Source organism: Amphiprion ocellaris, chromosome 23, assembly GCF_022539595.1.
Source record: "Amphiprion ocellaris isolate individual 3 ecotype Okinawa chromosome 23, ASM2253959v1, whole genome shotgun sequence".
NCBI lineage: Eukaryota > Metazoa > Chordata > Actinopteri > Pomacentridae > Amphiprion > Amphiprion ocellaris.
Window position 1 is genome coordinate 26,152,814 of NC_072788.1, and position 131,832 is coordinate 26,284,645.

The 131,832-nt window shown below is 43.8% G+C and overlaps 2 protein-coding genes across 7 annotated transcripts; one reads left to right on the forward strand and one right to left on the reverse strand.

The window, feature by feature from the left end:
- Positions 1 to 8,965: 8,965 nt before the first annotated feature.
- Positions 8,966 to 58,302, reverse strand: LOC111563200 (disks large homolog 4-like). 6 transcript variants are annotated; one of them, XM_055007533.1, is made up of 20 exons: positions 58,146 to 58,302; positions 56,071 to 56,190; positions 54,234 to 54,304; positions 46,027 to 46,152; positions 30,388 to 30,438; positions 23,981 to 24,105; positions 22,623 to 22,792; positions 21,793 to 21,929; positions 21,568 to 21,718; positions 20,488 to 20,756; positions 19,790 to 19,892; positions 18,991 to 19,087; positions 18,490 to 18,666; positions 15,746 to 15,783; positions 14,191 to 14,238; positions 13,690 to 13,791; positions 13,443 to 13,615; positions 12,817 to 12,926; positions 12,284 to 12,375; positions 8,966 to 10,639 (listed from the first exon to the last, which is right to left on the reverse strand). In XM_055007533.1, the coding sequence occupies exons 1-20, from the start codon at positions 58,162 to 58,164 to the stop codon at positions 10,533 to 10,535; spliced, it is 2,286 nt and encodes a 761-aa protein (XP_054863508.1). In that variant the 5' UTR covers positions 58,165 to 58,302; the 3' UTR covers positions 8,966 to 10,532. The 6 variants fall into 6 exon arrangements, with proteins under 6 accessions (XP_054863508.1, XP_054863509.1, XP_054863510.1 ...); XM_055007534.1 differs by lacking the exons at positions 56,071 to 56,190; positions 58,146 to 58,302 and adding an exon at positions 54,462 to 54,636; XM_055007535.1 differs by lacking the exons at positions 54,234 to 54,304; positions 56,071 to 56,190; positions 58,146 to 58,302 and adding an exon at positions 53,647 to 53,831.
- A 2,471-nt stretch (positions 58,303 to 60,773) lies between these two features.
- LOC111589086 (7SK snRNA methylphosphate capping enzyme-like) lies at positions 60,774 to 69,892 on the forward strand. The gene is made up of 8 exons (XM_055007539.1): positions 60,774 to 61,104; positions 61,879 to 62,269; positions 63,889 to 64,142; positions 64,420 to 64,717; positions 64,797 to 65,328; positions 65,399 to 65,611; positions 66,200 to 66,308; positions 68,415 to 69,892. Exons 2-8 carry the CDS (start codon positions 61,908 to 61,910, stop codon positions 68,465 to 68,467), a joined length of 1,821 nt encoding a protein of 606 aa, XP_054863514.1. The 5' UTR covers positions 60,774 to 61,104; positions 61,879 to 61,907; the 3' UTR covers positions 68,468 to 69,892.
- The last annotated feature ends 61,940 nt before the right edge of the window (positions 69,893 to 131,832 follow it).

Below are 131,832 nucleotides of genomic sequence, written 5' to 3' on the forward strand. Positions count from 1 at the left end.
TTGCGCATTTATCATCTATTTTTTGTCGTTTTCGAGTTTTTTTTTAACTTGAGTCTCGACTTGACTGTTTTTCTCAGGAGGTTGGGCTTCAGCCTTTGTTCTGGAGGGTTGAACCCTCAGTTCCAAGACTTTCCAAAGCCTCCACACCTCCCGAGTCCTCAGGACCTGAGCTTTCACACAGTCTGAGGGCTGAAATTTTCTAAGTCCCACAGTAGTTCTCTGTTAGATTGAACTTTCAGACAGTCCAAGGACTGATATCTTCTAAGTTCCTGAGTAGTTCTCTGTTAGTTTGAACCTTCAGACAGTCTGAGGACTGAAGTTTTAAAAGTTTCTCAGTACTTCTCTGTTAGTTTGAACTTTCTGGTTAACAGAAGCCTTAAAACTTGTGACCATGAGTCTTGATTTCACATTTAGACCATCCATCTGAGTTCTTCTCAGACCTTCACCTGTGGGTTTTTGAGAAATCCTCAACAAACTTTGATTCTCTTCACTGAACAGTAAAGTTTGTGGAGATCAGAAGGTAACATTAGTTTGATCAATGCCTTCAACTACTAGTAGATTTTATCTGGAAAGCAGTTTTCTGAAATGAGTTCTTAGTAAATCTGTCCACAATCAAACCAAGAACATAGAAAGAGGAAATGTTTGAAGAAACAACTTGATGTTTTCATTTCAGAATAGAAAACGCTTCAAGACCTTTATCTGTTTTTGCTCTTTTTGATTGTTTTATTGTCTCTTTTGTTTAATTTGATCTTCTAAAGTTTAACTGGTGTCTTTTCAAATGTTTTGTCTTTAGTTTGATTCTTCTTAAATGTTTAGTTTTGTTCTTTTCTCACCTTTTATTCTTTTCTAATGTCTGATTTGATTTCCATTTTTTTTGTCTTTTTAATGTTTAATTGCTTTTTCAAATGTTTTATCAGCTTGTTTGAAAAATTTCCATTTCTTTCCCAATGTTTAATTTTTCGATTAACTCTTTAAGGTTTTTCTTTTTAAATGTTTTACCACCTTTTAATGTTTAATTTTCTTTTTAAATGCTTCATTGTATTTTCTGTTTAATTCCTATTTAAAGTTTTATTGTCTTTAAGATTTAATTTTCTAATTAAACATTTAATTTTTGAATTAAACGTTTTGTCTTTTTAAAGGTTTAATAATCTAATTAAGTGTTTTGTATTTTTTAAAATGTTTAACATTCTTGTTTAATTTTATTTTTTAAATGTTTAATTATCTAAAATATTTCATCTTTAATGTTTAATATTTTTGTTTAAAAAAACAAATTTCTAATTACAGGTTTTGTATCTTCTGTTTAATTATCTAATTAAATATTTTGTCTGTTTAATATAATTCAATTGTATTTAATGTTTAATTTTCTTTTTGAAAGTTTTATTGTATTAAATGTTTTTTTCCTTTGATTTAATTGCTTTTTTTAAATGTACTTTATTTCTTTAATCTTTTTTTTTGTCAAGATTTTAACCCCAACCTTAAAAATGAAACAAACCCTTAAATCACAATGAAAATACTTCTGTTGTCACAATCATGAGTTAGTCAATTATTCAGTTTATCAATTCAACTTTATTTGTTTAGCACCTTTCACACAGATGACAAAACTAAACAAGCAAAGAGAAAAAACTGCTAAAACTATGATTAAAACTCAAAAACATTTTTAAAAAAAAGATTTAACATGGTAATAAAATGTGTTGTGTTCAGGGGATGGAGGGAGTTTATTGAAGTCTTCTTGGGCTCACATGGGAAATCATTTAAAATATAAACTTGATATTCAGTCTAAGGAAACTGCAGAGCAACAGAAGAACCAACAATATCTCCTGTTTTCTCCTTTAATGAGTCGACTCTTCTTGTGCTTTCAGACCAAAGAACTACAGACTCTTCACAACCTGCTCAAACTCTTGGTACAGGACCTCACCACACGGGTCAAGAAGGTTTCTGTCTCATTTCTACTCTGAAGCTCACCTTCTCCTGCTCAAACTGCTGACAAATGTTTCTGCTGCTCTAAAGTCTGCTCTCCAGAACTTCCTAAAAACTCTCAAAGTCTCTTCTGCTGCAGGTTGCTTTGTAGAACTGTTCCAGAAAACCTCACTAAACCACATGGAGGGGCCTCAAGATAGTCGTCCAAATGAAACCATACAAAAACCAAACTAGCACAACCTAAACACTAAAGTCTCCTGCAGCCTACCAGAGAACCTCTGAGAACAGAGAATCAGGACAGGAACTCTTACCTTCTGGACAACCAACGCTGGTTCACAAACAAGAATACAGAATGTGTCTGACCAGAAACCTCTAAAGACTCACTACAGCCAAGATAAAGACACAACTCAGCTGCACCAAATCCACTAATCACTGCACACATTAGCACCATGTGCTAACTGTGGCTAAAGAACCACATTTACCAAGACAACTATCCAGTACAAAGCCCTAAAACACACCAAGAAACACATTAAAGATGATTTTACTGCTGGAAGCTGCAAGCCAACGCCTAAAGAACAAACTAAAGCAATGGAGCCAAACCCGGTTCACTGGTGAAGAGAAACAGAGGAAATGTTTGTCTGCAGCTAAATAAAGCAGGAAGACACTGAGCTGCTCAGGTGTTCCTGATAACACCAAGCAGCCACCTGGACAGCCAATAGGAACACAGCTTACTGGAAGTCCAGAGGGCTGGCTTAGTCAAGGAAATTTAATTTAAAGTTGAAGCAGAAAGTTAACAAAGAAAGTTGAAAACCACCTTCTGATACCTGAAGTCTCTGAGTTTTCACACAAAGAACACCTGAACATGTCAAACTGGTTCCATAGTAGAACCATCATTGTAAAAACGTCATAGTATGGTGTTGTGAAGCACGGAGATATGGGATCCCAGAATCAGTCATTTATAAGGGCTGACTGTGATCTCATAGTAGGGGGTGTTGAGAAACATGGAGGTATGAGATCCCAGAATCAGCCACAAGGGGGAGACTCTGGCAGAATAACAGCTAAATAAGGGAACATTGTGATATTATAACCTGTGATTTATAACTGATTCATGCTATAACCTAATAAATGTGTTAAAGCTAACACAAATACCTATTTTTATAATCTTTGTTTAAGAAGTAACTAAGTCAGAACAGCAACTCACTGTGAAAAGTGATGTTTTGGTTACCAGGGAAACTGATGTTTTTGATAGATATGACAAATATGAGGAACTAATGCTTTATTGAATGGAAATGCTTTTAAGAGTTTGATTACTATGAAACTGAGATGTTTTAGAAAGAGTTTTGATGACTGTTAAACTAAGGTTTTTAACTTAGTAATGAAGTGAGAAGTCAAGACCTGAGGTGAACTGGGGTCAAGTGTTCACAGTAAAGGTTATTAACCTCGAGGTAGACGTCGGGGATTTTTGTGAGTCTGACATCTGTTTCCTGACCGGAGGCCTGCTCTGAGCTGCAGATGGAACAGATACATTAATAGAGAAGTGAGACTGAGTGGAAGGGTCCAAACAGTCCAAACAGTTAGTTTCAGTTCCTCAAACATGGAGGGGTCTTAGGATGAGTTGGGGGGGGAGCTGGTGGAACAGTCCAGAATAGATGGTTTTAGTTCCTCCAGAGCACTCAGAGGCCACGAGGTCAGTGGATGGAAGCAGTGCATGGAGGGTGATGGATGCTGTCATCACGTATGTTAATTAAGGGTGCAGTCATTGCATATGCAAAAGGTTCAGTTGTTGTATAAACTGCACTGGATCGAGACACGAGTTGGGAGTCGTTGCGAGGTGGTCACTCGTTGCAAGCCAGGGTAGAAATGCTCTGAGCAAAGGGGATTTTACCACGTAACTCGGACGGGGGACTCAACATGATCTGCAAAGGAATATCTGTTCTATTGGAATTATGGACTGAAGGAGTGCTCTTTCTGCACTGTTTGAGGATTACAAAAGACTGTGATCTAAAAATAACGCTGACTGAAGGAATATAACTGAACTCTATTATTTCCAAAAGGATTAACACCAGAGTGGATTATAACAAAGTTTTTATTGGGCCAAACAACGTAAAGGATACAAGCAGATCTAAATCTGGACCGAACCTCCTCCACCTCCTCCCTGGAGCAGAGCCCCAGCGGGGCGTCGGTCTTCAGGTGAGCAGCCAGGTGAGGCCACACCCTCTGCTCTCCCCCTCCAGATTACATAGTTTGGGTGATTATTGCTCTTCTTAGATAAAAGCATAGTTCCAGTTAGGGGTCATATTAGAGGATTGTTATAAGAATTAATGTTTAATTGGTTGTCTGATGATTTATGGGCTATTGCTATTTCCCTGCTGAAATATTATAATAAAATATTCATCCTGCAATTAAAGTTAACAGATTGGAAATTCTATTTATTTTTATCATGATGATGAATTAATCACATATATCTTCTCAGTTTGTAAAAAGTCAGGTTACTGTGTGCATTACATCTAAAACTGGTTCTGTCAGATTACCTAGTCGTTGGGGCCGAGGGTGGCCTTTTTTAAACTTATCCTTGGGGTTATCCATTCCTTAACCTCTAAATTTAAACCTAGCAACTTACCAAGTGCAGAATCCGATGAGAGAAAAGCTGCCGTTAACAGACGTGACTGGTAATTAATTTGACCATTGGAAAGTGGCTACTCAGTTGAGTTAGTTATCAGAGGAAGCAGGATAGGCGTCTGGATGGAGGCAGTTAGGAGCTAGGCCAATTTTCTCGCTTACCAGCTTAAAAACGTTCCTCAGATCTCATCTGGGTTGTACCATATGGGCTACGGGAACCAGACCCGTTAGATGGAGAGCTGGTCCAGTAATTCTCTGATAGTTAATTAAGTTATTTGATTGATTTAAGAGGTTACTGGCCTTAGGATTCCACAATGGTGTGTTGCTCTAAAAACATTAGGACCCGGCTGTCTAGGGTCACCGAGGAGCAACACAAAAACAGGACAAACGCTGGTTTCCAGGGGGTTAGGAGGATATTTATTTGAAAGAGGAAGTTTACAACAACACACATGTGAGCAGAAAAATCACAAAGTCTGTCTTTAGTTCAGCTGAAAATATTAGTTTTTGTCTTTTTTAGTGACCAAACTTTTCAGGAAGTAGATGAAGAATAATTAAAGCTCTCATGTAGAAGTCCAACTTATTTTGGATCCTTGTGGAGAGTTTAATCTTAGAGTTTGTAAAGCTGTTGAGTTTTTAGTCACATGGATTGTTTTGACATTTAATAACCGAGTCCTGAAATAAAATTACAGTTGTGGATTTCTGTCATTTAGTCTGGACTAAACAAATAACAACAGATTCACTTTCATCATTTTGTAAAAGTAGCATGAACTTTATTAAAACTTCACAACATCAGTAATGAAAGTAAATGTTTTTATCTCGTGTTGAAGCTAAATTTAAAGTCAATTTTAATGACAGTTTATCCTGAGGAGTGAGAATGGAGCTTTTCTTTCCTTTTTAGAATATTCCCTCAAAATATTCTGTTTATTATTGGCTTTAGAAGCATTTTTCTTTACTTATTTATTTCCAGATACCGCAGACTGATGCACTTTGCTAGTTTGCAGATAATTTTATGTACAATGACAATAAAGATCTTCTATTATAACATATTTTGCTAAAACAAGAACTGAAACCTTCTCAACCATCTCTCAGTCTGCAAAATTCCAACTGCGACAAAGAATTATCTGATGTAGTTATTATTATAATCTTTACTGAACCAGCCCTGGAATTAATAAAAATCTGTATATGGATATGATTTTCCCTGATGGGACCACTTAAACTGCATCCAATAAAGTAAATCTCTTCTGCACTGCACACATTCTAGACTTTTGTATAACTCTGGATGTCAGAGTAAAGGCAGACAGATCCACCAATCAGCCACAACATTCTGACACTGACATCCATCATCTTGTTCTAATGCAATGTTCTGCTGGGAAACCTTGACGTTCATGTGGATGTTTGACATGTACCACCACCTAAACACTGCAGGACAAACAACCCCCTAGTCTCCATGGCAACAGCAGTCCCTGATGCCAGCTGCCTCCCTCAGCAGGACAAATTAAAACTACTCAGGAGTGATCTGAGGAACACAACAGAGCTAAGCTGTTCACCTGGGTTCCACACTCCCCACATCCACATCTGATGGAGCATCTGTGGGATGGTCCAGGATCAGCCTGGTCTAGGTAGGACCCACCCTGCAACCCACAGGATCCACAGGATCCACAGGATCCCCAGAGGTTCTGATGAACCACTGGGTCAGAGGAGTTTTAGCAGCATAAAGGGACCAACACAGTATTAGTCAGGTGGTCAGAATGTTATACTGTTATACTGTCATGCTGATTATATGATCAGTAAATGTTACCATCAATTATAACGTCCACATTGATCAGGAAAAAAACAACAACTATCAGTTCATTCAGAAACTGTGGGGTTAAACCTAAAAACACAGACCTCAACAGCAGTTTGTTTCAAAGCAGAACACCAGCTTGTTTTCACTAAAGAAGCTTTCAGAGCAACAATTAAATGACAGTTTTGTTCTCATTAAGTTCACAGAGTCAGAATCAGCCAAAACAATGTAGACACACATCAGGAAAAGAAAAACTTTAATAAATATTTCATTTGTATCAGTACTTCTATACATATAGATTCCTCTTTCTAAGTTTGATCAAATCACGATAACTCTGTGTGCTGTTGTACGATGTTTTCCCAACAGATGGCGCTACCCTCATGAATGGAGCATCAACAAGTGACGTCTACAACACAACAGAAATGTCTGGAAGCCAGTGGCCTCCACTTTGAGCACCTCTTGTAATTGTAGAGGCCAAAGATAACTTTTATTAATCTCCTGATGTCTGAATAAATTTGGTATTGAAATATTTATGCTAGTTTTTCTTTTCCTGATGTGTGTAAACATTATTTTGGCTGACTCTGTATGATGGGTTTCTGACAGGTCACCAGGCAACATCTTTTTATAATAATGACAAACATACCTGCATTCTACAGGAGTGATTTTCCTCATGTGCAGGTAAAGATGTGTGAGGAGCTTAGAGATGACAGGAGCAGGAGTCATCCTCACTAATTCAGCTTCCACCTAGAAACAGAAAGACCACAAACAAACACACTGATATGCTCTCAAATGTTCAACCTCACAGCCTCAGAATATCTGTTTAGGAAGTGTTGTGTTTCTAAATTCTGGTGAAAGCACTGACAGACATTCTCTTACAAGGTTGTGTAAAAAGCAGCTTGTCCTCTGAGCTACTGACAAATCTTCCTGAACAAAGTTTCTACGTGTAAATCAGCTCAACAAAACTAAAGCCTCAGTCAGAGATAACAGGTATCACAAATTATAAACAACTTTCTTTGTTAACTCAGACTTTCTGCTTCAACCTCACATAAAAAGGGGAGTTTAACTCATCAGGTGACTGAAAATGAACAGCTTGTGCAGTTCTAGATCCAAAAGTAGGATGTTTCAGCTCATGTTTTACTATAAATACATGCAGTAATAAATAAATACAATGGCTGGTTGTTAGTTTATTCACTATTAATGTCACTTTATATACTGGATTGAACTTGAGCAGTGGAAGAGAAGGAATTTAATGAAATTATGGAGATTCAGAGGTAATGTTGCACAATGTTAAGTTAAGCTCGGTTTAATTCAAACCAGCTGAATGTTAAACTTCAGTGCAGCTGAACAGGTTTCAGTTAACCTTAAAGTAAAATAACTTTTTTAAAAGCTAAAATACACAGCAGAGAAATACAGGTTGAGAAGTTCATTCTAATAATGAGGACAGCTGCAGCAGCAACTAACACAGGTGTTCAGCGGTAAGTTAGCCACCTGTGTTAATTAGCCCGCTAGCTAACTTAGCTGCTTAGTAGTTTAGCTAGTAGTAGCTGCTGGAGCTGTGTTCTGGATTGTGGTCTGTGTTTCTGACTGGATGGAGTGTTATTATGGGATGTAGTGTTTTTATTGTTTAGTTCTCTATTAGCCTCTAAAAGGTATTGAAATGATTCTGTGATGAGATGTGACTTTTACAGCTCTCCAAATCTTCCTGTATTAGAACCTGTTTTGAGGATGTTTCTAAACTGGGGTCCTAAGTTGATGAGTTTACTAATGGTTCATGTTCACTAAGATTAGCTAAGATTAGCAAGGGTTAGGTAGGATTAGCTAAGGTTAGCTAGGGTTAGCAAGGGTTATCTAAGGTTAACTAGGGTTAGGTAGGATTAGCTTGTGTTAGCTAGGGTTAGCTAAGGTTAGCTAGGGTTAGGTAGGATTAGTTAGGGTTAGCTAAGGTTAGCTAGGGCTAGTTAGGATTAGTTAGGGTTAGCTATGGTTAGCTAAGTTTAGCTAGGGTTAGCTAGGATTAGTTGGCATTTGCTAGGGTTAGCTAGGATTAGTTAAGGTTAGTTAGGGTTAGCTAAGGTTAGCTAGGGTTAGTTAGGGTTAGCTAGGATTAGTTGGAGTTAGCTAGGGTTAGCTAGGATTAGTTGGGGTTAGCTAGGGTTAGCTAAGGTTAGTTAGGGTTAGTTAGGTTAGCTAGGGCTAGCTAAGGTTAGCTAGGGTTAGATAGGTTTTGCAGAGTACTTTAATGAGGGTCAGTTCGGGTTAGATAGGTTTAGCTAGGGTTAGCTAGGATTAGATAGGGTTAGCAGAGTAATTTAATGAGGGCCAGTTAGGGTTACTTTAGTTTAATGGGGGTTAGTTGGGTTTAGCTTAGTTAGGTTTGCTGTCTGCAGTTTGTTTCCATGTAAACAAACTGAGGTTTGTGTCAGAAAAGCAGATCACATTTTCAATGACTTTTAATATGTTAACTTCTACTTTCACATATCTTAAAGCTGCTGATAGAAGATGCGTGAAAGTAGAAGTTTATAACAGTTTAATAAAAGACATTTTATTTCACCACCAATAATCAGTGTTTTGTTGATGTAAATGTCTAATGAACAGCACCATCCAGGTGTAGCTTCAGTGTTTGTCTCCGCAGGAACCAGACATTCAGCTTTTATAAGGAATTTATTTCAATATTTCCGCATTTAGAACTAATTATTTCATTTTACAACAAGCTGCTCTTCAGACCAGCAACGTCTGAATCAGTGTCACAGGATCATCAATAGATATGGTTTCAGAAAGTGTTGGTGCTCAAACAAAACACGCCAGGTGACCCGTGAGATGACATCACATCATCACTTAGGATTACATCATCATAATTAGCGTATTCACACAACCTGATGTTCAGTCTGAGGAGCCCATTGGAGCAGCAGCCACACCCATGGCACTCTGGGTAACGGAGTCCTGGGGGGCTAGAGGCATGTTCCCAGCTCAAGCTTTAGCTCTGCCCCCAGAAGGTTTGTTTATTCAGGTAATTTTGATCTCCAACCTGTTGCTAGGAGCAGAGGATCATGGGTACTGTAGTCCAGACCCACAGCCAGAGTCTGTGGAGAGGACTAGGAGGTCAGCTGGGATTGTGGGTACTGTAGTCCTTCTGTGCTGTAGGTATTTGTGGGTTATGTAGTCCTTATCGGCAGCTAGGAACTGTGGGCAATGTAGTCCAGCGCTTTTTGCTTCAAAATGGAAGTGCTTCAGTTTGTGTTACCTCCCTGTTGTTGCTAAGCAACCAGAAAGTTGGCAGCACTGAACACAGTCCAAACTGCACCAGATAAGGACTGTGGGTAATTTAGTCCAATAGGAGGATTTAGTAGTTTAAGTGGAGGCAGATTGTAGGTGTTGTAGTCCATATCTGTCCATACATAGAGGGGTTGTGTGAGTTGTAGTCCTTACAGAGAGGGGTTTAGGGAGTTGTAGTCCCAGTAGGGCAGCTGTAGAAAATGAGAGTTTAGTCAACATGAGGTGAATTTAGAATTTCATCACAGCTGTGAGTGGTTTTGTGCAGGGGGGGATTGTGGGTCATGTAGTCCATCAAGAAGTGTGTTGTAGTCCTGATCAAGGAGGATTGTGGGTGCTGTAGTCGAAGCAGATGGGAAATTAGGGTGTTGTAGTCCAAATCAGGAGGATTGTGGGAGTTGTAGTCCAGACAAAGGGGGGTTTGGGATATTCAAGCAGTAGAGGACTGTGGGAGTTGTAGTCCAGTGGTTGATACTTTAAGCCCTGAATAGACTGTGTGTTTGAGCCCCATCGTTGTATTTACAGTCACACAAGTCTTTATGTACACTACACACACACACACACGCACGCACACACACACACACACACACACACACACACACCATTTTCACATCACATAAATAAATCAATCAATAAATAAATAGATAATTAATAAATAAATAGGATAATATAAATACTTGAATACCAACTGAACTCTACAGTCTCTGATTGGTTATTTACTGATAATACATGATTATTGAACCAACACGCAGCCAATCAGCCAACAGGTCTGTCCTCTTCCCCTAGTCACCATGGCAACAGAACCCATCCAGTCGCTGAGCTTGATCTTTATCGTCCCGTAGAAAGAAAGAAAAAGGATAAAAAGACAGACGCCGCTCCGTCAGGTCCCGCTGGGGGGACAGCGGTTTCCATGGAGACGGCGTCCGGGGCTGGCAGTGGCCAATCAGAGTCTGTCCCTAGCGGGGACCCAGATGTAGGGGCCGCTCTGCTCTTCGATGACGCCTTTCACCTGGTGGTAGACCTCCTCAAAGCTGTCGCCGTGGACGATGGCTGGAAAAGACAGGCCATAATATCAGCAGGTAGCTCTGGCTTCTGATCCTACCTGTGATCTACCTGTAACCTACCTGAAATCTACCTGTAACCTACCTGGAGATCTACATAAAACCTACCTGAGATCTACCTGTAACTTACCTGGAGATCTACATAAAACCTAAATGAGATCTACCTGTAACTTACCTGGAGATCTACCTGTAACCTACCTGGAGATCTACCTGTAACCTACCTGACATCTACCTGTAACCTACCTGAGATCTACCTGTAACCTACCTGGAGATCTACCTGTAACTACCTGACATCTACCTGTAACCTACCTGGAGATCTACCCAAAACCTACCTGAGATCTACCTGTAACTTACCTGGAGATCTACCTGTAACCTACCTGGAGATCTACCTGTAATATACCTGAGATCTACCTGTAACCTACCTGGAGATCTACCTGTAACCTATCTGAGATCTACCTGTAACCTACCTGAGATCTACCTGTAACCTAACTGAGATCTACCTGTAACCTACCTGGAGGTCTACCTGTAACCTACCTGAGATCTACCTGTAACCTATCTGAGATCTACCTGTAACCTACCTGGAGATCTAACTCTAATATACTTGAGCTCTACCTGTAACCTATCTGAGATCTACCTGTAACCTGCCTGGAGATCTACCTGTAACCTACCTGGAGATCTACCTGTAACCTATCTGAGATCTACCTGTAACCTACCTGGAGATCTACCTGTAATATACCTGAGATCTACCTGTAACCTATCTGAGATCTACCTGTAACATACCTGAGATCTACCTGTAACCTGCCTGGAGATCTACCTGTAACCTACCTGGAGATCTACCTGTAACCTATCTGAGATCTACCTGTAACCTACCTGGAGATCTACCTGTAACCTATCTGAGATCTACCTGTAACCTACCTAAGATCTACCTGTAACCTATCTGAGATCTACCTGTAACATACCTGAGATCTACCTGTAACCTATCTGAGATCTACCTGTAACCTACCTGGAGATCTACCTAAAACCTACCTGAGATCTACCCGTAACTTACCTGGAGATCTACCTGTAACCTGCCTGGAGATCTACCTGTAACCTACCTGGAGATCTACCTGTAACCTATCTGAGATCTACCTGTAACCTACCTGGAGATCTACCTGTAATATACCTGAGATCTACCTGTAACCTATCTGAGATCTACCTGTAACATACCTGAGATCTACCTGTAACCTGCCTGGAGATCTACCTGTAACCTACCTGGAGATCTACCTGTAACCTATCTGAGATCTATCTGTAACCTACCTGGAGATCTACCTGTAACCTATCTGAGATCTACCTGTAACCTACCTGAGATCTACCTGTAACCTATCTGAGATCTACCTGTAACATACCTGAGATCTACCTGTAACATACCTGAGATCTACCTGTAACTTACCTGGAGATCTACCTGTAAGCTACCTGTGATCTACCTGTAACCTACCTGAGATCTACCTGTAACCTACCTGGAGATCTACCTCTAATATACCTGAGATCTACCTGTAACCTATCTGAGATCTACCTGTAACATACCTGAGATCTACCTGTAACATACCTGAGATCTACCTGTAACCTACCTGAGATCTACCTGTAACCAGCTCACCTGTGAAGCACTCCAGGAAGTCCTGCTCCAGTTTGATTGCTCGATCCAGAGCTTTCCTGGCCTGGTCCTCCGACAGACGCTTGTTCAGGTCCCTGAAGACACGAGACAGTCTGAAACCTGAGGACTCACCTGTCCTCATCAACACACCTTATTAACACACCTGCCCTCACCTGTCCTCAACCTGCCCTCATTAACACACCTGTCCTCATTAACACACCTGTCCTCAACCACACACCTGTCCTTATACACACACCTGTCCTCATTAACACACCTGTCCTCATGCACACAGCTGTGCTTATACACACACCTGTCCTCATTAACTCACCTGTCCTCGTTAACACACCTGTCCTCAACCACATATCTGCCTGTATCCACACACTTGTCCTCATTAACACACCTGTCCTCATGCACACACCTGTCCTCATTATGATACCTGTCCTCATTATGATACCTGTCCTCATTAAGATACCTGTCCTCATCCACAAACACATTCATTGCTAAAGTTCTCCAGAAGTTCTGCAGCAGTGACTCACAGGATGTTCTCCAGAGATCGAGGTCTGATGAAGATGGCGACTGGATGCAGCAGCGCCGCCTGCAGCCTCCTGACAGCGTTGGCCGACACGTCCAGGATGCAGTGTTTCCCCTGAAACCCAGCAGACGATGAAGGAAACCTGTAGCTACAGAGATCTTCTGGTGTCTCTGCTTCATTACATTTAACACGATTATCCCCTATTATTTTATCAGTTGTTTATTACTGTCTGTCTGACCTCCTCTTACCTTCTGTTGTCTGCCAGACCTCTTGATTCTACCACCTTTGGTTCTCTGTTGTCTTATCCTCTGTTACTGATCAGCAACCATACGCTAATGAAACATTATTCACCCTGTATTTACATACAGCCCCCTCCCTACCCTCTGACCATCCCCATAAAATGTGGATTCTCCAAATGCATAATTCTGACATCATTTTAATTTTATATCCCATAATATTTTAATACATTTTGTGGACGAAGGCGTTCAGCTTCTAATTTACAAAAACACTTTTACTCTCCTTCAACTGAATCTTTCTTACAGCGTCTACAATCAGAACCCTCATCACCACGGTAATCACAGCACCTCTGCGTCGCCGTAGTTTCAGGCCGTCTCTACGGTAACTGCTCACCTGCTCAGCCACCTGCCGGACGCTCTGCACTGACGTCCCGTACAGGTGGTTGTTGTACTGTCCTGCCTCGATGAAGCGATGCGACTGGATGTCCCGCTCCATCTGTTCCCGTGATGACACAAAGTGGTAGTCCCGCCCATCCACCTCGTAGTCCCTGCAGGGGCGGGTCGTATCTGCAGAAGGAAGGTAGCGTTACATCACTTCCTGTCTCTGTTTCCGCTTGTTTCTGTTGTGAGCAGGAACGTACGAGGAACGCAGGAGCCAAACTTATCCGGGAACTCCGACAGCAGGTCGTCGTTGACTCGGTCTTTGGTCGGACCCAGGATGATGACGGGACGAGCGTAGTCCACTGGAGACAGAGGAGACTTTATTTACAACAAGATACAACAACAGAGACGTCAAGGTGTTGGAGAAACAACCTTTACAGACGATGAGCAGAGTAGAGAGGAAGCATGGAGATGGAAAAACATCCACAGGGTGAGGAGATCAGAGGAGCTCCAGGAGAAACCAAGTGGAAGCCACTTGGTTTCTCCTGGAGCTTCTACCATCACCAGGACCTGGAAAACTGAGAACCTCCACGGAAGTATGAGGAGACAACATTAGTTCATGGTTTAACATCTGAGAAGGCATGTTTGTTCCAGGTTTTAGTAAAATAAATAGTTGAATAAATATTTTTCTTTCTTCTGCTTTCCATCATTCTGAGTCCCAAATGAATACTAAAGGAGATCTAGCTGAAGGAAACACTGACCTTCAATCTGAGTGACGAGCTCATAGCTGTGGACGAATCCTTCTCTACCTGCCAGAAGAAAAAACACCTGTTAAACTCTTTTCAAAAAGTCTGGAAGAAAACAGAAGATAAATGAAAAACCTCAAATGAAGAAAAGATGTTGATCTGAAGTTCAGGAGTAGAACCAAGCCTCAGTCATTGTCCTTCCTGTCCTACGTCTGTCCATAACTAGTCTACCACTAGGACTTGTGTGTTTTTTGGATCCGAGACGGTGGACCTACTGCCAACCAAAGAAGTACAAGAGTTTAAATCCCAGGCCAGATGAGATGTGAATCCCTCCAGTGAGTTCTGGACTGTCCTGGTGTCTCCTCCCATACAGACGTCCTCAGAAAACTTTCAGAGGAAGCTTCAGGTGTTTCTGGGTCAGCTATGGTCTCCACATTAAAGCCTCTAGAGTTCTTGTCTTCAGCAGTATCTAACATCTACCCATCATCATCTCCGTCCTCTCACTGAGACATGGATGGTTCAGGAGAGATCAGTCCTCATTCCTTCCAATTACCTCGTCATCGTCTTTATTAACACAAGTAGAAGATGCTCTCCTGCAGCCGTTCCTTTCATGGAGAACTTCACATGGTGGTCAGTCTCCAACCAGTTCCTCCTCCATGTCGAACACTTCCTGTCTACTCTGACATCACTGACCCCCTTCAGTCCCTCCATCATAGATTCTGGTCCTCCTTCCATCAGTCAGCGGAGCTACTTTATCCAGCTCCTTCTCAGACCACTCACCTCCATCTGGACTAGAAACATCTACCATTCTTCTACAGCATCATGATCATTATTACTGACATCGGTCCTCCTATCTGAAGTCCTCAACACGTTCCTACATTCCAACCTCTAGAATCCACGTTTCTGTTGACCGTCTTTGGTTCTGGTGATGCACCAGTGAGGACCAACATGGACCAAATGGACCAACATGGACCAAATGGACCAACATGGACCAACATGGACCAACATAGACCAAATGGACAAACATGGACCAACGTGGACCAACATGGACCAACAGGTGGAGTTATGGTTAGCCAGCCATCCTACCCTATCCAGGATCTGACCTTCCTCAGAACCTACAGCCCCTCGTGGTCTTCAGACTTTACTCATCTCTAGTTCACCTCAGACAAAACAGAAAAATCTCAGAATATTTCACCTTTCAGCTTCATTTGTTCCAGAAACGTTAAAGTCAGAACCTTATCCTGGTTCTTCTTCCACTCTGAGTAAGTCCTGACCTCATCCAGCATCCCATCATCTCCTCTGGGTTCTCCAACCCTCAGACCTCCGTTACTTCCACTCTTTGATTGATGGGATCAGCTGGTCCCTGATGGACCCTCTCACTAAACCTCATCAGCTGAACCCAGAGATCACCAACATGACGATCATGAGCGTTCAGCAAACACCAAACTACACACTGATAGGATCAGAGTTAGAGTCAGGACTGATGATGTCCTTCAGAGTAAATACATAATAAAGTACTTTAAAAAGAGAAACTACAAACTGATAGGATCAGAGTTAACAATGCTTTTACCTTTATTCTTCATCCTAGACCACTCCTTCCTCTCCACTCTGAAACACAACAACACACTGTTAGTGGACACACAACCACACAACAACACACTGTTAGTGGACACACAACAACACAACAACACACTGTTAGTGGACACACAACAACAACACAAAAACACACTGTTAGTGGACACAAAACAACACAACAACACACTGTTAGTGAACACACAACAACACAACAACACACTGTTAGTGGACACACAACAACAACACAAAAACACACTGTTAGTGGACACAAAACAACACAACAACACACTGTTAGTGGACACACAACAACACAACAACACACTGTTAGTGGACACACAACAACAACACAAAAACACACTGTTAGTGGACACACAACAACACACTGTTAAGGTGTGTGTCCACTAGATGTGATTTTCCCGCACGGCAACGCATCGCATCTGAAAATCACACGGACGGCGGGCGGTCACTAGTGGATCACAACATTGACACGTGACAGCGCTGAGCAACAGCAGGCCGCTACGTGGTCATGTGACTGAGCTTTCAGCTGGACGGTCCATTAGACGAGTCGGATAAACACAGCGGCTCGGCCGCAAACTGTTCCTGTTATTTCAAAAACACTTGAGCGGAAAGTATTTCTGAAAGCATTTAAGGCAGAAATATTCTGCAGCAGCTGAATCTGTCCTGGTTTTATTTCACCAACGGCTAGTTTAGATGTTTGAGGACAGTTTCACGATGCGTGGAATCTCCACACGCCGCATTCAATTTGCATAAAGTAGAAGTCCAGTCTACTTTATGCAAATGAGCTGCAGCCCTCTCCGGGTAAACACATCGGATCGCAGCTGGAAATGCCCCGCATGTGGCATGCTGGTCTGGTTGCGGTGCGTTGCCAGCTGCGATCTGGTGTGTTTACCTGGAGAGGGCTGCATCTCATTTGCATAAAGTAGACTGGACTCTGTCGCGTGGAGATTCCACGCATCGTGAAACTGTACTCAAACATCTAAACTAGCCATCAGTGACCTAAAACGAGGACAGATTCAGCTGCTGCAGATTATTTCTGCCTCAAATGCTTTCAGAAATACTTTTTGTTGCAGTGTTTTTGTAATAATAGACAAAGTTTGCGGCCAAGCTGCCATGTTGGTCTGGCTTGAAATCCAGGAGCAGACCAGCCCCCGAGTCGATGCGTTTGTCCAATCAGGAGCAGGCAAGGTGCCGAAAGAAGGTCGGCAGGTGTTGAACACAGTTCACCATGGAGGAGAAGCTTCTAACAGCTGGATCTGCACACGCATCATAACCATCAGTGTTAAATAAAAGGGAAAGTTTGCGGGCGAGCTGCTGTGTTTATCTGACTCATTTGCAGGACTGTCAAACTGAAAGCTCGATCATGTGACCACGTAGCGGCCTGCTGTTGGTCCAGCGCTGTCATGTGACAATGTTGTGGTTTGCTAGTGACCGCCCACCATCCATGCAATTTTTAGATGCGGTGCGTTGCCGTGCGGGAAAATCGCATCTAGTGGACACACACCTTTAGTGGACAGACAGCCACAAAATTACACAACAACACACTGTTAGTGGACACACAATAACACAACAACACTATAACACAACCACACACTGTTAGTGGACACACAATAACACAACCACACACTGTTAGTGGACACACAATAACACAACAACACACTGTTAGTGGACACACAGTAACACAACAACACAACAACACAGCAACACAACAACACATTGTTTGTGGACACACAACCACACAACAACTCATTGTTAGTGGACACACAACAAAACAATAATACACATGGACACACAACCACCCAGTGTGTTACAGTGTGTTACAGTGTGCTACAATGTGTTACAGTGTGTGACAGTGTATTACAATGTGTGTTACAGTGAGTTACAGTGTGCTACAGTGTGCTACAGTGTGTTACAGTGAGTTAGAGTGTGTTAGAGTGTGTTACAGTGTGCTACAGTGAGTTACAGTTTGTGTTATTGTGTGTTACAGTGTGCTACAGTGAGTTACAGTGTGCTACAGTGTGCTACAGTGTGCTACAGTGTGCTACAGTGAGTTACAGTGTGCTACAGTGTGCTAGAGTGTGTTAATGTGTTACAGTATGTTATTCTGTTACACTGTGCTACAGTGTGTTACAGTGAGTTATAGTTTGTTTCAGTGTGTTACAGTGTGTTACAGTGTATTACAGCGTGTTACTGTGTGTTACACTGTTACCATGTATTATAGTGTTACTGTGTGTTACAGTACGTTACAGCGAGTTACATAGTGTTACAGCGAGTTACAGTGTGTTACAGTGTGCTATAGTGAGTTACTGTATATTACAGTGTGTTACAGTGCATTATAGTGCGTTACAGTGTGTTACAGTGTGTTACAGTGAGCTACAGTGTGTTACGGAGTGTTACAGTGTATTACAGCGAGTTACAGCGTGATACAGTGACTTACAGTGTGCTACTGTGTGTTACAGAGTGTTATAGTGTTTTACATTGTGTTACTGTGTGTTGCAGTGTGTTACAGTCATTTACAGTGAGTTACACTGTATTATAGTGTGTTACAGTGCGTTACAGTGAGTTACAGTGAATTACAGTGTGTTACTGTGAGTTACATTGTGTTGCAGAGTGTTACAGTGAGTTACATTGAATTACAGGGTGTTACTGTGTGTTACAGTGAGTTACAGTGTGTTACACTGTGTTACACTGTGTTACACTGTGTTACAGTGAGTACACCACCTGTGCTTGGACGGGATGTATCCCAGCTCCTCCAACTCCCCCTGCTGGTTGACTCGTCTCGCCTGCCACCATTCGTCATCAGAGCTGTCAATCACGTGAAGAACCTCCCCAAAGTTAAAGTCCAGAGCCTGTGATAGGACGCCGCAGTCCCACTGCTTATCGTAGTCGAAGAGAGCCCTGGAAGGAGAACCATCAGTGTACCTGGACCTGGTCTACCTGGATCTGGTCTACCTGGACCTGGTTTAACTGGATCTGGTCTACCTGGACCTGGTCTACCTGGACCTGGTCTACCTGGACCTGGTTTGCCTGGATCTAGTTTAACTGGACATGGTTCATATGGACCTGGTCTACCTGGATCTGGTTTACCTGGACCTGGTCTACCTGGACCTGGTTTACCTGTTCCTGGTCTACCTGGACCTGGTCTACCTGGACCTGGTCTACCTGGACCTGGTCTACCTGTTCATGGTTTACCTAGACCTGGTCTACCCGGTCCTGCTTTACCTGATGTAGAAGGTACGGTTGGTCCTCAGACTTCCAGAGGAGCTGTTCATCATCTGCTCCCTCAGGTCATGGATCTTAGCTTCAAAACGGCTGTACTCTGCACACACACACACACACACACACACACACACACACACACACACACACACACACACACACACACACACACACACACACACACACATACGCACACACACACACACATAGAAACACACACAAACACATGAACATTTTCCTGTTTATTTTTACAGAATCTCAGTCCAGTTAAACTTCATGTAAAAACAGAAACAGATCCAACCAATGGACAGCTGGTTCAGTGTGTGTTACTGTGTGGTAGTGTGTGTATTATAGTGTATTCTTGTTGTGTGTATTATTGTGTATATTGTTGTGTCATTGTGTGTATTATCGTGTGTTGTGTATTAGTGTGGTTATTATTGTGTATTATTGTATATTATTGTGTGTATCATTGTGTATTATTGTACATCGTTGTGTGTTGTCGTTGTGTTCTCACCCTCAGGTCTGTACTGAGCCACTATATGTTGTTATTGTGTATATTATTGTGTATTATTGTGTTGTGTATTGTTGCGTATAATATTGTGTATTGCTGTGTATTGTTGTATATTATTGTGTATTATTGTGTATTATTGTATATTATTGTGTGTAATGTTGTGTTCTCACCCTCAGGTCTGTACTGAGCCACGATATGTTGTTATTGTGTATATTATTGTGTGTTATTGTATATTATTGTGTATTTTTGTGTATTATTGTACATCGTTGTGTGTTTTTGTTGTGTTCTCACCCTCAGGTCTGTACTGAGCCACTATAGTCACCGTCTGTCCAGCGTTCTTCAGAGCTGCTGCTGCCTGTTCATGAGTAGCGTACCTGAGATCCACACCGTTCACCTGCACGCACACACACACACACACACACACACACACACACACACACACACACACAGGTGTCACTCTACAGCTTTATAGTGTCATTACACCTGGATTGTTTTCACTGACACCTGGTTCTACAGGTTCTGGTCTGGTTCTGAAGGCTCTGGTTCTAAAGGTTCTGGTCCTAAAGGTTCTGGTCTTGGTCTGGTACTCACACTGAGGATCTGGTCTAGGTCTGGTACTCAAACTGAGGATGTGGTTCTGGTACTCACACTGAGGATCTGGGTCTGGTTCTGGTACTCACACTGAGGATTTGGGTCTGGTATTCACACTGAGGATCTGGTCTGGTTCTGGTATTCACACTGAGGATCTGGTCTGGTTCTGGTATTCACACTGAGGATCTGGTCTGGTTCTGGTATTCACACTGAGGATCTGGTCTGGGTCTGGTACTCACACTGAGGATATGGTCTGGTCCTAAAGGTTCTGGTCTGGGTCTGGTACTCACACTGAGGATATGGTCTGGTCCTAAAGGTTCTGGTCTGGGTCTGGTACTCACACTGAGGATCTGGTCTAGGTCTGGTACTCAAACTGAGGATGTGGTTCTGGTACTCACACTGAGGATCTGGTCCCCCTTGCGGAGCTCCCCGCTGAGGTCTGCTGGTCCTCCAGCCAGGATGAAGGAGATGAAGATGCCCTCTCCATCCTCTCCTCCTACGATGTTGAAGCCCAGGCCGGTGGTCCCTCTCTGGACGCATACCCTCCGGGGCTCCCTGGAGTAGTCGTCCTCTCCCATCATGCCGCGGGGGATGGGAGAGTATCGCCGTGGCGATGGAGGAGGCAGGGCTTGTGGGTAATCACACATGTAATCCGGTTCCATGTAGGCTGCACAGACCAGAACAAGGGTCAACACCAGAACTGAGGTTCTAGACCTCCAAACCCAGACCAGAACCGGGTCACCGGTCATTTTGTTAACAAGGTGCAATTAGACTGCTATTAATCTGTTAACGAGGTGCAGTCAGACCATTATTAGTCTGTTAACAAGGTACAGTCAGACCATTATTAGTCTGTTAACAAGGTACAGTCAGACCATTATTAGTCTGTTAACGAGGTACAGTCAGACCATTATTAGTCTGTTAACGAGGTGCAGTCAGACCATTATTAATGTAAACGAGGTGCAGTCAGACCATTATTAGTCTGTTAACGAGGTGCAGTCAGACCATTATTAGTCTGTTAACGAGGTACAGTCAGACCATTATTAGTCTGTTAACGAGGTGCAGTCAGACCATTATTAATGTAAACGAGGTGCAGTCAGACCATTATTAGTCTGTTAACGAGGTGCAGTCAGACCATTATTAATGTAAACGAGGTGCAGTCAGACCATTATTAGTCTGTTAACGAGGTGCAGTCAGACCATTATTAATGTAAACGAGGTGCAGTCAGACCATTAATAATGTTAATGAGGTACAGTGAGACCATTATTAATCTGTTAACGAGGTACAGTCAGACCATTATTAATGTTAAAGAGGTACAGTCAGTCCGATGTGGACTGCAGACTGAATGGATTTAAAGTTTGGAGGTCAGAGCAGCTACTATCAGAAGGTTCAGGTAACATCTCCACCATCAGAACCTGCTGTGCTGCTGGTTCTATGATCAGAACGTTACTGAGGAACCAAACAGTCTCAGGTGTACGTACAGCTTGTCAGATCGGGGGGGCTGTATCGGTCCACAGAGTGGATGTATTGAGAGGTGGGCGTGGCCACCTTCAGGTAGACCACCTCCCCAGTGTTCTTCAGGGCCGCCACGGCGTCTTCGTGCAGGACGTCCTCCAGAGAGACGTGGTTGACCTGTGGGTCAGAGCTGCGGTTAGAACATCGTCCTGAAGGTTCTGTTTCAGTCAGCGTACCAGAAGGTCACCTACTGCCAGGATTTTATCTCCGATCTGCAGCCGTCCGTCGCGGTGCGCTGCTCCACCCTCGATGATCTTCGTGACGTAGATGCTGTTGTCTCCAGGAACATGCTGGTTCCCCACACCTCCAGCTATACTGAAGCCCAGACCTGGACCGGAACCAGGGACAGAACTGGTTAGCACTGGAACACTGATCATCACCGGTTCAGAACCTCCAGCAGTGGAGGTCAGAGTGTTCTGAAGCAACTGAAGGGTTCTTTACAGCAGCATCAAGGTTCAGAAGCATCTACAATAATCAGACAACCTCTAAAACTTACAAACAGGTTCCAACATCTTCTGTAGAACATCCCCATAGGTTCTATTAAGGAACGCATTAGAAACCAAGACTTCTGTAAATACCTGGAGATCTAAAAGAACTCTGACATTAATATTCTGAGATCTGTGGAGGAGTTTTAGGTTTTTAAGCACCAAAGAAGTTTATCAGGAAGAAAAACCAGGCAGCAGGAACATTAAAGGAACATACAGGTTCTGACTTTTCTCAGGTTCTCCATTGGTCTTTAGATTTATAGGGTTCTCCAGAGTAACAGTTCTGTATGTAACGTGTCTATTCACCTTCTAAAGGGTGTTTTTAATGAGCGTTCTTAAGGTTCTACACCATCTAGAATCTCTAGAACATATTTCTCAAGTGCAGACTTTTTGAATTCGGAACATGTTAAAATGATTTATATAATCTCACATGTTGTTTGTGATTTCTTTTTAAATTGGATTTAAAATGAAACTAGAACAAACATATAAACACACCAGGAATATTCTATTAACAACAGCTGAACTCCTGTTTCTACCTTTAGGTCCCTTCATGAGTTTGATCTGTGTGAGGCGTTCACTTGGTGGGCGTCGCCTCAGGACGTACAGCCTGACCACAGGCCCCGCCTCCTTCAGCGCCTCCACGGCGATGGAGTGAGTGACCTCACGGACGTCTACGTCATTAACGAAAACAATGCTGTCGTTCACCCTGCAGACAGAACCAGATACAGTGTTGTAGTGATGTTGTAGATCAGGGGTCACTAACTGGCGGACTGCGGTCCGGATCCGGACCCAGACCCAGACGCCGTCTTATACAGACCGGACCTGTAATCAGTAAACTGTAACGGGATTTTAAATTTGACCGGTGGCTTCTGTTTTACCGGCACAGCTTTCCCAGTGTTTATGGCATTAGTTAGCAGCTCAGGAAACACACAGACCAATTACGTACGAGTTCAGCCATCCCACATGACACTACTCAGCCAATGAAGTCTCTGCATTGCAGCTGCTAAACATCACAGCTCTGCATTCAGAAAACAGTTGAGAGGTGAGGGACAGACAAAAATGGAAATGAATAAAGCGACACCGAGAGGGAAATAGTCCTGCACATGCTGACCATGTTTGGCTCAACATACAGCTGGAGGCAACTTTCTCAACTATGAACATAGTCAAAACTGAATATGGTTCCAGACTGACCAATGAGCTCCAAATGTGTTTGAGAACGACCCTGACACCATTCAGACCACAATACACAATACACAATTCAAACAATACTGGCAGAGCAAACTGCAGCTCAGTTCTCCCATTAAGCAGCAGGGATATAAGGGGAGTAACAAGACAGGAAAAAAAATGTAAAAGTGTTCAATTGTTTACATTTTTGAGATTTAGGTATTGTTAAAGATGTATATAAGCTGTTTCGGGTTGTTTAGTCATTATTTTTTCAAGTTCTACACTTAATTTTAAGATGTACAGTTATATCAAAAGTTATTTGTTAATAAATGTTGTCAAAATGTTTTTGAACCGTACTGAATTTATTTGATTTGACAGTCAGTATTGATTACATGCACACGCTAATAAAACTTCTAGGTTACATCAACATATATCACACTAATTGAAGTTAGACTTTATGATGTTTCGGACCTTTGCTTTAATACATTTTCTCTGACTGGACCTCTTTGAATTTTAGTTGAATACCCCTGTTGTAGATGATGTAGTTAAGGGTTCTTCTGATGGTTTAGGTTGAGTCAAGGGTTCTGATAGTGTAGTGAAGTGTTCTGATAGTGTAGTTAAGGGTTCTGATGTTGTAGTTAAAGGTTCTGATGGTTAAGTTGAGGGTTCTGATGGTTCTGATGTTTAGTTCAAGGTTTTTCTGATGGTTTAGTTATGGGTTTTGATGTACCTGAGGCGTCCATCCTGAGCGGCGGCTCCTCCAGGGATGATCTTGGTGATGAAGATGGACGGGTCGTCTCCAATATGAGGATTATCAGTTCCTCCTGCAATGCTGAAGCCCAGACCAGAGTTTCCCTGAAACATACACATTAACACACATTAATACACACTGATACACATTAATACATACTAATACATACTAACACACATGTTATCACACATTAATACACACTAATACACACTAACACAGTACCACACAGCTGTATTAACTGGAGTCAGTGGATGGACCATTCAGGTGTATTAATGGATCATACAGGTGTATTAATGGACTGTACAGGTGTATTAACTGGAGTCAGTGGATGGACCACACTTGACGTACTTGTAAAGAACACATACATCTCTCTCCCAGTCGAATCTCCACCTTATGGAGGGATTTGAGTGTCCCTGTGATTCTGGGAGCTCTGTTGTCCGGGGCATTAGCCCCTGGTAGGGTCTCCCAGGGCAAACTGGTCCTGGGGCAGGGACCAGACAAAAAGTGATTCAGAAGACCCCAATGAAAGCACAAAAAGGAGAAGCTGCTACCTCACCCAGGTTAGGGATACCAGGGCCTTCTCCTGCAGCCAGGCCTGGGGGGTCGGGGGAGCTCATCATAGCGCATCTGGTGGCCAGGTCTTGGGGTTCTGTGGGGCTTGGTCAGGTACAGCCCAAAGAAGTAACACGGGGCCACTGCCCAGTCAGCCCACCACCTGCAGGGCTGGAAATCAGGGTCATGTGCTATGCCCACCAGGCAGGACCTAGTCTATCCCTGGGGATGTGGAACGTCACCTCACTGGCGGGGAAGGAACCTGAGCTGGTGCAGGAGGTGGAGCAATACCGGCTAGATATAGTTGGGCTCACCTCCACACACAGCAAGGGTTCTGGAACCAGAATCCTGGAGAGGAGATGGACTCTCTTCTTTTCCAAAGCTGCCCAGGGTGAGAGGCGCCGGGTGGGTGTGGGGAAACTCACAAGGCCCCGGCTGAGCACCGCTTTGTTGGAGTTCTCCTGGAGGAGGAGGAAACTCTGACTGTTGTCTGTTCTTATGCACCAAACAGCAGTTCAGAGCATTCAGCCTTCTTGGAGTCTCTGGGTGGTTCCTGGAAGGGGTACCGCCTGGGGACTTCATAGTTCTCCTGGGAGACTTCAACGCTCACGTGGACAATGATGGAGAAACCTGGAGGAGGGTGATTGAAGGCCTGATCTGAATCTGAGTGGTGTTTTGTTATTGGACTTCTGTGTTAGTCATAAATATTCCATAACAAACACCATGATGGAGCATAAGTTTGCTCATAAGTGTTCCTGGTACCAGAGCACCTTAGGTCAAAGATTGATGATGGACTTCATAGTCGTATCATCAGACCTGCAGCCCTATGTTTTGGACACTCGGGTAAAGAGAGGAGCAGAGCTGTCAACTGATCACCACCTGGTGGTGAGTTGGATCTGATGGAAGGCTGCCGGACAGACCTGGTAAACCCAAACCTGTAGTGAGGGTGAATTGGGAATGTCTGGTGGAGGACCCTGTCCATGGGGTTTTCAACTCCCACCTCTGGAAGAGTTTCTCCTGCATCCCAGGGGAGGTTGGAGACATGGAGTCTGAGTGGTCCATGTTCAAAGCCTCCATTGCAGAAGCAACTGTTAGGAGCTGTGGCCTGAAGGTCACTGGTGCCTGTCCCAGCGGCAACCCAAAAACCCGCTGATAGACAGTGGTGAGGGAAGTTGTCAGGCTGAAGAAGGAGGCTTTTTGGGCCTGGCTGGTTCAGGGGTCAGCTAAAGCAGCTGACAGATATTGGTCATTAATTTTGAGTTCTTTTGTTCAGACATAAGGTGAAAGCGATAGATGTTAATTACCTTTCATGCCTGGTGGGGTGGTTGGGTCCGCTGGGCTCACCACCACATGCCATTACAGCGTGGGCGTGGTTGGCCCGGTGAATCTGGCGACTCTACTGGGCGTGACGCAAATGCCGGCTGTCAAAATCTGCCGGCTGACACGTCACACGCTGTCAATGAAACGCTTCTGATGAAGGCGAGAGCTTTCGCCGATACTGTCAAGAAAGGTAATTAATATCTATCTATTCACCTTATGTCTGAACAAAAGAACTCAAAACTAATGTATTAACAAGAAGACATGATGAATGTTTTTGGGGTATCAGTCAGCCAAAAGGGCTGCAGCTGCGGCAGTTGTGGAAGTTAAAACTCTGGTGTGGGAGGAGTTCGGGGAAGCTATGGAGAAGGACTTTTGGTTGGCCTCGAAGAAGTTCTGGCAAATCGTTTGAGAACTCAGGAAGGGGAGGCAGGGCTTTACTCAGGCTGTGTACAGTTGAGGTGGAGAACTGCTGACCTTACTGGGGACACTGTCAGGTGGTGGAAAGAGTACTTTGAGGAACTCCTGAGCCCGGTAAACACGTCCTCTCTGGGGGAGGCAGAGCCTGAAGACTCGGGGGAATCTTCGTCCATATCCATGGCAGAGGTCACTGAAGTAGTTAAGAAGCTCCTCGGAGGCACCAGGTGTGGACAAGATCCACCCTGAGATGCTGAAGGCTCTGGACATTATTGGACTGTCTTGGCTGACACGTCTCTACAATGTCGTTGGGCATCCGGTACGGTACCTGTGGAGTGGCAGACCGGGGTGGTGGTTCCTATTTTTAAAAAGGGGGACCGGAGAGTGTGTTCCAACTACCAGGGTATCACACTTCTCAGCCTCCCTGGTAAAGTTTACTCTAGGGTGCTGGAAGGGAGGCTCCAACCGATTGTCGAATCTCGGATTCAGAAGGAGCAATGCGGATTCCATCCTGGTCGTGGAACAGTGGATCAGTTCTTTACCCTTGCAGAGCTGCTGAGGGGGTCATGGGAGTTCATCCTGCCAGTCTACATGTGTTTTGTGGATCTGGAGAAGGTCTACAACCGTGTCCCCCGAGGGGCTCTGTGGGGGGTACTGAGGAAGTATGGGGTACTGAGGGAGTATGGGGGTACTGAGGGAGTATGGGGGTACTGAGGGACTATGGGGTACTGAGGGAGTATGGGATACTGAGGGAGTATGGGGTACCAGGTTCTCTGATATGAGCCATTCAGTCCCTGTACAACCACGGTGAGAGCTGTGTCTGCATACTCAGCACAAAATCAGACTCGTTTCCAGTGAGTGTTGGACGCCTCCAGGGCTGTCCCTTGTCTCTAATCCTGTTTGTGGTCTTCATGGACAGGATCTCAAGGATCAGCCGGAGTGAGGTGGGTGTCTGGTTTGGGGGCCTCAGGATCTCATCTCTGCTTTTAGCAGATGATGTGGTTCTGTTGGTTCCTCAGACCTTCAGCAGCACTGGAGCAGTTTGCAGCCGAGTGTGAAGCGGTGGGGATGTGGATCAGAACCTCCATGTCTGAGGCCAAGGTTCTCTGATGGAAACCAGTGGATTGCTCCCTCTCGGTTGGGGGGGAGTTGCCTCCTCAAGTGAAGGAGTTCAAGTATCTCAGGATCTTGTTCATGAGTGATGGGAAAATGGAGCTAGAGATGGACAGGAGGATTGGTGCAGCGTCAGCAGTAATGAAGGCGTTGTACCGAACCGTCGTGGTGAAGAGGGAGCTGAGCCACAAGGAGAAGCTCTCAGTTTACCATCCATCTACGTTCCAACCCTCACCTATGGTCATGAGCTCTGGATAGTGATCCAAAGAATGAGATCATGGATCCAAGTGTCTGAAATGAGCTTCCTCCATAGGGTGGCTGGACTCAGCCTTAGAGATAGGGGGAGAAGCTCAGACATCCAGAGGGAGCTCAGAGTAGAGCTGCTGATCCTTCACCGCTAAAGGAACCAGCTGAGGTGGTTTGGACATCTGATTCAGATGGATGGATGGATGGATGGATGGATGATGGATGGATGGTGGATGGATGGAAGATGGATGGATGATGGATGGACATCTCTGGTTTCCAGTGTCTCCATTCAGAGATTTTGGTAATATATTGATATAATATCAGAGTATTGGTGTTTTCTGTGGATGTGTTGATGAGAACATCTGGAGGTTGTTTCTATATTTGTGTTGATGAGAACATCTGGAGCTTGTTTCTCTCCACTCGGTCTCCATGCATCGTCTCTCTGAGGTAAATAATGATCTAAGTCCTGGAAGTGTTTTAGTGGAGAGTCTCAGCAGATGTGATAAACTTCAGGCTGGGTGGGTTTGGTTTCTAAAAGCAGCAGCGAGGGGCTAAAAATAAGCAGGTGATGTCAGCCGGGTGGAGTTTATTTTAGGAGACGTCAGCTTCAGAGCACAGAGTGACACGTTCTAAAAACAGCAGCAGAGTGTAGCAGTGTGTGTCTGTGTGTAGCAGAGTGTAACAGTGTAGCAGTGTGTAGCAGACTGTAGCAGAGTGTAGCAGTGTGTGTCTGTGTGTAGCAGAGTGTAGCAGCGTGTAGCAATGTGTGTCTGTGTAGCAGAGTGTAGCAGTGTATAATAGAGTGTAGCAGACTGTAGCAGAGTTTAGCAGAGTGTGTCTGTGTGTAGCAGAGTGTAGCAGTGTGTGTCTGTGTGTAGCAGAGTGTAGCAGTGTGTGTCTGTGTGTAGCAGAGTGTAACAGTGTAGCAGTGTGTAGCAGACTGTAGCAGAGTGTAGCAGTGTGTGTCTGTGTGTAGCAGAGTGTAGCAGCGTGTAGCAATGTGTGTCTGTGTAGCAGAGTGTAGCAGTGTATAATAGAGTGTAGCAGACTGTAGCAGAGTTTAGCAGAGTGTGTCTGTGTGTAGCAGAGTGTAGCAGTGTGTGTCTGTGTGTAGCAGAGTGTAGCAGTGTGTGTCTGTGTGTAGCAGAGTGTAGCAGTGTGTGTCTGTGTGTAGCAGTGTGAGTCTCTGTGTAGCAGAGTGTAGCAGTGTATGTCTGTATGCGCCCTCACCCTCTCCAGTGTGTATATGTTGTGTGTCTGTGTTGTGTATTTTGTGCATCTCACCCTCTCCAGAGTGCTTTTGTGTATTTTGTGTATGTTGTGTGTCTGTGTGCGTCTCACCCTCTTCAGAGTGTTTTGTGTATATATTGTGCATTTTGTGCGTATATATTGTGTATTTTGTGTCTGTTGTGCATCTCACCCTCTCCAGTATATTTTGTGTATATGTTGTGTGTGTTGTGCATCTCACCCTCTCCAGAGTGTATTTTATTTGGGTTGTGTGTCTGTGTTGTGTATTTTGTGTCTGTGTGCGTCTCACCCTCTCCAGAGTGTATGTTGTGTATTTTGTGTGTGTTGTGTATATATTGTGTATTTTGTGCGTCTGTTGTGTGTCTCACCCTCTCCAGATTGTATTTTGTGTCTGTGCTGTGTATATGTTGTGTGTCTGTTGTGTGTCTGTTATGCGTCTCACCCTCGCCAGAGTGTATTTTGTGTCTGTGTTGTATATATGTTGTGTGTCTGTTGTGTGTCTCACCCTCTCCAGGGTGTATTTTGTGTATATATTGTATATTTTGTGTATCTGTGTTGTGTGTGTTGTGCGTCTCACCCTCTCCAGAGTGTATTTTGTGTATATATCATGTATTTTGTGTGTCTGTTGTGCGTCTCACCCTCTTCGGAGTGTATTTTGTGTCTGTGTTGTATATATGTTGTGTGTCTGTTGTGTGTCTCACCCTCTCCAGGGTGTATTTTGTGTATATATTGTATATTTTGTGTGTCTGTGTTGTGTGTGTTGTGCGTCTCACCCTCTCCAGAGTGTATTTTGTGTATATATTGTATATTTTGTGTGTCTGTGTTGTGTGTGTTGTGCGTCTCACCCTCTCCAGAGTGTATTTTGTGTATATATTGTATATTTTGTGTGTCTGTGTTGTGTGTGTTGTGCGTCTCACCCTCTCCAGAGTGTATTTTGTGTATATATTGTATATTTTGTGTGTCTGTGTTGTGTGTGTTGTGTGTCTCACCCTCTCCAGAGTGTATTTTGTGTATATATTGTATATTTTGTGTGTCTGTGTTGTGTGTGTTGTGCGTCTCACCCTCTCCAGAGTGTATTTTGTGTATATATTGTATATTTTGTGTGTCTGTGTTGTGTGTGTTGTGCGTCTCACCCTCTCCAGAGTGTATTTTGTGTATTTATTGTATATTTTGTGTGTCTGTGTTGTGTGTGTTGTGCGTCTCACCCTCTCCAGAGTGTATTTTGTGTATATATTGTATATTTTGTGTGTCTGTGTTGTGTGTGTTGTGCGTCTCACCCTCTCCAGAGTGTATTTTGTGTATATATTGTATATTTTGTGTGTCTGTGTTGTGTGTGTTGTGCGTCTCACCCTCTCCAGAGTGTATTTTGTGTATTTATTGTATATTTTGTGTGTCTGTGTTGTGTGTGTTGTGCGTCTCACCCTCTCCAGAGTGTATTTTGTGTATATATTGTATATTTTGTGTGTCTGTGTTGTGTGTGTTGTGCGTCTCACCCTCTCCAGAGTGATTTCTTCGTACTCCAGCTCTCCCTCGGATCCGTTCATCTGTAAAAACACGAATTGTTAAACTCGCATCCCAGCATCTCTCTGCTCGTCACCACGGAAACTCCATGGTAACAGCTGTCGAGCCCTCGAGGGGCTGGTTGCCATGGCAACTGCAGCCGTAGCCATGGCGACCACCTCTCACCATCTCCTCCACATATTCATCGGTGCTACAGGACAGCTATTACATCACTTCCTGTGAAGATGATGGTGGTTTCAGAACTGAAGAGAAGAAAGTTTGAGTCTGGAGAACTTTGATCTAAAATAGAAATAAAATAAAACATCTGGAGACATTAAAGTCTCTGAGAGTTTACAGGTTATAATCTGTAGAATCTAGAATCTAAATTTAAATAAATAAAACACATTGAAGTCTCTGAGAGTTTACGGTTTGAATCCATAGAACTTTGATTTAAAATATGAATAAATATCCAAATCCAAATCCAACTTTATTTCGAAAGCATTTTAAAACAACACTGTCGACCAAAGTGCTGTACACATTAAATAATAGAATATAAGAATAAATAACCAAATAAAAATACAATTAAAATAATGCGAGTATAAAAATAAGACATAAGACACAGGTTGTACAGTAAAAGTCAGCTCTAAGCTGAGCCATACGCCAAGTTAAAAAAATGTGTTTTTAAAAGAGATTTCAAAATAGGGAGGGAATCAGCCTGTCTGATTTTTAGTGGGAGCTCATTCCACAGTTTAGGAGCAGCCACAGAAAAAGCACGATCACCTCTCAGTTTCTTTTTGGTCATAGGCACTACCAGTAGAGCTTGATCTGCTGACCTCAGTGAGCAGATCAATTTATAAATAAAATAAAACATCTGGAGACGGTTTGAACCCATCCACACTCTGGATTAACCCTAAAACCAGCTCTGGTTCCTGAAAACCTCCAGACTCCACTGAGCAGACAGAACCTGTCCAACACAAAGACTCCTCAGATTCTCCTATGGGCCTCGAACACATCGTCTGATCTGTAGGTCCAAGAAATAAACCAAACCTGAGTTTAAAACCAACACCAACCCTCAGTCTGAAGGACCAGCAGCTGCTCAGAAGATCCAACCATGAAGGTAGAAGTTCTGCTCAGCACCTTCTGATGAGATTCTGGTGGACATCAAACAGATGAAATAAATCAGGGTTTCCATGGAGACCTTCAGTCTGGTTGTCCAGCTGCTCCTCTAAGAGTTCTGATTGATCTTCTGACAGGTGGTTCATGAAGCTCTGGTTCGGTTCTTTCTGCTGCTGTGGATCCTGAAACCTCCAACAGTCTGGTCTTCAACAGGGAGAGTTCTCTCCTCACTCATGGAGTTCCTCAAGGCTCCGTCTTGGTTCCATCTTGTTTTCAGAACCTCCATCCACCTTCTTCTCCAGACTCTTGGTGGCAGCAGACTCAGCAGGTGATTCCAGATGTTCCTCTCCCTGCAGTGTTCCGGGGTCAGATGAGATATGTGATCCCTGCAGAGTTCTGGTTCTCCTCCAGCTGAAGATCTCCAGAGGAAAGAGGATCCTGACCAGATGTTGAACCTCCTCATCTGGATTCTTCAGCTCCTCAGGTTGTCTCTGAGCCCAAACATCCAGCGAGGACTCTGTCTTCATCTGAATCTGCTTCTCTGGGTCTCTCCAGATCTCAGAACATTGGTGAAGGTTGGCTCGATGGTGAAACCAGAGACTCATCCTCCGGTTCTTCCACTGGTTCAACATCTCCGCTGAAGCTCCGATCCGTCCATCCATCTCTGGCTGCTTCCACCTTTTAGGAAAAGTTCTTTTACTGGTTGGACAAGAAATACCATCTCCTGGGAGAAGAAAAACTCCAGTCCAGTCCAGGGTACAGGGTCCAGACCTTCAGGATCCAGACCTTCAGGGTCCAGACCATCAGGATCCAGACCTTCAGGGTCCAGACCTTCAGGGTCCAGACCTTCAGACCCTAGACCTTCAAGAGCCAGACCTTCAGGGTCCAGACCTTCAGGGTTCAGACCTTCAGGGTCCAGACCTTCAGGATCCACACCATCAGACTCAAGACCTTCAGGGTCCAGACCTTCAGGATCCAGACCTTTAGACTCTAGACCTTCAGGGTCCAGACCTTCAGGATCCAGACCTTTAGACTCTAGACCTTCAGGGTCCAGACCTTCAGGATCCAGACCTTCAGGATCCAGACCTCCAGTGTCCAGACCTTTAGGGTCCCGACCTTCAAGGTCCGGACCTTCAGGGTCCAGACTTTTAGACTCTACACCTTCAGGATCCAGACCTTCAGAGTCCAGACGTTCAGGGTCCAGACCTTCAGGGTTCAGACCTTTAAACACTAGACCTACAAGGTCCAGACCTTCAGGATCCAGACATCAGGGTCCAGACGTTCAGGGTCCAGGCCTTCAGGGTCCAGACCTTTAAACACTAGACCTACAAGGTACAGACCTTCAGGATCCAGACCTGCAGGATTCAGACCTTCAGGGTCCAGACTTTCAGGTTCCCGACCTTCAGGGTCCGGACCCTCAGGGTCCAGACCTTTAGACTCTAGACCGGGGGTCACTAACTGGCGGACTGCGGTCCGGATCCGGACCCAGACGCCGTCTTATACGGACCGGACCTGTAATCAGTAAACTGTAACGGGATTTTAAATTTGACCGGTGGCTTCTGTTTTACCGGCACAGCTTTCCCAGTGTTTATGGCATTAGTTAGCAGCTCAGGAAACACACAGACCAATTACGTACGAGTTCAGCCATCCCACATGACACTACTCAGCCAATGAAGTCTCTGCATTGCAGCTGCTAAACATCACAGCTCTGCGTTCAGAAAACAGTTGAGAGGTGAGAGACAGACAAAAATGGAAATGAATAAAGCGACACCGAGAGGGAAATAGTCCTGCACATGCTGACCATGTTTGGCTCAACATACAGCTGGAGGCACCTTTCTCAACTATGAACATAGTCAAAACTGAATATGGTTCCAGACTGACCAATGAGCTCCAAATGTGTTTGAGAACGACCCTGACACCATTCAGACCACAATTCAAAATACACAATTCAAAAAATACTGGCAGAGCAAACTGCAGCTCAGTTCTCCCATTAAGCAGCAGGGATATAAGGGAAGTAACAAGACAGGAAAAAAATGTAGAAGTGTTCAATTGTTTACATTTTTGAGATTTAGGTATTGTTAAAGATGTATATAAGCTGGTTCGGGTTGTTTAGTCATTATTTTTTCAAGTTCTACACTTAATTTTAAGATGTACAGTTATATCAAAAGTTATTTGTTAATAAATGTTGTCAAAATGTTTTTGAACCGTACTGAATTTATTTGATTTGACAGTCAGTTATTGATTACATGCACACGCTAATAAAACTTCTAGGTTACATCAACATATATCACACTAATTGAAGTTAGACTTTATGATGTTCTGGAACTTTGCTTTAACACATTTTCTCTGACAGGATCTCTTTGAATTTTAGTTGAATACCCCTGCTCTAGACCTTCAGGGTCCAGAACTTCAGGGTCCAGACGTTTAGGGTCCAGACCTTCAGGATCCTGACCTTGAGACTCAAGACCTTCAGACTCCAGACCTTCAGGATCCAGACCTTCAGGGTCCAGACCTTTGGGGTCCAGACCTGCAGGATCCAGACTTTCAGACTCAAGACCTTCAGACTCTAGACCTTCAGGGTCCAGACTTAGTATCTAATCAACGGTGTCACTGAACTCTGACTGAGGATGTAGAGGAAGAAGAACCTGAAGTGAGTCCAGAACACCAGCAGTGATGGATGTTCCAGCTGCAGGTCTTTTCCAGGGTTTGGATTCCAACAGCTGGTCTGAGGTCAGTCAGAAACACCATGTCTGTCTTTGTGGAGCAGCTGAAGAGGTTCAGGTGTGGATCAGGAGCTCAGCTGTGATGGTTAACAGCTGATGTTCCTCAGAGCTGATGTTCTCTAAGGAACATTCTCTGATAGTGCAGAAGAACCTACATCTAGACAGAAACCACCCTGTCAGCAGTTCTCTGGTTTAGGGCTCTTCAGGTCCATGGGTTCTTCAGATCCATAAGTTCTTCAGGTCCATGTTCTGGTTAGAATTTATTCAGTAATCAGTGAAATCCATCAAGTCTTTTATTTAAATCAGTTTGTTCTTTATTTAGTTTTTAGTCTATTTTAACATCTACAGTATTTTTTTTATCATCTTCAGACGTTTTCTGCTCTTAGAGTCAGTTTGAATTCATGAAGAACGTTAGTAGACCTTCATTCCACACATCTGGAGAGTCTGTTTAATGACCTGTCTGTCTCCCTGTCTGTCTGTCTCTGTGAGCAGCAGCTCCAGTAGTTATGTAACAGGGAGGTCTACTGAGAGTTGTAGAATTAATCAAAGCTCTTCGTCTCCCAGGACTCTGAGTCTGTCTCCAGCACTGATGGAGAACAGAACAGAACCACCAGAACCACCTCTACCTGATGTTCTCCACAGCAGACACAGGAACAGAACATCTGAAGCACATTTAAATAGATCTACACTAAATACACACAGAGACCAGACAGGAAGTTGATCCTCTGATCAATGATCAACCCCAGGAGGTCTCATTTAACTCACTGAGGATCATTTTTAAAGTCCTGCAGCTCTGTGGAACCAGAACATCATGAAGAAAGACAGAGAACACAGAACATCTTCTGTCAGGAGGACTCAGAATGATGGAAACCAGAGAGAAGAAATATTTATTTGATTATTTATTTTACTAAAACATTAAAACCTGGAACCACCATGTCTCCTCAGATGTTAAACCATGAACTAATGGTGTCTCCTCAGACTTCTGTGGAGGTTCTCAGTCATCCAGGTCCTGGTGATGGTAGAAGCTTCAGGAGAAACCAGCTGGAGGTTCTGGAAGATGTTTCTAGAAACTAGAAGCTCCTACTAACTCCTCATCCTCTAGATGTTTTTCTATCTCCAGACTTTTCCTCTCTACTCTGCTCATCATCTGTAGATGTTCCACCATGCTGGACGGATCTCCAAAAACCTGCTCCTCTGTTCTCTGTTTCTGCTGCATTTATTTTAAAGGTTTTCCTGTCAGTCTCTCTGAGGAAACACTGCCTGCAGTTCAACCTGAAGTCCAAACATGTAGGATGAAGAGCTTTTGATGAAATTTTATCATTTAAACTGAGATTTGGTTCATTTTCTTGAGGGAACATCGCAGATGGTGCATTCAAGGACTGTCAGAAGGTTGAAAAGTTGATCATTTTATCTTCTTTCACAGCTTCTGGCTGATTTACTTTTTATTTCTTGAAGATGTTGGCCTTTAAACCTGCCAACAGGTTTTGGAGTTCAGAGGATTAAAGGCTGTAAAAAAATACAAACATTGAACAATCTTCTAAAGCAGGAACCACAGAACCTTCACCCTGATTTTACTTCTATTTTTAAACCTTCTTGTCTCTAAGCAGCTTCTCTCTTCAGTTTATGCTACAAAACATCTGGTTCAGTAAAAGATGAACGTTTGGTTCAATCACACAGCAGCTTCTAAGATCTCCTCCACAAGAACGTCTCTGAGGAACATCTTCCTCCTTATGAAAATAATCAGACATTAATCTGTGAAGACACGACATACAGTAGAGGGTTAAAGGCTGGAGGTCCAGGTCCAGCTAAGGTCCAGCAGATGTTCTACAGCTGAGCTAAAGAATGTTCTACAGCTGAACTAATGATGTTCCACAGCTGAGCTAAAGGATGTTCTACAGCTGAACTAAAGGATGTTCTACAGCTGAACTAATGATGTTCTACAGCTGAACTAATGATGTTCTACAGCTGAACTAAAGGATGTTCTACAGCTGAGCTAAAGGATGTTCTACAGCTGAGCTAAAGGATGTTCTACAGCTGAGCTAAAGGATGTTCTACAGCTGAACTAATGATGTTCTACAGCTGAACTAATGATGTTCTACAGCTGAACTAATGATGTTCCACAGCTGAGCTAAAGGATGTTCTACAGCTGAACTAAAGGATGTTCTACAGCTGAACTAATGATGTTCTACAGCTGAACTAATGATGTTCTACAGCTGAACTAAAGGATGTTCTACAGCTGAGCTAAAGGATGTTCTACAGCTGAACTAAAGGATGTTCTACAGCTGAACTAATGATGTTCTACAGCTGAACTAAAGGATGTTCTACAGCTGAGCTAAAGGATGTTCTACAGCTGAGCTAAAGGATGTTCTACAGCTGAGCTAAAGGATGTTCTACAGCTGAACTAAAGGATGTTCTACAGCTGAGCTAAAGGATGTTCTACAGCTGAACTAATGATGTTCTACAGCTGAACTAAAGGATGTTCTACAGCTGAACTAATGATGTTCTACAGCTGAACTAAAGGATGTTCTACAGCTGAACTAATGATGTTCTACAGCTGAACTAAAGGATGTTCTACAGCTGAGCTAAAGGATGTTCTACAGCTGAGCTAAAGGATGTTCTACAGCTGAACTAAAGGATGTTCTACAGCTGAGCTAAAGGATGTTCTACAGCTGAACTAAAGGATGTTCTACAGCTGAGCTAAAGGATGTTCTACAGCTGAGCTAAAGGATGTTCTACAGCTGAGCTAAAGGATGTTCTACAGCTGAACTAAAGGATGTTCTACAGCTGAACTAATGATGTTCTACAGCTGAGCTAAAGGATTTTCTACAGCTGAGCTAAAGGATGTTCTACAGCTGAGCTAAAGGATGTTCTACAGCTGAACTAAAGGATGTTCTACAGCTGAACTAAAGAATGTTCTACAGCTGAGCTAAAGGATGTTCTACAGCTGAACTAAAGGATGTTCTACAGCTGAACTAAAGGATGTTCTACAGCTGAGCAGGTCACAGTGAGGTCATTAAGTACAGTCAGTGAGCGTTTATGTTGGATTTCATGTCCATGATGAAGGTTCCATCAACGGTCAGAACCTCCAGCTACATCTCCAGCTCTGACCACCACCAGAAGAAGACAAAGGAACCAACACCTGGAGTCTCTGATCACTCAGTCCCACCACAGATTCAGGAGGCTGCTTCATGAGATCTACTCTGAGGTCTACGTTCTCCTCTACATCATGTTTCTGTAGCTGCAGATGTTCTCCTGCTTCTCCACAAGAAAAGAAGTCATCATCAACCGTCTGAACCCTAAAACCAGCTTTAAAACACGTGTCCTCTTCAAAAAATAAAAAATAATCAGACTGTAAAAGTAGACAAAACTATCAACTTTCTGACAGTCTTTGAACGCACCATCTGTGATGTTCCCTCAAGAAAATGAACCAAATCTGAGTAAGTCTGGAGATTCTATAAAATCCAGAACCCTAACCCTGGTTCTGGTTCTGGTTCTCCAGGACTGACTCAGATTCAGAGAGTTCAGGTTGAACTGCAGGCAGTGTTTCCTCAGAGAGACTGAGAGGGAAACCAGTGAAACACCTCATGATGTTCTGGTTCCACAGAGATGGAGGACTCCAGACTGAAACATGACCCACAGTTATAATGATCCACAGTGGGTTAAAATGATCCACAGTTATAATGATCCACAGTGGGTTAAAATGATCCACAGTGGGTTAAAATGATCCATAGTGGGTTAAACTGATCCACAGTGGGTTAAAATGATCCACAGTGGGTTAAAATGATCCACAGTGGGTTAAATAATCCACAGTGGGTTAAACTGATCCAAAGTGGGTTAAACTGATCCAGAGTGGGTTATAATGATCCACAGTGGGTTAAAATGATCCACAGTGGGTTAAATAATCCACAGTGGGTTAAACTGATCCAAAGTGGGTTAAACTGATCCAGAGTGGGTTATAATGATCCACAGTGAGTTAAAATGATCCACAGTGCGTTATAATGATCCACAGTTAAAATGATCCACAGTGGGTTATAATGATCCACAGTGGGTTAAAATGATCCACAGTGGGTTAAAATGATCCACAGTGAGTTAAAATGATCCACAGTGGGTTAAAATGATCCACAGTAAGTTAAAATGATCCACAGTGGGTTAAAATGATCCACAGTGAGTTAAAATGATCCACAGTGGTTAAAATGATCACACTGACGTGTGATTGCAGCTAAAACTGATATTTAATTCTGACTGAACCAACTAATAGCAGCAGGACCCTTCAGGAGGCCGTAACCACAGCGCCCCCTGGGGCTGATGGGAGACGGAGTTCATTAAAGGCTCTACTCAGCCTCCGGTCTCTGTGGAACATCTGGAGATGAACCAGATGTTTCCTCCTCTCAAACAGCACAAACGACCGAGTTCTGGTTTCTCAGGAAGGTCACCACCCTGAGCTCACCTCAGGCTCCTCCCCCTCCTCCAAGGAGCCAATCACACGCTAACGAGCAGTTAGACAAGCCTATGAGAGCGTTTCTACCGTCCTCCTGGACCCGAAGACAGACAACACAGAAGACAAAGAAAAGGAGTCAAAAGACGACAACAGAGAGACTGAAAACAAAAAAAACAACAAAAAAGAAGAAAAATAAGACAGAAAACAAGAAAACTAGAATTAACAACAGAAGGACACAGAGAAGAAGACGGAGCCACATAATGAGTAACAGACAGAAACCTTCCAACATGAAGACGTGAAACCCTCAGTTAAACATCCCAGTAACATCGCAGAACCATCCCAGTAACATCCCAGAAACATCCCAGTAACATCGCAGAACCATCCCAGTAACATCCCAGAAACATCCCAGTAACATCGCAGAACCATCCCAGTAACATCCCAGAAACATCCCAGTAAAATCCCAGAAACATCCCAGTAACATCCCAGTAACATCGCAGAACCATCCCAGTAACATCCCAGAAACATCCCAGTAACATCCCAGAAACATCCCAGTAACATCCCAGTAACATCGCAGAACCATCCCAGTAACGCCCCAGAAACGTCCCAGTAACGTCCCAGTAACATCCCAGAAACATCCCAGTAACGTGTCAGTAACATGTCAGTAACATCGGAAACATCCCAGTAACATCCCAGAAACATCCCAGTAACGTCCCAGTAACGTCCCAGTAACATCAGAAACATCCCAGTAACATCCCAGAAACATCCCAGTAACATCCCAGAAACGTCACAGTAACGTCTCAGTAACATCCCAGAAACATCCCAGTAACATCCCAGTAACATCAGAAACATCCCAGTAACATCCCAGAAACATCCCAGTAACATCAGAAACATCTCAGTAACATCAGAAACATCCCAGTAACATCCCAGAAACATCCCAGTAACATCCCAGAACCATCCCAGATATCCCAGCAGCAGCCCCAGGCTCCGCCCCCTCCTCCATGGACCAATCCCAGCCTAACGAGCCCTATAAAGCAGCTCCTACCATCATCCTCTGCCGCTGCCTCTTGGCTCTCCTCACGTTGTTGATGAATCTGCGGCCCATCTTCTTGGCGTACCACACCGACACAAACATCCCTGGAGCTCTGCAGCGTTACAGAAAGGCCCCGACCATGAATAATTCATTAACACACGCTCCACGTTAAGCTTGTTAGCTGCCACGACAACCTAACGACCAGCACACGCATGACGGACGGCTGGAAGACACATAGACCAATACGGACAACCCGATGAAGGAGAGAAAACGGAAAAGATGTGGACGTCCGTCATCCCTCCTTCCTCCTCCGCTCGATTGCCCAAACACCCCTCTCTCTACACGCTCCACTGCTCTCTCTCTCCAATACATGTCTATGTCACTCGACCACTCCTCCCTCTAGGAAGGAATCCCCTCCCCCCTGTGATGTCACTGCTGAGGGGGGAGGGGTAGAGAGAGAGAGAGAGGGGTAGAGAGAGAGGTAGAGAGATTGAGAGGGGTAGAAAGAGAGGTAGAGAGAGGGGTAGAGAGAGAGAGAGGTAGAGAGAGAGGGTTAGAGAGAGAGAGGGGTAGAAAGAGAGCTAGAGAGAGGTAGAGAGAGAGGGGTAGAGAGAGAGAGGTAGAGAGAGGTAGAGAGAGAGAGGGGTAGAAAGAGGGGTAGAAAGAGAGAGAGGTAGAGAGAGAGGGTTAGAGAGAGAGAGGGGTAGAAAGAGAGCTAGAGAGAGGTAGAGAGAGAGGGGTAGAGAGAGAGAGGTAGAGAGAGAGAGAGAGGGAGAGAGAGGGGTAGAGAGAGAGAGAGAGAGGTAGAGAGAGAGAGAGAGGTAGAGAGAGAGAGAGGTAGAGAGAGAGGGTTAGAGAGAGAGAGGGGTAGAAAGAGCTAGAGAGAGGTAGAGAGAGAGGGGTAGAGAGAGAGAGGTAGAGAGAGAGAGAGAGGGAGAGAGAGGGGTAGAGAGAGAGAGAGAGGTAGAGAGAGAGGGGTAGAGAGAGAGAGGTAGAGAGAGAGAGAGAGGGAGAGAGAGGGGTAGAGAGAGAGAGCGAGGTAGAGAGAGAGGGTTAGAGAGAGAGAGGGGTAGAAAGAGAGCTAGAGAGAGGTAGAGAGAGAGAGAGAGGGAGAGAGAGGGGTAGAGAGAGAGAGAGAGAGGTAGAGAGAGAGGGGTAGAGAGAGAGAGGGGTAGAGAGAGAGAGATAGAGAGGGGTAGAGAGAGAGAGGGGTAGAGAGAGAGAGGTAGAGAGAGAGAGAGAGGGAGAGAGAGGGGTAGAGAGAGAGAGAGAGAGGTAGAGAGAGAGGGGTAGAGAGAGAGAGGGGTAGAGAGAGAGAGGTAGAGAGAGAGAGAGAGGGAGAGAGAGGGGTAGAGAGAGAGAGAGAGAGGTAGAGAGAGAGGGGTAGAGAGAGAGAGGGGTAGAGAGAGAGAGAGGTAGAGAGAGAGAGAGAGGGAGAGAGAGGGGTAGAGAGAGAGAGAGAGAGGTAGAGAGAGAGGGGTAGAGAGAGAGAGGGGTAGAGAGAGAGAGAGAGAGGTAGAGAGAGAGAGAGAGAGGGAGAGAGAGGGGTAGAGAGAGAGAGGGGTAGAGAGAGAGAGGTAGAGAGAGAGAGAGGGAGAGAGAGGTAGAAAAAGGTAGAGTGTTGCTATGGTTACACCCCCTCCACATCTCATCACTCTCCTCTCCGTTGCCATGGCAACGGCCAGCCAAAACAGCAATGAGGATCCATCACATTCAGATAGAGCTCAGCCCACACTGTGTGTTATTGTGTGTTATTGTGTGTTATATTGTGTTATATTGTGTCATAGTGTGTCATAGTGTGTTAGTGTGTTATAGAGTGTTATTGTGTTATAGTGTGTTATAGTGTGTTATTGTGTGTTATAGTGTGTCAGTGTGTTATAGTGTGTTATTGTGTGTTATAGTGTGTCATAGTGTGTCATAGTGTGTTATTTTGTGTCATAGTGTGTTATAGTGTGTTATTGTGTGTTTTATTATGTTATAGTGTGCTATAGTGTGTTATTGTTAGTTACTAGTTGTTATTACTAGCTTAATAGTTTAAAAAAATGTAGAAAAATATCAGTTTATTTTCCTCCACAGTGCTGTTTCATTTCAGTCAGTAACTCGTACAGGTTCCAGCTACGGAGCTTTAATTAATAACGTTCAGCTTAGAACCTTCCTGAAGCTCTTCTGTACAACAACAACAGGAGGTTCTTCATGTTCCACAGTATTTCATTAACTAGAGGGAGTCATAATTCTGCAGAACATTCAAAATTCCATCAGAAACTTCTTCTGTTCACAGGATTGAGCTGCATCCACATCAAGGACTCTGAGATCCGCTCTAGAACCTCTCCGTCTTCCTTAAAGAACACCAAGAACTTCCTCAGGATCTTCTCAGACCTCTTTACAGACATGTACCGCTACATCCACAGAACCTCCTTGAAGACCTCTCAAAGCTGGAACCAGACCAGAGATCCAACCTGACAGAGCACCAGAACCTTCTCATGTTAAACTTAGAACTTACTCATGGACCTCAAACGCTCCCTGAAGAACTGAAAGCAAACAGAGACAGACTGGAGATCACAAGAACCACACAAACACACACATATAATATATAAACACACACACACATACATAATATATAAGCACACACACGCACGCACGCACGCACACACACACACACACACACACACACACACACACACACATGCACACCTACACACATAATATTATAATATTATAATATTATAATATACAAACACACATGCAGCCCCTCAGACTGTGTTCTGCTGCCTCCTGCTGGTCAGATAAAGAAGTGCGTCTGGATTATGGTTCGTTTAATCTTTAGAAACGTCTCCTGAGACTCAGTTTCATAGAAATTGAACTATTTCTGCTCAACACAACTTTAAGACCAGAAAAACAAACTGAAGCACATTCACATTCCTAAAGGCCTTCTCTAGGACCCTTAGAACCTCCCTACTGACCAATCAGATGCTCTAAAGCAGTGGTTCCCAACCTGTTTGGCTTGGAGCCCCCTCCATAAGCTGCACCCCAGCCCCAGCGCAGCACCTACCCCCCCAAAATTATAAAAAAAATTATATTTTATATCAAACCAAGAGATGGGGCTGCACAGTGGCGTAGTGGTTAGCACTTTCGCCTTGCAGCGAGAAGATCCCTGGTTCACGTCCCGGCTTTCCCGGGATCTTTCTGCATGGAGTTTGCATGTTCTCCCTGTGCATGCGTGGGTTCTCTCCGGGTACTCCGGCTTCCTCCCACAGTCCAAAAATATGCTGAGGTTAATTGATTACTCTAAATTGCCCGTAGGTGTGAATGTGAGAGTGCTTGTTTGTCTTTGTATGTAGCCCTGCGACAGACTGGCGACCTGTCCAGGGTGTCCCCTGCCTTCACCTGAGTCAGCTGGGATAGGCTCCAGCACCCCCCGCGACCCTAGTGAGGAATAAGCGGTGTATAGATAATGGATGGATGGATCAAACCAAGAGTTGTACTATGACGAGGAGGAGAGAGTTTATGGCTGCAGTAAATTTGTTGAATATTTGTGTCTCTTCGCTGTTTGCAGCAGTTTTGCATTTTGCAGACGGTCCCTGTTCACTCGTCACACAGCCTGCTGCTCATAGACACCAATGTTATTTCTGCAGCTACTTTTGATTAAACTGGGCTTGTAGCATATTGTCTACCTTACAACAATGGAAAACAGGCATCGTTTATGTTTAGACAGTGCCGTAGCAAGGGTTCCCTGGGGCCCCAAGCAAAAAGTAACAGGGGGCCCTCTGAAGTACTGATGGAAATATGGGGTGTAATAAATTATACTTTGCCATTATAAGGAATTGCCAAAGGTCAAAGAAGTTGTTATATGTATGTAGTTTTTATTTTAGCATGTACTCAAAAAATGTAAACATTGAGTGTAAACATTAAGTGATTAAGACAATGACATTGAAAATCTAGTACCCTGGCAAATTCAACAAGAATAAGAACAAGATGAATAAATATATGTTTGTTTGTAAAGTGTCACAGTTTTTAAAATGCTTTTAGAAAAGAAAAACTATTAAAAAACTATAAACACCACAACAATAAAAGCAAACCACATAATCAAATAAAAAATAAATATTAATCAAGTATGTGCACAGGTTCCTGAAATGCAACGTGTAAGAAACACAGAAAAGTGTATATAAAAGTGCACATGAGCCTTTTGGATTTTTTTTATTAAAACAAAACCTACCAGTGTTGCTTTCTAGCCTTGGCTTGTGCAAATGCAGTGACCATGTCTTCTAAATTCAATGATCGTCCTACCTTGTGCTCAATCAAAATTAAAGCTAATCCTGAAAGCCTTTCCTGAGACATAGTTGATCTGAGATAATTTTTTATCAACTTGAGTGATGAAAAGCTTCTCTCGCCAGAGGCAACAGTGATGGGCAGTGTCAATAAAAGTCGAAAGGCAATACTGAGATTTGCATACAGATCCAGAAGCTGCTCTTTGTAAATATAGTCAAGCATTTCTCTTGGGGAAGTTACATTATCAGGAAATGCATGATATGCAGCTCTGACCTCCAGTATTAAATCGTCACAATCTATGTCATGAAGTGCTTTTTCAAATTTTTTGCACTTTTCTGTCAGGGTGTCATTTTGAATAGCTGCAGACAAACAAAAGAAAGCCATAAAGGTTATAAACATCTTTAAGTCTTGAAAACCTGTCATTTAGGCTGGTCAGAGCAGCGTCTACTACCACCTCTCTCTCCCCCTCTCCCTCTGTCTGACAGAGAGAAGGAGGTGAGGGAGGGGCGAGAGGGGGCCCCTTCAGGGGCTCTGCGACGGGCGGTTGTCATTGCACCTTGTAACTGCAGCTGTCTAGTGAATGTATTCTGTCGCTGTTTGTGTCAATTCTGTTGGCCCACTTGGGGCCCTTCCTAGCTAGGGGGCCCCAAGTAATTGCCTGCCTTGCCTAATGGCAAGCTACGGCTCTGTGTTTAGACAACGTATATTTAATGAGTTATTGATGCCGGAAGTCCGAATTTGTGAATATCTTTCCGACTTTACCAAACTGAGTTTTGCTTCCTGACATCGCTGTAATTCTCTGGCTTCATGCTGTCATTTACCAGCATTTCACCACAAATAACATAATTCTGTCTTGTCCTTTAATAAAACCAAGTTTAAGGTTACTCTCGAGGTATAGCCGGAGTTTTTAAGGTACTGATGAATCTTCACCTGTTCTGTGTTTTTCAGACATCGTTCCCATCAGTCATTTTCTAACTGCACACAAACTAATGAATCTGGATGAACTAGGAGCCGACCTTAAGAAAGCGTGGAGAGAAGTTGAAAGGTCAAGGAGGCGTGGCCATCGAAGCAGCAAAGGATTTTTGAAGAAAGACCAAATAAATGTGCTTTAAAAATGTTTTATAGGTAGACTTGTGATGACACAGTGAGTCTTTTACTCTGATTTTATCCAGAATGTAAAAATCTGTTTTTTATAACATCACAGACCAATATTTCACATCCCCCCCTCAGATCTCTGGTGCCCCTCCTGGGGGGGCGCTGACCCCAGGTTGGGAACCACTGCTCTAAAGGACCCTTAGAACCTCCCTACTGACCAATCAGATGATCACAAGGACCTGTGAAACCCCAGACCTTTATAAAGACCCTTTAAATCTCCACAGACAGTTTGAAGAACCCTTTAAACGTGCTCAGAACTTCATGAGGACCCTTTAAACGTGCTCAGACCTTTATAAGGACCCTTTAAACCTCCTCAGACCTTTATGAGGACCCTTTAAATGTGCTCAGACCTTTATGAGGACCCTTTAAACCTCCTCAGACCTTTATGAGGACCCTTTAAATGTGCTCAGACCTTTATGAGGACCCTTTAAACATCCTCAGACCTTTATGAGGACCCTTTAAACCTTCTCAGACCTTTATGAGGACCCTTTAAACGTCCTCAGACCTTTATAAGGACCCTTTACACCTCCTCAGACCTTTATGAGGACCCATTAAACCTCTACAGACCTTTATAAGGACCCATTAAACCTCTACAAACCTTTATAAGGACCCTTTAAACCTCCTCAGAGCTTTATAAGGAGCCTTTAAACCTCCTCAGAGCTTAATAAGGACCCTTTAAACCTCCTCAGACCTTTATGAGGATCTTTTAAACCAGCTCTGACCTTTATAAGGACCATTTAAACCTCTACAGACCTTTACAAGAACCCTTTAAACCTCTACAGACCTTTACAAGAACCCTTTAAACCTGCTCAGACCTTCTCAGTGTCCATGAAAGGCGTTCTCTAGGACACAGGTGCATTCTGGGAGGTGTAGTTCCCTGAGCGGTGTGTGTGTTTGCACGTACGGTAAGTGCGGCGGGGTGTGTATATCCGTCCAGGTGTGCGTGGCTCAGCTCGGTGCTCCGTCCGTGGGTCATGTGACCGGGGCTGGGGTCGACAGGCGGAGTCTCATCGTCTTGGTAACGATACTTCTGCAGAGACAGAGATGGATACGCTGTTAGCATTAGCTGTTAGCATTAGCATTGTTATCAGCATTGCATTAGCATTTGCATTAGCATTGTTGTCTTCAGACTGGACTAAAGTTTTTTTTATATATATATATATATATATATATATATATATATATATATATATATATATATCATCATCATAACCCTCCGACAGGGACAGACTGAGTTACTGTGGAACCATCCATTCCATCCATTATCTATACACTGCTTGATCCTCACTAGGGTCATGGGGGGCTGGAGTCTATCCCAGCTGACTCAGGTGAAGGCAGGGGACACCCTAGACAGGTCACCAGTCTGTCACAGGGCTACATACAGAGACAAACAATCACTCTCACATTCACACCTACGGGCAATTTAGAATGATCAATTAACCTCAGCATATTTTTGGACTGTGGGAGGAAGCCGGAGTACCTGGAGAAAACCCACGCATGCACAGGGAGAACATGCAAACTCCATGCAGAAAGATCCCGGGAAAGCCGGGACGCGAACCAGGGATCTTCTCGCTGCAAGGCGAAAGTGCTAACCACTACACCACTGTGCAGCCCTCACTGTGGAACAAACAGTATAATTTCCAAACCCAGTAATCTGAGCTACCAGTGGTGACCATCATCATTCACAATGCCACCACGACAAATTTAAACTCACACTCTCAAAAGAGCGGTTGCATCTGTGAGCAAAATGCTGTGGAGCCCTGTGGAACCTCCTGAAGAACCCTCAGAACCTTCACGGTGACCTCCACAACCTCCTCCTGGGTCTACTGAAGCTCCTCAGGCATATTTTAAACCTCCCCATGGACCTTTGGAACCTCTTCCACAGGGACACTGCAGTTAGAATTACAGTTCCATTTAGCAGAAGCTTTTATCCAAATCAACGTTCCTCTGAGAGTAGATCCAACACCAAGTAGGTAGGCAGCACTAAGGACCTTTGGAACCTCTTCAAGAACCCTGAGTACCTCCATAGGGACATTTCAAAGCTCCTCTGACCTCCTCCAGAACCTTAGAACCTCCTCCAGAACCTTAGAATGTCCTCCACAACCTTAGAACCTCCTCCAGAACCAGAGGAGGACAGAGGAGGACAGAGGATAGAGGAGGACAGGAGTAGAAAAAAATAACGGGTAAAAGGTGAAAGGAAAGAAAAAGGACAGGAAGTAGAAGGAAAGTAGAGAATGAGATTTGAAACGGGGATGTGGTTGCCATGGTGACAAGGGGCCTGAGAGCCTTGGTTGCTTGGCAACTGACATCACCGGACCAAGAAGGAGGAGGAGCCAGACCCGATTCATAAAGACGGACAGACAGACTGACAGGCGCAGGCGCTTTGAACACGCAGTCAAACACGTCACGTACTGTGGAACACGTTTACAGTCCCAACTAACTCACTCTCACATTATTCACAGCAGAATGTTTAACGGCCACAAACATCTGATTAACTCCACTCAGTCCACAACAATTAATTATAACTCACTAGAGTGTGAACATACATGTAGAATAGCATGTTTTGTTCATGTTACACCTCCTCCTGTATTTATACATCAAAAAAACACACCTGATCTGAGCTGAAACACCAATAAATATCAGATCAATAGGTTTCAATAACACCAATAAATGTCAGATCAATAGGTACCAAAAACACCAATAAATATCAGATCAATAATTATCAAACTGGTCTAAACTAGTTTTAACTGGTTACTCAGTGTGTGTTATTGTGTATTTTAGCAGCAGTGTGTGTTACTGTGTGTGTCTTTGTGTGTTGTGATGCAGCTAAAGAGAGAAGAATCTATTTCTGATCATCTGAGTGAGAATACAAGAATATTAGTGATGGAAGAAAGAGGGACAAAAACACCAGGACAAACACCAGACCACACCAGGACAAACACCAGACCAAACCAGGACAAACACCACACCAACCCAGGATAAACACCAGACCTAACCAGGACAAACACCAGACCAAACCAGGACAAACACCAGACCTAACCAGGACAAACACCGGACCAAACCAGGACAAACGCCAGACCTAACCAGGATTAACACCAGGCCACACCAGGACAAACACCAGACCAAACCAGGACAAACACCACACCAACCCAGGATAAACACCAGACCTAACCAGGACAAACACCAGACCACACCAGGACAAACACCAGACCAAACCAGGACAAACACCACACCAACCCAGGATAAACACCAGACCTAACCAGGACAAACACCAGACCAAACCAGGACAAACACCAGACCTAACCAGGACAAACACCGGACCAAACCAGGACAAACGCCAGACCTAACCAGGATTAACACCAGGCCACACCAGGACAAACACTAGACCAAACCAGGACAAACACCAGAACACACCAGGACAAACACCAGACCAAACCAGGACAAACACCAGACCACACCAGGACAAACACCAGACCAAACCAGGCCAAACACCACACCAACCCAGGATAAACACCAGACCTAACCAGGACAAACACCAGACCAAACCAGGAAAAACACCAGACCTAACCAGGACAAACACCGGACCAAACCAGGACAAACACGAGACCTAACCAGGATTAACACCAGGCCACACCAGGACAAACACCAGACCAAACCAGGACAAACACCAGAACACACCAGGACAAACACCAGACCAAACCAGGAAAAACACCAGACCTAACCAGGACAAACACCAGACCTAACCAGGATTAACACCAGGCCACACCAGGACAAACACCAGATCAAACCAGGACAAATACCAGACCAAACCAGGACAAACACCAGACCACACCAGGACAAACACCAGACCAAACCAGGACAAACACCAGATCAAACCAGGACAAATACCAGACCAAACCAGGACAAACACCAGACCACACCAGGACAAACACCAGACCAAACCAGGACAAACACCAGACCTAACCAGGATAAACACCAGACCACACCAGGACAAACACCAGACCAAACCAGGACAAACACCAGATCAAACCAGGAAAAATACCAGACCAAACCAGGACAAACACCAGACCACACCAGGACAAACACCAGACCAAACCAGGACAAACACCAGACCTAACCAGGATAAACACCAGACCTAACCAGGATAAACACCAGACTTAACCAGGATAAACACCAAACTTAACCAGGATAAACTCCAGACCTAACCAGGATTAGCTACCAAACTTAACCAGGACAAACACCAGACCAACCCAGGATAAACACCAGACCTAACCAGGACAAACACCAGACCAAACCAGGACAAACACCAGACCTAACCAGGATAAACACCAGACCACACCAGGACAAACACCAGACCTAACCAGGATAAACACCAGACCACACCAGGACAAACACCAGACCAAACCAGGACAAACACCAGACCACACCAGGATAAACACCAGACCACACCAGGACAAACACCAGACCAAACCAGGATAAACACCAAATTTAACCAGGATAAACTCCAGACCTAACCAGGATTAACTACCAAACTTAACCAGGATAAACACCAGACCAACCCAGGATAAACACCAGACCTAAACAGGATAAACTCCAGACCTAACCAGGATAAATACCAGACCTAACCAGGATAAACACCAGACCTAACCAGGATAAACACCAGACCTAACCAGGATAAACACCAGACCAAACCAGGACAAACACCAGACCTAACCAGGATAAACACCAGACCAAACCAGGATAAACAACAGACCTAGCCAGGATAAACACCAAACTTAACCAGGATAAACTCCAGACCTAACCAGGATTAACTACCAAACTTAACCAGGATAAACACCAGACCAAACCAGGATAAACTCCAGACCTAACCAGGATTAACTACCAAACTTAACCAGGATAAACACCAGACCAAAACAGGATAAACTACAGACCTAACCAGGATAAATACCAGACCTAACCAGGATAAACATCAGACCTAACCAGGATAAACTCCAGACCACACCAGGACAAACACCAGATCAAACCAGGATAAACTCCAGACCTAACCAGGATAAACACTAGACTGAACCAGGATAAACACCAGACCTAGCCAGGATAAATACCAGACCTAACCAGGATAAATACCAGACCTAACCAGGATAAACACCAGACCAAACCAGGATAAATACCAGACCAAACCAGGACAAACACCAGGCCTAACCAGGATAAACACCAGACCAAACCGGGATAAACACCAGACCAAACCGGGATAAACACCAGACCATACTAGGAAAAACAGATCAGCAGGTTGGAGATGGAGCTCCACAGCATCGGTTACCATGGAGATCTACCTTGACAGCATCAGTTACCATGGAGATCTAGCTCCACAGCATCAGTTACCATGGAGAGCTAGCTCCTCAGCATCAGTTACCATAGAGATCTAGCTCGTCAGCATCAGTTACCATGGAGATCTACCTCCACAGCATCAGTTACCATGGAGATCTATCTCCACAGCATCAGTTACGATGGAGATCTGGTTCCACAGCATCAGTTACCTTGGAGGAATGTGACACTGTTGAGGTTCTTCATGCTCTTCCACCGATGGAGGCTGAAATGGGTCATGGTGGATTCGAATAAAAGTTGAACAGAAATGACACAAACTGGGTCAGTACACGGACCAACCAGGTAATACAGTCAGATACCATGGCTCTAGTTCTGGCTCTAGTTCTAGCATCATCCAGAAACAGTTAGAGTCCATTCCATGCTCCTGATCACACTGAGATAATAAATCACAGCTGCTGCAGTTTAACAGTGAAAACATTTTACTGCTCGTCACTCAGATGAACTCTCTGAACAGAAACCTGATGGTGGGTCTGAAAGTCGTGTTACTTTTAAACTAATCACCAAAATGACCCAATCTATCAGCCAGCAAAATTTAAAAACAACAATCTATCAGTCAGAAAACATTAAAAACAACAACAATCTATCAGTCAGAAAATGTTAAAAACAACAATCGATCAGCCAGAAAATGTTAAAAACAACAACAGTCTATCAGCCAGAAAACATTAAAAACAACAACAATCAGTCAGAAAATGTATAAAACAACAACAATCTATCAAGCAGAAAACATTAAAAACAACAACAATCTCAGTCAGAAAAATTTAAAAACAACAACAATCTATCAGCCAGAACACATTGAAAACAACAACAATATATGAGCCAGAACACGTTGAAAACAACAACAAACTGTCAGTCAGAAAACATTAAAAAAAACAACAATCAATCGGTCAAAACATTAAAAACAAGAACAATCTATCAGTCAGAAAACATTAAAAACAATCTATCAGTCAGAAAATATTAAAAACAACAATCTATCAGTCAGAAAACGTTAAAAACAAACAAAAATCGATCAGCCAGGAAATATTAAAAACAACAATCTATCAGCCAGAAAACGTTAAAAACAACAGTCTATCAGACAGAAAACATTAAAAACAACAACAATCTATCAGTCAGAACACGTTAAAAACAACAATCTATCAGCCAGAAAACGTTGAAAACAACAACAATCTGTCAGCCAAAAAACGTTAAATACAACAATCTATCAGCCAGAAAACATTAAAAACAACAACAATCTATCAGTCAGAAAACGTTAAAAACAACAACAATCTATCAGCCAGAAAACGTTGAAAACAACAACAATCTGTCAGCCAGAAAATGTTAAATACAACAATCTATCAGCCAGAAAATGTTAAAAACAACAACAATCTATCAGCCAGAAAACATTAAAAACTGATGAGCAGAGTAGGGAGGAAAAGTCTGGAGAGGAAACATGGAGATAGAAAAACATTTCCAGGATGAGGAGATTGTAGGAGCTTCAGGAGAAACCAACTGGAGGTTCTGAAAGACGTCTCTAGAAACCAACTGGAGGTTCTGGAAGACGTCTCTAGAAACCAACTGGAGGTTATGGAGGACGTCACTGGAAACCAACTGGAGGCTCTGGAAGACGTTTCTAGAAACCAACTGGAGGTTCTGGAGGACGTCACTGGAAACCAACTGGAGGTTCTGGAGGATGTCACTGGAAACCAACTGGAGGTTCTGGAAGACGTGACTAGAAACCAACTGGAGGCTCTGGAAGACGTCTCTAGAAACCAACTGGAAGTTCTGGAAGGCGTCTCTAGAAACCAACTGGAGGTTCTGGAGGACGTCACTGGAAACCAACTGGAGGTTCTGGAAGACGTCACTAGAAACCAACTGGAGGCTCTGGAAGACGTTTCTAGAAACCAACTGGAGGTTCTGGAGGACGTCACTGGAAACCAACTGGAGGTTATGGAGGACGTCACTGGAAACCAACTGGAGGTTCTGGAAGACGTCACTAGAAACCAACTGGAGGCTCTGGAAGACGTCTCTAGAAACCAACTGGAAGTTCTGGAAGGCGTCTCTAGAAACCAACTGGAGGTTCTGGAGGACGTCACTAGAAACCAACTGGAGGCTCTGGAAGACGTCTCTAGAAACCAACTGGAGGTTCTGGAGGACGTCACTGGAAACCACCTGGAGGTTCTTGAGGACGTCACTGGAAACCAACTCGAGGTTCTGGAAGATGTGACTAGAAACCAAGTGGAGGTTCTGGAAGACGTGACTAGAAACCAACTGGAGGCTCTGGAAGACGTTTCTAGAAACCAACTGGAGGTTCAGAACCCCCAGCTGGTTTCTCCTGAAGCTCCTACCATCACCAGGACCTGATGACTGAGAACCTCCACAGAAGTATGAGGAGACAACATTGGTTCAGAGTTTAAACATCTGAGGAGACATGGTGGTTCCTGGTTTTTATGAAGAGCTATCCTAACAAATGTGCTAATGTAGCAACACACAAAACACATGACATCACCGTCTAGGGAAGTATGACAACACACGTGTGCATGATCTCCATGGATGATGACTGGTTGCATGAATTAATCAGCTGTTTGGTGTCAGAAATGTCAGAATATTAAAACCGTGGATTGGAGTTTCCTCGAATGTCTGGTTTAGTCCACAGATGTTCAGTTTGCTGTCACAAAGGACAGGAACAGGAGATGTTCAGGTGGAAGCTGCAGTAACTCTCTAATGAAGAGCAGCTGGGAGGCGACATCATGGTGACGGTGCATTTTAACATGCGACCTGTTGCACCAACATGTCAACACACTGCTGCACACAGCAACATCCAGGATACGGCCCTGCTAACAGCTAGCAACAGGAAGCAGCTAACATGATGCTAATGTGGCTACACTAACACACACACGCATACACGCACACACACACGCACACACACACTCACACCCACACACACACACACACACACACACACACGTGAAGACAGAGAGGGGAGTGAATGAAAACATGATGGAAGCAGCAACACACACATGAACACAGGTTATGATGCTCTATGAGGAAATACATGACTGTGTGGACACGTGTGTGTGTGTGTGTGTGTGTGTGTGTGTGTGTGTGTGTGTGTGTGTGTGTGTGTGTGTGTGTGTGTGTGTGGATACATGTGTCGGTCTGCTCTTACCTTGGTGGTGACAATGCAGAGGCAGTCCATATCCACACACACACACACACACACACACACACACTCACACACACACACACATTTACACACTCACACACACTCATGCTCGGTCACCCTCCCCCCCCCGTCTCTCTCTCTGCATTCGTCTGTCTGTCTATCCCTCGCTCGCCCGCTCTCTTCTTCTATCCTCTGTCTGTCAGCGGCAAGTGAGGGGGGAGGAGACTGAGAGTGTGTTACTGAGTGTGTGTGTTAATGAGTGTGTGTTACTGTGTGTGTGTGGGGGGGAGTACACCTCCTTGAGTCATTCGATAAAACACACAGAAAAAGGTCGAGCGACAGATGGAGAGAGAGAGAGAGAGAGCGAGAGGTGGGGGTTGGGCTCCTATTGCCATGGTGTTATGCAGCTGTTGCCCCGGTAAAGCTGCCTCTGCTGCAGCTGTTGCTAGGTAACAGTGATGGGTGTTGCCATGTGGACTACAGACTGTGTGTGCGTGTGTGTGTGTGTGTGTGTGTGTGTGTGTGTGTGTGTGTGTGTGTGTGTGTGTGTGTGTGTGTGTGTGTGCATGTGTGTGTGCGTGGGCACGTACCTGTCCAGGTGTGTGTGGTTGGCTCGGCGGCTGGTTCTCACACACTGTCAGCTCGTAGAATTCCTGTATGTCTGCACACACACACACACACACACACACACACACACACACACACACACACACACACACACACACACACACACACATCAGTCTGTTGGTGTGTGCATGTATCTGTGTGTGTGTCCAATCCTGTCACTTTTCTTATGCTCCCGTTGACCCCTGTCAAACCTGATTGGTTCCTGACTGGGTCCATTTGGCTTCCGTTGACCCCCTGTTGGCTCCTGTAGGCTCCTGTTGGCTCCTGTTGACCCCCGTTGGCCCCTGTTGGCTCCTGTTGACTCCTGTTGACTCCTGTTGGCTCCTGTTGGCTCCTGTTGACCCCCGTTGGCCCCTGTTGGCTTCTGTTGGCTCCTGTTGGCTCCTGTTGACCCCTGTTCGGTTTTGTTGACCCCTGTTGGCTCCTGTTAGCCCCTGTTGACTCCTGTTGGCTCTTGTTTTCCCCTGTTGGCTCCTGTTGGCCCCTGTTGACTCTTGTTGGCCCCTGTTGGCTCCTGTTGACCCCTGTTGGCCCTGTTGGCTCCTGTTGGCTCCTGTTGGCTCCTGTTGGCTCCTGTTGACCCCTGTTGGGTCCTGTTGACCCCTGTTAGCTCCTGTTGGCTCCTGTTGACCCCTGTTGGCTCCTGTTGACCCCTGTTGACCCCTGTTGGCTCCTGTTGACCCCTGTTGGCTCCTGTTGGCTCCTGTTGACCCCTTTCAAAGCTGATTGGTTCCTGACTGGGTCCAGTTGGCTTCCGTTGACCCCTGTTGGCTCCTGTTGACTCCTGTTGACCCCTGTTGGCTCCTGTTGACCCCTGTCAAACCTGATTGGTTCCTGACTGGGTCCAGTTGGCTTCCGTTGACCCCTGTTGGTCCCTGTTGGCTCCTGTTGTCTCCTGTTGACTCCTGTTGGCCCCTGTTGGCTCCTGTTGACTCCTGTTGACCCCTGTTGTCTCCTGTTGGTTCCTGTTGGCTCCTGTTGACTCCGGTTGACCCCTGTTGGCTCCTGTTGACCCCTATTGGCTCCCATTGACCCCTGTTGGCTCCTGTTGGCTCCTGTTGACCCCTGTTGGCTCCTGTTGACCCCTGTCAAACCTGATTGATTTCTGACTGGGTCCAGTTGGCTTCTGTTGACCGTTGTTGACCCCTGTTGGCACCTGTTGGCTCCTGTTGACTCCTGTTGACCCCTGTTGGCTCCTGTTGACTCCTGTCAAACCTGATTGGTTCCTGACTGGGTCCAGTTGGCTTCCGTTGACCATTATTGACCCCTGTTGGCTCCTGTTGTCTCCTGTTGGCTCCCGTTGCCTCCTGTTGACCCCTGTTGGCTCCTGTTGACTCCTGTTGGCATCTGCTGACCAATATTGGGTCCTATTGACCCCTGTTGACCATTGCGGGGCCCTGATGACCCCTCTTGGCTCCTGTTGGCTTCCGATGACTGTTGTTGGGTCCTGTTGACCCCTGACCCCTGTTGGCACCTTGTTGGCTTCCATTGACCATTGTTGGGTCCTTTTGATCCCTGTTAGGTCCTGTTGACTCCTGTTGGCTTCTGATGATTGTTGTTGACTCCTGTTGACCATTGCCGGGTCCTGGTGACCCCTCTTGGCTCCTGTTTGCTTCCGATGACTGTTGTTGGGTTCTGTTGACCCTTGCTGGCCCCTGTTGACTATTGTTTGGTCCTGTGGACCCCTGTTGGTTCCTGTTGACCTCTGTTGACTCCTCTTAACTCCTGTTATCTGCCACTGACCCCTGTCAAACTCGATGTTGTGTTGTGTTGTTGTGTTGTGCTGCGTTATTGTGTTACCCAGCAGAGCCTGGAATAAGTCACTCTGGAAGATGTTGAGCAGTTTCTCAGCTCTTCCTTTGACTCCTTCAGCTCCTCCAGCCTGGCAGGCCTCCATCACCTGCAGTGCACGTTCAGTATCTAGACAACCAGAGTAGAGTTACTGCTTTCTACTGGTTTATACGGCTTTTACTGGTTTATACGGTTTTTACTGGTCTCTACTGGTCTCTACTGGACTCTACTGCTTTCTACTGGTTTCTACTGGACTCTACTGCTTTCTACTGGTTTCTATTAGATTTTACTGGACTCTACTGGTTTCTACCGGTGTCTACTGTTTTTTTTTTTTTTTGGTTCTGACTGGACTGAATGAGTGTCTACTAGTTTCTACCAGTTTTACTGCTTTCTGCTAGTTTCTACTGGTGTCTTCTAGAATCCAGTGGTTTCTGCTGGTTTCCAATGGACGCCACTGGTCTCTGCCTGTTTGTATATTTTTTAATCAGGATAGGCAAAATAAGCCTTGGCTTCTGCCTATTCCTTGTTTCGGTTACAGAACTCGTAAAAAGGGGGGGGGGAGTAGAAAGAGGCGGGAAAAGGAAGTAAAAAAAGAAAAAATATATATTATTGTATATATATGTATATTTTTTTGTTTGACTATTTTGTTTTTTGTTCTGTTTGTTTTTTTGTCTTTTTTCCTTTCTTTTTCATCTTTCTTTTTGTGGGGGGGAAGAGGGAGAAGGGGAAGGAAAGGAGAAAAAAAGCGTCTTGCAAGAATGTATAATATATTTTTTGAACGCACAAAGTGAAGTTTTTGTACTATAATCTTGTAACCGAAATAAAACCATTCATTCATTCATTCATTCATCAGTTTTTACTAGATTCCATTTTTTAAAACTGGTTTCTAATATTTCCTCCAAAACTCCACTGGTTTCTGTTGGTTTCTATTACTTTGTATTTGTTTTTATTGAACTCCACTGGTTTCTACTGGTCTGTCTGTGTTTTCAGTGACCCCACTAATCTCTACTAACCCTATAAAATGTAAAAATGCAATACATTGTCAGTACAATCTCATTAGAGCGTCCTACATATATCTGAAAAATAATAGTATAAGATGTAAGAAAAATATTCACATTATGTTGATTAAAAGTCTCCAATAAATGTGGAATTAAGAAATAAATGCCAAGACAAATTAATAAACTATCCCAAAAGTCCAAATGATGAAGAAGATGCCATAAAATTCTCCTTAAAATGACCAAAAAGTATAAGAGATAAGATAAGTCCTTTATTTCTCCCCACGCCAGGGGAAATTCACATTGTTACAGCAATGTTATGCAATGTAAATGTAAAAACATTTAACAAATGTCAGTAAAATATCGGAAACATTTTAGTAAACTGACAGAAAAATATCCACAGAGGACTAAAGTTTTATAAGAGGGAATAATATTTTAACTTTCATCTTATAAACACGGCACAAAATTCTCACAGTCTCATCAAATGTTGAAAAAGTGAGGCACCATGAAGTGTTAAATGCTAACAATAAAAATACACAATGAAACAGGAAGTTAAAGTCCTGTCAACACTCTCAAGTATAAACTCTCTCAGGTATAAACTCTCTCAGGTATAAACACAGCAGTAGAGACCATTAGAAACCATTAGAAAGCACTAGTGACCATGAGGGAGCAGTAGAAACCAGTAGAGACCCATACAATGCACTTGACACCAGACAAAACCAGCAGAAACAAGTACAGACCAGTAGAAACTAGTAGAGACCATCAGAAACCAGTAGAGACCAGGAGAAACCAGGAGAAACCAATAGAAACCAGTAGGGACCAGTAGATACCAGGAGAAACCAGGATAAACCAGTAAAAACCAGTAGAACCCATCAGAAACCAGTATGAACATGTTAAATCCCAGTATGACAACGATGACAGTTGGAGGTCAGAGGTCACACAGACAGATTTAAATAGAGACAACAGCAGGAAATGAAAGTGAAGAAGAAGAAGAGACCACAGGACAAACATGCAAACACAACATCAAACACACACACGGGTACACAACAAACAAACAAACAAAGTGTCAGGCTGATGACGGTGCCTCACCTTCTCTCTTCAGCGGCATGTCGTCTCTGATCCACACAAATCCTCTTTAGAGATTTTACAAACACGTCCAGTGCATGCTGGGTAATGGAGTCCTACTGCTGTCAGTCAGCACAGAAGCCCCGCCCACCTCCAGGGTTCAGGCCTCAGGACTGGATGATATCGTCACCTTCAGTTATTCTTGCACTAAAAAAATAAAAAAGATCAGCTGTAATTGGTTCAGATTTTATGACACTTTTAATGAATTTATATTTTTGCAGATGTATATTATTATTTATTCGACATTTATTGATTTTATTTCTAAAGAGGTTTAGAATTTTTACAAATGTATATCTTTACTATGTATTTTTTAATGCATAATTTTATATATTTCTATTTTTCAGATCAGTTTAGATGTTTATTGATGCACGTCTTTGATTTATTCATATTTTATTGATTGCTATGTTTTTGTTGATTAATCTTTTTTGATGGAAGCATTTGTTAAATCAACTAATTTGTTGATTACCATCTGTAGCAGGAAGTAACAGCATTTCTGGATAAGACGGACATTTAGTTTAATGTCTGAAACATTCCTGACGTCTCCATCAGCTACTGAACTGAAACCATCATTCCAGCTGCAAACAGCCGCTTTTATCTGATGAAAGCTGCTGGATTAGTTTCATTCTGGCTCCAGATGATGATAATTAACTCCAGCTTCATCAGATGATAGAAGACAGACAGATGGTCTCTGTCTGTCGCTACGTTTAGCAGCATAGTCTCTCATAGTTTTACAGCTTTAAGGATGCTAATTAAGCTGCAGATATCTAAGCTGGTCCCAGTTTAAACCAGAGGTCTCTTCATGCTGGGTTCCTCTTAAAGCTGCTGCTGTTGTTCTGCTGGTTCTCTGTCATAGTTTAGAAGAACCTTTATGGACCTCAGTAATCACTTCTTCCACCTGTGAGCGTCCAGATGTCTGCTGTGAAACTAGATGTTCCTAATAGCTGCTCTTTTCATGAGGACTTTGTTCAGTGATGCTGAGACTTTCAGAATGTCCTTGGTCCAGTTTCAGGATTAGACCTACTTTAGGTTGATCTTTGTTGGAACAATGATCTAGTGAAGGTTCTATCAGCTGTCCTCTCTGTTTCTGAAGTTTTCCAGAACAGTTCTACAGTTAGATCCTTCCTCATATTGCTGCAGGACTTCCACTGTCCACTCTGCTGCTCAGCTTTATTCTGCTGCTTTTATTGACTATTATTGGATCTAATCAATTCATTTCTGCCTCCAGAGTTGTTCTGGTATCTTCAAACCATCCTGCTGGAGATCCAGAGACCACAGAGGCCACCACAGATGGTTCCATTAACATCTGACTTGTTAGTCCAAATGCAGCTCTTGGTAACCAGGTTATCATTAGTGTTGGAAGAAGCAGGATTTGGATGGAAGAAACCTTTAAACTAGAGGTACTTGGACAGGAAGTGGTACTTTGTGTGTAATACTCCTTGAATAGACCTTTAAACTAGAGGTACTTGGACAGGAAGTAGTACTTTGTGTGTAATACTCCTTGAATAAAACTTTTAAAGTATATTCTAAGTGAAATCCTCCTTTAGAACTGTAACTTGTTCACTGTAGTGAACCTCCACTGCAGCAGGTGGCGCTGTGAAGAATAAAGGCTCTAAATGTGGTCCTGTCCCATTGTTGTTTAGACGCGCAGTAAAGAGTTCAGGGTGAACAGCGTCCTCTGGTGGACCTGAGGGACAACAGCAGTGAGTGAATCTTGAACATGAAGGACAAACAGCTCGAGATAAAACTGAACATTCCTGTGAAACTGGATTTAACTCTGAGGAGTTTAAAGCCTTCATGTGTTCCGTGTAACAGCTGAAATCTGAATTAAGGACATGCAAATGTGTCAAAAAACCTGGATTCTAGAGCAAAACAGCCTCAATAATCTAGATTTTAAGACCACGTGTGTGTCAGAAGAGTCTGTAACTGAGGTAAAAACGGTTGGTTTAGAACACAAAGAGATGTTAAACCTGAGAACAGAAGCTGTTCAGATAAAAACTCATCACTTTTGTTTTTGGTCCTCAACTTCGAATAATCCCTCAGTTTTTCCTGTCAGGTGACTTTTTGCTTGAACTCCTGTCAGGTCTAGACAATGAATTTAAATATCTTCTTACTTGTTAATTTAACCACCTCCACTCTGCATTATGTGACAGAGTTTGTTGGACGAAACGACCAGGAGGCGGCGAGTTTTTCCTGCCAACCTGTATTTAGGGCGAAAATACCCATCTCACCATAAGACGAACTCCTGCTCCCTGAGACGCTAAAACACTCTAAGCTTAAGCTTCTCTTCGCTAGAACTTTATTTAAATCACAAACGGTGCGTTTCAGCACCTGCACATTTGTCGGTAAACCGTTAATTTTTACCGGTAACCCTTTTGTTTTCAGTTCCGCTCATGTTTCCAGTCAGGCACCGCTCAGGACGCCTCTCTCCTCGGGCAATTCTCCCGCCCTCACCGATCACTGATCAATCACAAAACCGCTCGATCCATTGCAGTGTTGTGATTAGTCAAAACTCGGGAGAGGCGAGGGCTCAGCTCCGCATATGATTGGCCCGCTCTGCTGTCAGTCACGTGGGCCCAGGGTTGTTCTATAAAATTGCGGGCTCTGGTTTCAGATCACGGTTACGGGGTTGCTGTCAGCAGCTAGCAGTACAGGTTATGATAGTCAAGCCCACACGCACACGCTGACACGTACAGGCACATGCAGGGAGAGCTGAACGCGGTGTCGTTGTCGCGCACAGAGCGGTTTGTTGTTGGCTGTGTTTCTGATAGATGCGTGTTAGCTCAGTGCTAGCTACTTCCTGCGTGTTAGCCGGACGAGGGTAGCGCTCGAAGCTAACTGTTGACCTGTCAGTTTGATTTATTCATGACGAAGCGCCGAGATTGGTGGAGGCACCGGCAGGGGCGGGGCTTAGATGGTTTTTAAGGTAAACACAAAAACACCCACACAGCAGTGATTGATTATTGGTTGATAACTCTGGAAATAAATGTTTCTGAAGTTTTTTCTCCTCTAAAGTTTGAGAAATCATCGGATCCAGACGTTTAAATGTTTTCTGATATCTTAGACCAACCAGCTGATTAATTCAGAACCTGATGTTGTTGTTCAGGTGTCATGTGGTCTGTATTTACAGCAGGTACCAGACTAAAACACACTAGAATACTTTTATTAGTGAAGCACTTTGATTAACTCATGTTCAGTTTTCATGCTGTGATAATTAATCTATCATTTTGAGTCATTTTTAAGGAAGTTATGTTGAGTTTGTGGTTTCTGTATTTTTTTATCTGATTCCTGTCACAGTATTCAGAATTTATTTTCAATAAACAAAGCGTTGCATTTAGTTACTATTTTTTGAGATTTGATATAATGATCATAAACAGATTATTATAAACATGAATAAAGAGTCCAGTTCCTGCAGAAATGGCTTTTCAAAAAGAATATAAAACATGTTTTATCTCTGTGGTTTAATATAATTTATTATCTGTATCATTTCAATAAAACCTGTGACTGAAACCAGACTTCATTATTTTTATTTTTCAGTTTAAGACATCAGTTATCATGTAATTGACTGTTAAAAGAAGTTTATAATTAATTTTCCAGTCAGTTGAGTCATTGATATTTTTATGGATTGTTTCTCAGTCGATGAATCTGATTGGCTCTGCCTCCTGTCAGTCAGACTGACCCTCTTCCTCTCCCTCTACAGTGATTGGCGGATTGACGCCCAGGTGGAAGATGATCAGGATGTCACTGGACAAAGAGACCCTCCTTCCTCTTGAGGTGCCCGTCAGAGTCAGCCCCACCTTCTCCTCCACTGTCAGCCTATCAGAGCAGCCGCCACTGGCTAAGACCCGCCCCTTCATCCGTCCTAAAAACGGCCTCCAGCAGCCTGCGGGTGTTCAGCCCCCCGTCCCCTCTCAGCGAATCGGGAAGAGGCGTTACTCGATGGGTGTCGGCTTCAAGGGGCTGGCCAAGCGCCGTCGCCGTGCCAACAGCGACAGCCAATCAGAGCCCGTACTGCCAAGTCACTTCCTGTTGGGAGGAAATATCTTCGACCCGCTGAACCTGAACTCACTGATGGATGAGGATGTGAACAGGTGAGACTCGTCCTGAGCTGCAGGTCAGTTATCAGTCCAAAGATCAGAATCAGAAGTGAGCAAACACTCAGAAGGTACCTTAAAATACTCACTAAACGTCAGACAACAAGATAACAACAGAGTTAGTAACTAGGAATGCCGATATTGGCATAAATATGTATTATCGGCCAATATCATTATTGATTTTTTTTCACCTATCAAGAAAACCGATGAAATAATGCCTGGGTTTCGCTGGCATTTACTGGCGCACAAATGATCACATCATCAAACTGCGTCCTGATGCGTGTAAACAAACTTGCCGGATTTCCGGAATTTGGCTCGAAAAAACAAAGCTAGGACTACATTACCAGTCGAGTTCGTCTACCAATGGAATGAGGGGAACACAGCTTTTGCTCTCAATCAAACTAATATCAATAGCCAATGGGAGTAGAGTGGGGGCGGGGCTTAAAAAGACATTGAGATCCAGCTACAGGTGAGTTTATTGTTGTTGCAGTGATACAGAAATCTTTAACTAATCCATTTTCCAGACTTTAAGCTGCATCATTGCTAAAATCTAATCACTTGGTCCTTGTGTCATTTCTGACCTTCCCTGAAAATTTCATCCAAATCTGTTATTCAGCTTTTTTTGAGTAATGTTGCTGACAGACAAATAGGTGGAAAGACAAACATACGCTGATTGTCACATAACTCTGCTGTGTTCCTTGGTGGAGTAAAAATAAAAGGCGCTAGGTGTGGTTGGAAGAGTTAAACAGAGACAGCAGCTCTTCGGTTGCTGGTGCAAAAAACTGAAGGAGTCTGATGCTTCTGTACCGTGTGTTTAAAAAACTCATGAACGCAACTAACAGCTAAAGAGCTGCCAGTCAGGAGTCAGACCCACAGAGCTGCTGTCCTCTGAAACTGGTTTACTGGGAGCAACATCCACCACTGAGGTACCGACATCAGACTGACCGGTAGAGACGAGAGCCTGCCCCCGCTGCTGGAGAAAATCCTAGAGGAAACACTGGAGGTCAGAGCGATGGGGTGGTGCTCAGGGGGACGGCTGCTTCTCCACAGGTATGATGGTGGAGGTTTGAAGCATCTGGGGACAACAGCCTGACTCCAGGAGATGTTGGAGATGTCTGAGAACATCTGCAGCCCCTCTGCACCGTCCTTCAGCATCTGACCACGTCTGAGTGTTTCCTGCTGGTCTCAGCTGAGCCGGTCCTGGAGAACCAGAACCAGGAGCAAAAAGGTTCTGGTTTTTTAGAACCTGTTGAAGATGCTCTGTTTTGGGAGGTTTTTACTTAATGAGGCATGAAGAATAAAGTGACTTTTTATGAAAAATGATTTGAAGCTTAAATTTGATCATTTTTTCTGAGGGGACAGTACATGATGCCTTCAGAGGTTTAAAATGTGACGATGGATTCTGTCTGGACAGTTTCTGATGAATGGTGTCAGTTGTTCTCAGCATTCCAGCAGGGTTTTGGGTTTCAGAGGGTTAAACGTGTTAAAAAAAAAAAAAACATATTTCCTCATAAACATGAAGACCTCGAGGACACATGGTGGTTCTTAATAAACCGGACATGTTGTACTAAAACTAAACAGAATAAACTCACATTCAGGCTCTTCTCACTTCTCAGGGCAACCAATCAGGAGACTCCAAAATGCTCACCCCTGCCTTCGCGGGGCGAAGACCCCGTCGAGATCCTGGTTCCCCGTGACATCACCGACCCCCTGAACCTGAAGGGAGGGGGGGAGGAAGGGGAGGGAGCGGGGGGAGTCCTGCTGTCCCCCCTGAAGTCCAGGAAGAGGCACCGGAACCGACACCATGGTGCCCCAGCAGACCGGGAGGTGGTACCGGCCCGACTGTTCCCCCCCACAGCTGGACTCACAGGTGTGGGGGGGGGGATCCAACAGAACACCTGGTGGATCCAACAGGATGTCTGGATCCAATACGACATCTGGTGGATCCAGCGGGACACCTGGTGGAACCAGCAGACGTCCTAGTGGATCCAGCGGGACACCTGGTGGATCCAGCGGGATGCCAGGTGGATCTACCTGGTGGATCCACTAACATGATGTCTAATGTCCTGTAGTTCCTCTTTAGACCAGAGTTATGAAGCATCAGTAACATCTAAATAAACACTAACATGATGTCTAATGTCCTGTAGTTCCTCTGTTGGCCAGAGATGGCAGCGTTCCTGCATCTCCTCTCCCCTGTGAACTCAACACGGCCATCACCTGCAGAGATGATGTAGCCCCGCCCCCTATCCTACCCAGGAGGCACACCCACCCTCCATCTGGCCCCGCCCACAAGCCTGGGAACCAGGGTGATGCTCGTCATCGGAGACGGCGGCGCACCACCTCGGCGAGGTCGTCAGATGTTGCTGCAGGCACTGTCACTATGGCAGCCGCGGCTCAGCCAACCAAATTCCAGACACCGCTGGTAGGAGGGGCTAAAGCCGGAAGGTAAGCGCTATACGTGACTTGGTTAGAATGCTGTGATCTGGTTGGACAGCGCGGTCACATGAGCTGTGTTTCCCTGCAGGTGTGGACCACAGCCCCGCTCCGATCGGCCACCAGAAAGGGTCAAAGACAAACAACGCTACCAGCATGGCAACCACAGCCGTTACTATGGTTACCACGGCCTCTATGGCGACAGGTGGGAGGGGCGAGTTGGGGAGGTGAAGGACCCTCGGATTGGCCTCCTGGAAGCTGATTGGTTCAGAGACAAGACGGTGCTGGATGTGGGCTGCGGTGCGGGTCACATGACCCTGGCCATCGCCCGGAGGTTCAACCCTGCCCACATCCTGGGGGTGGAGCTAGACGAGCGGCTGGTGCACGCCGCCAAGCAGAACATCCGGCACTTCCTGTCACATGACATGGTGGTGGAGGAGAGGAAGATGACAAAGGTAGTTCCGCCTTCTAACCTGCAGAGAGGCAGGGAGCAGGAAGTGATGCGGGAGGCCTTCCTGTCCCTCCCTCTGTCATTCAGGGTGAGTCGGGGTCCTCTCTGTGCTCCTCCCCTCCTACCTCCACGCTCCTCCTCCAGGTTTCCAGACAACGTCACCTTCATCCAGGTGAGTCATCCACCTGTCTCAATGGTAACCCCTGCTCTGTATCGCCTCATCACTGTGGCTCCTCCCACAGGGTGACTACGTGTCTGAGCTGGAGGCGTGGCCTGGGCGGGGTCGCTATGATGTCATCATGTGTCTGAGTGTGACCAAGTGGGTGCAGCTGCAGTCAGGTGACGGAGGTGTGGTCAGACTGTTTCGACGGGCCTATCAGAGCCTGTCGTCTGGCGGATTATTCATCCTGGAGCCGCAAGCGTGGAGCAGCTACAACCGCAGCAAGAGGGCCTCGGTAACGTACAGATATTAAAAAATATATTAAACTACAGGAGAACCTTTATATAGGAGGATAAACTACAGGAGAACATTTATATAGGAGGATAAACTACAGGAGAACCTTTATATAGGAAGATAAACTACAGGAGAACCTTTATATAGGAAGATAAACTACAGGAGAACCTTTATGTAGCAGAATAAACTACAGGAGAACCTTTATGTAGGAGGATAAACTACAGGAGAACCTTTATATAGGAGGATAAACTACAGGAAAACATTTATATAGGAGGATAAACTACAGGAAATCATTTATATAGGAGAATAAACTACAGGAGAACCTTTATATAGGAGAATAAACTACAGGAGAACCTTTATATAGGAGAATAAACTACAGGAGAACCTTTATATACTAGAATAAACTACAGGAGAAACTTTATATAGGAGAATAAACTACAGGAGAACCTTTATATGGGAGAATAAACTACAGGAGAACACAGACCTTTATATATACTTTGAGGATTTCAGTATATTTCTAAACATTTCCAGCAGAGCAGCCTGTTTTTGTTCTGTAACGTGAGTTAAAAATCGTCTACGTTCTTTTTAGGACACAACATTTCGTCACTTCAGGAGTTTGAGGCTCAGACCTGAACAGTTCACCTCCTTCCTGACCGACAACGTGGGCTTCAGCTCCTACAGACTGCTCAGACACACAGGTAGACAGGTGGACAGGAAGTAGACTACCCCATGTTTCCTGTCTGGACTTTAAAGTCTGTTAGACCTAATATAGAACCAACCTGGATAAAAAAAACACCCCTAATGTAAGACCACCCCTAATATAAGACCACCTCTTATAGACCACCTTAATATAAGACCATCTCTTCTAGACCACCTCTAGTATAAGACCACCTCTTATAGACCACATCTAATATAAGACCACCTCTAGTATAAGACCACCTCTTATAGACCACCTTAATATAAGACCACCTCTTATAGCCCACCTTAATATAAGACCACCTCTTATAGACCACCTTAATATAAGACCACCTCTTATTGACCACATTAATATAAGATCACCTCTAAGACCACCTCTTATAGACCACCTCTAGTATAATACCACCTCTTATAGACCACCTCTAATATAAGACCACCTCTTATAGACTACCTTAATATAAGACCACCTCTAATATAAGACCACCTCTAAGACCACCTCTAGTATAATACCACCTCTTTTAGACCACCTCTTATAGACCACCTCTAATATAAGACCACCTCTTATAGACCATCTCTAGTATAATACCACCTCTTATAGACCACCTCTAATATAAGACCACCTTTTATAGACCACCTCTGATATAAGACCACCTCTTCTAGACCACCTCTAACAGAATACTTCCTCTTCTAGACCACCTCTAGTATAAGACCACCTTTTATAGACCACTTCTAATATAAGATCACCTCTTCTACACCTCCTCTAGTATAAGACCACCTCTAATAGACCACCTTAATATAAGACCATCTCTAATACACCACCTTAATATAAGATCACCTCTTTTAGACCACCTCTAACAGAAGACCACCTCTTCTAGACCACCTCTAGTATAAGACCACCTCTTATAGACCACATCTAATATAAGACCACCTCTAGTATAAGACACCTCTTATAGACCACCTTAATATAAGACCACCTCTTATAGCCAACCTTAATATAAGACCACCTCTTATAGACCACCTTAATATAAGACCACCTCTTATTGACCACGTTAATATAAGACCACCTCTAAGACCACCTCTTATAGACCACCTCTAGTATAATACCACCTCTTATAGACCACCTCTAATATAAGACCACCTCTTATAGACCACCTTAATATAAGACCACCTCTAATATAAGACCACCTCTAAGACCACCTCTTATAGACCACCTCTAGTATAATACCACCTCTTATAGACCACCTCTTATAGACCACCTCTAATATAAGACCACCTCTTATAGACCATCTCTAGTATAATACCACCTCTTCTAGACCACCTCGAATATAAGACCACCTTTTATAGACCACCTCTGATATAAGACCACCTCTTCTAGACCACCTCTAACAGAATACTACCTCTTCTAGACCACCTCTAGTATAAGACCACCTTTTATAGACCACTTCTAATATAAGATCACCTCTTCTAGACCTCCTCTAGTATAAGACCACCTCTAATAGACCACCTTAATATAAGACCATCTCTAATAGACCACCTTAATATAAGACCACCTCTTATAGACCACCTCTAACAGAAGACCACCTCTTCTAGACCACCTCTAGTATAAGACTACCTCTAATAGACCACCTTAATATAAGACCACCTCTTATAGACCACCTCTAATATAAGACCGCCTCTTCTAGACCACCTGTAGTATAAGACCACCTCTTATAGACCATCTCTAGTATAATACCACCTCTTATAGACCACCTCTAATATAAGACCACCTCTTCTAGACCACCTGTAGCATAAGACCACCTTTTATAGACCACCTCTGATATAAGACCACCTCTTCTAGACCACCTCTAGTATAAGACCACCTCTAATAGACCACCTTAATATAAGACCACCTCTTATAGACCACCTCTGATATAAGACCACCTCTTCTAGACCACCTCTAGTATAAGACCACCTCTAATAGACCACCTTAATATAAGACCACCTCTTCTAGACCACCTCTAGTATAAGACCACTCCTGGTTCCAGCAGGTGTTTTGTTCACTTGCATTCTTGTCCTGGTTGAGTTCACGTATAAAAGATAAATTTGTTTTTGTCTCTGAACTGTTTCAGGTAACCAGCGGCCCATCTACCTGTTCCACAAAGGCCCCGCCCAGAGGAAATGAGGTCACTGCAGGGTTACGGTGGACACGCCCCCTGTTAGGCAGCAGCCTTTGACTGTCCAGGAGACGGTGAGGAGGGAGCTGATTGGTGGATGAACAAACTCATTGATGATGTCACTCCAGAGGACGATAGACTGGATCTGATTGGACAGCAGGGCCCCTTCTGTGGACCTGATTGGCTGACTGATTCAACATCTTTTACATTTTACAGATCAGTTCACCCAGAGGATGAAAATCCAAATCAGTGACAAGAAGCTGAAAAGTCCACTGAAGAGTCTGAACACCTGAAATAAAACCAAACACCAAGAAGTAGAACGGAACCAGTGGATGAAATCTAAAAGTTTATTCAAACACCAGGCGGTGACACAGAACCAGTGAATTATTGATATATTTAAGTTTTTCTTCCATTAAAGCTAGTTTCAGATCATTTACCATCAAACTGAACTCCAGGATGAATGAACCAGTCCAGCCGTTAGTTTTATGTTTTACAGCTTCTTTTAGTGAACGTGGTCAGTTTTAATGAGAATAGAGGGGATTTTCATGTTTATGGATACACATCAATACTCAGTTACATTTTTCAAACTGCAACTGGAAAATCACACAAGAAGGAAGATTTCAGTTCTGGAAATGTTGTGTTTGAATATTGAGTAGTGGTTAAATTCACATTATTCTGACCAACAGCTGTTTCAGACTTTAGATAATAATGAAAGTCATCCAGTGAATCAGTGGATAGAAGAAGCTTCCAGACAGACTGGCTCTTTCTCTCAGGAGCTAAAATCTGTTTCGTAATGGCAGAACTTTGATAAATCCTTCACACATGAACCAGATGTTTCTGAGGATGTTTCAGGGTTTGGACTTCATCGTCCTTCAGATGCTGTAATCAGTGTTTGACCACATGGAGGCACCGTTCTGCTGTTGCTCGTCTCAAGAAGTTTATCTAGGAATCAACCTGAGACTAAACAAGGTACCATCAATGGCAGAAGCTGTCGATCAGCCACATGGTGGCACTGTAAAGAATGAAACCTGTTTCAGCATAGCGCCACCTGTAGGTCAAAGGAGAGAGGAGCAGTATGTGTCACTGTGAGTACTGAATGTAAATCCAGTTTTATTTAACACCAAAAACCGTTATGTCTTAAGTTGGACGTGTTGTTGGATCTTTAGCTAATGCTAGCGCTCTGCTAAACCACCTGGATTATTAGTTAAATGAAACCGGAGCAATTCAGGAAGTTATTTCATGGACAATGATTAAAACCAGGATAGAAAATTCCAAAGATATTAACACAAATTAATCAGAACTTTGTAATGCTGGGTTTAGAAAGTGAATTCAAAAAGTGTCTACTCAGTAGCGCTGTTGGGCTGTAAAACCGCTTCAATGTTGTTTTTTTTTACTTTTCTATAGTGGTGGATGCGATTAAAAAATGAATCTAATTAATTAGAGGCTTTGTCATTAATCACAATTAATCACACTTTTGTCAATTAGCAATATTTGACACAATAAGGGAAGTTTTTCAATTCAAATAAAATTGTGGTTGACAATTGAATCAATAGACATATATGTTTAAAATTAAATATTTATAAATAGTTTAAAATGGGACATATAGAAAAAAGTGATTTTGATGATTTCCAGCCTGAATTTAGTTGTTTTTATGTTTCCACTGTATGGCACATAACATCAGCATAAGTGGTTCAAGGAGCTTCAGAAAGTTGAAAATCCAGTCTTAATTCTGTTTTCATCGTTTCTGGGTCTGATCAATGGTGTCATTTTGGTGTTTCTTTTTTTTAGGAATACAATTTTTTTATTTGTGTATTTTTTTTATAAACAAAAACTTTATAATTAAGTTATTAAAAGACAGATATTTTTGTTGTTTAAGTTATTCCTCCTCCAAGGAGGCGGAGCCTCGACAGTGTAATAACATAAACCACAAAAATGTTTCATTTCTATTTTTCTGCATTTTTCATCTGTCTGCTACATTCACAGATTACTGCAAATCTAAGTGCAATTATAGCGATTTTATTCAACATTTAAAGACTTTTTGTAAACTCAAGCACTGTCTAGAAAAGTGGTCTATTATGGGATGGCTACACCGTTAGCTGTTGGCTGTTAGCAGGACTGTGGTAGCTAACGTTAGCTCTGGTGCTAACAGCAACATGTTTTACATTGAGGTGATCAGAAAACTCTTTGTTGTACAATTTGTACACAACCAGGCTTTAATCCAAGTTGCCATCAGGAAGATTTTTAAAAGAAAACTTTCTGCCCAACAAGCTCAATCTGGTCTTCCACCACTGTTCACCAGAGTGCTGACATCACTCAGTGCTTCCTGTGCTTCTGGCAAACAGACTTTAGGTTAATTACTGCCACCTACTGGGCCGGAGTATTCATCAGAGTTACTGGTGTGCCAGGAATTAGGGAACTGAGAAAGCTGCGATTAAATGCGTTAATTTATTTAAGGCGTTGTTTTCTGTGTAATTAATTAATCGAAATTAACGCATTAAAGTCCCTGCCCTACTTTTCTAGTTTCTAGCAGTGAAGTGTTGGAACACGTGGCGCTAAACTCCAGTTACATGATTCTATATAATCAAAGGATCATTACTTAGAAATCACACAGTTGATTGATTGGCTGTCAGTCATTTAGGGGGCGTGGCCTCGTTTCAGCTCCAGCTCCAGCGCCGCCTCGTCGCCATGGGAACTGAGACCTGGCAGGTCAAAAGTCAGCCCGTCTCCTCCCTCCATGCTGTCATCTGACAGTCGTGGAAACTCGCCGTCCAGCTGTTCTTCTCTGGCTCCGCCCACATCTCCTGCAGCTGCGACCACACCTCCTGCAGCTCCGCCCACACTTCCTGCAGCTCCGCCCACATTTCCTGTAGCCCTGCCCACTCCTGGAATCAGACTGGGTTCCCTGTGATGAAGTCGACTCAGGAGGTGGTAATAGGTCAGCATCAGAGCCTGTGGGTGTGGCCAGAGAAGGTCATCTGTCAGCATCTTTCAAATGAACACTAACATTCGCTTGTTTGAAATGCCGTGTCATGTGATGTCATGATGATGTCACTCTGTGTCTGCTCTCCATGCTGTCGTCTCCACCGTCTTCGTCTCCGGTGTCTCCGTCTCTCTCAGACTCTCTCTCTCCCAGTAGGACCAGTTCATTGAGCCACAGACTGCTGGGGTTACTGGGAGCCTGGAGGCGCTCTGCGCTCTGCACACACACACACACACACACACACCGGTTCCATGTCAGGTCATGTTCAGCGTTATTTCATTGAAATTTATTAAATTTGAAAAGATGACTCACCTCCTGAGAGGAATCCACCTGTTCCACAGCCTGCAGGATGACATCACACGTTTACCATGACATCATCTGTCACATTTCTACACTGTGAGGACATTTCTACACTGTGGAGACGTTTCTTCACTGTGAGGACATTTCTACACTGTGAGGATATTTCTACACTGTGAGGACATTTCTACCCTGTGGAGACGTTTCTACACTGTGGAGACGTTTCTACACTGTGGAGACGTTTCTACACTGTGGAGACGTTTCTACACTGTGAGGAAGTTTCTACACTGTGAGGACGTTTCTACACTGTGGAGACGTTTCTACACTGTGAGGAAGTTTCTACACTGAGGAAGTTTCTACACTGTGGGGAAATTTCTACACTGTGAGGACGTTTCTACACTGTGAGGACGTTTCTACACTGTGGAGACGTTTCTACACTGTGAGGAAGTTTCTACACTGTGGGGAAATTTCTACACTGTGAGAACGTTTCTACACTGTGAGGACGTTGTGAAGGTTAGATGGAACTGCAGACCATTGGCTGTGGAGATGTTTCTAAACTATGGGATGCTTGGTTCAGGTCAGGGTTCTGTGAATGCTCTATCAGGGGAACGTCTCACATGAACGTTGTGTCCTTACCGTGTTCTGCAGGTTCTGTCGTTGTCTCAGTTGTTGAGGACCCTGTAGAATTGAACCAGTCAGAGTCAGTTTATCACTCAGGTTCTTTAATAACTACAGCTACTATCAGCTACAGTTCCTCTAACGTCCACTAGGTGCTGCTGTCAGAGTGATGGTAAAGTTAGAGTCCTGTATTCCTGACATAGAAACCATGGTGGCTGTGTTGGTGTATGATCTATACAGTGAAGATCTGAGGCCTTTGGGTGCTGTAGGAACCTGGTTCATCTTCAGTCTGAAGGACCAGACTTTATAGTTTCATCAAACTCAGAAATCTGCGTGTTTAACTCTGACCTCTGAACTGTGGCTGGACTCGGAGGAGGCTGACGATGAGGAGGATGAAGAGGAGGATGATTGTTTCTGTGGAGGTGCAGCAGGAGTGGTGGAGATCTGCAGACACACAACACACAGATTCAAGGACAGCAATCGGGAAGTGTTGATCTGCGTCCAGTTTGAGGATGAAACTCGTTTTTCAAAAGATAAACACTCCGTGACTGACCTGAGAATAAAGTGCAGAACCTGCTGGAGCTAAATATGACATTTAAAATGTAATATTTAATTTATTCAGCTTCATGTTGATGATCAGATGATGCAGAGAAATAAAGTCAGTTGTTGCTTCTGGATTGTAATTATGATAAAACGTGCCACAGGTTTTCTAAGATGAATTCATTACGCCACAGATCTGTTGGGTTGATGACATCTCCATGAGGATCAGAGGGTTCAGGGTGAAGAATGAGCTCCAGCAGAATGTTCTTTCATGGAAGATCATCTAGCAGGTGTTGGATGAGGGTCATCAACCTCCCTCTGACAGCAGCAGGGTTTCTCTTGATTCTGTTCTTTAACCCATAGTTTAGTTTGTTTTTGTTAAATAACTAGCTTTGTAGTCACCACCGTCTGTTAGTTTATGAGCCAGGCTGGAACAGATGGAGCTCTTCTTCACCTCAGTAGATCCAGACTTCTGTAGCTCTGCTGGATGACGACGTTGGAGGGCTTGGTTCTTGGTGTTTAATCAGCGTTTAGTGAAGACTTGCTCTCTCTGGTTATTATGGTGAATGTTCAGAGGAAGTGTGTCACCAGCTGTGATGCTGGTGGTTATATCTCTGAGTTGTAGTTCTGTAGCTGCATCATTGTGGTGAGTTGCTGTGGTTCTGTCTCTGAGTTCTGGTGGTGAGTTGCTGTGGTTCTGTCCCTGTCAGGCTCCAGACCAGTCCTTGGAGTCCATTGGGGGGATTTGTTGTGTGGTGAGGAAGTGGTTGGAGCTGTTGTCTCGTGGTCGCTGATCCTCAGTTGCTTTGCTGGGCCTACAGGATCTCAGTATATAAATACTCACCACCAGGACCACTTGAAGACCAGGGGGGTCTAGTCAGGTTCTGGTGAGGCAGTCAGAGGGACGGAGCCATGGAGATGATCAGCTGTTTGAGCTGCAGAGTTCTGACTGTTGGAGAGCAGCTGTGGTTCTGGTGTCCATTCTCAGGTTGTTTATAGGCAGGTCTGAGTCGTGGCTTCTGCTCCATCAGAGCAGCTACTGGAGCTAGGACTGTTCTTGGAAGCAGCGTTTTAAGATGGATGTCAGAGATAAAAGGTTAGAAAGAACATGAAGCGCATCCTGAAAGAAAGCCTGGTTGACGCCTGATGATTGATGATGAGTTCAGCTGTAGTCTACGTTCCAGGACTTCATTTCTTTCACCGTCCTCTCAGTCCTCAGAGCTGAACAGTTCACCCTGGACCTCACTACAGCACAGCCTGAAGATGTCCAACTGGAGTCCCCTGGAGGACTTCAAATGTCTCTTAAATACCATGGACATATCATCTTTTAGGATTTAGATAGTTAGTACCTTAGGCCTACAGACAGAGATTCAGGTTCTGGGAGAAGTCTGGTCACCAGACCTACATGGAGTTCTCCAGAGATCTGACGACTCATTTCAGTCGATGGTGTCCTTCACTGAATGTTCGTACATACGATGCTCTGTGTGATTTAATGATCCTGGAGCAGTTGAAGGACTCAGTTCCTCCTCACATTGCTGTCTATGTTGGTGAACATAAGGAGAAGACAGTAGAGGAAGCAGCGACTCTGGAAGATGATTATGTGTGAACACATCAGGGTGATTATAGAACTCAGCAGGTTAGAATAGAAGAGTCAGGTCTGTGTGGAGTCAGGTACAGGTGGATCAGGATAAAACCTGTAACTACTGCAGAGGACACTGGAAGGCTGGATGTCCTGGAAAAGGTAGTCCTGAAGGTCGACAGGTGGAGCCTGTTGGGCTAGCTGCTCCTGGCAGGAGGTTACCTGGTGTAGGGTTAGGGTTTGTCCTGGTGTCCTCTCTCCTGGCGTCCTCTATCCCAGACTTTAGGGGGATCTACAGTAGGGGACCATGTGATTTCTCAGCCTTCCTGTCTGATGGTTTTGTGTCTCTGGAAGGTACTGATGGTCAGACACCAGGTAGAATCCTGGCAGGTTCTGGAGCTCATCCTTCAGTGATTGTGGGTTCTGTGCTGCCGTTCTGTCAGTTCACTGCTACTGGTGGTGATGTTCTGATGCAGGGAATGGGTTTAGATGTGTTTCCTGTTCCAACCTATGAACTGAGGCTGGACTGTGGTCTGGTTCAGGGTGAGGTGACCATGGGGGGACATCCAGCTCTACCAGTCCTGGGGGTGGAGGTTATTCTGGGGAACAACTTAGCTGTATTTCATGAGGAAATACTTCTGAAACATGGAGCTGAGAATACTCAAGTACTTCTACTGTTTATACTGTAGCTACATGTTCTATAACTGATGACTCACTGTGAGGTAGACCTGATCCTGAAGGAGGAGCTGCAGGTCTCCCCATTCTCCTGGTAACTGTATGGACAACATAGACACAGTTATTAATCAATCGCATGAGTGATCGCTCACATGTCTTATTAATCACAACTGGACCTCCTGCTGGACCCTGTACTGAACCCTGCATTAGACCTCCTGCTGGACCCTGTATTGGACCCCCTGCTCGACCCCTGCTGGACCCTGTACCTCCTCTTGGACCCTATATTGGACCTCCTCTGTATACTGTAAACACTACATATACTGTAAATACTGTATATAATCTCCCATTGTAATTAAACAACGGTGTGCCTTCACTGTAAGTTAGCCTGTTAGCCAGTTAGCCCATTAGTGCGTTAGTAGGTTGGATTGTTAGCCAGTTAGTCTGTTAGTCAGTTAGCCTGTTAGCCAGTTGGCCTGTTCACCCATTAGTCTGTTAGCCAGTTAGCCGGTTAACTGACACAGAATGTCACTGAACAGGAGAGTTGCAGCTGAAGGAAGCAGCAGACTGAATGAAGAGAAGAGCTCGTGTCTCATTGCTGTGATGATATGTGTGTTTTGAAATAGTGTAATTTAAGTTGTCATTTCCAACCACACACCAGTAGCAACGTGGAGACGTGGACAGGAAACAGAGGCTTCAGAAGGCCACTGAACTGTAAAGAGACATGCAACTACAGCTAAATATGGAGGGGTAAAGTCAAGTTTCATACTAGCAAAGGAAATAACCAAATCAAGGAGGCCATTTACAGAGGAATTATCCTTTAAAGTGTAAACCAGATGTTTGCTAAACGTCAGTCTCGCTAGAAATACCAAGCAGATCTGCAATCACTGCTCAAAGATAAAGCAAATATGAAAGTGATGCTTGGAACAGCCACAGAACAGGAATCTTTCAGTGGGGTACACCTGTGGAACCTTCAACCAGTGGAGCAGCTGCTAAAAGAGAGGACTGGATGTAAAGCTGGGACAACTTCATGATAATAGATTATTTGTTTTAATTTGATGTCTCTTTCTACCAGGTAGTTCGCATTAAGGCCTGTAAAACAGAAACTGAGATCTGGAGGCTCAGTTGGATGTGAGAACAGAACAGGAGACCTGCAGGATTATCATTCTACTTTATCTTAGATCTACCAAAACATGTCAGCAGTCCCCCTGTGTCTGGCCTCCATGTGGTTCTCATTCCCCTCTTCTGAACTCAGTTTGACAACTGCTGTCTATTAAATACCTGTTCTCATTTCTGTACATCACCATGCATAGAAAGAGGCAGAAACCCTCCATTTATTCTGAACTTTTTCTTTCTGTATCGTCAGTCTGCAGCTTCAGGAACATTCTAATTGTGCAGGAGAACGTCTGTATCTGCAGCTCTAAGCTCTTTAAACCGATGCATCAGGTGATCAATACGACCCGTTCTTACCGGAGCGGCACGGCTGTGATCCAGCAGAACCACAGTCATCACAAACAGCCACATCCTGGACAAACACTCAGCTGAACGGGGGCAGTGGGTCGGTTCTGGGGTTCCTGAAGGCCTCGTATGTCCGGGTCGGTTCTGGGGTTCCTGAAGGCCTCGTATGTCCGGGTCGTTTCTGGGGTTCCTGAAGGCCTGTATGTCCGGGTCGTTTCTGGGGTTCCTGAAGGCCTCGTATGTCCGGGTCGGTTCTGGGGTTCCTGAAGGCCTCGTATGTCCGGGTCGGTTCTGATGGTCCTGAAGGCCTCGTATGTCTGAGTCGATCCGGGTATCAGGGGTCCTGCAGGTTCTGACTGCGTCCTGCTCTGCTTGCTGTCTTTTATGGTGTGTTTGTCAGGAAGTGTGTGTCATCATGTCGCCCTCGGTTACGCCCTCCTCCTACTGACTGTCCGCCCAACAACAACAACAACAAGCTGACAACAAACATTCAGAGCAGCTGCTGTTCAGCTTCACTTTAATGTCTCCCCTGGGAGAAATATGTGTTTTAACAAAGAACAAGCTGCACAGCAACACACAGGACAGAACACATAGTAGTAGAACACATAAAGTACATAACATATAACCCTAGATGTGTAGCTAAATAACATAAAATAATATAAAAAACGAAAAGTCACACATCAGCACCCACAGCTGCTCATTAAGGAGCCTGATTAGGGACAGAGGAGGTCTAAACCCAGCAGGACTCTGGACCTCCTGCCTGAATCCAACAGTTCAGACTGAGAGAACAGGACATGTGACAGGTGAGAATGAAGACTGATGGAGGTCTGAATAAACAACATGAGTGGAACAGGGCCACTATGATCTGACTTCATCTTCTCCAGGTTCTGAATCAGAGTTTGGACTTGACTGTCAGAACCCCGGATCAGCAGCTGATCCCTTATCTAAGTCTGGACTCGATGGTTACACAGTAAAAGATTAGGAAAAAGCCTGAGTGGTCTGAGAAAGTGGAGGAGCTGATGGATTCTGACTCTAGCACATCCTACCTGTGAGTTCCAACAGAGGGCGCTATTAATCTTCACACCTCAGTACTTAAAGAGATGACCTGTTGAATGTAGTTACCCTGTAGGGACACCAGACTACAGTCACTCTGTTTAATGTAGTTACCCTGTAGGGACACCAGACTACAGTCAGCCTGTTTAATGTAGTTACCCTGTAGGGACACCAGACTACAGTCACTCTGTTTAATGTAGTTACCCTGTAGGGACACCAGACTACAGTCAGCCTGTTTAATGTAGTTACCCTGTAGGGACACCAGACTAGTCACCCTCTTTAAGGTAGTTACCCTGTAGGGACACCAGACTACAGTCATCTTGTTTAATGTAGTTACCCTGTAGGGGCACCAGACTACAGTCATCCTGTTTAATGTAGTTACCCTGTAGGGACATCAGACTACAGTCACCCTGTTTAATGTAGTTACCCTGTAGGGGCACCAGACTACAGTCAGCCTGTTTAATGTAGTTACCCTGTAGGGACATCAGACTACAGTCACCCTGTTTAATGTAGTTACCCTGTAGGGACATCAGACTAGTCACCCTCTTTAAGGTAGTTACCCTGTAGGGACACCAGACTACAGTCAGCCTGTTTAATGTAGTTACCCTGTAGGGACATCAGACTAGTCACCCTCTTTAAGGTAGTTACCCTGTAGGGACACCAGACTACAGTCAGCCTGTTTAATGTAGTTACCCTGTAGGGGCACCAGACTAGTCACCTTGTTTAATGTAGTTACCCTGTAGGGACACCAGACTACAGTCAGCCTGTTTAATGTAGTTACCCTGTAGGGACATCAGACTACAGTCATCCTGTTTAATGTAGTTACCCTGTAGGGACACCAGACTACAGTCAGCCTGTTTAATGTAGTTACCCTGTAGGGACATCAGACTACAGTCATCCTGTTTAATGTAGTTACCCTGTAGGGACATCAGACTAGTCACCCTCTTTAAGGTAGTTACCCTGTAGGGACACCAGACTACAGTCAGCCTGTTTAATGTAGTTACCCTGTAGGGACACCAGACTACAGTCAGCCTGTTTAATGTAGTTACCCTGTAGGGGCACCAGACTAGTCACCTTGTTTAATGTAGTTACCCTGTAGGGACATCAGACTAGTCACCCTCTTTAAGGTAGTTACCCTGTAGGGACACCAGACTACAGTCAGCCTGTTTAATGTAGTTACCCTGTAGGGACATCAGACTACAGTCATCCTGTTTAATGTAGTTACCCTGTAGGGACATCAGACTACAGTCAGCCTGTTTAATGTAGTTACCCTGTAGGGACACCAGACTACAGTCAGCCTGTTTAATGTAGTTACCCTGTAGGGGCACCAGACTAGTCCCCCTCTTTAAGGTAGTTACCCTGTAGGGACACCAGACTACAGTCAGCCTGTTTAATGTAGTTACTGTTATGATCCTGCTCCAGCCCCTGCCCTTCTTTTCCCTTCTTCCCCATTGTTCCTTCTTTCTCCCTTGGGTCCTGATGTGTCTCTGTTTTTACCCGTCTCTCTATTTGGCTCCCTCTGTCTGTCTGTCTCCTCTCCCTCATGTCTCTCTCTCTCCCTGTCTCTCTCCCTCCTGCTCTTCCTGTTTCACCTGCCTGCATTCTGCCATCAGCTGATTACTGCAATGAGTGTCAGCTGCAGTAATCAACTCACTCCGTTCACCTGTTCTCCACCTCACCTCCACCTATTTAAGCTCTGTCCTTTCATTCACTCCCAGCTGGATCATAAAGACTCACATTCTGTCACAGACTGTTTCCCCCCTTGGATTTAGTTTTCCATACCAAACCCTGTGAACCCCTCGTCTGCTTCAGCCCCTTGGACTCTCCTACTTCTCCCATCCTGAGTTTTTTTCTCCACTTGGACTCTGTTTTGCACCAACCTGTTCATGGATATTCCCCAGCCTTCTGTCTGCCAGTTAGGATTCCCTGAGCCTGCCTGCTTTGCCCCCTTAGTTCTCTTTCCCCTGGTTTTGTAAGTACATTGTTTTCTTGTCTGGTTGAGTTTATCCCTGTTTGGTTTTTGTAGTTGGGCTGTGGGTTTTTTAAAGTCTGGTTTGTAGTTAATTCCAGTCTTAGATTTGGTTTAGTTTATCTCCTGGTTTATTTTCCCCCTTCTGAGTTTCTGGTTTAGTTAGTTTTGTTAAAATAGAGACCTGTTTCCGTTGCCACCTGTTTGTCATATGTGTGCCTGCGCCTGGGTTCTCCAACCCCCCCCAACCAAAAAAAACAGTTACCTTGTAGGGACACCAGACTACAGTCAGCCTGTTTAATGTAGTTACCCTGTAGGGACACCAGACTACAGTCAGCCTGTTTAATGTAGTTACCCTGTAGGGGCACCAGACTACAGTCATCCTGTTTAATGTAGTTACCTTGTAGGGACACCAGACTACAGTCATCCTGTTTAATGTAGTTACCCTGTAGGGGCACCAGACTACAGTCATCCTGTTTAATGTAGTTACCCTGTAGGGACATCAGACTACAGTCATTCACTCATCTGATGTCTGACAGCATCTCAATCGTTTTTCTGTGTTAATCTGCAGTCAGCAAATTTATCCACAGCAGATTTATGACTGGATTATGAGTGCGCAAACTCAGAATAACCATCAGAGAACTTACTGACATGTTGGTTTGTCTGAGTGAGCAGGACAAGCATCATCGCAAAGAATACTTCTAGAACTAAAACTAGTGGTCTAGTAGTTGGAGATCCATCCAGCATGGTGGAACATCTTTCTACAGACGATGAGTAGAGAGGGAACATGGAGATAGAAAAACATCGACACGAGGAGACAAAATTCTTGATTTGAGGTGGGGTTTTTTTTTCAATTTCTGTTAAATAATCACATAATTTTTATTTTTATTTTTTTGTCATTCTGAGTCTTCCTGACAGAAGACATCTCTGAGTTCTCTCTCCTTTGTGATGTTCTGGCTCCACAGAGCTGCAGGACTTTAGGTTGAAACATGAACCACAGTGAAGAACAACCTGACAGGAGTGAAAAACAGACTGAAAGTGCTGAAGGGAGTCCACAGGTTAATGCTGCAGTAGCTCGAGGTGAAAGAACAACAGAACTACATCTCCTGTCCAATCAAAGGCTTCATCTGGATTTAATTCAGCAGATAGGTGAGATCCTTCCTTTGGATAATTACTGCAGTGATGAAACAACTTCTTTAACCCCAGCTGATGCAGGGACGAGCTTCTCATTCCTTCAACAACTGTGTTGGAAGACATATCCCGTGGTTATGGAAAGGACTTAATCTGTCTCAGAAGGGTCAAATTATTGGCCTGCATCAAGCAAAGAAAACAACTAAGTAGATGAAATGACTAAAATCGGGTTAAGAGCCGTCCAATGCATCATTAGAACCTGAAGGATAGTGGAGAACCTTCATCTTCAGGAACTAATGTGGTCTGATGAGTCCAAGATGACGATGCCAGGATTCATGGGGTCACATTGAGAATGAGTGGATCAGGGAGCAGGAGATGGATTGTCCTCCACAGAGTCCAGACCTAGCCCCACTGAGGATCTCTGGGATTTTCTGGAGAAGACTTTGGTCCAACTCTCCCATCATCAACAGAAGATCTTGGTAGAAAATTAATTCAACTCTGGAAAGAAATAAATGCCGTGACATTGCAGAAGCTTATCGAAATGATGCCACAGTGAATGAGAGCCATTCTCAGAGCTGAAGGTGGTCCAATTAAATATTAGTGTGATTTTTGTTTTGGACAGGCAGTTTAGTTTTTAGGGACGGTGATGGACATGATTGAAAGCTGCAGAGACTGAACATCAGTCCAGAATTGCTGTCTGGATCACATCAGATTCTGCTCCAGCTCTCTCCATTTGGTCTTCACAGCTGGTTGTGGTCACTCAGGTGTCACTTAATCCATGCAGGTAGAGCACTTGGACTTGCTGCTGAACATCTGGTCACATCTGGAGTCTTACAGAACCTTATTTCAACACAAGCTGTCATTGTAAGTCAGAGAAGCTAGTATGAGACTGAAAAAACAAGAGTAAAGCCAAGCCAAACCTCAGGATGATCAACATCATGAAGGTGTCTGTGGAGGACACTGTTCATGTCTTCAGAGAAACCTGCTGGACCACACCTGCTCCTGGAGAACTCTACGGTAAAAGACAGGTCTGTCATGAAAGAAACTAATAGAAAATCAAGTTTAGAGGAGCACAGAACACAAATACTAAAGCTCATCATTTTACTGAAGTACAGTTCAGGAGTTTATGTTCTCTGGCTGATGTTCCCCATGCTGGTGTGTCCACATACTGGAGACCACATGATGTTTGAGACGCGTTTCTCAGCCAGATTAATGGAGCTGTGGTAGTCACCACCAACACAACACACACCAGCCGCCAACACAACAAACCAGCCGCCAACACAACAACACACCAGCCGCCAACACAACAACACACCAGCCGCCAACACAACAACACACCAGCCGCCGACACAAAAACACACAAGCCGCAAACACAACACACACCAGCCGCCGACACAACACACACCAGCCGCCAACACAACAACAACACAGCTGCCAACACAACACACACCAGCCGCCAACACAACAACACACCAGCCGCCAACACAACAACACACCAGCCACCAACACAACAACACACCAGCCGCCGACACAACACACCAGCCGCCGACACAACACACCAGCCGCCGACACAACAACACACCAGCCGCCGACACAACACACACCAGCCGCCAACACAACAACACACCAGCCGCCAACACAACAACACACCAGCCGCCAACACAACAACACACCAGCCGCCGACACAACACACACCAGCCGCCGACACAACACACACCAGCCGCCAACACAACACACACCAGCCGCCAACACAACACACACCAGCCGCCAACACAACAACACACACAAGCCGCCAACACAACAACACACACCAGCCGCCAACACAACAACACACACCAGCCGCCAACACAACACACCAGCCGCCAACACAACAACACACCAGCCGCCAACACAACAACACACCAGCCGCCAACACAACACACCAGCCGCCAACACAACAACACACCAGCCGCCAACACAACAACACACCAGCCGCCAACACAACACACACCAGCCGCCAACACAACACACACCAGCCGCCAACACAACACACACCAGCCGCCAACACAACACACACCAGCCGCCAACACAACACACACCAGCCGCCAACACAACAACACACCAGCCACCAACACAACAACACACCAGCCGCCGACACAACACACCAGCCGCCGACACAACACACACCAGCCGCCAACACAACACACACCAGCCGCCAACACAACACACCAGCCGCCAACACAACACACACCAGCCGCCAGCACAACACACCAGCTGCCAACACAACAACACACCAGCCGCCAACACAACACACACCAGCCGCCAACACAACAACACACCAGCCGCGTACACAACACACACCAGCCGCCAACACAACAACACACACCAGCCGCCAACACAACACACACCAGCCGCCAACACAACAACACACCATCCGCCAACACAACACACCATCCGCCAACACAACACACACCAGCCGCCAACACAACACACACCAGCCACCAACACAACAACACACCAGCCGCCAACACAACAACACACCAGCCGCCAACACAACACACACCAGCCGCCAACACAACACACACCAGCCGCCGACACAACACACACCAGCCGCCGACACAACACACACCAGCCGCCGACACAACAACACACCAGCCGCCGACACAACAACACACCAGCCGCCGACACAACAACACACCAGCCGCCGACACAACAACACACCAGCCGCCGACACAACAACACACCAGCCGCCGACACAACAACACACCAGCCGCCGACACAACAACACACCAGCCGCCGACACAACAACACACCAGCCGCCGACACAACAACACACCAGCCGCCGACACAACAACACACCAGCCGCCGACACAACAACACACCAGCCGCCGACACAACACACACCAGCCGCCGACACAACAACACACCAGCCGCCGACACAACAACACACCAGCCGCCGACACAACAACACACACCAGCCGCCAACACAACACACACATGCCGCCGACACAACAACACACCAGCCGCCGACACAACAACACACCAGCCGCCGACACAACAACACACACCAGCCTCCAATACAACAACACACACCAGCCGCCAACACAACAACACACACCAGCCGCCAACACAACAACACACACCAGCCGCCAAAACAACACACACATGCCGCCGACACAACAACACACCAGCCGCCGACACAACAACACACCAGCCGCCGACACAACAACACACCAGCCGCCGACACAACACACACCAGCCGCCAACACAACAACACACAACAGCCGCCAAATCAACAACACACCAGCCGCCAACACAACACACACCAGCCGCCAACACAACAACACACCAGCTGCCAACACAACAACACACCAGCCGCCAACACAACAACACACCAGCCGCCAACACAACAACACACCAGCCGCGAACACAAAAACACACCAGCCGCCAACACAACAACACACCAGCCGCCAACGCAACAACACACCAGCCAGTAACACAACAACACACCAGCCGCCAACACAACAACACACCAGCCGCCGACACAACAACACACCAGCCGCCGACACAACAACACACCAGCCGCCGACACAACACACACCAGCCGCCGACACAACACACACCAGCCGCCAACACAACACACACCAGCCGCCAACACAACACACACCAGCCGCCAACACAACAACACACACCAGCCGCCAACACAACAACACACACCAGCCGCCAACACAACAACACACACCAGCCGCCAACACAACACACCAGCCGCCAACACAACAACACACCAGCCGCCAACACAACACACCAGCCGCCAACACAACACACCAGCCGCCAACACAACAACACACCAGCCGCCAACACAACAACACACCAGCCGCCAACACAACACGCACCAGCCGCCAACACAACACGCACCAGCCGCCAACACAACACACACCAGCCGCCAACACAACACACACCAGCCCCCAACACAACAACACACCAGCCGCCAACACAACAACACACCAGCCACCAACACAACAACACACCAGCCGCCGACACAACACACCAGCCGCCGACACAACACACACCAGCCGCCAACACAACACACACCAGCCGCCAACACAACACACCAGCCGCCAACACAACACACACCAGCCGCCAGCACAACACACCAGCTGCCAACACAACAACACACCAGCCGCCAACACAACACACCAGCCGCCAACACAACAACACACCAGCCGCGTACACAACACACACCAGCCGCCAACACAACAACACACACCAGCCGCCAACACAACACACACCAGCCGCCAACACAACAACACACCATCCGCCAACACAACACACCATCCGCCAACACAACACACACCAGCCGCCAACACAACACACACCAGCCGCCAACACAACAACACACCAGCCGCCAACACAACAACACACCAGCCGCCAACACAACACACACCAGCCGCCAACACAACACACACCAGCCGCCAACACAACACACACCAGCCGCCAACACAACACACACCAGCCGCCAACACAACACACCAGCCGCCGACACAACAACACACCAGCCGCCGACACAACAACACACCAGCCGCCGACACAACAACACACCAGCCGCCGACACAACAACACACCAGCCGCCGACACAACAACACACCAGCCGCCGACACAACAACACACCAGCCGCCGACACAACAACACACCAGCCGCCGACACAACAACACACCAGCCGCCGACACAACAACACACCAGCCGCCGACACAACACACACCAGCCGCCGACACAACAACACACCAGCCGCCGACACAACAACACACCAGCCGCCGACACAACAACACACACCAGCCGCCAACACAACACACACATGCCGCCGACACAACAACACACCAGCCGCCGACACAACAACACACCAGCCGCCGACACAACAACACACACCAGCCTTCAATACAACAACACACACCAGCCGCCAACACAACAACACACACCAGCCGCCAACACAACAGCACACACCAGCCGCCAAAACAACACACACATGCCGCCGACACAACAACACACCAGCCGCCGACAGAACAACACACCAGCCGCCGACACAACAACACACCAGCCGCCGACACAACACACACCAGCCGCCGACACAACAACACACAACAGCCGCCAAATCAACAACACACCAGCCGCCAACACAACACACACCAGCCGCCAACACAACAACACACCAGCTGCCAACACAAAAACACACCAGCCGCCAACACAACAACACACCAGCCGCCAACACAACAACACACCAGCCGCGAACACAAAAACACACCAGCCGCCAACACAACAACACACCAGCCGCCAACGCAACAACACACCAGCCAGTAACACAACAACCCACCAGCCGCCAACACAACACACCAGCCGCCAACACAACAACACACCAGCCGCCAACACAACAACACACACCAGCCACCAACACAACAACACACACCAGCCACCAACACAACAACACACACCAGCCGCCAACACAACAACACACACCAGCCACCAACACAACAACACACACCAGCCACCAACACAACAACAACACACCAGCCGCCAACACAACAACACACACCAGCCACCAACACAACAAAACACACCAGCCACCAACACAACAAAACACACCAGCCGCCAACACACACCAGCCGCCAACACAACAACACGCACCAGCCGCCGACACAACACACACCAGCCGCCGACACAACAACACACACCAGCCGGCGACACAACAACACACACCAGCCGCCGACACAACACACACCAGCCGCCGACACAACACACACCAGCCGCCGACACAACAACACACCAGCCGCCGACACAACACACACCAGCCGCCGACACAACAAACACCAGCCGCCGACACAACAACCCACCAGCCGCCAACACAACACACCAGCCGCCAACACAACACACACCAGCCGCCAACACAACACACACCAGCCGCCAACACAACAAAACACACCAGCCGCCAACACAACAACACACACCAGCCGCCAACACAACAACACACCAGCCGCCAACACAACACACCAGCCGCCAACACAACACACCAGCCGCCAACACAACAACACACACCAGCCGCCAACACAACACACACCAGCCGCCAACACAACACACACCAGCCACCAACACAACAACACACCAGCCGCCAACACAACACACACCAGCCGCCAACACAACACACACCAGCCGCCAACACAACACACACCAGCCGCCAACACAACACACACCAGCCGCCAACACAACACACACCAGCCGCCAACACAACACACCAGCCGCCAACACAACACACCAGCCGCCAAAACAACACACACCAGCCGCCAACACAAACCACCAGCCGCCAACACAACACACCAGCCGCCAACACAACACACACCAGCCGCCAACACAACAAAACACACCAGCCGCCAACACAACAAAACACACCAGCCGCCAACACAACACACACCAGCCGCCAACACAACAACACACACCAGCCGCCAACACAACAACACACACCAGCCGCCAACACAACAACACACACCAGCCGCCAACACAACAACACACACCAGCCGCCAACACAACAACACACACCAGCCGGCAACACAACACACACCAGCCGGCAACACAACACACACCAGCCGGCAACACAACACACACCAGCCGCCAACACAACACACACCAGCCGCCAACACAACACACACCAGCCGCCAACACAACACACCAGCCGCCAGCAAAACAACACACCAGCCGCCAACGCAAACTCACACCAGCCAGTAACACAACAACACACCAGCCGCCAACACAACACACACCAGCCGCCAACACAACACACACCAGCCGCCAACACAACAACACACACCAGCCGCCAAAACAACACACACCAGCCGCCAACACAACAACACACACCAGCCGCCAACACAACAACACACCAGCCGCCAACACAACACACACCAGCCGCCAACACAGCACACCAGCCGCCAACACAACACACACCAGCCGCCAACACAACACACACCAGCCGCCAACACAAAACACACCAGCCGCCAACACAACACACCAGCCGCCAGCACAACACACACCAGCCGCCAACACAACACACCAGCCGCCAACACAACACACACCAGCCGCCAACACAACACACACCAGCCGCCAACACAACACACACCAGCCGCCAACACAACAAAACACACCAGCCGCCAACCCAAAACACACCAGCCGCCAACACAACAACACACACCAGCCGCCAACACAAAACACACCAGCCGCCAACACAACACACCAGCCGCCAGCACAACACACACCAGCCGCCAACACAACACACCAGCCGCCAACACAACACACACCAGCCGCCAACACAACACACACCAGCCGCCAACACAACACACACCAGCCGCCAACGCAACAACACACCAGCCAGTAACACAACAACACACCAGCCGCCAACACAACAACACACCAGCCGCCAACACAACAACACACCAGCCGCCAACACAACAACACACACCAGCCACCAACACAACAACACACACCAGCCGCCAACACAACAAGACACACCAGCCGCCAACACACACCAGCCGCCAACACAACACACCAGCCGCCAACGCAACAACACACCAGCCACCAACACAACAACACACACCAGCCGCCAACACAACAAAACACACCAGCCGCCAACACACACCAGCCGCCAACACAACAACACACACCAGCCGCCGACACAACACACACCAGCCGCCAACACAACAAAACACACCAGCCGCCAACACACACCAGCCGCCAACACAACAACACACACCAGCCGCCGACACAACACACACCAGCCGCCGACACAACACACACCAGCCGCCGAACCAACAACACACACCAGCCGCCGACACAACAACACACCAGCCGCCAACACAACACACACCAGCCGCCAACACAACAACACACACCAGCCGCCAACACAACACACCAGCCGCCAACACAACAACACACCAGCCGCCAACACAACAACACACCAGCCGCCAACACAACAACACACCAGCCGCCAACACAACAACACACACCAGCCGCCAACACAACACACACCAGCCGCCGACACAACACACACCAGCCGCCGACACAACACACACCAGCCGCCGACACAACACACACCAGCCGCCGACACAACACACACCAGCCGCCGACACAACACACCAGCCGCCGACACAACACACCAGCCGCCGACACAACACACCAGCCGCCGACACAACACACACCAGCCGCCGACACAACACACACCAGCCGCCAACACAACACACCAGCCGCCAACACAACAACACACCAGCCGCCAACACAACAACACACTAGCCGCAAAGACAACAACACACACCAGCCACCAACACAACAACACACAACAGCCGCCAACACAACAAAACACACCAGCCGCCAACACAACAACACACACCAGCCGCCAACACAACAACACACACCAGCCGCCAACACAACAACACACACCAGCCGCCAACACAACAACACACACCAGCCGCCAACACAACAACACACACCAGCCGCCAACACAACAACACACACCAGCCGCCAACACAACAACACACACCAGCCGCCAACACAACAACACACACCAGCCGCCAACACAACAACACACACCAGCCGCCAACACAACAACACACACCAGCCGCCAACACAACAACACACACCAGCCGCCAACACAACAACACACACCAGCCGCCAACACAACACACACCAGCCGCCAACACAACACACACCAGCCGCCAACACAACACACCAGCCGCCAACACAACACACACAAGCCGCCAACACAACAAAACACACCAGCCGCCAACACAACACACACCAGCCGCGAACACAACAACACACCAGCCGCCAACGCAACAACACACCAGCCAGTAACACAACAACACACCAGCCGCCAACACAACAACACACCAGCCGCCGACACAACAACACACACCAGCCGCCGACACAACAACACACACCAGCCGCCGACACAACAACACACACCAGCCGCCGACACAACAACACACCAGCCGCCGACACAACACACACCAGCCGCCGACACAACACACACCAGCCGCCAACACAACAACACACCAGCCGCCAACACAACAACACACCAGCCGCCAACACAACAACACACCAGCCGCCAACACAACAACACACCAGCCGCCAACACAACACACACCAGCCGCCAACACAACAACACACACCAGCCGCCAACACAACAACACACACCAGCCGCCAACACAACAACACACACCAGCCGCCAACACAACAACACACCAGCCGCCAACATTACAACACACCAGCCGCCAACACAACAACACACCAGCCGCCGACACAACACACCAGCCGCCAACACAACAACACACCAGCCGCCGACACAACACACCAGCCGCGAACACAACAACACACCAGCCGCCAACACAACACACACCAGCCGCCAACACAACAACACACCAGCCGCCAACACAACACACACCAGCCGCCAACACAACACACACCAGCCGCCAATACAACACACCAGCCGCGAACACAACAACACACCAGCCGCCAACACAACACACACCAGCCGCCAACACAACAACACACCAGCCGCCAACACAACACACACCAGCCGCCAACACAACACACACCAGCCGCCAATACAACACACCAGCCGCCAACACAACACACACCAGCCGCCAACACAACACACCAGCCGCCAACACAACACACACCAGCCGCCAACACAACAAAACACACCAGCCGCCAACAAAACAAAACACACCAGCCGCCAACAAAACAAAACACACCAGCCGCCAACACAACACACATCAGCCGCCGACACAACACACACCAGCCGCAGACACAACACACACCAGCCGCCGACACAACACACACCAGCCGCCGACACAACACACACCAGCCGCCGACACAACAACACACCAGCCGCCGACACAACAACACACCAGCCGCCGACACAACACACACCAGCCGCCGACACAACAACACACACCAGCCGCCGACACAACAACACACACCAGCCGCCGACACAACAACACACACCAGCCGCCGACACAACACACACCAGCCGCCGACACAACACACACCAGCCGCCGACACAACACAGCAGCCGCCAACACAACACACAGCAGCCGCCAACACAACACACAGCAGCCGCCAACACAACACACAGCAGCCGCCAACACAACACAAGAGCCGCCAGCACAACAACACACCAGCCGCCAACGCAACAACACACCAGCCAGTAACACAACACACCAGCCGCCAACACAACAACACACCAGCCGCCAACACAACAACACACTAGCCGCCAAAACAACAACACACACCAGCCACCAACACAACAACACACACCAGCCGCCAACACAACAACACACGTCAGCCGCCGACACAACACACACCAGCCGCCGACACAACAACACACACCAGCCGCCGACACAACAACACACACCAGCCGCCGACACAACAACACACACCAGCCGCCGACACAACACACACCAGCCGCCGACACAACACACACCAGCCGCCGACACAACACACACCAGCCGCCGACACAACACAGCAGCCGCCAACACAACACACAGCAGCCGCCAACACAACACACAGCAGCCGCCAACACAACACACAGCAGCCGCCAACACAACACAAGAGCCGCCAGCACAACAACACACCAGCCGCCAACGCAACAACACACCAGCCAGTAACACAACACACCAGCCGCCAACACAACAACACACCAGCCGCCAACACAACAACACACTAGCCGCCAAAACAACAACACACACCAGCCACCAACACAACAACACACACCAGCCGCCAACACAACAACACACGTCAGCCGCCAACACAACAACACACACCAGCCGCCAACACAACAACACACACCAGCCGCCAACACAACAACACACCAGCCGCCAACACAACAACACACCAGCCGCCGACACAACAACACACCAGCCGCCGACACAACAACACACACCAGCCGCCGACACAACACACACCAGCCACCGACACAACAACACACCAGCCGCCGACACAACACACACCAGCCGCCGACACAACACACACCAGCCGCCAACACAACACACACCAGCCGCCAACACAACACACCAGCCGCCAACACAACACACACCAGCCGCCAACACAACACACCAGCCGCCAGCACAACACACCAGCCAGTAACATAACAACACACCAGCCACCAACACAACAACACACCAGCCGCCAACACAACAACACACTAGCCGCCAACACAACAACACACACCAGCCGCCAACACAACAAAACACACCAGCCGCCAACACAACAACACACACCAGCCGCCAACACAACACACACCAGCCGCCAACACAACAACACACACCAGCCGCCAACACAACAACACACACCAGCCGCCAACACAACAACACACACCAGCCGCCAACACAACAAAACACACCAGCCGCCAACACAACAAAACACACCAGCCGCCAACACAACAACACACACCAGCCGCCAACACAACAACACACACCAGCCGCCAACACAACAACACACACCAGCCGCCAACACAACAACACACACCAGCCGCCAACACAACAACACACACCATCCGCCAACACAACAACACACACCAGCCACCAACACAACACACCAGCCAGTAACACAACACACACCAGCCAGTAACACAACAACACACACCAGCCACCCATCTGACAGTAAACACATTTCTCAACCAGCAGAATTTATTACAGAGTCCATCTGAAGAACTTTATATAGTAGAATAAACTAAAGGAGAACCTTTATATAGGAGAACAAACTACAGGAGAACAGCTGATCAAGACCAGGTTCCAGCTACATTTGAAGAATCAGAAACTCTGTGGACAGTAAAGTTCAGGTTCTGGACAGAGAAGAAGGTTTGAGAGAAGAAGGAAGGAGAACATTCATGTCAAAGTGGAACATCATCTCCAAACAGAGTAGTGTCTGCAGTGCCACCTATCACTTATCTCTAACGCAGCAGTCAGGTCTCCTGAGAACGTTTCACCATCATGACACGACAGATTAATTTGTTCTCCACCACCGTCATTACTGGTTTCACAATCATTTCTACCTGGAGACAGGTGAGTTCTGGTCATTAATGGGCCTTCAACCATGTAAGCTGGAGAGACTAGAAACACCAGTGAGAACTGAAAGACAACCATGGATGAAGGAGAAACGTCTTCAAGAACCTAAAAGACCAGTCCAGTGGCTTTCTGCTGAAGCTTCTTATTTAGAAATAATAAACTTTAATAACTGAACATTAACAAGGATTGACACAGTACAGTCTCAGTCAGCAGCATGTGTTACTGAAACATTACATTAAATACCACTTATAATAATAATAGCACAAACAAAGAAAATCTGATCACGTTCAGCATCAGCAAATCATCAGACTGCATGCAAAACCCCTTATCCCAAACATTCAGTTATTAGACCACCTTTAATTCAGACATTAGACCACCTTTAATTCAGACATTAGATCACCTTTAATTCAGACATTAGACCACTTTAAATCAGACATTATACCACCTTAAATCAGACATTCGACCGCCTTTAAATCAGACATTCGACCGCCTTTAAATCAGACATTATACCACCTTAAATCAGACATTAGATCACCTTTAATTCAGACATTAGACCACCTTTAATTCAGACATTAGACCACCTTTAATTCAGACATTAGACCACCTTAAATTCAGACATTCGACCGCCTTTAAATCAGACATTATACCACCTTAAATCAGACATTAGACCACCTTTAACTCAGACATTAGACCACCATTAATTCAGACATTAGACCACCTTTAATTCAGACATTAGACCACCTTTAATTCAGACATTAGACCGCCTTTAAATCAGACATTCGACCGCCTTTAAATCAGACATTATACCACCTTAAATCAGACATTAGACCACCTTTAACTCAGACATTAGACCACCATTAATTCAGACATTAGACCACCTTAAATCAGACATTGGACCACCTTAAATCAGACATTGGACCACCTTAAATCAGACATTAGACCACCTTTAACTCAGACATTAGACCACCATTAATTCAGACATTAGACCACCTTAAATCAGACATTGGACTGCCTTAAATCAGACATTAGACCGCCTTTAACTCAGACATTAGACCGCCTTTGAATTCAAATTTTAGACCAATGTGAAATCCAGTTAGACCAATTTGGAGTAAAGATATTAGAGAAGTTTAAATCCAAACATACCTAGTTAAAGTCTTGTATGTCAGGAGTCAGTTTTTCTCTACAATTTGGCTGTAAAACTGATTTCTGTAATTTCTTCGAGTTAGGTTAGAGTTTTTCTACAGCTCTATGAAGCTTTCAGCTGATATTTATTCAGATAATTCAGATTCATTTTATTCACGCACAGAGAGACAAATATACTCTACTAAAGTAGTTTACAGCAGATGTACATGAAAGGGAACCCCAGGGAAGCAAGTGCTTATAATTAGGGGACCCAAGCAACCAAAAACATCATCACCCACATTCCCTCTTAACCCCCACCCCCAACCCCTCACCCCATCAATATACACCACACACAAGCATACACACAATCACACATACACACATATACAGACAGCATCATTACCAAATAACACATGATTTTGTCAGAGATTATACATAGGAAGACAGTAGTTTTTTTAAAAATTTTTTTGAAGGCAGAAAAGGACTGTGATAATTTAATGAACCCATCTAATTCATTCCAGATCTGTGGACCCCTACAATCAACACTCAGGCTGGTACATTTAAGTTTATGCTTCTTCCCCAACATATAGTTTTTTTTCCTGGTGTTATGAGAGTGCAGTGGATGGAAGATTGGAATGAGCTCACATAAGCGTTTACTGAGTTGGTTGATAACCTGATACATAACACAGGCATTGTGATAGATGTTAAAGTCAGGCAGCCTCAGGAGATCAACAGAGAGGAAAATAGGGCCAGATGGAGCTGCGTAAGTAGACCATGTAATAGCACGAATTATCTTCTTTTGCAAAGAGTGTAGTTTGATGAGATAACTTGGAAAAGTGTTACACCATATTATATTACAATAGTTGATATGTGGTTCAGTAATGGATCTATACAAAGTAAGAAGAACAGACAGTGGGAGACAATGTCTTAGTTTAACAATAAACCAGTATATTTTGATAGTTTGTTGATTAACACATCACTATGGTACCTAAAGTTAATCAATTCATCCAAGTAGATACCAAGAAATTTTGTAGAATTTGCTCTGTTAATGTTTTTTCCATTTATATTGAGAGGGATATGATTGGTAATACTTTTATTTCTAACAGAATGAAATACTATGTAGTTTGTTTTCTTGATGTTGAGTGATAGTTTATTGCATTTAAACCAAGAATCAACTCTCTCCAACTCCATATTAGCTAGAGCCTGAAGTATAATTGGATTCTTGTGAGACATGAGCAAGTTTGTGTCGTCCACAAACAGGACTTTATGAACGCTGTCAGACACATTGGCAAAATCATTTATATATATAATAAATAATAAAGGCCCCAGAACAGAGCCCTGGGGAACCCCATAATTAATTACTTTCCCTGGGATTCATATCCATTTATATGAACATACTGTACTCTGTCCTGTAAGTAGCTTCTCAACCAGCTCAACGCAATACCTCTAATACCATAGTGGTGCAGTTTGCCAAGCAAAATCTCAGAGTCAATGGTGTCAAAAGCCTTTGACAGATCGAGAAAAATTCCAACGGCATGTTCACCATTCTCAATGGCATCATAATTTTTTCAATTACATCCTATGCAGGTAGTGCTGTGTTTCCTGAAGCCATACTGGGAGGATGTGAGGATCTTCAATTTATTAATGTAACTATTAAGTCTATTGTAAACTATCCTTTCCAGTACCTTGGATAGCGTAGGCAGTATGGAAATTGGCCTATAGTTGTAGATATCATTTTTGTCCCCAGATTTATAAATGGGGAGAATTTTAGCAATTTTACTCCTTATTGGTACTCTCCCAGTGATTAAGGATAGATTTATACAGTAAACAAGTGGTTCCAGGATAACATTCACAATAACCTTTCGGATGGTGCTGCAGATTCCATCAGCACCAGCTGTATGTGAGATTTTCATGTTCATGATAATTTTGTAGACCTCATTTCCATCCATAGGCCTCAGGAAGAATGAACAGGGATAGTTTCCAAATAGATAGTGACTATAAGAAGTGCCTTGATGTTGGGGTATTTTACTAGTGAGGTTCTCACCAAGTGAAACAAAGTGGTCATTAAAATGATTTGTTAATTTTAGCATATCATTATTGTCTTTGCTGTTGGTGTCAGGAAGCACAGAACCTTTGTGCTCCCGCCCAAGAATTTTAGCATCGGTGCTAGCTCTGGAGTCTGAAGGGTTTGGGCTGTACTCAGAGATGGTGGTTGGTTTAAAGCTAACAGTGGAGCCTGTGGTAGCTTCTAAGGTAGCATCATCTACTTCACCAACCTTCAACTCTTTGCTAGCCTCTGTGCAAGCTCCAGAGCTGATGTGCAAGCTAGGAAGGCTAGTGCTAGGCACAGTAGCAGTGGTGGGGTCTGCTTCAATGCTAACATCATTAGTTTTTAAATCTGCCTCCTTGACACCACTCTCAGGTTGAGGATCACTACTGTCTTCAGGGCTGACAGCTATGCTAACAATGTTGGTGCTATAGTCTAGAGTGGGGTTAGCTTCTCTGCTAGCTTCAGAGTTTTCATCCACAGAGACCTTCTGACTGACCTCAGAGCTGGGACTGGAATTAAAGGGAGGCTCTGGACTCAAATCAGAAGCAAACGTCGGGACAGGACTAAGAAAAGGTCCTGTGCTCTAAGAGCCTAAATCAGGTTCTGGAGAGTCCAGATCAGAACCAGAATCTGTGTCTGAGCTTCCAGACTCAGCTGGAGTTGGAGGTGATAGGATGTAGGAGGAAATGGCAGGAGCGGAGGATGGAGAGACATGAACCATGGGGCTCTCCTCACTGCTGGAGCTGAATTCTAGACGTCCGTCTCTGGAGATAGGAACCAGTGAAGATGTCATCACTGAACCCAGAGCATTCTGAGAACCAACAAACTCCTGAGTCTCCTCTGAGCTGTCTGGGTATAAACTAACACCCACCTGAGAGAAGGATATGCCACCCTTTATGGACACCGTGTCCTTCACCATGGTTCTAGCCAGGTCTATGTCTGCACTGATATCTTTTTGGATGGAATTACTGGAAGTGTCTTTAACCTTGTTGCTGGTTGGATCAGGACTAATTCGGTCTAAAATGGGGCTTGTTCTACTTTTCTACAGTGTTCTACAGTTTCTACTTTGTTCTACAGTTCTACTTTTCTTAGTTCTTAGTTGTTGCTCGGCTCTAATTTTGCTTCCTTTGTTCTTTTTGCCCTTTAATATCTTATTTTATTAAGTCTTTATTTAATGTCTACTGTTGCACGAAGAGAGAGTAATGAAATTTCGATTCTTGGTGTGTCGTGTACATATTGAAGAATTGACAATAAAGCTGACTTTGACTTTGACTTGCTGTAGGATCAATAATCTTCTGTGTGGAATTTCTACTGGTTCCTCGCTGGACTTTGGCGATGGTGGACTCGAGACTCTCATCACTGTCAGGATCTAAACCAACATCTGTTTGTTTTCTGGGATCAAAATGAACCGTTTCTGAACTCTCCTCAGTGTCATCAGAGCTCGGCCTCAGATCTGTCCGTGAAGTTAAAACTACTGAATCCTGAACCTCATGATGGTCACCACTCACTCCCATCAGTTCCTTCACTCCCTGGTTGCCTGAAAGCAGATGGACAACTTCCTGGATGGACTGAAACACCACCTGAAATCTTTGCTAATTTGACTTCTACTGTAGAAAACCTTGTTCTTGCTGTCTGCATTACTTTCTTCTGAGCTGGAACTTGTCCCTTCCTGTGAGACTGAATCCAGAACAACTTCCCTTGACCTGATACTCTGAAGGTTTGGGTTTATTTCACTGATCTCCAAGGGTAATGAGGTGCCAGATACAGCAGACCCGGTCCCTGTGTCAGTAAAGTTATTGAAAATGGTTTGAGGGGGCTGACCCTTCATCAGTCCACTTTCTGTGCTGTTGTTCAAAAACATCTAAAGCATCAGACAGAGAGGACATTGGTTCATTGGTCTCAGTGCTGTTTTTATCAACATCATCCAACCCAGTCCTGCCTTTCTGGTCATTTATCTCTCTGCTTTCTGTGCTGCTGTTAAAATCCAAGTCCTCTGAAGCACTAAAGGTTTGGTGCATGTTAGACTCAGTGAGCGAGTCGGTAAAATAATTAAAGTCACCAGAAAGAGTCTGCTTTTGGTTCAGATTGTCTCTGCTGGAGGAGGCACTAAACACTGGCTGATCCAGCATCATTTCTTCTGATCTGTCCTCTTCACTCATTGGCTGGCTGCTGGTTTCCAGCCTCATAGGGGGAAGTAATGCCATTGGCTGGAAGTCCTGCAGTGTAACTTCCTCACTGCTGACATCATCACTGCTGCTGCCGGAGCTGCTGTTGTCTGGCCTACGATGAAACCAAGATTATTAACCAGAAGAAAAACAACAAGATGAGCAGAAGAACAGCTGTTTACCCCCCTCCTCCTCTAGTCCCACTCCCCTCATCCTCCTCAGTGATGATGAAGATGGCGAAGCTCACAGTAACATTTGTTTTCGTGTCTTCGACCTCAATAATCAGACTGGTCACTTTGTCCACAACAGGAAACCCAGCATGAAGCTGAAAACACAGAGACGACCTTAGTCTTTATGGTCATGCTTTATCCTGTAGTCAGTGGTTGTACCTGAAGGTGTTCATCACCCTCAGAGGATGAATCTCTGTCTGAACCCAGCTGCAGAGGGAGGACAGTTTACAGACCTGAACTTTCAGTAGAGATGTGAGAAGAAGGAGGTGATCGCTCATATTTTTGCATTCCTTTCCTGCTGCTACCATATTTGGTTCACAATTTACCATTACAAATATTGAATGTTTTTTCACTTTAGATCTACATGTAAAGTGAGGGTCCAAGGTCTGAAATGGGGAACATTCAGGTGCAGGTGTTGGCAGTTTCCATTAAATTTATCAGGACCACATGAAAATATGAAGTTTGGAGTTTTTTTAATGTGGAGACATTAGAAGTGAAGGTCTATACAGGAAAAACCTCACAAAAGTCCTTGAAGAGGAACCACAACGATGATTCCTGTGGTTGGAACCCAGTCAGATTCAGGTTGCTCCAGGTTATTATTATTATTTCTTGTAGGACTTTGAGGTCTCCTGTCAGAGGGACCTCCAGAGAGAGACCTTCACCCAGATCAGATGTTGGATCACCTCAGCTGGCAGTTCTACTCAGAGCTCCCTAAAGATGTATGAGTTCTTTACCGTCTCCACCAGAAGAACCAGCATCTAAACAAAGCTCCAGGAATGATCCTACTTTCTGGAGGTTCAGGACCTTTCAGGGCAGGCGTTTTGCAGTGCTGAAGGGTTTCAATTAGTCAAGTTCTTGCTTTTTCAATGTATAATTTGCAATATTTTAAATCCTGGAACTGACAACAGTTTCAGCTGTTTTTGTTTGTTGCTCCCTGTTCTTCAGAAGCTATCCTTCTAGCCCTGGAGCTACAGAAGAAGTCCTCTGACAGAAGTGCAGACCTTGTTAAGCTTTTAAAATTCATCGACAGTAACAGAGTCTTCCTGTCTGTTCTTTGTTTACATCTCCTGATTGATCAGTCGGAGCTTTACGGGGTTCAGACCGCGATGGAAACTCAGAACACAGTAGGAGCTTTAGTCCACAGAGATCCAGAGCTCTGGATGTTCTCCTGACGCCCCTTGGAGGAAACGGATTTAACTGGAACTCTGAGGAGCAGAGGGTCATCTGGTCTGCAGTCGTTCCATCAGTGAAGTGTTTTACTGGAATTCCTGCTCTGAGCTCAAATACAGAAGGATATTCCAGATCTGCTTCTCTCTGCTTTTAAATACAGTTTTAGCTTTTAACACATATCCTCATTTTTCTTCAAGGATATGAAAGATAAAAAAGCTGTAACTGAGGCACATTTACAGAGAAACATCTCATTTTGAAGCGCCTTCACCACAACTTCCTAACAGTTCATACATCTGACACTTTCACTGCTGCTTTGGGTGTTCAGTTGTGTTTAGAAAGTCTATGAGGGCATTTATTTATCTTCTCTGCTGGTTTGTTGGCTTTAAAGCAGGTCGTCTGACAGCTTAGCAGAGTATTTAGTGTTGTAGAGTTGCAGGTCTAACTACATCCAGAGTTTACAGCAGAGGAACATGAGGACAGTAAATGTGCAACAGAGACTGTTTGTGGTCATCAGGGTTTCTAAAAACATCTCTCTGCTCTGTGTTTCCTGTTTCTAAATCAGTGAAACCATGTTGTTCTGCCTGCTAGAAACCACAGAGCTTTAAAATACTCCAATCTGTTCTTAGAGAACTCCCCACAGTTCCAGAGCTGCTGTTCCTCATGGTTCAGTCCTTTTGTTTTAATGGTTGTGTTCTGATTTATCATCTCTAGAAGCTACCTGTTAATATTTCCTATCTGTGTTTGATTATTTACATCAGCTGTCAGCCTGCACACTTTCATCTTTCTAAAGCATTTTGAAGCAGTTTGTGCAGTATTTTAAGTCATTTTGGACAGAAGATAGAAAGGTTGTGGAGAGAGAGGACAACATGGCAGCAGATTCTATAACTAGAATCAAATGCAACCTACTGATACCTGCTCATCCAGGTAGAGTTCTCAAACCGTTCTGGACAAGTTGTAGTCATTTTAACAGTTTCTAAGTCATTTTAGGCAAGTTTTCAGTCATATTGGACAAGTTCCTGTGATTTTGGACATTCCCCTTTCATTTTCAACAACATTTAATTCCATTTTGGACACGCTGGATTCTTTCTGGACAGTTATTGAGTCATTTTAAACATCTTTTTGTTCAGTAGGAAAACATTTCAAGACAAATTTTTAAATCAATTTGGAAAAAAGTTTAGTCATTTGTAAGTCATTTTCTTGAGCATTGAGAGACATTTCCGAGTTTGAAGTTTTGTGTCATTTACGAATTGGTTTCGTAGTTAATTTAGACAGTTTTTATCCTTTTGGATCCCTGCTGTGGCAGACGACTTCTTGTTTCTGACTGGTGCTGAAGAAACGACATCCAGCAGCAACAAGCAGAGCAGGAACCAGCTGGACTCAGCGACGTCCACATGGCAGCTCCAGACGACTTACAGAGTGAGTTCTGCTGCAAGACCAACACATCCACGTCATGTAAGTAATTTTACCTTTAAGAGATCATTCTGCTGCATTCCGTCCTGTCATGTCTCCTCTTCTACTCTCCACCTCAGGAAATCACAGGCGGCATGTATTAAGCTTGTTGCACCTTTCCAAAACCTTGAATCAGCTTTTGGTGAAATATTTCTTTTGTAATTTTGGACATGTTTTACCTCATTTTCCAACACCTGACCCAGGAACTAAAATGTTGACCCCCTAACGGTGCTGATCACCATCATGGTCAGCTGTCCAGTTTCATGACAAAACAGAAGAACATGTCAGCGATCAGACAGGCCACTAAATGTTCTTTAGTCAGAATGAAACTAAAACAATTGATGTGAAGAGCTCCATCTGTGCTGCTTTGTTTCCCTGAACCTGGTACAGTGGATACATTAATGGAAACTCCAATGATTGTTTCATTCTGTCTGTGCTGTATGAGCAGAGACGACTACATTCACAATAATCAGTCTTTAGTCAGATAATAAACAGGAAACTGCAGCATTTGCAGCTTGGTCCCATGGAAACCAAACTCAGGTCTGTCATACAAAGCTGGTTGCTGTTATCCTGTAATCAGATTACTCAGACTCTACCTGTGTCACTGAACACAGTCAGGCTGTTTCTGCTGATCTGATTGGTTCTCACCTGGTGGGAGGAGCCGACGGTCATTAATCCACAACAACGTGTGAAGGAAGAAGCTGGACTGATGCAAAGTCTGGACGAAGAGAAAGGAAGCGAGTTGAAGCAGAAAGCCTCCTCTCCTCCTGGATGTTCTCAGCAGAAAAATGTTAATGTTTGGGTTTGTGGATAAATGACAGACTGTAGAAACACTCCCCGAGTCATCGTCAGCAGCCAGAAGGATGTAGACGGCCCTGTTCTGGAGGAAAACAAACATCTGGAGGTGACCAGACAGAAATAAAACATTAAACTGGAAATTCAGTTTAACCGTTAAAATTCTACTAAGAAGCACTTTTAGCAGTGAAAATAAAAATAGGATTTTAAAACACAATTTTAACCATTTCTCTTTTTTTCTTAACTGTGACCAGCAATCGACTAACTCCAGATAAACTGCTGCTCTCTGTTATGTTTTATAGTGGATTATAGCACAGTAGAACTAATAGAACCACTTTCTATCAAAAACTGTGACCTTTTAATATTATGAATATTATGACATGTAAAAAAACCACAAAATTATAAAAATATGTTAAATCATTTAATAATTCAGTTATTCAGCTCAGGATTCACACTGTCCAAGAACTGACCAGCTCCTGTCCAGGTCCTGGTTAGGTCATGAATGCATTTGTACATTAGCTATAACGTGTTCATTTTTGGACGTAAAATGACAACAAACACAATTTGAGGGAGTTTGCAAGCTAGTGGTCCTTAGATACATGTTGGTTCATCCTGCAGATTCTTCTGAGTCTCACAAAATCACGTTTTAGAATAATTTTACGTTGAAACAGGAAGTGCTGCTCATCTGTAATGTCGCCAGCTTTACAATTAATAATAACAGTGTCGTTACCGCCTGTGTCCGCCAGAGGGCAGTAGCGCCCCCTGCTCTGATCTGATCCCACATGAGGCTGAGTTTGGTGATGAAGCTCCCAGTGAACGGGAGGATTTTTTGAGAGGAAGTCAGGCACAGTCATTTCTGGGTCTGTTATCCAACTCTAATGTTTATTTTGGAATCTGTTTTCTAATATTTCTGATCAGTTCAAGCTGTTGGATTTTGTGTTTTGTGCAGTTTTGGTGCCAATGATAAAATTTAGCTGGACATCAATATTTAGAGAATGTGTTTAACTTGTAGAATCTATTATGAGTTGTTTTGAGCTAATAACTTTTCTCTGGTAAGTCGCTGTCTTATTTTCCAAGACGTTACTCCTCTGACTCTGTGACCTGCTGCCTGGATGCTGGACGTGACGCGCTCTGACAAGTAATTAACGTCATATTAACCCGACGTATCAAAGAGTAGATGCTAAACGAGATAGTTATCTGTAGTTTACCTTAGTACTCACGAGAACCTGACACAGTGCAGCACTCTGCTGTGAAGGTGGAGACAAGTGGTGGTGGTGGATTTGCCACAATAACAACAACAATAACAACAACAACAAAAAAAGGAATTTAAAGGAGCGGTGCCTGAATGGATGCACAGGAAACACTGCATACTGTTAATTTAGTGACTTGTGGTCACTTTGCATCTTTTTATGTTGTTTTTTGTTTCAGTTTGGTCATTTTTTGTCTCATCTTGACTGTTTAATATCTGTTTGTTTGTTTTTGGTCATTGTGCATCTTTTTATGTTTATTTTGGGTTCATTTTCTTTTTATGGCTATTTTTGCTTCAGTTTGTTCATTTTTGTCTCATTGATAATTTAGTGACTTTAGTGGTAATTTTCCTCTTTTTTAAGGTTATTTTTACTTCATTTTGTGTCTCATAATGTTAATTTAGTGAGTTTACTGGTCATTTTTCATCTTTTGATGGCTGTTTTTGCTTCATTTTGTGCCACATCTTGACTGTTTTGCATCTATTAGGAACCATTTTTGCTTCATTTTTGTCAGTTGTCTCATATTGATAATTTAGTGACTTTAGTGGTAATTTTCCTCTTTTTTAAGGTTATTTTTTACTTCATTTTGTGTCTCATAATGTTAATTCAAAGGCTTTTGTGGTCATTTTACATCATTTTATGGTTATTTTTGGATCATTTTGGTCATTTATTTGTCTCATAATGTCAATTTAGTGAGTTTACTGGTCATTTTTCATCTTTTGATGGCTGTTTTTGCTTTGCTTGATTTTAATGCTTGACTTTAATTTTTTTTGTCTCATACTGTTCATTACGTGACCTAAATGGTGATTTTTACAAGTCTTTTTCTGGTTATTTTTGCTTGAGTTTGGTTTGTTTTGTGCCCCCATTTGAAGTGTTTTCCATCTCTCTGTAACAGTAAGTTGACTTTAAAGGCAGAATGTGAGAGGAAGCAATCATGTAAAAGTGTATTTGGAACAGAATCCAGCCTTTCATTCATGAACTGCTCTCTCAGCGATCATCCACTAGGAGGCGCAGTCCTCATACACGGGGAGTGTGACGTCATCAGTCCCGTGAAGAGCCACAGTTTAAACAGCTTAAGTAGCTCTCCTCCGTGAATCTCTGTCATGGTTTTATCTTTTAATTTCCCAAGATTCTTTGCGTCCGCGGCACTTCTTCTTTTATTGTTTTATCGGTTGGTAAACAGTGAAGTGTGCCTCCTTAGCGCCGCCAGCTGGTTGGAGTTTGGATCACAACGTCTCTATATACTGTTCTCCAGATAAATACTGCAGTAAATGATGGACACTATAGGTTAAATACTGCAATAAATACTGAATACTACATGTAAAATACTGCAGTAAATGATGGACGCTGTAGGTTAAATACTGCAATAAACACTGAATACTACATGTAAAATACTGCAGTAAATGCTGGACACTATAAGTTAAATCTGCAAAAAATACTGAATTCTGCATGTAAAATACTGCAGTAAATGATGGACACCATAGGTTAAATACTGCAATAAACACTGAATACTACATGTAAAATACTGCAGTAAATGATGCACACTATAGGTTAAATACTGCAATAAATACTGAATACTACATGTAAAATACTGCAGTAAATGATGGACACTACAACTGAAATACTGCAGAATCTTACATAGAATATTACAGCTTGACATTAATGACTTTAGTGCTCATTTTTCATCTTTATATGGATATTTTGGTGTCATTTTGGTCATTTATTTGTCTCATGTTGTTAATTTAGTGACTTTAGTGGTCATTTCTTATCTCTTTATGAATATTTTTGCTTCAGTTTGGTCATTTTGTGCCTCATCTTGACTGTTTTACATCTATTAGTAACTATTTTCGGATCATTTTAGTCATTTATTTGTCTCATAATGTTAATTTAGTGAGTTTACTGGTCAATTTTCAACTTTTGATGGCTATTCTTGCTTCAGTTTGGTCATTTTGTGCCTCACCTTGACTGTTTTACATCTATTTGTTCTCATTTTTGCTTCATTTTGGTCATTTATTTGTCTCATATTGTTCATTTGGTGACTTTAGTGGTCAGTTTTCATCTCTTTATGCATATTTTTGTGTCATTTTGGTCATTGGCAGTACTTTATCTCTAATATTCATCATTTACTGCAGTATTTAGTTCTAATCACATTTTACTGCAGTATTTTAGCTCTAATATTCACATTTTACTGCAGTATTTTTCCTCTAATATTCATCTTTTACTGCAGTATTTTAGCTCCAATATTCATCTTTTACTGCAGTATTTTAGCTCCAATATTCATCTTTTACTGCAGTATTTTAGTTCCAATATTCATCTTTTACTGCAGTATTTTAGCTCCAATATTCATCATTTACTGCAGTATTTTAGCTCCAATATTCATCTTTTACTGCAGTATTTTAGCTCTAATATCCATCTTTTACTGCAATAGTTTAAATGTATTAGTGCTCATTTTTTGCATCTATTGTACCACAACTAATGTATTGCATATATTGTACTCCAGCTAATATATGACAGCTAATTTTTCACAATAATGTATTAGAGCTAATGCTTATCATCAGTTGTACTGTTAGATCTAATGTGCTACAGCTAATGAAGGCCTGAGTGTTGACCAAATGACCACAAAAAGACACAAAATGACCACAAAGAGACACTAAATGACCACAAAAAGACACAAAATGACCACAAAGAGACACTAAATGACCACAAAGAGACACTAAATGACCACAGAGAGACACCAAATGACCACAAAGAGACACTAAATGACCACAGAGAGACACCAAATGACCACAAAGAGACACTAAATGACCACAGAGAGACACCAAATGACCACAAAGAGACACTAAATGACCACAGAGAGACACCAAATGACCACAAAGAGACACTAAATGACCACAGAGAGACACTAAATGACCACAGAGAGACACTAAATGACCACAAAGAGACACTAAATGACCACAAAGAGACACTAAATGACCACAGAGAGACACCAAATGACCACAAAGAGACACTAAATGACCACAGAGAGACACCAAATGACCACAAAGAGACACCAAATGACCACAAAGAGACACTAAATGACCACAAAGAGACACTAAATGACCACAGAGAGACACCAAATGACCACAAAGAGACACTAAATGACCACAAAGAGACACTAAATGACCACAGAGAGACACTAAATGACCACAAAGGGACACCAAATGACCACAAAGAGACACTAAATGACCACAGAGAGACACTAAATGACCACAAAGAGACACTAAATGACCACAAAGAGACACTAAATGACCACAAAGAGACACTAAATGACCACAGAGAGACACACAAATGACCACAAAGAGACACTAAATGACCACAAAGAGACACTAAATGACCACAGAGAGACACTAAATGACCACAAAGAGACACCAAATGACCACAAAGAGACACCAAATGACCACAAAGAGACACTAAATGACCACAGAGAGACACTAAATGACCACAAAGAGACACTAAATGACCACAGAGAGACACTAAATGACCACAAAGAGACACTAAATGACCACAGAGAGACACTAAATGACCACAGAGAGACACCAAATGACCACAGAGAGACACTAAATGACCACAAAGAGACACTAAATGACCACAGAGAGACACTAAATGACCACAAAGAGACACTAAATGACCACAAAGAGACACTAAATGACCACAGAGAGACACCAAATGACCACAAAGAGACACTAAATGACCACAAAGAGACACCAAATGACCACAGAGAGACACTAAATGACCACAGAGAGACACCAAATGACCACAGAGAGACACTAAATGACCACAAAGAGACACTAAATGACCACAGAGAGACACTAAATGACCACAAAGAGACACCAAATGACCACAGAGAAACACTAAATGACCACAAAGAGACACTAAATGACCACAAAGAGACACTAAATGACCACAAAGAGACACTAAATGACCACAGAGAGACACCAAATGACCACAAAGAGACACCAAATGACCACAAAGAGACACTAAATGACCACAAAGAGACACCAAATGACCACAGAGAGACACTAAATGACCACAAAGAGACACTAAATGACCACAGAGAGACACTAAATGACCACAGAGAGACACTAAATGACCACAAAGAGACACCAAATGACCACAGAGAGACACTAAATGACCACAGAGAGACACTAAATGACCACAGAGAGACACCAAATGACCACAAAGAGACACTAAATGACCACAGAGAGACACTAAATGACCACAGAGAGACACCAAATGACCACAAAGAGACACTAAATGACCACAGAGAGAAACATAATAATCACAGAAACACAAAATTAGAACAAAAACACACAAAAATGACCGCAAAGAGACACAAAATGACCATAAGGAAATGCAAAATGATCACATAACAGAAAATGAATAAATTTGAAGGGACTGAACAGGAAAACAGTGTGACTTTTGACTTCTTTCAAAGCTGTTTCACTGTAATCATGGATGGATGGATGGATGGATGGATGGATGGATGATGGATGGATGGATGATGGATGGATGGATAGAACCTTTATTGATCCCACAGCGGGGAAATTTACAATGAGTCATTTTAAATACAGACACGTGAAATGAAAGAAAATACTCATTAAATCAATACTGAGAGTATAACGTTGAATGAATTGATCCATCATCTCGTGTTTTATCTGAATAAGAATTCACAGTCATACATAATACAACTGTATTCATTAAATCCAGTCATTTTAAATGGAAAAAAACACATTTTCAATCAATTAAACCTTTAATTCATTTAACTGAGAAAACCATCCTTTACTGTCTTCCCTTAAAATGAGCGACATTTTTTAAAATATAGCTGCAAAGTAAAAGTTTCACACTAAAGATGAATCACTGATGAACATTTCATGGCTTTAACTCAATTATTATGAGGAAACAGAAATCCATTTCTCATATTTCTATCAAATATGTTTATGTCTATAAAATATAGTGGACATGAATAAAAATGTCTGCATAGTGAAATATATGAAGTCCATCTGCATTTATACATCATATTGATGTTTAATGCCGTTTGGGATGACATACTAAACTACGATGTTTTGGTGACATAAATTTGACATGAAGAATGAAACCAAACACACAACCAGTTTGTGTAAAACTCCAGCTTCTGTTGTTCTGTAAACTCATGCTGAGAGAGGCTGGAGTTTCCTGGGCTCTTTTCAGATGATCAGAATAATGAAGCCATGATGGAGGACAAGACCTCGGGCTCCGCCGACCTCTGACCTCCGTCTGATGGAGGATTCATTAGAGGTGTGGAGTCGTCGGCGCTAACGAAGATCCTGTCCATCATTAGAGGGAAACATCAGCAGAGGTTTAATGGATAAACGCCTCCTCTGTTCAGACAGATTCTGTTTTTAAAGCAACAAGACAGAAAACAGACAATGATGATGAGGAAGGTTAAACAATAAAACAGGTTTTTAACATTTAGAAGCTCTCAGTGATTCTAATCAGAATGATGTTTTCAGGTTTACTGTAAGTTTACTGCTTTTGTATCTGAATCTGTTTTATTATTATTTTGCTCCATAAAGCTCCACAGAACAATGAAATAACTTTAGAATTCCTTGCAGTCAACAGGAAACATAAACAGTGATTTTCTGTCCTCTGAGGATCTCCGTTTCTCACATCGATGCTCCTCAGGGACAGAAGAAGGTTTAAACTAACTCCACAAACTCCCGTCCTCCCAGGAGACTCTCTGAGGGTTTAGAAAATAAAACACTCATTCTTTCCCAGAGAGCTGATTTAATATGCTGATATCTGAAACCTCACCTGATGCACAGCGGGTCAGGTGTGCAGCATCAGTTACCATGGTGACAGAGGAAATATCACAGAATTAAAAACCCAGAATTAAACCTGAAGTTTTGTCCAGAACCTTTGGTTTTCTGGATCATCACAACTTGGTGGGAGATCAATGAGCTTAGCAGGATCTGATGATGATCTCCATGGTAACAGATGCTGTGGATGTAGATCTCCATGGTAACAGATGCTGTGGATGTAGATCTCCATGGTAACAGATGCTGTGGAGCTATATCTCCATGGTAACAGATGCTGTGGAGCTATATCTCCATGGTAACAGATGCTGTGGAGCTATATCTCCATGGCGACAGATGTTGTGGATGTAGATCTCCATGGTAACAGATGCTGTGGAGCTAGATCTCCATGGTAACAGCTGCTGTGGAGCTAGATCTCCATGGTAACAGATGCTGTGGAGCTAGATCTCCATGGTAACAGATGCTGTGGAGCTATATCTCCATGGTAACAGATGCTGTGGAGCTAGATCTCCATGGTAACAGATGCTGTGGAGCTAGATCTCCATGGTAACAGATGCTGTGGATGTAGATCTCCATGGTAACAGATGCTGTGGAGCTATATCTCCATGGTAACAGATGCTGTGGAGCTACATCTCCATGGTGACAGATGCTGTGGAGCTATAGCTCCATGGTAACAGATGCTGTGGAGCTATATCTCCATGGTAACAGATGCTGTGGAGCAATATCTCTATGGTAGCAGATGCTGTGGAGCTATATCTCCATGGTAACAGATGCTGTGGAGCTAGATCTCCATGGTAACAGATGCTGTGGAGCTATATCTCCATGGTAACAGATGCTGTGGAGCTAGATCTCCATGGTAACAGATGCTGTGGAGCTAGATCTCCATGGTAACAGATGCTGTGGAGCTAGATCTCCATGGTAACAGATGCTGTGGAGCTATATCTCCATGGTAACAGATGCTGTGGAGCTAGATCTCCATGGTAACAGATGCTGTGGAGCTAGATCTCCATGGTAACAGATGCTGTGGAGCTAACTGGTCCAGGTTCTGTTCAGAGTCTCCCTTAAACCAGCTTGATTCAGATTCTCAGTTGAAGTTTTTTCAGCAAACCCGACGATCTGCATTCTAGTGGTTTCCATGGAAACTAACAAGCTTTGAGTTGCAGAAAACGTATAAAAGTGTTTTCATGTTTGTTCCTGATCAGAGTTCTGCTGCTAACAGACAGAAGATGAATCCGTCTGTTGGTTTTTATCACAGAGAAAACTCAGGAACATTCATTTTTTTTATAGATTTGTCCTGAAAACTGAAGAGATTTCCTTCATAGACGGACAGTTTCAGACCTAAATGTTGAGCTTCATGTTTAAATGAAGAGTCACAGAGAGAAAAATAAAGATATGAACTCCGAGCATCAACGGTTTTCTAACAGCGTTTCATTTTCAGAGGCCGAGTTGTTTTTATTGAAAAGAAATTTTATTTTCCTCACAGCTCTTCATCATAACAACTGGTTGACTGACTGGTTGGCTGCACGTGATTGGTCCATTTATGCAGAAGAAGAGTCACATGACATTTTTATGAAACTTGGTTAACAAAGAAAAATGAAAAATGATAAATCTTGTCCAAAATCCAAATCAAATTGACCATAATTCAGGGTCAAAAAGCAATAAAATGGAAAAACTTCACATTATTTTGAAAAATTTTAGACTGACGGGAAAATAAATGTTTGTTTGATGCAAACAAAAAAGACTCTTTATTGTCCAAGAGTCCCCTTTTGGTACATTTTGGTCTAAAAATCCAAATTAAATTGACCATAATTCAATGTTAAAATAAAATAAGAGAGAAAAACTTTTTGGTTCCTCTAGATTTAATTATTTTTACCCACAATCCTCAGCTCAGCTACGTAACAGATGACTAATTTCAAAAGACTTGAAGCCTAAATATGCTTAATTTTCTCTGATGGAAAGAAAACTAATGAATTCTTTCTGTTTTTAACGTTTCTGGCTGATAATTGAGTCCTTCTGGTGATAATTCTGGTCGTTATAAGTGTGTATGTGTGTGAAATGAGGGCTTTTTATCACTTCTTTAAAATTATTTCTATTTTATATTTCCCACTTTTCTGTGTTTCCTTTATAAATGGACAATATCCGACCTAAACGTGAGATTTATGTTTAAGAATATGCTATGATTGTGTAGTTTCTGGAGGCTCAGATGTGAAAATGGTGTTTTGTTTTAACTGTATTTAAAAAAAGATTCTTACAGTGGGGTATGTTTCTCCGTGCTGTTTTTTGATATTTTGTTGCAAATATATGCAGTAAAAGATGTAGTAAATGTGTATAAAGAATAATTGTGAGATTGGAGGTTTTTGCATGGATGATTTATAATGAAGTATGTTCTTATGTCAGTGTTTGTGAGTATTTGTGAAATGTTTTAGGTAAAATATTGGACTGAAGCAGATTTTTATTTTCTATTTTCAGTTTGATTCTTAAACAGCACAGAATCTGAAAGAAAGGTGAAATGTAAGGAGGTTTTTTTGTGTGTGTTTTTGTCTTTGTTAGGGCCATAAAACAAGTTTAGCTCGTGTTGTTTTGTGGGGCACTAAAAAGGTTGTTTTTTCGCACTGACAATAAAGAATCTTAATCTAATGGTAAGCCTGTTCTGCTGACTGGAGGTTCAGGTTTCGTTGAGTCAGGTTTAGCACTCAGAAAGTCCGATTTTGTCAAACCTTGTTCACAACAACAACAGAAGCTGCAGAATTTATGCAACAAAAGCCTTTTTTTTAAAAAAAAATCCTCTTCCAGCTTCTGTTGGTTTTAATAAAATGATCTTTTAGTATTTCTCTGTGTTTTCCAGCGTTTTGATTTATAAACCAGGAGCTGCTTCACTGAGGAGAGTCTTTTAGTTTTCAGGTAATATGATGGTGAAGAAAATGTGTTACTGCAGTAAAGATTCCACTGAATTATTATTTGATCCATGAACTTGTCATCAGAATCCCTCAGTTCTTCTCCAGTTTGTTGCTGCTGTCGGGTGAACAGGTGAGCTCCAGGTGAACAGGTGATGTCAGCAGCAGGTCAGTCTGTGATTGGAGCAGTAAAACTCATCTACATTAAATTAAATGTTATGCTAATGTAGATGCACTCATGTGATATAAACTGTGAAGTCCACTCTAAACTGTATTAAGGCTTAGAGCCAGGATTTTTAAGTTTTGTATCTCTGTGTTCCCCCCGCTGACCTGAGCAGTTGGTACGTTCCACTCAGACACACCTGACGGGATCAAACCACCAACACACATGCCACACAGCTCCACTTTATTTAACCTTCAAAAACCTAGTTTTATTGATCTTTTCATGGTTTCTTCATCTTTGAATGAATATTTTTGGCACTAAGTGTGAACTGTTTGAACGGACTCTGCTCGTCAGATGGAGGGAACGTCGGGGAGTTTGTTTGGAAGATTTCAGGTGAGAGGAAACAGAAGTAGGATGTTAGACAGGACTGATCTGCTGTCCTATCTTCATCAGACATTGATGTTGTGGCTGAACGTCAGGTCAGATCAGATCAGGCAGTCACCTGATGTGCATTAAGAAACATCATGTTTCTTGATGCACATCAGGCTCCAGGGTGGTTAGAATTATACTTGACTTGTTCATTTAAAGTGTTTTCCTCAAACTCGACCCAGCTTCATTAGAGTAAATCGTCATGATGTCGTGTTCAGATAATACCAAAGAGGAGGTTTATGCTTTCTCTGCTTGAGGGCTTAGTAGGCAGTTAAAAATAACAAATTTGAAGTTCTTACAAATGAATAATTAAGAACAATCTCATCTGTTGTCAATCATGTTGGGCACCGGTCTGCAAAGATGAAGGCAGATAGAAGCACAAATGGGTGGTAATCAAGAAGACATATTACCAAAAAAGATCACTAGAATAAGCACAGGTTATTTTTTGATGATGTTGAAATCACATTGTGGGAAAAAAAAAACTCAATTAAATTTGATGATGCTATGAAAACATGGTAATTTAAGAAAAATAGGGAGAAGTACATCTAATGAATCACTGGTAGTACCAAGAACAGAGTTGAGGAGCTTGTATTTTGAGAATTTGTAAGTTTGTGTGTCAATAATTCATGTATGTTAGGTATATGTCCAAAAAGGAATTAAAACGTCACTGTTTGGTATGTCGCCTTAACCCATTCATGCATGAATTATGATAACCTCAGTCAGGATTTTGTTTTCCCCCAATTGTTTTTATTCATCTTTAGGCATGAAAAACAAGGTTTGTACTTTATTTTATTTCAACCCATTTTTCTAAAAAATATATTTACATGTCCACTGAGATGGCCACCATGCATTTTGCTCTAGAAATATGGATTTAACAAACAAATGGATAAAATGAGATACAGTGTATTGAACTGTGAAATGTGATGTGAACTATAAAATAAAATAAAATAATTGATTCATAAATAATTCAAACAGCATTGAGGGATTCACTCTCCTGTATAGATTCCCAAGTCTCTCAGATGACATATTTTCAAGAACAGCAGCAGTAATACCATAATTGTGGCCAATGAATTGTAGTTGAAATATAGCTGGTGATGCATGATGTGCACTTTAGTGGACATGAGATTAATCATAATTGCCTCCCAATATAACATCAATACTTGGAAAATTTTGCAGTTGCATGACTCCTTAGATGTTCCTCGATGTCACCATATTTTTCTTTCCTGCAAAGGTCTCTTTTTTATAGAAGGCTTGAACAAAAGAAAATGAGCTACTTGGTGTTTCTGGCTGCCTGCCGGCCATCTTGGTTTGACTCTTTTTTTAAAGAATTTGCAATGGCTAGCCAATCACTGGCAGTGGAAGAAATGATGCAATAGGATCCACTGTAGTGGCTGATGTCCAACTATGCCATCAAAACTTATGCACATACTAGAAAACAGCTTTAGAAGAGCTGCACACTGTCATGACCTCTATGCATGGAAGAGTTAAAGGCATCAATAATGAACACAACACAAATAAATTGCTATCATATTACAATTCTGCATAATACACAGTGGAGAATCACAGTGATATTGTAATAATTGAAGGTATTTTTCTGCTGTTCTATCAAAAGTTGTCAGGAGAGGCAAAGAATTCTAAACTAAATAGTTACAGAGAAGAGGGGGAGAAATAAACTGATTTCAGAATGACGGAATGAGATCTATAACGAATGAAACACAGGTTTCAGGTAGTTTAGCTCCGCCCACTAAGACTGTCTCCGCCTGTCTTCTCTAACGTCCGCAGTTGAGACATAAACTCTGACTTGGTGACACTCAGACTCCCACTGGACTTTCCATTCAATTTACACATTTCTTCATATATGTATCAACACACACACACACACACACACACACACACACACACACACACACACACACAGATAAAACTACCAGAAATACATATATATATATATATATATATATATATATATATATATATATATATATATATATATATATATATATATATATATATATATATATATATATATATATATATATATATATATATATATATATATATATATATATATATATATATATATATATAATATGACAAAAAAACTACCATAAATATGAACAAAATGACCAAAATATGAGCTAAAACTACCAGAAATATGTAGAAAATGACCAAAATATGATTGGTTGATAATGTATCAGTGTTATTATTGATTATTGATGGGTTGCAGGGACAGAGATTTGTGTGTGAGTCTCTGCTGCCATCTATTGGTCCATCAACAACATGACTTTTCCCAGATTTAATCCCAGAGTCCTGACTTGTTAGTAGAATGATGAAGAGGTCAGAGGTCACAGCATGCAGTGTAAAAGTTCCAGAGAAGACATTAACTGCAGATTGTAAATTTGTAATAGTTTCTACATCATGACAAGTTGTTTTGATCATAGAGTTAAATACCAGATTGTTCAGTTACTAAATGACTGAATGTTGTGTTCCTTTGTAGACACTCTGGAAGTTGTCATGTGGAAATGATGAACTGAGGCATAAAACTGTTGAAATTTAACTTATTTTCTGAAAACATTTCTGGTTGTTCATATTGTTTTGTCAAAAGATAATTCCTCAAATGTGAACATTTTCAAAATGTGCTTTTTGCACTATAACAAATGGAATAATTAGGAGTTGTGGTTATTTATAGGTTATTATGCTGTGGTTTTACTGGAGATCAGACTGGGCTGAATGTGGAACCTGGACTAGAATCAGTTTGACGTCCTGCTGCAGGGCTTTGAGGTAAAAGATTCACACTAAGTTGGATGATGAAAAGATAAGATAAGATAAGATAAGATAAGATAAGATAAGATAAAGTTTTTTATTTCTCCCCACTCCAGGGGAAATTTACATTGTTACAGCAGCTTATGTAACAGTGGACGTAGTGATAAGAATAAAATAATAATAGAACAATAGTAATAATATTTACAGTATATACAAGGGTGAGAGATGAGGATAAAGTGGCTTAACAGAAAAAATAAAAATAAAGTTTAAAAGTGCAGAGATGTGCAGTGCAAGAATGTCAGTGCAAATTTTATGGTTTGGGGTGGTAATGATATAGTCCAGTTTATGTTAACATCAGCCAGTGATGCTGATGTTGTTCAGTCTTCTAGCAGATGGGATGAAGCACCTGTGATAGCGTTCCTTCTTGCAGGGTGGATGTCTCAGTCTGCTGCTGAAGGAGCTGCTTAAAGACCCCACAGTGTCATGCAGTGGGTGAGAGGGATGGTCCATGATGGATGTGAGCTTTGCCAACATCCTCCTCTCACCCACCTCCTCTATGGAGTCCAGGGAACAGTCCAGGACAGAACCTCCTCCTGACCTTCTGTTTAGTCTCTTTCTGTCCCTTTCAGTGCTCCCTGCTCCCCAGCAGACCACTGCATAGAAAAATATTAGGTCCACGTGACCACCACTGTTTCTCTCCCTGCTCAGATTTAGTTGCATGTTCTAGCTGGAGAAAGGTCAAAACTTCTACAAGCTTTGACAAAGTAAATGAGTACAAAATGAATCAATCAGTAACCTGCAGCTCTAACTTCCTACACGCTAAATGAGACTCCTAATATGTAGACGACGACTCATCTGCATTCCAGTATCCTCACTACCAAACTGTCCAGCAGCCAGAGAAAGATGAGCCAGTAGATGGAATGTCAAAGAATACCTGGATGTCCCTCTGTTTGGATTGGGAAGTATCCCAGCATGCTTTTCTGGCCATCCTGACCCACAATCCTTTGCAGTTACTTTGAGCATGAGTATAGACAAGCTGGATCTGCTGACAGATGACGGGTCATTTTCCACCACAGGAAGTTTAAAATGCATTATTCTGATGAAGCAGCATGTCCCAGCTGTACTCATGCTGAATAAAACACAACGGACCATGGGCTGTACTGAAAGTAAAAAGGATGAAGAACTGCATCAAACCTGCTTTCTGTGATTCTGTTTTATTTTATCACCAGTAGGTTCCACTTCCAGGGTAACAGATGACATTTGTATATATATATATATATATATATATATATATATATATATATATATATATATATCTCAGTTTATGAGATTATGGTAATGCAGTGGACTTATATTTCTGCCATTTGGCTTCAGGTGTGTCTGATTAAACCCTCCATCACCGGTAGATGACTCTAGATATCAGGTGACTCCGTGCACGCCTCATTCTGCTCTGAGGGTTAGTGAATAGAAGTCCAACATGGACTCAATAATTATCACTATTATTGTTGCTAAAGGTACTGCATAGGTGTAAACATTATTTATTTAGCAAGAGATAGTACTTCTGTATCCTAAGAAAGTACCAGAAATGTGCAGAAAGTAGCTTTAAATGCATTTTTGAAGAGAAGCAACAGTGTATACTGTACAATGGAATGGAAAACTACAACACTTCCTGGTCTCTAAGGCCTCCTTAATCCATGGTTTGTGTTTGTTGGTCTCTGATGTTAAATCCTCCCCCTGTCCCAGTCCATGATGTGCTTGTTTCTTTTACAGTGGTCCCTGATGGCTGATTTGTTTGTTTTCTTCATCTGCTTTTTCTTTTTGTCTTCTTGTGAGTCGTCCAGCTGTTTCCTTTATTCTGTCCGCTGTTCCTTTCTTCTTGTGTTGAATGATCTTCCAGTTTCTCCAGTGTATGTTTTATCGCATGACTTACACGGAGTTTCATATATGATGTTGCATTTTTTGTCTTTTTGATGGACTAATAGCTGCTGCAGTTTTCTATGTGGTTCTACTGCTGTGTTGATGTTGTGTTTTCTCATTATGGGATGTATGGGTTCTGTTGTCCCTCAGATATATGGAATGCTGATTATGTCTTCATTTTTATTGTCTGGTTTTTGTGTATGTTTTGTTTTTGTTTGTTTTAGTTTTTTCTCTTTGTTTTTGGCTTGTTGTTTTCCTTTGTTTATGGCCCATATGGGATATTGGTAGTGTGTGAGTGAGTTCTGATGTGTTTTTCCTCCTCCTGTCTGTCTTTATCATCGGTTATGATGCTGGTCTGTTCTAATAGTGTTCTAACTGGTAGTTTGTGTTCTGTGGATGTTCTGATGTCCAGAGGAGGTTCTGGTCTGTTCTAATAGTGTTCTAACTGGTAGTTTGTGTTCTGTGGATGTTCTGATGTCCAGAGGAGGTTCTGGTCTGTTCTAATAGTGTTCTAACTGGTAGTTTGTGTTCTGTGGATGTTCTGATGTCCAGAGGAGGTTCTGGTCCGTTCTAATAGTGTTCTAACTGGTAGTTTGTGTTCTGTGGATGTTCTGATGTCCAGAGGAGGTTCTGGTCTGTTCTAATAGTGTTCTAACTGGTAAGTCTCAAGCAAGCATAAATTATGGCAACTGGACTAACCTCGTGTGAGTCGAAAACGTTTCACCTCTCATCCAAGAGGCTTCTTCAGTTCTGAAAGCCTGGTGGGGAGTACCAGGGAGTTCGACTCACACGAGGTTAGTCCAGTTGCCATAATTTATGCTTGCTTGAGACTTATCATGACCTGGATGACTGAGAACATCCACAGATTTGTTCTAACTGGTAGTTTGTGTTCTGTGGATGTTCTGATGTCCAGAGGAGGTTCTGGTCCGTTCTAATAGTGTTCTAACTGGTAGTTTGTGTTCTGTGGATGTTCTGATGTCCAGAGGAGGTTCTGGTCTGTTCTAATAGTGTTCTAACTGGTAGTTTGTGTTCTGTGGATGTTCTGATGTCCAGAGGAGGTTCTGGTCCGTGTGTGTGGGTTTCCTGTAAACTGTTATTTTGATGCTGCTGTCTTCTCTGTGGTGAATGTTCATGTCCAGGAATGAAATGGTCCGGTTTATTTCCTCTTCCTGTGTGGATTGTATGTTTCCCGTGTCGTCCATGTTGTTCAGATGATCAGTGAGTTCTTGTGTGTGTCCAGATTTTATTATTTCCAGGATGTCGTGGACGTATCTTCTCCAGAGTGTGGGTCTGCAGAGCGGGGATGGCTTTGGTTTCCAGGTCCTCCATGAAAAAGTTACTCATTATGGCTGAAAGTGGATCTTTTTTTCAACTTTATTTTACCAGGTAAGATCAGATGAGAACAGTTTCTCCTTTACAATGATGACCTGGCCAGATGTGTCATTGCTAAACCTGGTTTCTGACTGTAGATTATTCCTTTCAACTGAAAACAGGTGGATTTGGCAATAAACCGGAGTAATGTGATGATGTCGTCTACTGGGAGGTTTGTGTGTTCTTTCAGTGTCCTGTCCTTCATGAGTCGTTCCTGTACGATGTGTAATGTGACGTCTACGGGGTTTTAGTGATGAATGAAACTACGTCATGTCATATGAATATCTCCTCTTTTTCTACTGTGATATGGTTTAGTTCTTGTCCAGTTGTTTGGAGTTCTTGCAGTGATGTTGTGATGTACCAAGGAGGGGTTTGATGATTTCTACCAGAGCTTTATAAAGGTTGTAGGTGACTGATCTGATGCTGTCCACTATGGGGTGCAGTGCAGTGTCTTTTTGTGTATTTTGGGTGTTCCATATATCTGGGGGGGGGGGGGTAACATTGGATGTGGGTATCAGATGGTTTTATGCTTCCTGTGGTATCTGTTTGGTTTCTAGTAGGGGTTTTAACACAGTTTTTAGGGTCCTTTGCTTTTGTTCTATGGGATGTTTTTTTTTCCAGTATTTCATTAAATTATCTGCTGCAGAGAGAAAAGGAATAAAAGGAGACAGAAATGAGGGCAAATGTGTTCAAAACAAGTTAAAACATCATGCAAAATGCCTCAAAACCTGCTCAAAAACAATAAAAACTGACTGAAATGACTCAAAAGCTCGAAATTTGTCTAAACAAGTTACAATATTGTGCAAAATACCTCAAAGCAAGATAAAAACTGACTTGAAATTCTTTGAAAAGACTAAAAAAAATCTAAATTTGTCAAAAACAACTTAAAATATTGTACAAAATTCCTCAAAACATAAAAACTGACTTAAATATGTCTGAAATGACTTAAAAGCTCAAAATTTGTCCAAAACAAGTTAAAAATATTTGTCTCATAACCAAAATGTATCATGACCTGCTCAAAATGATAAAAACTGACTTGAAAATGTCTGAAATGACTTAAAAGCTTAAAATTCAACCAAAATGACAAAATTTGCCCAAAACTAATTAAAATTCTGCACAAAATCACTGGAAACTTCAGTCTTGACTCATAATGTGTCCAAATGCATAAAGTTCCTGCTTTTGGGCCTGAATTTTAATACAGGTGTAACCAGGTGGTAAACAGAGGCAAGTAAATATCCTGAAAACCACTGAAATCCCTGTTTGTGACTCTTCTGCTGATTGTCGTTTTGGACAGCAGGGGGCGTATTGTTATTGTTGTATTGGGGGTAGTTTTGAGGTCAAAGGGCAAGATACTGGAAGTGGTGGGAACAGAACAAAGGGTTACTGGTTACTGTGGGACAGTAAGAAAATGTAAATAATACCGTGCTATGAAAGACTGAATTATGAAATACAGTGACTGGGTGGTAAATAGTTTGTTATTTGCATTAAAAATCCACTTTATGTCCGTGTACTGTGCTGAGGAGTAGCGACAGTTAGAGCAGTGGTTCCCAACCTGTTTGGCTTGGAGCCCCCCCTATAAGCTGCACTCCAGCCCCCAGCGGGCGTAACTCCATCTTTAGCAGAGAAACCAAGCTCCAGCAGTGTTTGTCCATCATACATGAGCAGCGACTTGATTTGTTGAGTGCCGAGGGTGAACTACAATAATATCATCAACAAAACTGACAGTGAGAGACAAGCTGCCACACACACTGGCACCATCTTGACCCAAGCTGATCAATCATGATGTTCTTAGTTCCATGAAATATGAATGTATTATTATATGCATTGTGTTTTTGTGTTGGTTAATGATGAGATATTTCTAAGTGCTTTTGTGTTACTGCAGTATGTGTTTAGAACAGAGGCTTATAGAGGGCAGTGTGGTAACTGTGGGTTTTATTTGCCCACTAGGTGCCACAGCCGTATGTTTCTGTTTTTAGTACTATTTCTGGTGCTGTTTCTCATATTTCTACTAATGTGTTGCGCCATAGGTTTTTGTAAAACACAATTCATTGTATAAATTCTATTAGATGTAAATAACTTGGGAAACAAAGAACCCCCACAAATTTAATTTGAAGTATTGGTTTCTGATTTAACCCGGCTTCAAATCTAATGTTAGATTCAGTGTTAAATCCACAAACAGAGAGACTTTTGGTGACTTTTCAGAGCATATTTTAACATAAACTCAGACTTTTGGTGACTTTTCTGTTTGTATTTTAACATAAACTCAGACTTTTGATAGGGCTGGGCGATAAATCGATTTTATCGATTAATTCGAGTTTGTACTTAATGTCGATTTTGTTAGAAGGTTTTTATATTATCATTAATAGTTATGCTTAATAGCTATGGTATGAACTGTTACACTGTTACACATGATGTTTTTAGTACATAAGCTTACTGAAACCTGTACCTATTGTTTCAATGCATTTACCACCCCCACTGTATTTTACTGTATTTTTCCACACACACAGACCACACCTCACATTCACACCCACTCGCATATCATTAACTTGTGAACCCAACTGTATAAATAAAGGACGGCAGGGACCACCTCTTGGTAGCTCACACGAGACGTGTCGTGTTGCACTGTGCGTGGGTTACCCTTGCTGCAAGTAAAAAGAAGCCACGTGTTGTTCATTACAGCGAGCGGTCCCTGGTTGGAGAGCCTTCCTCTCTAACATTTTACTTGGTCCTTCGAGCCAGATCCTGGAGACTCCTTCCCGTGGCCGAGACAAGGTGACACCGAAGTCTGTCGACAGCAACCATCGCAAAAGGCGAGGTTTCAAAAGACCCAGGACGTGAATTCGTGGCTGGGCCGGTGATTTAGTTCACCCCTCGGCACCGGGGAGAAGTCCGAGGATCTGAATCGGAAGGGATCGCCGTGTGTGAAGAACCGGAGGCAAGTATAAAACGCGTAAAGGAATGAATGCAGTTAAAGTCCGCAGGGCGACGGCGTCCTCTGATTAACATCAGCAGTTAAAGTCCGTGGGTTGGCGGCGACCCCTGCAAGTTAACCAGGCCATAAAAAGTAGTTTCAACTGCAGGAAATACGAAGGCAATATACTGATCCTAGCGTGCGTAAAAGCAACATATGTATATTGTATGCATAAAGATATGTGTATTCTATATATATGGGATAACTAGTGCAGTAATAAATGCTATAGGTTTCGCTGCAAAGAAACAACGAAATAGGCCGTGGAAACGTTAAAACGCAGAAAACTCGAGTAGGTTATGGTTCGTATGAATGTGATTGTGTGTGTGAACTGAGTTTCTAGTGATTTTCTGACTCCTAGGTGGGTCCACAGAAACTCGCATTTTTTGTTTTACCTGAGTTGGTGAAGTACTGGTGGATTGTGGACACAGGTCGAGTTTCATCTCGTAAAACTAATTCCGCCACACGTTAGGTGTGGTAGAAGGCTGAATTAGTGTCCTCCACATTTCCTCGTGCCAGAGAAACCAACAAGGGCTGAGTAATAGGGTTAAGGAACAGTAAAAATGAGCTAAAGGGTGATATAAGATAATTCATGGAAGCATATAAGGAAGGCGTATGAATAATATGCGTGGAGAGATGGATGATTAAACATAATTTTTCGGGCAAATTAGTAACCGTAGAAATTCTGCAGCTCCAGACAAAATTGCAGATTGAGATCAAACAAACGACAAAAAGAAAAAGAAAGGAGGAATACAGATTATCTCAAAAATGGCTGGAACAATCTCAAACGAGGGACAAAAATCATGCAGAAAAAGCAGAGAAGGCGAGTAAGAAAAAAGAGGAGGTGTATTTCTCAGAGGAAAACACAGAAGATAACTTCTACAGGGGAAATAGAGGAAGAGGAAGCTATAGAGGTAGAAGAAGAGGAGGTTTCAGAGGCAGAGGTAGACAAAACTTTAATCATAATATCAGAAATAGAGATGATAACAGCTGCTGAAAATGCGGTAAATTAGGACATTTTGCAAGAGACTGTAGAACAAGAACTGGCAGAGACAGACCAAAAAACCCAAACTCTACTCAGAAATGACTAGAAAAAACCACAGAGGGGGAAATGAAACCTCCCGCCTTAGAAGACAGCACAGAACTTATAGATGTTTATAGTGCAGTCATGAGCGCAACAGAAAAGGATAAAAGGACCTGCCACACAGAGTTATTATATTAACTAGTGCCCCACCAGGCTATAGGACATGTGGGAAAGTAGTCTGGGTAAAAACAGCAAGTGGACATATACTTGCACAGAGACTCTCACAGCCGCTACACGCCGTGGACCAGGAGACTCAAACACATACAAAAATGTCGATATTGGTAGACCCAAGTTGTCCTATAAATCTGTTAGGCAGGGACCTGATGACTCAGTTGAAAATAGCAGTGGTGCCCACTGCTGACGGAATGACTACAACTGTGCTGACTGACCAACAAGTAGTAGAAGATGTGAGTCCACCACATTATTACTGGACCCTCGATCTGTCTGAAAGAACAATAGGTGACCCTGGAAAGCTACTAGTAGAGAAGGCACACACTTTAAATAACAAAAGGCAGGACACGGGCACAGTAGGAGGGCGAGAGCCGAGGAGGAAGAGATTAAACAAAAACACCCCCAACTAGGAGGAGATTAAACAAAAACACCCCCAACTGTTAAAAAGAAACCTCCAGTCAAGGGACAACACAAGGTGCCACTGAGAACTATGACAACTAGACAGACCCGGAAAAAAGACTCACTGTACCCCACTGACGAGTTGACAAAACACGAAGACAAATTTAAAGAACCACTATTAGACGACCTTTCAGAAGGAAGTGACTACACTGACTGTGACGAAAACATGGCTGAGGGACAATACCCCATGGTACAGGTAGCTAACAACTGTAACTGGAATTCCTCCTGTGGAGGAGGGGCCAGATGAAACAATAGAAGCGTTAGAAGGATTGAGGACCAGTTATCATCTCAATGGAGCAGAAGTGTTGCATATGTTCCAGATGTTTTTTAAAAAAGCAAGTGGTCCAGAGTTAGAGGAGATTTTACAGGAGCAGACGCAGCCAACCGCAGACTAAATCATGATGCACCCGACTTAGGAACACAAACACAAGCAGTTTATGAGAGAATCAAAACTGAGTTTAGGCGCAGAGCAGACTTCTCAAATATTACACAATGCACTCAGAAAGACGGAGAGGACGTAATTGACTACAGACACAGACTTGATAAGATGTATAGACAAAACTGTGGTATGACACCCAATAACGACGACGACGGGCCATATCAGCAGCAGGGACCAAAAGGCAAAAAATAAACTTTTAACACCTATCGTGAAACACAACAAAGAAAAGCCCAACCCCCTGATCTGCTGTTTAAACACAGAAGAAAGGGACAAGTAACTCAGATCTTGGAACCAGGTCCTAGAGAAAAGACAGCCTTAATCCCCTAACCCTAGCTGTAAACCCCTAAAAAAAAACGAAACCTATCCAACAAAAATGAAAAAAACAAAACTTAAAAAAAAAACAAAAAACAATTGACTTAGATGAAACTAAAACATCAACAAGAAAAGACACTGCCTAGAAAACACCCAGAGAGAGAGAATCAAAAATGGTAGAACTGGTTTTTTCAGCAGCTGCAGGAAGGTGAGAAAATTACCCAGCATGCCTGACAGAGAGGTGTGAAAATTACCCAGCATGCCTGGCACTAAGCACCATGACTGAGGTCAACAGGACCAAAAATAGGCCCAGACACAGGGACATAGACTGAGTTGAGACTTAATGACTCTCTCTCTGGTAAGAATTGTGTGTTGTATTCTTTGGAGCACAGTGGGATATGCTGTAACAACAATTGATAATGTGCTAGAGGCAGGAATGCTCCCACACACATATTCTGCACAAACAGCTGAATTGTATGTTATGATTAGAGCCCCCCAGCTGCACATGAGGGCCAAGAAATTAATATATTCACAGATAGCTAATTCGTGTTTGCATCCGTACACCATTTTGCTAAAATATGGGATAGGCGAGGCATGGTCACAACAACAGGAAAACCTGTCATGCACGCAAGACACTTGAAACTTCTTCTTACAGCAGTACAGTTGCCTAAACGAGTGAACATCTGTAAATGTGCTGCACACCAGACAGATGACACAACATCACGACAGGAAATGACTTTGCTGATAAGGCAGCCAAAGCTGCAGCACGACAAGAAACAGAAAACAGACGTGCTAAATACAGCTACACTTGAACCTTTTTCTGAAGATGTTCTCATAGACGCACAGAGAACAATATCCATTTCAGAACAGAAGTCGTGGATAAATAGAGGAGCAACCTTGCAGAAAGAACTAAACCAGTCCTTCCCAAATCTCTTTATGCTGCAGCAGCTATAGTGAGTCATGGGAAAACCCATGTCTCAACAGGAGGGATGGTTACATTAATAAACTCAATATTCTATACCATATTGCAGAAAATGTCTGATATGCTGCAAGCACAATTCACCGTTCCACACCGTACACATGGATTATATAGAACTAACATATGAAAGAGGACTAAAATATTGTTTAGTGGTCGTAGATGCACTGTCAAAATGGGTAGAAATTTGTCCTACCAAGGATAACACAGCAGTCACAACAGCAAAATATTTAGACAAAAAGAGTTGCAATGAACACATGAACTGCCAGATGATGTTTCTCATTCTCCACAGACCCAGAAGGTGAAACCAGGCGATTGGGTGCTGATAAAGGTTCTCCAGAAATTAACGTGGAAGGATCCCCGGTGGGAGGGACCATATCAGGTGCTGCTGACGACACCAACGGCAGTAAAGATTGCTGAGAGGCCCTCCTGGATCCACCTGACCCACTGCAAATTGGTAACACTACACGAGCCTAATTCGACGGAGTAGCGGGGGAAGTCCGATACAAAGGGGATAGAAACCAATAGGGTTCTATCGTCTCAACCCGTTGAAGAAAACAGCTGACCCGCGCTCAATTTAGTAATGGCTCGGTTGCTAGTGCTGCTTGGCCTAGTGACAGTAGTGCTGTTATCAGTGACTGTCATGCTATTTACAGACCCTGGAGACACATCCAACAGGAAGCGGAGGAGTCACCAACATTCTGATGCCCCACCATACAGGACACCAACCGATTTTCACGCCTTGGGGGATACGTAAAAGTGAGATGATGTGTCTGTTCGGTGAATTTTCATTACGGGGAATAACAACTAATTTTACTGCAGACATGAGTAAATGGTTTCCGAACTGTACTGCAACTCAGGGTAACTGGCTAAATCCATCAAATTTTACTGAGCACACTAATGAGACCCTAGGTTTAGGGATTGCCCCTACTTCGTGGACATAAGCCATTTCCCATTTGCCTACAAAGGAATTGTACAGAAGAGCTTAACCATTCCCTACCAGGGGGGATGGTTTGCAGTGAGAAGGTGAATTTACAATCTGACTCCACAGCTGTTACTACATACGGAGATCCACCAGTGGTTTTTGTAGGAGTTTTTAATGCGACCTGGTGGTTCGCAGGAACCAACAAGACCACCTACAATAATTCTGATAGGTTTCTGACGATAATTCCAAACAAAACACCTCCTGGAATGATGTGGCAGTGTGGAGGTATGCTGTACTGGTACCTCCCTTGGAACTGGTGTGGCACATGTACCTTAGTTTATTTGCAGCCTGCAGTTACAATTATTACAGACACACAACTCGCTAGTTGTACCTCGCATGCACATAGAATTAAGGAACGGGACACAGAAGAACAGAACCCAGCCATTTCAGAAATCAACCGCTTTTTTATGACATTGATTCCTGCGTATGGTACTGCTAACCTTGCTACTCAAGTGAACCAGCTCTGGTTCTCTTTAAAGAACCTGACCGACACTGTTTTGGAGCTGGAGGGTCAGCTCGAAACTGATCCAGAGTTAGAAGCTGTGAAACAAATGACCTTACAGAACAGAATGGCCTTAGATCTCCTCCTTGCAGCACAAGGAGGTGTTTGTGAAATGGTAGGTGATCACTGTTGTACATACATTCCAGACCACAAGGGTAACTACACTCTCATACGGGACAAACTAAATGCAATAAAACAAAACATCATGTCCCATCAAGATACGTGGTCAGATTTTAACATGTCAAGCTGGTTTTTCTCAGGATCCTGGAGAAGTATTCTCATTCGCGTTTGTACGATTATCTTGACTATTTTTGTGTTACTCTGTATCATTACATCTTGCATTATTCCATGTGTGAGAACCATGATGACGAAAATGTTAACTACTGCTCTTATTCAATACACTGCTGTGCAAATTGAGGAAGATTCGGAGGAAGATGAAAAGGATGGAAATGCATTCGTTTAGATCATGAAGAAATAACAGAAAATGTTGTCAAGATGTTATTATCAGATAATCCCTAATGGAATGTATTAATGATAAACAGGAGGGAATGTTAGAAGGTTTTTATATTATCATTAATAGTTATGCTTAATAGCTATGGTATGAACTGTTACACTGTTACACATGATGTTTTTAGTACATAAGCTTACTGAAACCTGTACCTATTGTTTCAATGCATTTACCACCCCCACTGTATTTTACTGTATTTTTCCACACACACAGACCACACCTCACATTCACACCCACTCGCATATCATTAACTTGTGAACCCAACTGTATAAATAAAGGACGGCAGGGACCACCTCTTGGTAGCTCACACGAGACGTGTCGTGTTGCACTGTGCGTGGGTTACCCTTGCTGCAAGTAAAAAGAAGCCACGTGTTGTTCATTACAGCGAGTGGTCCCTGGTTGGAGAGCCTTCCTCTCTAACGGATTTGTTTTTATGAAAATCGATTTTCTCATCAACATCCGCCACCAGCGCCTGCCTGCTGGGCTCCTGTAGTTCAGAGTGCGCCCACTGCGGGCTGCAGCTCATTTGCATTAAGTAGACTGGACTCCGGCGTGAGGAGATTAGGTAGGGGGCAAAAAAAAAAATTGGGTGAATCGGGATTTTTTGTGAAAAAATCGGAGATTTTTTTTAAGGCCATATCGCCCAGCCCTAACTTTTGATGACTTTTCTGTTTGTATTTTAACATAAACTCAGACTGTTATTGACTTTTCAGAGTGTATTTTAACATAAACTCAGACTTTTATTGGCTTTTCAGAGCGTATTTTAACATAAACTTAGACTTTTATTGACTCTTCAGAGCGGATTTTAACATAAACTCAGACTTTTGGTGACTTTTCTGTTTGTATTTTAACATAAACTCAGGCTTTTGGTGACTTTTCAGAGCGTATTTTAACATAAACTCAGACTTTTATTGGCTTTTCAGAGCGTATTTTAACATTCGGAGCTCTAACTCAGACTTTCCTCTCTTCTCCAGCATTAAAACTTTGTCTGCAGAGAGAAAAGAACGACTCCGTTTTTTGCCAGACTGGAGGATGTTGGAGGGAGTCTGTTAATCTCTCTGGACCTGACATTTGAAAACCTCCACCTCTCCTCACCCTCCCAGCCCACTGATGTGAGGAAATCCAGCTCTGAACAGACTGAACTTCTAAATCCCTCCTGGAAGCTTCACCCTGAACAGACAACTGCAACGCCGTGGTAACGGGCAGATTACAGGTAACAGGTGTAAACTGTTAGTAACACTCAGAGTCACGTGATGCTGCTCCGTTTATGTAGCGAGGCAGAAAATAAGGACGGGAAGCCGCCACATTTAACAGATCAGAGTTTCCACAGACCAACAGTTCACTCTATTTATGCACTCTGAGAGGAAATTTATCGCTTATTTCTGTCAACCAAACTGGGTCAACATCATAATGTAGCATCAACTTCACATCACGTGGAATTTACACTGGAATTTATAAAGAAGCTGAGAGAAAACTGAATTCAAGTTGAGCTAATTTAACCTTCCTGTTGTCTTCATTTACAGGCACCAAAAAATACTGTTACCTTGTCTGAAAAAAAATCAGCAAAAAAAATCCCCATATTTCTGAATATTTTGCAAAACCTTCAGGAAGAAAATTCCAATAATTCCTTGAAAGTTTCCTTTAAAAGTTTTATTCATAAAAAATTTCCTAAATTTGGCAAGAAAAATCTTGTAAATATATTTAAAAAATGAGTAAAAATCTTCGAAAAAAATCCTAAAAATATCCAGTGATTTTATTTTTTATATATATATATATATATATATATATATATATATATATATATATATATATATATATATATATATATATCAATAAAACTTGTAATGCTTTCTTTAAGAGCATTCATAAAAAAATCTGCGAAATTTCTGGATTTTAGTTGATTTTGTTGTGAATGTTCTGAAGCATTTTAACATTTCCTTTAGCTGTAAACTGTCTGAAAATGACAAAAAAGATGAAACTTGGTGCAAAATTACTCACAAATTTCTCCTAATGAGATAAAACTTTGACAAACTGACTTGAAATTATCTGAAATTACCCATAATTTGTCCAAAAAGATTAAGAATTTGTGCATAAGTGGATTAAAAAGTGAATTCAAATTGAAGTGAATTCAAATTGAAGTGAATTCAAATTGAGGTATCTCTATTCTTCTATTTGCTTGTTTGGACTCAACAACAATTAAGACAATTTCACCAATTTTACTCAAGATTTGGCAAAAGTTCAACTAAAATAACTGGAAACTGTTCAAAATGAATCCAAATGACTTGATTTGCTCAAAAAAGCGGAATCTTTGTGCAAAATGATCCAAAAACTTTTTCTAATTGACTAAATTGTATAAAATTACCCAAACATTTGCCCAAAAAGATTCAAAATGTATGCAATAAGTTGATGTGATCTTCTTGTTAAGCACATTTAACTTCTAGAATTAGGGTTAGGGCTTTAGGAATCTAACGTTCCTAAAACTTGAAACGTTGTCCATCCTCCAGACGGATATAAGACCCGACCGGCCCTCTGGGGCGGCGTTTGGTGAAGTTATCTCTGGAGGCTGCTGGAGGATAAATGTGGAGATCTGCAGATAGAAGCCAAGAAGATGGACGGAGCTGGAGAGGAAGAAGATCTACAGTGGTGTTCAAAATAATAGCAGTCCCAACATCACTTTATCAGGACCGTCAGTGTTGATTTAACTATTTCTGTAAGTTATACCTTGAAAAAAAGAAACGGGGTGCTGGGGGGAGGAGGGGAGCAGGGGCCGTGCAGAGACCTTTGGAGGGGCAGGTGCTCAAAGTTAAAAGGGGGGCACATGGAGCAAGAATTTGAAACATCATACAGAAACATACCTCATAATACAAGGTGCAGCAGTGGCTAAGTCTCAGGACTGCTGATCAGAAGGTCATTGGTTCAAACTCTGACCTGTGATGTAGTGTATGTGAGAAAAATTATTATTTTGAAGCTGAATTTACATCACCATTAGACACTGGACTGTTTAACTGTGGCTACTCTTCCTGGAGTCCTTGCTTTTAAATTTCATACCTTTTCCAGACATGTACTGTAGAGCCACGGATTTGCTCCATGGTGCTGATTCATAATCTGCCCTTTATTATTCGTAGTGCTAATAATAAGTTTAAAAACAATTAAATGATATAGAAATCATGTATTTAAATGTATTTGTACTTTTATTCAGTTTGACTATCCACTTTGCACAAGACAGCAAGGTTCTAAAAGTTTTATATTTTATATTTATGCATATTATATTTAATTTGTCTATATATACAAATGTTATAAACAAGTACTGATATCTTTAAATGAGAAGTTGAGAAAATCACAATTCAAATTCTTCTAATTATTATTGTTATCGTATTTGTACTGCAATAGTCCAAAATTATGTGAAAATGCATGTACGTAGTTTCAGTGAAATAACATAACCTCTGTCTCATTGCCTCTAGAAACAGGAAACACACTGCAACTCACTGACAGTAAAATAATACATCTCTCTGATGCACTTTGCCCATGACAACAGAAACATACAGAAACAAAAAGAAGCCTGGCAGACTTTATTCTCTCAGCAGCTGTGTGGTTAACTAGCGGCTAGAACTGATGACAGGTGTGTGTTAGAGTCAGACACACACACACAGGATGCTCACTTCATCAGTCATCTTGCAAAAATACACCGTACATAAACGAATCCCGCTGCAGAACCTCCTCTCCATCAGGACCATCAGTTGTTGATGTCCTCCCTCGGTCTCCGGTTTCTAGACTTAGCGGCGCTAGCGCAGAGCTACAGGGAACATCTGGACCCCTCAGAGCAGTGGGGGACGTCTACGTAGATCACGTGACCGACCGACGGTAGATCTGAATTATTTTAGTTTTGTTTTAATTTATTATTTTGGTCCTCAGAGACTTTTACACACACACTTACAAATAAAAACAAAATTAAATAGAATTTAAAAAAACAACTTTGACAACAGGGCACTTTGGGCATCAAGGAGCAAAGGGGGCAGGTGCTTCGCCCCCCTCCGCCTCCCCCCACCCCCCTCCGCCTCCACCCTCCCCATGAGCTAGAGAAGAAAATCCCATAATCTTGGGAGTAATCAAAAATAAAACCCCTATCTCCTATGATATTACAAGAACTGTCGACCTCCAACTGTTGTCCTAAACGGACAAACCACTCAAGTATATGGTCACAACCCCCAACTAAATTATTGACAAAACAATATAGAAAACAGGCGGCGTGACTACTTCCAGCTGCGGAGGGACATCCCTATTCCAGCTAGCTGCAAATCTGACGCAGACTGACGCAGCAGAGTGCAACAGACCAGGGCGGGGAGGTTGATACGTCATTCTGCTGGGAGAAGAGACACTGCGAGGAGGTAAGTTATTCTTCTGAAAGTGCTTTTGAGTTTTTGTTGATAAAATTTAATAAGCAATGGCAGTTTCTTCCTGTGATAAAATGGAATAAAATCAGCACATTGACAGAGCTTTGCGAATATGACTACATTTCCGTGTTTTTCTCTATGCTAATCCATCGGCGTTAATCATAGATTGAAATGGCGCATTAGTAAACTACACCACTGTTGTTCAATGGCGACATTTTTAGTTGAGGGGCGTTCATTTAGGTTAGAAATGCTTCCGACGTGACGGAGCAATAAAAAAAAAACTTTGGAATTCAACATTTGCCTGCAAGCAACTTCTGGCTAACGTTACCCTTTTGTTAGCTAGCTAGGTTTGCACACAGTTAAAGTTGTGGCCGGTATGCCCGCGAAACTGAGCCCCCACTCCCCCTCCCCGGATCAAAAGGGGCCGCTATTTGTCCATCTGCACGGTAAGTTTTAAACTTGTGAAATAACACGTTAATGAAGTCTAAAGACTTGGGACGCTTATATTTACTGCATATAGTCAACGTATTTGTCGATGGTCCGAGTGTTTGAGGGGAGGCATTTGTGTTTGTACGGCGTATAGTAATGAAACGAGCTGAAATACTGTG

Coding starts and splice junctions, on each gene's coding strand:
- LOC111563200 (XM_055007533.1), bottom strand. Junction 21,930..22,622: donor ACTCATGAAGGGACCTAAAG/GTAGAAACAGGA, acceptor GTTCCGGTCCAG/GTCTGGGCTTCAGTATAGCT. Junction 13,616..13,689: donor GTTTGGCTCCTGCGTTCCTC/GTACGTTCCTGC, acceptor TTCCTTCTGCAG/ATACGACCCGCCCCTGCAGG.
- LOC111589086 (XM_055007539.1), top strand. CDS start 61,908: ATGATCAGGATGTCACTGGACAAAGAGACCCTCCTTCCTCTTGAGGTG. Junction 64,718..64,796: donor GGAGGGGCTAAAGCCGGAAG/GTAAGCGCTATA, acceptor GTTTCCCTGCAG/GTGTGGACCACAGCCCCGCT. Junction 65,329..65,398: donor ACAACGTCACCTTCATCCAG/GTGAGTCATCCA, acceptor CTCCTCCCACAG/GGTGACTACGTGTCTGAGCT.